The following is a 144179-nucleotide window of genomic DNA, read 5'->3' as shown; positions in this document are numbered from 1 at the left end:
TTTGTGAGTAAACACGTGTCTCTTTAAGAAGAACAGAACACATTGGGAGTGAGTAAATATATTCCAAAAAGAACTAAAATAACATTGTCTTTGGTCCTGATTCCTGAATGGGAATATTGAAAAGTCCAGGGGAAAACGTCATGGACTATGTCATCTCCTGTTTAACTAATGAAAAATTATTCTTAGTTGAGATAATTCTTCATAATGCCACCCTACAGAGTTCATAAGTCAAATTTATATGCAGCCTTCTTGGATGAGCAAACTGCACAAAGCTACTTACTGTACACAGGCTGCAAATAATGTCAAATAAGGGAAAGGCAAGCCTACTGCACAAAGCCACATAGGAAAGAGGAGAAACCTCCACAACAGGAAGTTGTGGAGCTGCCTGTGGGGTGGAAAGCACATGGAACTAAGCTCCCTGCCACCCACACACTCCAATTTTACTGGAACCAGGTACAGCATCTTGTATGATTTCCTTCTGTGTCAGTTCTTCAGTAACTTTCCTGCACAGGCCTGCATGCATAAAGAACCTACTCTGTTAATTTGCTTAGGGGAGGAAGAGAAAGAGAGGAATGTTTTGTGGTAAGGAATAATGCCTTCCTTTCCCCTACCTCCCTCCCTCTTTCCCCAGCTATCATTTTGTTTTAGTTGGATTTGTTATAATGAAATGGCCAATATTCTCCTGCACAGAACATCCACAACTATGTAATTGTCAGGCCTCTTCAGGTTTCGTATGAACAGAATTAGGCAGAACCAGTAAATCCATCTCAGAAAAGCAACCCCTGGATAGCTGTAGTGACAGACCAATATTTTCATAATTCAAATAACATCTAGTCATTACATAACAGTTTCTAAGGGGGGAGACACCTACACCTGTGTTACTTTCATATTTTTTGCCCAGCACCTCCAGATTTTTAAAGCACACATTCACTTGGTCTTCAATCCCACGTGTAATTTGCAGCTGGTGGCAGGAATTAAAGCCCACACTGTGCTTTTGCTTGTGCTGGACCGCCCACATCTGCAGCAAGGCCCAGCCTTTCAACACCTTTTCCACACTTCTTACCAGAAGACAGACAAGTTCTTCTGCAGTAGAACTAAATAACGGCAAAAGAACCCTAGCATATCCTCACAAAATTGAAGAGTTGTGTGGACTACATGAATAAGAAGAGCACATCAGGCCTTGCTGACTTGTTCTGTAGAACCCTCACCACTGATACTTAGGAAATGCTTAGCTAGGCAACTGTGGATGGCTTTTTGCTGTAAAAGGACAGTAGGCAAGGAAAGAGGATGAGAAGAAAGCAACCACAAATGAGCAAAGAACTCTGATTCATGAATGAGAAAACACTGATCTTGGCAGTTTTACAAAAGTAATATTTTCACTAGAATGAACTGTTCTCATACAGTTTCTCCAACATGCTAGATACAAACAAGTTCTGCTTCAGTATTAGGCATGCATGTCTTCACTTTCCACCTCTTTTTTTTCAGTTCCAAACCCAAATTTATTGTGGCCAAAATTTCTCAAAAAAAAAAAAAAAAAAAAACAAACCCTTTCTCTGTTTGCACTTTAGCTGTGTTTCTCTCTCATGGTATACCACAGCAGTGATGCAGTAGGAGATCTCATTCCAGAACAGTATTTCCCTTTCTCAACCCTTCTCTTTTAATAGTCCCCGGCCATAGGGAGGGGACTACCATCATTTAGGGAGTTTCTATGGCAGTAGCACTCAGTTTTGGAAATGAATGAGATTTTCTTTGTCTCTTAAAGATATTAGTAAGTCAAATACTAATGCTTTGACAAACTCATAGTAACCAATAACATCTTATGGATTAGTTAAACCACAAGTGAAACATTAACTGCCTGCAGGACGAAATGTGGCAATTGTTAAACAATAGCTGGCTTCAAAAACACTTAAAAGTTTAGACAAGCAGCAAAGAACCAAACTGAAGGGAAATTTGAAAGGAGATGCAGACAGGCAAATCAAACCTGGAGCTTGGTCATTATTAACCCCCCTGCTTTTGTAGGTACAAGTTAATAACTGCTTATAATGAACATCACCACTTGCAGGTCTGATGAACTCCAAGTCGGCAGTTTTCCAAAGAGATGCAGTTCCACACCTTTTCATGGGAAAACTGAATAAGGCCTTCTAATTTCAAAAGCACTGCATTAGGGGAACTTACTTTGGTATTGACTCAGATGAGACACCTGAAATTGGAACTTCTGTATGTGAGAGCAGCCCAGAGAGATAGATTTGGTATTTGAAAATTAGGTACTATTTCTTTATTGCCTTGGGAAGACAGTGGCATTAGCAGCAAAGAGCTTCCTGTTGGATATCATGAGTGTGGATTCTTTTTATGTCTTGGGGTAGGGGCAGGACTTCCCCATCTGCTTTGGCTACATCTAGAAACTGAACTGGAATTCCCTGAGTCTGGAACAGTGTTCAAATCCTTATGATGTAGAAAGCTTCCCAATGTTGAAAAAACAGTTTAAATCCTGTCCCTGAAAAGATTCTAAACATCAGCATCATGACATTGAAAACTTGCACTCTTCCGAGATCACACAGAATCATCTGAATTAGCTTCCTGATTTCTGAGATATTTCTGAGCTTTTCAGACAGTCCATAATGAATTGTTTCAGAAAATGAATTTGATAATGTCCTAAAAAGTATGACAATAAATTGACTATCCCCCATAATATTAAACCGACTGCCAGAAGCCTCTTTTCAGTGGATGTAATTCCTATTTATTACTTGAAAAAGGTAGAAACTAGAGAAAAGTCTTAAAAGAACAATTGTAAGAAGACAATATTTGTAGAAATACTTTAGCATGGTGTTCTGAACTCTTGGTTTTCATGGTAACTTCAGTGCAGCTCTCTCCCTATCTTTCTCCATATCGATATTAAATTTAACATGACAAAAAAACTTGGTGAGTGTTGGTGATGTTTTAGCAAGAAAAGGACATGTTTCAGATGTGACCGTTCATAGATATAAGCTCCAATCAGGTAAATTATTTGGATCAAGAAAATTTACTTCAAAATACTCTGTGAACTATCAGCAAGACTTTGGACAATAGCCTGTCACATCACCAGTGTAAAGTAAATTATTGATGTTTTAAGAGATTTGAAGAAAACAAATTCAGAAATAAATGGCTATTAGAAAATCAGATGAAAATGGGACTAATGAGGCTACCACAAATATGCAATTTGAGAGGGTTTGTTTGGGTTTGTTTTTTTTTTTTTATTTATCTGAATACTGTCAGGAAGTAAAACATGGCAGAGGGAAATTTTTGTGGCAGGGACTTCAGGCTGTGAGATTAACTGCACGGAGTAAAATGCCAGAGAAAGAAAGGAATACACAGTATGAAAATAGGAATTTCGATAAAGATACCAGCTTGTCTGACAGAGAATTTTGACTGTTTCTATCACCACATGATTCCCAGTTGTGGTAATCTCAGAGGTAAAAACTGGCCAAGTAAATCTTGCCTCTGAGACAGCACTACACCCCCTCCACCCCCCGAACTAACTACCAGTTGAGATGATGAGCTCTTTACATGGACTAACGAGGAAATTACTGAATGTCCTAAGGAAAATCACTATTGTCAGATCCACAAAGTACGGGTTCTGAGAATTTTGGCTGTAGTCTCCCAAAGTTTTACAACAGCAATCTGCCACATAGTTTCCTGACTAGGTAATAGCAAAACAAGTTGTAATACTTCACATGACAGCAATGTAGCATTTTGCATTGCTGTACAATAAACATGGGATGGAAAGTATGTCCTAAGTTCAGAAAGGAGTTTTGTCTAGCTTCTATAGTAGGTTTAAAACAGCAAACTCACTGGAAATCTCTGAAGAGTTGCAGTCAGCATCACTATGTTCAAGAAGAGCATGTAAATTTAATTAAGTGGAAAAATCCACACAAAAAGCTGCAGATTCAAGAAGATACCTTATTTGTCATGCAAAGCTAATTAATCACTTTCCAACATTTCAAATGCAAATTTGCTGATATTTTAAGTCCACTCAAACAGCATCTCAAATTACATTTGTCTATGTATGAAGTAAAATCCAATATGCACAATGTATTTGTAGCAACAAGAGTGAGCAGATAACACTGTAAGACTGTAAGGAAATAAATGCTTCACTGGGTGAGAGAAAGGTCCACCCAGCCCACTGTTCTGTTTTCAACTGTGACAGTAACTGATGGGATTTGGGGAGAGTAGTCAAGCCTGGCCCTTGTTTACAGGTACCTACTTTTTAGGACTTTGTTTTAATGACACTGCCAATATTGCAAGATGTTGCTACCCATGCTAATTTATTAGCTATCCAAAGGTTTGTAAGAAACCCTACATCATTATAAAAAACAGACTCTTTGCAATACAAAGCAATAGGAATTCTTTAGGTATTTCTATTGAAAATTAGTGTGAGCAAAAATTAGCCTTATAAAAAAAACTCCCAAAATTGATCTAGTAACACATATTTGAAAAGCACATATGTTAAACTGCCACAAATAGTTTGATAAATTGAGTCACACAGATATATTTAATTTATGAATGAATAAATAAAAATGTTGATTTAGATTGATATTTGAACACCGTTCATCAGCGTTTTATATGCTGCTTCCATTTTACAAGAGCTGCTAAAATACAATGGAATTTCAGATGCTCTCCACATTGACTTTACTCATCTGTTATAGAAATCAATTGGGAATTCTTCTGAATGTCCCATTTATGAGAGAACAATTTCACCAGCCCATCCTTGTCTCCAAAAGCCAGAGTTCCAGTGCAGTAGCTTGCTGTTGTGATTTAAATATTTCCATAAAACCATATGTCATATTTTTCTGACAGTAGAATATGTAGTGCAAATTGAAAACATGTTATAAACTGACTGAATTACTGTATAATTAGAATTTCTAAGAAGGCAGATTGCAGGCTAATCAGCATTTTAAAGATGCAGAAATAATAAATAATGGGATTGTTCATTTAATCGCTTCCCAATAAATACAAGTCTGCTAACGTAGATCCAAATGCCATAGACCCAATGTTTAATGACTTTTAAAAATCAATTTTTCTTCATCTGTAATTTCATTCACTTTATCAAAAAAAAAAAAAATGAAAATAGCCTATCAAGGGAAAGTTCTAAAATAGAATGAAATGAACAGAAGCTGTGAAGCTTCCAGTGCTCAGAGTCACAAGTGCAGGTGGCTAAGCATGGAGATATAGAACATTTTAAATCTAATTCTCTTCTGGTCTCTTCTATTCTACCTCAGTAAAATATAGTTGCAGTCTTCCTGGTTTGATCATGCAAGTCTAAACTCAGGGAGCCCAGCTGAATTAGAAGCCTGGAGCTGAAGCAGACTATATGCTACATGGTGCTAGGCACAGAAATGCTTCTGGCTTCCTCACCATTTCTTGAGTTGCACTCTTCCCCTGAGAACTTTTCTCTACCTCAATGGCAGTTTTTTACTCACCTGAACTGTGGCAAGATGATATTTTAATATTTGATTGATCTGACTAATCTCACTGCCTTGCTTTTGGCAATGAAGTAGGCTCATCCTTAAGAAGCCAATAACAAAAGGATTCATAGAATCACAGAATCATTTAGGCTGGAAAACTCCCGAGATCCTTGAGTCCAAATGGTAAATCCATTGAATTAAGTTTTATTTCTAAGCCTACATTTTAATACATTAAAGTTCCAGTGGGACACTAGGAATGGCAAGTAAACTGACTTCCAGTTTTAATTCGGCTAAGGAGCAGAGCTCATCCTCATACCTTTGCTGGGTTTATCTGGACAACAGCTACCAGTCAGCGCAGTGCAAATAGACAGGAACTTAACTTACTGCTGACATAAACTACCAAATAATGTTTCATCACCAGAATAAAAAAGTGACATGTGCAGGGTACTCCAGGGATGAGCTGACTGCAAATTCTAAAAACTAATGACTTGCCTGAAATGCTCCTGTAATTTCAGTGAACATAAATATTGTAACAATTTTTAATCACAACAGTGTAACTATAACTCTTTTTTTCACAAACATAAGTTTATACATAATAATAAATAATTACCAGTTCTCATGCTTTTACACATTAAAAACAGACAGGAGTTATGGTTGTTTCTTAATTTTAACTCATGGGGTTGATGTTGTTCTCGTAAGTGATTTGAACATATCACTATGTGTATCACTTTGCTTTTCAAGAAAGAAAGCAAAAACATGGTTAAGAGCTTGATCCTGCCATTTTATTAAGGACATGAAATATCACAAAAATTATGACTGCAAGCTGTTGTTCACAGTAGGTTGTATGATGCCTGTTCTCTCAGCATACTCTAACACACATCTCAGGAGATGCACTGTTCTCACAATCACCTTTCTCTAGCAGTACAACCTCCTTACATTACACCTCCCTCCAGAGCAATGTCTGATGGAGTGCAGTTGTGATTTCTTTCTATGGGGTGATTTGCAATTAGACAGTCCCATACTTGAATGGGAAGCCACTAGAGTAAACAGGAAGGTTTGCTTCAAAAGGCTCCTGTACTGAAAGTATTAATCAGAGAATTCAAGGGTGTTTTATGATTCAAACTCCTAAACCAGGCCATATCTGTGTCTGTGTGACATTTTAAAGCTGGCACTACTGTCTAATTGTCTCTGACAAGTAGGCAGCAACTTGTCACTTTGTAGGCCTAGAACCTTAACAGTTATCACTCTTCAAACCCAGGACCATTACCACACTGACCAGGACTGTATCTGTTCCAGCAGCCCTCTCCTAGGACCATTCTTGCCATGTCTGGCACTTCAAAAGGAATTTAATCAAAAAATATTTATAATGCAGTTATTCCAGATGTGTACGTGACAACACATAAATACAACTGCCTTTGTTTCTTCCAACTGTATTTATTCTTACTTCTTGAGCTACCAAATCCTTTTAATAGTTAATAGGAGTAATCATGTACAGAATCTGTTTTCTCCTTGGTGACCATGTGGGAGACAGATCGAAAATGTAAGCAAAACTTGCACTTTGCAAGCAAGCAAATGTGCAGGTGCACATTGCCATTGAAACCAGCGTCACGCAAAATGTGACAAAGCACACAGCGGAAAAACACAGCATCCAGCCAGAGCCAAAACCACTGAAAGTACTCTGAAATACCTACCTTAAGTACTTCTACATGGAACATCCATTTAAATATTTCACACAGGTTCTTCGAAAGGCTTTGGAAAAGGAAAATTATTCTAACTGTGAATTGTCAAACAACAGGTAAGAATGCTGTCGTGAACTGTGATACACTTTTGAAAGATGAGCAAGGGAAGGAGTCCACACTGAAAGCTGAAAGCAGCCTGGGTACATTATGTTCTCTTGCTACCGAGCAACAAAGAACAAGAATTTCTGCATCTTCTGGACATTTCTGAGGATCAAAACAAGACCCAAACACCTGAACTGAGTGCTTTTCCTCATTTTTCATGCATTCTTTCAAGTTTCCTGATACATTTCTGTTTTGTGAGCAGTAAAGATAGGGGAAAACACTGTTTCATCTCCTTGGCATGACAAAATACCCACACAAAATGCATACATGATCAGTAAAAGATAATTAGATCTACCAAATTGTGCTGACACAAGGAAACAAAATGTAAAGTTTCATTTAAAAAATACTTTCCTCTTAACATTTAATGCTTTCATAATTTGCTTCTTTTTTATGGAACATCAGTATGTAGAAGCAACCAAAAAAACCTTTTTTCACACTGATAAACTGGTTGGAACAACTTAATACCAACATCTCCATGACATTTGTCAGAGTGATGTCATACTTTTAATATTTTTCCAAATCCCAGTTATTGGTTATAAAGGTATACACATCACACTCTGTATCAAGTGATTAACATCACACTCTGTATCCAGTGATAATCTAAAGACTGCCTGACAGTGATTGGCTCAGATTTCAAAACTCTTCTGAACAGAGACCAGTACTGTATAATTCTTTTCCCTACAAGATAATTATTCATAGAGGCTCTCCTTTATCAACACAAGGAAACAGGTGAAGAGAGTCATGCTTGTTGGTAAATATTAACGGGTTTAAGTTACTAACAGTATTTGTCTCTCCAGAAGTGTTTTGTTATGAAAAAAACTACTGAAGTTTGGTGTGGAGAAACCCTGCACCTTCTAGTGCCACATTCCCTGGCAATTTTTCAGAACTATTTTTAAGTAACTTTCTGTCTCCTCAAAGAATCACTTGTCAATGATGAATTAATTCAATACCCCAAATTAAATATTTTTAATATAAAATTCATTTAATCTCTAATTTGCATATTTTGTTATGTCTTTTTAGCTGCCAAATTTACAACAAAGTGACAAATAGAGCCTCCTAAGGGATTTACTTCAATTAAGCCTGGCTTCAGGGTGGTCCTCATTTCAGTCAAAACTAGAAAAGTGATGCATGATTTCCAAAGCAAAAGTCACACCAAGTTGCAAAAAAATAATTCATTCTAACATTTTACAGAGTTTCACTGATGTGCATTCATGGTATGTTCCATATTTTATTAATTGTTTATGTATTTTAGTTCTGTATTTCCAACAGCCTATAAAAAAATCTTTAAATGTAGCTGTAAGAAAAGGTATAGCTGACGTATCTTTTAATTTATTTTCTGAAATAGATTCTTCCACTGATACCTCTTATGAGCAAATATTGTGTTTTTTAAAACCCCAATTCTTACAGAATAGTATAAAACACTGAAATCATTAATGCATTGTATACAATGATAATAAACCACCAACACCTTTACCAGCTAAGTAACACCAGACAAAGAATAAGGAATCAAACTAGAAAAGTTAAGAATACAGAAAATATGGTTTAGTGTTTAAATGCAAATGAAAATCACAAGATTTCTCCTGCTTGCCTTACAATTAAGCCCATTTCATTAAAATGTTTTTGAGCAAACATGATGGATTTCACATGAGCTGTCATGTTTCTAAACACCTTACTTCCTTCAAATTTGCCACAGAGGCAAATATCAAAAGTTACCCTCTCCCCATTTCCTTCCATTACAATACTTACACATTTGTTGAATCTTTCCCTCTCACCAGAAAACATCAATAGAATAAAAATTACATTTGACTGGCCTCTCCTTTCACAACTGCATTACAAATATATTGGTAACAGTCAAGACATACTAATACTTCTCTACTAATACTTCTTATGTCAAGTAAACATATTTAACAATCTCAGCCACTACTTTACAAATGAGTGTTACTTGTCACCTAAAAACATTTGGTGCAGTAAATCCATCTTAAAATATAAATTTTCCTTTTCTTAGGGACTAGTCAAGTAACTTTTCCAAAATGACGGCCAGTAATTGTTCACTGGATTTCTTCCATGTTTTGGTACATATAGGATGTGTTGCTGAAGTCTACCCTTCATCTACTCGGGTAGGTCTCCATACATATTTTATTTCAATATTTGAAGGGTGTAAACTTCTATTTGAGCTCAGAGGTTGTACATGCTTTTGGGCCAACTTGCCTAATGTGAATTACAATTTTTGAGCACCTTCAGAACACCACTCCTACCTCCCTCCCAGACAGCTCCAAAATACCAGTAGTTATAAAGAGGATAAGACACTGCCATACAAAGTTATAATTCACACAAAGAGCCATTCCTGTGGGTATATATCACTGGTTAATAGGATATCATAGAAAAGACTCAACAGAGTTGCAAAATTGTGTTCAAAGACATACACAGGCATATATTGTGTATGTACATACTTATTTTGGACATAAATTATATTTGCTTTTTGGCAGTAGGGTCTCTGGCTATTTGTTTATATTTAAATCTTTGTCTTTAATATTCTGCTTTGTTTGGACAATTGTATTGTATTTGGACAACTGCATTGTAGAAGGCTTGACAACATAATCAAAGTTAAGGTGATTAAAATCTTCTCTCTCTTTTTATTTTTTCCTTTTTTCAGTGCTTCTAGATTAAACCTGTTGAAGTTAGCACCATGTTGCACACTGGAAACACTCGGGTACAAAAGTTCTTATTTGGACTTAAGACTAAAACTGTATGATCACAGGAAAACTATGGTGCTGAAGGTCCTCATTCACAGAAACAAGAGATTTTAATTCCAACCTGTCACCCACAAAAGTATATGCTGCATTTCAAAGAAACCGTTTGTTTTGTATTTAAATGCCAATGTTTCAGAAAGCCAAGTTTTCAGGGACATGACTAAAACAGAATTACAGCATTTACTGATGTCAAAAACGTGGTACTGTCAGCTTATATCTTGCCACAGTTTGTAGAGCAATAAGCCCATTTGTTCATAATGGAGCCAAATAAACATTTATCTTAATTTTTGTCCATAGAAATGGTGTCTCAAACTATATTAAACAGTTTGGTATGTCACATAATACTTTTTCTGAAAGCAGATATTAAAAGTTTTAGCACTCATACTAAAATAGCATTTCTAGTGAAATGAAGAAAACAGACATTTTAAGGTGCTTTCTCTTACTGCAATTTACTTAAAAAACATAACATGAAGAGTAAATTATTGAAATCCTGGATGTTGCAGTACTATTGCCTTAGCAAGTGTCTTACTGAAAATAATCAAGCCTAGTCATGAATAGATGTTGTATTGAGAAACAGGCTTCAAGATGTATCATTATTTAAACTGTATTATTACTGTTTAACATGACTATACCTCAAGCTCCTGAAAATTGGAGATAAACAGTTCCATCATCTACACCAGTAATTAGTAATTGCATGATTTCATAAGCAATAATTTCCATCAGTTCAATTTCAGTCAGAAGAAACAAGAATTACTTTTCCAGACAAAAATTAAAACAGTACCATTGTATCCTATGATATAAACAGAGAAGCTCCAGGCAAATGCCAAAGAATGGAAGACATTAAATTCATGTCTCAAAACTAATTCTGAAAAAAGTAAGCCCTTTACACTTCTTAGCTTCCATCTTGGAGTATAGTTTAAAGGGACTGAAATCAATTTGCCAAGTTGAACTGGGAGAACGATCATGCCTAAGAAACAACTTAAAAAGATTTTTCACACCTTACATCTCAATAAATCAAATGAGAAGTTCAATACATCAGGCAGTAAAAAAACCCAAATGTACTACAAATTGCTGCAATGGAAGAGAGCAACATTCTCTTGGTACTTTCAGTGAGCATGCCACAAACATTGGTCAAGCACACTACCTTCACTCTACAAGGGCTTCTATTCCAACTTTTAACAGGAATGAGGCAGCCATGAACAGCTGAAGTGAGGCTTCTTCTTCAGCTCCTACCAGTATTACTGCATTGTGTGTGCTGAGGTATTACAGCTGGCAGTTGCAAGGTTACCTCACCCAGCCCTTGTCCATTCAGAAGTGCTTCGTGCCTTTCACTTATCCTCTGTCATAAGTAGGTTGAAGCAATAGGATTTCTCCTAATTAGTAAGGAAATTTATTCTATAGGCTCTTTGAAAGCATTTTCTTTTTCCCTTGATCGTTCATCTTTCATGTATTCTACTTGTGAGCAGAGCTGTGAACGCTCTCTCTTCTCCCTAGCCTATCTTTACATCTGTACAATGTGCAGTTCCTGCGTACATCCCTGTACACCACCCTTTGGTCCCTCTGTTCATTCCCTGTGGTAATTCTGTATGGACTGCATGGATTAGATTAGTGAGCTCTGAGAGGAGACAACCAGATCTCCGGTGTACATGGCATCATTCTCTTAGGAGATTTCTTGAAATAGACTTCTAATAAACTCCTATGAACATCCTCCACACAAAGCACAGATAGGCAGACCAAAATTAAGGTCTATAAAGGAATCCGTTGAATAGCAATGACAGCAAATTGACGTTAGCCACTTCATAGCCAAAAAAGCAACTTCTCTGATTATTCCAGGTAACAAATATCATGTAGGAGAACCAAATATTTAGGGCCAGATGGCCCAGTTAATTCCACACTTCATGGCAATCATTAGAAAGGCTAAGGACTTCAAAGGGTGTCACAGGAACTTACACTACTTGGCCAGACACCACAGGACAAAATACTGGAAAGGAATAAATAGCAGAGCCTGATGGGAATGAGGTAACTGCCTTTGAACCAGATCTTTGCAGCTCTGTGTAAAGCCCACTGTGATGACCAGACTTCAGAAATTAAACTTCTCGTCCCACAGAACTGAAGCCCACCTAAGAAAACTATTGAGGACATAGATCTGAGTGTTTCACAGGCTTTATATGCCTTCTCTCAGGTAAAACAACACACATGTAGGTAGCCACAAAGTTTGGCCTGTGTGATGTAATCCAAAGACATTTCAGTTAACAAATCATGACAGCTTCCTCAGCAGACCATTGCCTCTTCCCATTCTTCCCCAGAAAACAGGTGTTTAGCAATTTACCATAAGTCACAGGATGACAGAATAGTTTGGGCTGGAAGGGACATAACCACAGAATCAATCAGGTTGAAAAAGATGTCTGAGAGCATCAGGCCCATCAAGTGCTGTGAACAATAGCACTTGGTGGATGATATTTTCAGGCTCTGATAAGCCACAGAAGTTATTGTCTAGTAAAATGTGCCTAAGAAATAATACTGCTATGCATAACATACTTTTGCTACCTGAGAGCAGATGAATAGAGTAGCAGACTAGTCAGAAATGGCTGCTGCCTGGAGAGCAGGCTAAAAGACTAAAAATTATGTCAGCTATTAGAGAACTGTGCTTGTCTCAAGCATATCTCAAGGCTGGGCTGGAACAGATTCTACAGATCCCAGAAACTAGACCCAGGTATGTAAAATAGAGGTTGGTATTACAGATGGTAATTATATTCATACTATATGTCCACTGGTGAAGGCACAGCTGGGATTAATGGAGTTTTCTAATATTTATTCAAGTCCTGCTGCTTGTCAATACCATCCTCAAAAAGTTGCCTTTCCTCAAAATTCTTGTGTGGTCAGTTTTCAGTTTTTCAAATCCCCAAGGAACTTGATTTGTTCCTCTTATTATTTGCTAGCCTTTTAAAATCCTACAGGCCATGGATTGGTCAATGGACTATTAGGCTGTGCAGTTAAAGAAGCCAGTGGACCAAGGACAACACTCATCAAAGACTTGGATGGAGGTGGCCAAAGGCATCACAGAACTGAGGGTGGGCCTGTTCCACAACTAAGCCCTGCATAGCCTCAGTCTGCTCAGTAATTCTTTTCAATTCATGCATCCCCCATGGGGTAAGAAAGCTGGAGTAGGTGGCCTGCTGGTCCTCTGCCAAGCTTGTTTCCCCAGCTCCTACAAATGCCCAGACTTAACTAAGGGAAAACATACTGGCCAACTTACCAAGACCTCTTTCCCCTGCACAGTTCACCCACTGACCCTTCCTGTCCTACACCTCTAACATCAGTTTACTGCTCTTGTGCACAGTCTCACAGCCAAGTCTCACTACCACACTCAGCCCTTGCAATGTCCCCTGTGTGTCCCTGATAAATCTGGTGCTGTTTCCCAGTGTATCCCATCTCTCCTAACACATGCCTTCTGTGCTTCTGCTCTGTCTGCTGACCCAAAGGCCTGGATGAGCATGAGGGAATAATGGCTTTTATACTATAAAGTGGGCAAGCCTTGTTCCAGTTTCAGAGCCATGGTTCTGATCTTCCTGGGTGGGCTAGTCATGACCCTGTCTTGACAAGAATTAAGGACTTTCCACATGGGTTGGGCAATATTTAGGCACACGGCATGAGGGAAATGAATCAAAACAGGGATGGGTGGAGGACAGAAGGCTAAGTTGGCAGGGGAGAGTCAAATGAATGTGAGAAAAGCAACTCAGAAGGCAAGAGGACTTTATAAATCTAATTCTGCAAGGCTATCTGAATTAGATGAATACTGCATCCTTGGGAAATGGGATTAAGGTCAAGAGGAGGAAAAAAGGCAGATGACTTGGACAGCAGGACTTAACTAATAACCTTCACCTAACTAGCTAAAGAAAGAATCCTAATATTAATTTCAACAATCTTTTCCAGAAAACAAATCACTCAGCTATACTGAAAATATACTGAAAATACAATATTGAAAAAAATATATACCTTATCTTTTAAAACACTGTGGTTACCTTGTCTGTTTAGCGCCCTCTCAAATGTTCCTGGCAATTTGATGGTTAGAAGCAGGCTGCTATTTTCTGGGATAAATAAATACTGTAATCTCCTTACATCCATGAAGCTATATTCAATGAAGAAATTAACTATCTGCGATATCATCTAGATTGCATTTGTCTCAACAAGTACTTCTATTATGCCCAGGGAACTAATTTTAAAACAAGGATCTATGAAAAATAAAACTAAGCATTTACATCAGAAATCAGAATTTAAGAGAATTATAGCATGTATTTGACCAGGACACAGTAGTAATCCCGTATAACTTTTACGATGGTTAGTAACCAAATAAAATAAACTTTAAAATATTTTTTTCAAACACCAAGCCACACTACATTCCAAATTCATGAAATATTTTGCTAACACATTAGGTTTCAAGTAACTATATTTAACCATTTCATTGGTTTATGGATATTCAGTGAAGATTTCTTCTCTTGGTGAATTTGTCACTACTATTTTCTTTCAGATATTCAACTTGACTCATGTTCAAACATAAAATGACCCATCTTATATTAAAAACATCATAGTTTTTCTATGGACTCATAAGAGAACTGGAGTAGGCCCACAGAGGAAAAAATACTCCCTCCTCACTCCATGATACAGCGCATTAACTTCAAAACAGAAGTTTTGAAGTTTCCTACAACACTTACACTGATTATGCTGTACCCATTTACAACTTGTTAGTTCATTTTTTATTTCTCCGTCCTCTGTAGACCATGCTGTTGATCACAATTCAGGCACAGTTTCACAGCTAGTTTCTTTCACAATCCATGGCCATGTTGCCACCAAAAGGGAAAGTTCTCCCTATTTCATTAAGCCCTTCGCCCCTCATTTGTGCCAGCACTGGATCAGATGGATTGACTCTATTCAGCTGAAAACTATAAAAATTAATTAATTAGTTTTCAGGCAGATCAGCTTTTTGATCTAACCAATTACCCAGCTGCCTGAATGTTGGCACCAGCAGACGAAAGGCATTATAACCCATGGCCTGGAGTGGAGAAGTGGTGGGACAGTAGCAGAATAGATTTAAACTGGTTTACACCAACTGTGAAACTGCAGCCCTAAAATCACATGGAACATACTGATCACCATCTTCAACAGCACAGCACTTTGAATACTAAATGGTCAAGTAAATAGTTGTTGATGTGACATGGTTAATATGTACAAACAAGAAATTAACGTATCACATTATCAAGCACTGAATCACCTGTTTATTGAAATGCATACAATTTACATTTGCCTTAATGAAAAAGGGAACTTTAGGTAAGTTTTTGCCCCTCATCTATTCTTTTCTGCTTCATAAGCATTAACATTTATAACTTGTTATTAAACCTAACCTAACAAAAATACCTGTATTGCCATTTCATCACACAATGAAAATCTTAAATAAATTTTAACCTCATTTTATGTCAGGTCCCTTATAAATGATTGTTACTGTGCCTATACACATACTAGTAATATATTTTTAAAATAAATTTGAGATATATTATTTTGATCTGTCCAGCAATAATTAATATATTAATGTACAAGTTTCATCTACATCCTTACTGTTCATAAGCTTTATTTGTTCCTGTAGTTTTTAGCTCCACTGAAGGTCCTAACAGAAAAACCTAAATGGGGGTTGCATATGCAAAACAACAAAGACGTATCAGGTAATGTAATCAGGTCATGTCCTAGGCAGCTGCCTAGGACACATAGCAGTAATTTTCTAGAAATGTATTATGTCTATCTGTTGAAGCTATTTTATTTCAAAAAGAAAAAAAAATAAGCACAAACTCTCTTCTTCACTCCTTCCTTCTTATAACTTACTACTATAACTGCACTTTTCAACATGGATTCCACCAGTTTGAGTCAGTCAAGAATATTATGTCAGCCTTGCAAAATGTTGTTGCAGAGCTCTGTTGAAAAATCAGTCTAAGTGTTTTCAAGGAATCATAAAGAATTGTCAAATATTATATACTTCTAGGGAGAAGTTTGTCCCAATACACTGATGAGATTTAGAAATCGCCAGCTTCCTTCCCTCAAATATCACATTCCTAGCCATTTCAGCAAAAACTTCATCTTGCTTATTTCTCCCATGGACTCTCTAGACTACACTACCTAAAAAGAATTAAAATCTCAGAACTACTTTACTATAACTGATATCCTTGTACTCTACCTAATTTATGAACAGACCCCCGCACTGTTATCAACATATTGCAATAAGGAATTTTAAAATATTCCATGCAAAAAAAAAATCCCAAAAAACTGCTGTAAAAGAGTCAGAAATGTCAGGTTTTCTGGCTGTAGTTTTTCCATTTCACCTTTAAATGCCAGAAGTCATTTGTCACTTCTGTTGGATTACCTCATAGATGTTCAAAGTCCGCCAAGTGCTTTTCACTATTATTTCCATCAACCTTTCAGTGTGATGACTAATCTGCTGCAGAACTATGTGATGTAACACAATGGTTAAAATTAGTAAGGAATAGCTTTGCTTTCTTTTATTGCCAGTCATTTCCGGAGTTCTTCATGCCCTGATGTAACTTTCTGTCCTTATGAAATGAAAATTAAAGCAGCTTTCTGTCCTTCAGTAACACACATCAGTCTGTTGCTCACACTATATCATATATATACATAAAAATGCATATGTATAATTATACACAACAAAAATTGATTTATTGAGACTATGACTTGAAGCACTGAAAATTTAGGAAACACTGGAATTAGAGTTGTTAGTACTACCCCACTTAAAAAGCTAAAAGTGACAGAGGCCTTACAAAAATCTCAGAAAAAAAAATGAATAATTCTATGTTTGAACAAGTATTTGAAATGTCTGTAACAAGTAGGGCTTGGAGCCATGCATGATAAGGGCAAAGCAATATATTTAATAGCTGCTCATTAAGTGCATCCTGCATGAGGTAGGAATTCTGAGGAAAAATAGTGTAATCTCATAATTAAATGTAAACACATAAGGGACCAAGTTTACTCCATCAAAACCTCCCAGGCTTTTTCTCATTCCTCATCCCTTATTGAAGCTCTGTTATGCCCACTGTCCATGCCTCTCTTGTTCTTGTACTAATTCCTTCAGTTTATTTATATATGTTTGTCTTTTCCCAGCCTGCATTCCACCAAGGCAACTTCTCCGTGTTTCCCTGGGCGTTCAAAACAGCAAAAGGAAAAAAGAGAAAACAAACTTGTTTGTTCCAATAACTAGACCGAGATCCAATCCAGTTTCAAACAGTGCAGGAATACACATGTACAAAGCAGGAGTTCAGTTCAAGGTTATTATACCTAAAGAAGAACACAGCTGAAAATTTGGTTTTGTCACAGGTGGAACTCTGGAACTCCAGTAATATGCAATCCCGAGAGCCTGCCGACGGCAACAAAGTCATATTTTAGGATGTGTTTGTCTGCTCCAAACACTGTTGAACAAAAAGTTGGAGGTCATGTAATTAAACATGGTGCATACACAAAAGCTCAAATCCAGCTGCAGTCATGGTAATACATAAAGTCCTATGATTTGACTTTGGGATTTGAGAACTCTAACACTGTTCTTTTAATACAAGTTGCGTGAGTATATATGCCTGTGTTTGTACACAATATCTTTCACAATAAAACCAAATTTGATCAATAGTCTTGATCTAGAGGAGGTGTGATTCATTTCTCACACTCCTTTATACTACTTTGATTTCAGTGTAGTTATTTCTGTTGCATATTAATCCATCAGTAAATTATTGGTTCTTTTCATACACATGAGCACCCCCACAAATAAATCAAGTTTTATACATGCAGTCATATAGGTACAGGTACTTGCACACTCAAACATTAAAACAAAGAGAGTGTACAAAGCATTTTATGTCTAATATATTTTCTGTATGGCCATGTCTGAGTGCATTTGTTCTACTGTGTTTTCAGGAAGATTATCTTACTAAGATCCTAGTCAAGCTTGCTGCCAGAAAAATTTAGTTTAGCACTAAACTGAAAGCTAAACTAAGGCAATAAACTAAACTTACCCCTTACTCCCGGAGGGGGTCCAACAAAAAAAGAACATAAAAGCTGCTTGTTCAGCTGTGGCACTCCTCTTTTAAAGCTATTGTATGACTGCCTCTACTTCAATGACACATGCTGCCTGTCAGAAGGTGATAGTCTCTGTCATATTTATTAAAAGGCATTTTGGAACTAGGCAATCCTAAGTAACTAACTAAAGACTGTGACATAAATCATGTATGGCATTATAAGACACAAAAAATGGTTCTCAAAGTCGTTAGCAATGACTGACCTCACTAGAAGATATTTTTAACAGAAATTATCAGAAAAATATTGTCTTACAGGGCAGAAGCTTCAAAACTTTTGAATGTTGAAAGCCATCACTCTCAGCAGTTGAATTTGATTTTGCCTCTCTTTGGTAACTGCAAAGGTATAGAATCCTGCAAGCTAGAAGCTTTCTGATAGCTATGCCCTTTCAGGGGCTCATGAAAATAGTTTCATCCAACAGTTTCTGCATCTCATTAACTCTGTTTTTTAAAGAGTTCCTGATTGCTGATCAAAATACCCAATAAATTATACTTTGTTTTATCAGTACTTATTTACTATACCTTTTCAGAATGTAATCTTCTGATGCATCATTTTTTCCATAGCAGTAGCATAACATTTAAGGGTGGTATGCCACTGCTAATTTACATTACAGAAAGGACTGTACAAAACACTGAAGTGCAGAGATGTCCAAACTCACTTCACCTACAAGAAGACATCCTGCTGCATGGCCATGGCCAAACATATCAGTTTATTTAGTCTGGAAAACATGCATGTTTCCCCAGCAAGTTTTCTGCCAGTGGTAAAACTTGCTTATTTATACAGGTATTTGGGTACTTTTACATTGTGCTAGATGTGCAAGTCTAATTTACATATCTCTGGTCCTGCCTGCATTTAACAAGACTTCTTGACTTGGCAGCACTTGCCATTTTGCTGCTAATATAAATTTCAAAAGTGTATTTATTTTGGAGACAGCTAGTATGAAATCCTGATATCACCCTAGCATGTAATCCTGATCACATACACAATTAAAGTTTTTAAACACACTAAGCATTACTTTTCCATTATTATACCTAACACCAGTGCACTGTTGGGTTATTTCATTAAAATTGGGGCAGGTATCACAATACTTTTTCTTTGGACACTAAAATACAAGAAAATACAAAATTCAAGGAATAAAATGCAAAACAAATATTTTAGGAGGCTAAATATTAAATGTGATTGTGTCTGTAAGAAAGGTGAACAATCACTTTGTAAAGAAAGGAAAAGTTGGGTTTGGCTGCGTAAGAAAATGGCAAGAAAATAAGAGACCCTGTAGAAGTTACTGCAGGCCTTGACATGAATATGAGCCGCCAGAATCAAATGGCTGTAAGAGCAGTGCTGCTTATTTCTCTGTGCAAAGAGATAGACATACATGTTCAACACATATTCAGGTACAGAGATACCAGAACTTCAAATTACACAGAAAGAAAACAGATGGGTCTAAGGAAAAAAAGAGATGAAAGCCTAATGTACTGGCTAAATAGCTCAATTTCTTTAAAGGAATGAGAAGGACCATCCTATCAATAACCTATTTTGTGGGTAAGAACTTGAAGTTTCAAACCTGAACAAGAAATTACTTTGAATGATTGCTGCTGACAATTGTTTCGCTTCACATTATTTCTTGACATTGTATCTGGGTGGTAAACAGATCCTTTTCTCTTAAATTTTGAAATCTCAAAAATATTTCTTCCCCACATTAGAGTTAACCCCAGAAGTTTCAAAGTTTCTCCACATAAAAGCAGGGAAGACAGAGTCCAGAACAGCCAAAAGGCATCAATTGTCAGTGTCCTTAATTTAATGTCAGAGTAGGAACTTAAAACTCAGCTTTCTGCAACCCAATCCCAGTGCTCCCTTTATTTTTCATATTTTTCATTCATTGTTTTTTTCTTCATCATTCCTAGTAAAAGTGATCATGAAGTAGCATTTTCACAGAAAAGAAATATTAACCCTCCTTAACAGCTTTTGTAGAAACAGAGAATTAAAACAGCCAGGCATTTTACTAGTTCTCAGTGCAACACGCAAAACCAGGTATGTGAAAGAACATAATACTTTGCTTGATGAAAATACATATTTTTTACATCAAGCTGAGAATAATAATCTAGTCAGTTCTAAGGTGTCAGGATGCAAACCATTATGTTGAATAAGATTTTAAAATCAATCAACATACTATTAACAACTATTCCAAATATTCCAGATTAAATTGGAAGTGAAGAGATCAGGCTAACATTATTAGCCAAAGAATTTTCACCACTCATATGAATTTGAATTATTTAAGCCAGTTTCAACATTTGAAGAACTTTCCTGCTCTCAAGGGAGATATTAAATGTATACGTCAGTAATTCACAGATTGCTGCTGCTGCGAGTCACCAGAATCTGGCTTTAATTCCTCACAGTTAAAATCTCTCTTCAATTTAAGAGTGTTTAATTCACTAAAAATATATCAAAATCAAACAGAAACTAAATGAACTTACTAATAATAGACAATTTTAAATTATAGCTTTCCTTTAGGACTTGAGGAAGGGAGGTAATTCATGCCTGATTATATGAATTACCTGGAGAGTGACCTGTGATCTAATTTACATGGTAGTAATGAGCACATAGCTTTCTAATTCCTGAAACATTTGCACACCGAGCTGATGGAACCTGGAGTCCAGAGGGCAAAGAATATGACACTGTAGGGAAAAGGAACAGTCCGAGCCAAAGGAGGTTACAATAAACATTTGGATACAATTTGCATGGGTGTGAGGAAAAAAACCTGGGTCATGGTGTGGCGAAAACTTCAGTAGTTTTTGTTTTCCACCCTTCATACATTTTAGGGCTACTGTAGTGCAGCATTGTTCTCAGAAGAAACAGAGGATGAGGTAGTGGTCTTGACAATTCAGCCTGCCTTAGGCAGGGCTCTTGTTTGTTGTCTCTTCTTGAATGACAGTGTGGTTTCAGAATGGCCAGCAGAAGATGTTAGGCTGTTAATTTGTCCCTTTATTCCCCCCAGTCATTAATCAGATAGACAGGGGCTTGCTCTTCTGCTCCCTCTGAAATTCTCCTATACCATTCTTCAATAAACCTTGGCTATCAAAGGTAGCTTTCAGAGCGCTCCCCAGCCATGGAAGGGATTAACAAATTGTTTAAGTGCTACCTGGCTACTTGAGGAAAGAGGAGCTCAAGATACATTCAAGATCTAACACATTCTTCGCAGATACTGAAGCTGACCACACTATGAATTGCCAAAGGGGTTTCAAGGAATGCAAAGTGGTCCCATTGCTATGCAAGAATTCATTTACAGTTGCATTTAATGAATAGTAGGGTAAGCCATTCCTTTTTGATTTCTTTCTTAAAATGAGATCAAGTCTCAGCTAGGCTTTAGCTTGTCTGACAACCTTTATTTCACGCAGACTGTCAGATATGTATGTGTTTAAAACTTTCAGTGTGACAGCTCTAGCTCCCCCAAAAAGGTTGGGTTTTTTTCTAGGAAGTCCTGTTCCACAGGTGAATCTGGAACTTTCTGTCATGTCACGCAAATAATGCTGCCCCTATGAGTCTTCTAAATCTGTGTATGGTTGCACACTTCAACTTAATAGATTTAACCTCATTTCTTTAAAAGAATCAATAAAGTAGCTTCATAATACACTTCTGCCTGTGTTAAAAAATTCTTACAGCTGTTTCACTGAGAGGGTCTTCAATCTTCCTTCTTTGAAGAAAGGACTTAAAATTTGGCAGGATCCTTTTCACTGTCACTATGCAGTCTCACCCTGTGCAGACATGCTCTAAACTTCTGAGAAAAATCAGGAGTTTGCACGTGCTTGATGAAAGCTTGCTAGAGGGTATCAAGCAACATTCTTTACAGAGCCTGTTTTCACATTTTGTCTTCCAGACTGAACAGAGCTTTTTCTTGCAACAGCTCCTCATGGCTGCCAGAAACAATTATGGCACTGGGCACTGGAACAGAAAAGAGGCAAACAGTCTTCCTGTGTTCTCAATGTTCTTCTTGTTATAAACACAGCTCAGAAAAAGAATCACTTGGGTTGGAAGACGCAGCACTCATAAAAAAAGTGACTAAAAGTGTATGGGAAAACTTGACAGGAGAAAAGCAGAAGGGGCAAACTGCTGGGAAAAGTATGAAAAATATTAATTAGTGCCACTAATTCCAACTTAGTACTACTAAGTACAACTACTTCCCACATGAGCCTGGAACAGGACGCATAGTTCTCAGTTTTTAAGATTCCTCTGCTGTAGGTATCCTGTTGGGAAAGTCACTGGTGAACTGCATGAGTCTTCTCCAAACTGTGGTCAACCCACAAAGGAGATGACAGCTTATGGCTGCTGCCAGATATTTCATTTGAAGACACACAAAAGCCTCTGCTACAGGTCAGTAAAATCTCTATTTAATACCAAGACAGCAGCCTGTGTACCTCCACCTAAGAACAATTCTATTTTTCAGGAAGGTCTTATTTCCTTTCCTACATTCTACCTTATCAGATAGGATGGGACATTAAAACCTAGATAAAATATGACACATGCTTCAAAGTCTTACTCAAAGTTTGAAACAGGTCAGCATTAACTTCACTAACTTCACCTGTGCAATCTTTAATTGCTTCCTGTGTGCATAAAGAATATTTTTTTTTCCATTAATGTATTTGGGATCCCTGCTTCATTTCAATAGTCAGGAAGTATAGTGTTTAGGGAACAATCAAGGCCTAGGTTTTGAATAAGGATATTGTCATTAGACTTCTGCCTCATTTCCTCCAAAATGCAGACAGTACCCTGAAATGAAGCAAATTCAAAGATTAGTTTTCTCTTCTGAATGTGAATTTAGAAGTCTCTGTTGAGCTGAATAAGAGAAGATCCTGAGGGAAGGAGTAGGACTCTAGCCCTTGAGGGAGCAGCCTATGTCAGGAGAAAGGTGAGGGAATAGAAAGCAAAGTCTGACTCATGCAATGGAAGACTGCTCTATTGGAACTGTTTTGCCTCTGAAGTCTGAAGCCAGAAGACCTGAATTCTTACAACAGCGATGCAAGTCAAGATCTCTGCTTTTCACACTTCAAGCTCTATAAGCACCTCAAAACCGTATGAGAAATCAGGCCTAAAGTCTCCTGCATTCTGAGGAACAGGCACTCATGACAAAAAAGGATTCACTCTCAGTCTTTCAAATACACAGCTATTTCTGTGGGGGGCATAGAAAAGAGCTAATTTCACAAAATATATTATTTTTTGCTTGCAGAAAACTCATTTAATATAGCAGCAATTACATAGAAAATCCTACATAGAAATTAGTAACTCAAAGCAGGGTTTGGCTAGAGGTCACAAACAAAGCAAAAGGGGAAAACATTGATTATGCAACCACAAAGCTATGCTGTGTTGTCAGCTCAACTGAGGTATATTTAACTGGAGCAACACAGCTCCATATACGGATAGACATGCTTGCCTGAATGACAGACACTATGTCCGCTGGGACAAAACATCCTACTGCCCAACAGGGCTAGTAAAATAAAGGATTCCTGAATAATTTAAAATAAACTTATTGCCCAGAATTTGCTTGATATTCCTGTAAATAACAGGTGCATGCTAGGAACTAGGATGTAGGGCTACAGGAGCCCAAAAGGACTGAAATATCCCCAGCTTTCATGTCAGTTCAGTGGTAGCCAGGAGTAGAGTCTCTGCTTTTCTAAAGCATGTTTAGTTGGGAAGCAGATGAATCCTTAAGTCTTTGCCCTCCATTGAAATCTGTTGCACCATAACATAAAACTAAAACATGTTTTACTTACACCTTGAATAACTTTGGAGATACAGAATGGATTTCAACTCTGTCTCTTTTGGACAGCTGCAATTACATGTCATTTCCTCACAGAACTTAACTTGAAAAGCACAACCAGCAACTGATTTAGTAACCTATGTGACTCAGACAGGAGAAAATATTGCAAAGAGTCCTGAATTCCCAGAATATTAAACTCATGAAGGACTGTCTTCATGTCTGAGGATCAGATTCTTAAGGTCCAGTCTGCGTAAATGTTGCTTACATGGCTCTTGGCTCAACAGAGGGACCACAGCCGTTGTATACTATGGAGCCACTCAACATAATCTGAAGAGAACATTTCCTTCAGTGTAGCTGCAAAATACCATAAATAGGCATTCCCTCTGCTTCCTTACAAAGAACAAAATCTCAGACTTGGCTCAGTAAGACATCTGCTTCACTTGGGGGAGAGAATCCCCTTCATTTCTTTCCTACAACTACGACTATGCAATAGAATCAATACTTCGAACAAAAGGGATGAGTCTACATTATGCTCATCTTCTCTGACTTCATTATCTGCAAAAAAATTACACTACGCCGGAGTTGTAATTTCACTCCCTATATGCCCTCAAGGTAAAGTTAATTCACAGCAAGTAAGGGGACAGAATAACATGGAAATCAAAGGGCTGTTATAACCACTCTCAGTTCTACTTGCCCCAAACACTTCACAACTTAGAAGCTAAGCAAAGTTTTTTTTCTTTTCTATTAAATGGCTAACAACTTGTACAGATTAAACTGTCATGCAAATTGTTTAGTGCATTAATTGTTAATGCATTACTATATGCATTATAGTAATTAGGGATACACATACATGGTTCCCTCTGATACTGAGACAATTGATGCCTACCACCATTGGTAAGACTGGAGATTGAGTGCCCACAGCTATTCAAAGTAGAGTGTTGCCTGTCCTTTCTCTCTCATTGTCTCTAAATTGCTATAAAATTAGCAATTGACGTGTCAAAACAACACTCCTGTAATGAACCTGTAACATGCAATCTAGTCCCAGATAAAATGCTCCTTTGGTTTTGAATAAAGAAAACATTATCATCTATTTTATTTTTTCTCTTCCTTCAGACAACAGTTGAAAACAATTGGCAGATAAAACATTTCTTGCTCTTCGTTCTTTATATGCAAATACCATGGTCACAGTGAAAATACTAAATAATACTGGTGCCAGTAGAGACCCTTGAGGGACACCACTCATTGCTGGTTTCCATGTGGACACTGAGCCATTTACTGACTCTTATCTGCCTAATAGTCCTTCCATCAAATTAATGTCTTTCACAATTTAGAGGCAAGAATGTTGCAGAAGTCCAGAGAGGTGACATTAATACCTCTTCCCTTGTTCACTGACGTTGAAGGCCGCAGGCTCAGTCGTTCACAATTGGCCTTTGGTGAATATTTGCCCTTGGTGAAGCCATGCTAGCCACCCTGTATCTAACTTCTGTAAAATGTTGCACACCTTGTTGGTGTTTTAATTAAGGATATGCCTCTGTCATTTTAATTTAACAAAACCTATCAGATGTGTGATACCATTTTGTAACACAAGACTTCCAGGAAATGTGGCTTTCAAGAAAAAAAAAGTTCCAGCAACAAAGGTTATGCTATCTGATTGTTCACTGAGAATAATGTGAGATACTACAGATGATTCCTTGGTTTTCGGCAAGCAGTAGACTATTATAATACACACCACCCAATCATAATCTTTGGGAGCCAATGAGGGGTGACCAGAATTTCAGACTTGCTGATAAAGCTACTAAAATAATCTTCTATTTTGGAAATTGAGTCCTTGCACATATTGCAATTGAGAAGCCTGTGATTCTTTTACAGGACTGTGACTCCAGCAATGCCCATGACTGACTATATTCTGCCTGTGATTGTGATTTCATTAAATCAGGGTAACAACTCTGAGAATAAATTTTAGTTAGAAAACATGAATACAAATAGAAAAATCTAGGCCCAACCTTTGTATCACAGTAAGATACAAAAATTTTGACAAACCACTGTTCAATGGGTAACTATGACCTAAATTCCTCTGGTTGAATACTTTCTGCAAGCCAAACAAGGAAGAATTTACCAGTATGAAATATACCCCTTTTCAAACCCATTGGCTTCCCAGGACTTCATTGTCTTATCCATAAAGCTTTGCACCCTCTTGAAATTGCTTTAATTAATTGTGTGTGTCTAGTACCCAGTAAACTGGTTCTGCTGCCATTTCCACTGCTCCTGTTTTTTCCATTGTGGTAACAGTTCTGTACTACTTTTTCTGGTTTTCAACCAGCTCCAAAGACTTGTTGCAAGTCTTTATTGCCTCTGATTCACCATCTTTTCATACATCATGTGTAGTTTCCGCATCTGATTTATGTACTTATTCCTTTCACCAGCCTCTTTTAGCCTCCAGTGCCTTATTCTCTCCACGAACACTTCTAAAGACATGAACCCTGCAACTATTTACCAGATATACGTAATACTGTAACTATGTTTTGCCTCACTTAAACTTTATCTCTTTTCAAGTATGCCATCACGTAGTCCTTCTACAATATGGCTGACTGGAATCATAAAGTAAAATTCAGTTTCACTTACGAATAGTTACCCGTAAGAAATCAGTGGGTTTGTTGCTGTTCCTGTTCAATGCTTCAATTCTGTTATTTACTCCTGAACAAAACTTTTCTCTGGAAGTTGGCATATGTCTAAATTACTTCAGCTGTTGTCTTCCCTTCCACTTTTCTGTCATCATCAGTCATCTCCCAAATATATGACAATATTAGGGAAGGCAAAGGAAGATCAAGAGGGTGCAGGACAGTGCAGTAAAGTGAACAGAGCAGAAACAGAAAAGAATTATCAGACTGAAGAATACGGGAAGAAAATTAAGGAAGAGGTAAACACCATAGGAAGACAGGGGCAAATCACACTGTGAAAAAGAGAGCTGAGCATGAAAGGAGAAAAAAAGGCAAAGGAAAGAAAGACTAGGGGAAAACACCATAGCCATAGATAGCACAAAGATTAGACAATAAGAAAGAACAGGCAAAGAGGAGACAGAAAACAAAGGAGATTAATCAAGACAAAAAAAAAAAAAAAAAAAAAAAAAAAAAAAAAAAAACACAACACCAAACACCCTGGGGAGATGATCTGTATCAGAAATAAGGGGTGTATTTAACCAAAATTGGAGATGCCTGGTATAATGGGGAACACTATAGCCCAGAGTAGGACAATAAACAGAATAAATATTTCAAAATAAATGAGCACAGAGTGACTAGAGCAGTCGTGCTGCTGCACACTCTAAACTGGAAAGAGGTAAGTTATGAACATTAATCTGGTGTTTCTCTACAATTGAAAAGGAAAGCAGAAAGCTAAAAGGAATAAGTATAAAACTAAGACTAAATATTAGGGAGGGGTTTTTTGCTATATGCTTTTGATACCTCAATGTGCTACAGTATATTGAATGAGAATAATAAAACCACAGAGCTCTGCTGTCATCACACAATGATACATGGTAACTGTAAATGTACATGTTACATTGGGGTATATTGCTTCTGATTGCTTATTTCAGACTTTTGCCAAGCTGTAGTCTGCCCCATTCTTGCTCAATATTATAAATATTTTTAAAGGAAATGGAATACACATCAAAAGATGTGATATAATTGTTTTATGAGGCACTGGTTAGGCCTCATGCTTATTTGGGCTCATTTTGCTGCAAAAAGGCAATTATTCTACAATATAATGGAGTACATGGGATCAGTTCCGCTTTTGAGATAATTTCTTATGAGAAATTGCATGTTGGCAGATGCACTGATTTCAAGTGAGGCACCCATCTGCATCTGAAAGCACAGGATTCTCCAACGAAAAGAAACCTGCAAAGTAACCAAATGAAACCCTCTGAAATTATATTGTCAATTTGACAAAATATACTTGCTTCTTAGGGTGCTTTCAATGCACAGTGCTTGGTTATTACCATCATGCTCATTTTGCCTAAGGAAAAAAGACAGAGTGACTTGACAGAGGACACTTGGCAGATGCAAAGCCTGAAATAATCCCATTAATTGGTAACATCAGCTTTGTTAAAGCTGATATTAAAATTCTAACTATCTCCTACTGTCCTGGGGATTAAGCACAGTTTTCCTGTCAGTTTGTCTATAAATTTATCAATCTAACCAGGAAAAATGACAATGGCCTAGTTTTTTTAGGGACAGGTGGCAGCTCCCACTTGTAGCATTCTCTTTGAAGATTGCTGAAAGGACAACTAGCTCCCTAGACAAGTAGCTGTGCCAGGGAAAAGGAATGTCTAGTGCCAATCTTCTTTTCTGGGTGGACACAGCACAACAGTTGGGCTTCAAGCACAGTTATGTATCTGGACAAGAGATAGCATGCGCTTGTGAGGGCAGTGCATGCCCTTACAGGCATTTCCTAGCTCCTCCTTGGCAAATGCAGCAGGCCAGATGGAACTGTTCCTTGGGCTGCCAGTTGGACCACCCTGGTTTGTACCAAACAGGATTTTAAAAAACCCAAGGGGATGGAAAAAGTCTGAAAATTAGCAACTAAAAATAAACAGGAAATGAAGGCAGAACTGTTTCACATGAAGTGCCATAAGTAAATGAAACAGAATTGTCCAGTTGGAATTATCAAAATTATGAATTTAAGTAAAAACACTGTCAATAGTGAAAATATTGCCAGGGTAGAAGGGAAAGGAAGAGCTGAATTTAAAGAAAAAAGCCAAACAAAAACAGCTAAAACAATGCTATCAGTAGAACCACACCTGGATATCTTCAATGTGAGGTAAAGGAATGTGTGAGAAGTATGGTATTTTGAAGGTCTGAAACATGTTAACTTCAGCAAGTTTCCTGTATATCCTCTGGAATTCCTTATTTGTCACAGCATAGTCTGTTGCTTGAATTTTTTTTTCCTTTAAGTAATAGCTCTGAAAAATTAAGGTTCAGGCCAAGTACATAACAGAAGCCTGTGTTCTATAATTTGTAAGGATGAGCAATTAGATAGGAGAAAGTCACTGCATAATAACAACAAGAATACTTTGCTATTTACTCAGGATCAGTTAAGATTTAATGCAGATTTTTTTCCAGATGAATGTTAAGACACTGTTGGTCTGTGAGGACACATCATTTTCAAAAGACATTATTTAATGGAAATATAATGCCAAAGAGAAATAGCACCACCTACAATTTGATGATGCTGTTTAAAGCTCAACAAATCAGAAGAATCTCTCAAAAATACAAGGTACAATCTCTGTTTCTGAGATAAAAATAAGATGATCTACACACGACCTTTTCCTCCTGTAGGTTCTGGCACTGCAAGGAAGAAAATTGCTTTCTGACTGTTCTATTTAACAGTCACACCAAGAAAAAGTAACACAGAAAGCAAACCATAAACAGATATTATTTACACAATGGATCATCTATGCCAATATTGAGATACTGAGTAAAATACTTCAATATGCAAATCCTTTTGGTATTTCAATCATCTTTAGGCTGTGTTTTATAATTTTGGAGTTTTACACAAATGCAGGAACTGGAGCACTTTCATCATCTAAACAGTTCCCCAAGAAATTTAAACACAGTGAAACACAATCAAGCCTTATCAGATAGCTTATTAAGTAGGACTTACTGGGATACTTGAACTGTTAGCTAAAACAACACAAGCAGCCTGTGTTTGTGCAGCAGGCCAGGAGCCTTGAAAAGCCTTGCTCTTCAGCAAGGTGAATTCCTCTGAGTAACACTTGGTTCTGTGGGGTAGGTGGGGAGGGAAACAACAACAACAGAACAACAACAAAAAAGAGACACTCCTTTCCTGCAGGACATAGGGAATGCGAAGCATCCAGGACAACAAACTGAAGAAGAATCACTTCAGAGTTCTTTGGATTTGGTGCACTCTCCCTGCAGTTGAGACAGAGTCAGAATCTCAGGTGTTTTCACACCATCTCTGTCACTTTTCAGGGTGGCTGTCTCTGAAGTGTCACTAAAGAAAGGACCTCTCAGTGGTCAGGCCTGTCTACCAAATGTCCTAAGTTAACAGCTGAAACAGCACAAAGTTTCATTTTTATTATTTTTTTTTTTTAAGTCCCATGGCTACAAGTGTAATCTTTTTTGGGTTCACTCTGCCTTATGAGTACCAGCAGTATTTCTATATTTGGAATTTAAAGTAATGTGGAGAAGACTAATTCAATACAACAGAGGCAGGCTAACAAAGAGGACATCATAAGACTATTAAGGAGGGTGGAAGGAAATTGCATCCTGCTTTAGTTGGCAGGCCACCTTCCTTTCTTTTGCTACCAAAGTGCCACTACACTTTAATATCCCAAAATGATAATGCACAAGATGGAGCACAAAGCATTTTGCTGCTGTTTTCTGGGTATGGTTTTTTTGCCTCTCAAAGAAAATAACACAGAAGGATCTTTACTGAAAGACCCTGGGGCAGATTTGTAGTTAGAAATGATTCAAACCGCAATCAACAGAGACGTGACAGTTTCAAACAGCCGATGGGCCTCCTCTTCTCCTTTACAACTGGGACTTGAATGTGGCCATAAAAGGATCATAGGAAGTACCACCACAGAATTTCTGCACCTCAAACATCAAGTACAAAAATCTCTTGCTACAGGTTTTAACAAGGCCTTTTTCTTCGTTAATTCTTATAGCACGCACACTTCAAAAGCAAGGAATTTTGCAAATTTTCACTAATTTAGGAATTTTCAGTCTCATAGAGATGTTTTCCTTTCCCAAAGTTACAATTTACATTAAGACCCAAACAACTAATTAGTAAATGAATCAACCTATTAATTTAACATTTTCTTTTCTAAAAAAATAAGATTAAATCTTTACTAATTTACTTAGAACAATTCATAAGACAAAACAGGAAATCACCATTTAGAATATTATCTATAGCTCAGAGTTCACACCAGAGTTCAACAAGTCTCAATTACTGCCCAGAGATGTTTAATTCAGTAACAGAAGGAAGCATGCATTTCTCCATATACAACAGTACCCTAATAAATGTTCCTTCTACAATCTCCATATTTCCTTAGTTTACTTAAAATTTACTCTATTCTATAGACTACTGTAATATGAATTAAATGACAAAATCAAATGCACATTGCCACTGTGTGGGGCAACATACAAATATATTTAAAATACAAATGGAAATTAACTTCCAACTAGCTTAAAACAAAATACTAGAGTTATATTGAACTTATATAATGAAGATTTTTTAACTAATTGTATTCAGCTTTCTCTTTCACGTCTTATTCCAGTACCATGACTGTAGAAAGTAAATTTCCAAAAGCAGGTGATTCAGACACTGTTTTACCCATGACACCATGTGAACATAAAATTAATTTTGATGCACATTGTACCAAAATGTCAATATAGATCCTGCACACCGTGTTCTGTAGCAATACTCTTATTTTTCAGTGTCAGCTAAAGTGTTCAATGAAAACTAATTACCCATTCTCAGTATGGAGCACTGATGGAGCTGGCGGTGGAATCACACTTGGGTTGCAGCACTCCTCACCATCTCAGCCAAAAGCCACACAGCCAAGGGTGTTGGCTACCTGTAAAGCAGTGATTTCATCATTTCCAATTGTCTCCCTTCTACAGACATGTAAACAAATCAGAGCATCAACCAATACAGCTCTCTGGAAACCTGCATTTCCACAAACAAAGCAAATTCAAGAAATTTCATCTCCACAATATTTTACATTTTATTTTGAAAATGTAAAACTGTAACTATGAAAGAGAATGTATCTTTATCATTCATTTGAACAGGAATATTTGAGTATTCGTGTGCTTCTGACATATAATGATACAACAGATCCTCAGTTCTTTTCTATCAGGACAGTAATAAATATTCCACAATGTTTATAAATTGTGACTCACAAAGTATCAAACCTGTATGACAAAGCACAAAATCTCAATTTTTGTTGCTTTATGTCAAAACAGCTTCTCAGAGCCCTTGATACCAATGAAAAAATGCATGCTTATTACATGCAGTAATTTAATAACACAAACTGCAGTGTTCCTTTCTATTTTGTGGGTTGCCATACACAAAGACTGTATCTTACAGGCCAAATGAAGCAATGAAACATTATTCTCATTTAAACACTACAGAAAGTTACAGCACAGCCTGGCTAAATAATTTTCTGGGAAGAGTTTAGGTTTGGGAGTACGAGAAAAATTCCTATTATAAACAAGTACTTAGCACTTAAGAAGTGCTTTGCATTTCCACAAGGCTCCTCAAACAAGTACATAAGGATTGTGAGCATTGTACAAGTAACATCACTGAAATGGGCATCTTTCTCTAAGAAAGATTTAAAAAGAACTGTTTTCTAAAGTAAGAATCAGAATACACTGCAATGGTTTCTGTTTCAGAGCTAACCAAAACCCATGGCTTCCCCATGCCTCAAAAGTAAAGTGGTACACGAAACAATTTTATTGTCCTACCAATGCATGACTTAAAATATTCCACATTAGTGTAACATTAATGAGTAGAAAAGGAAATGTATGCAAGTAAACAAATACTGCATCGATAGCTAGCTGACATCTTTGCACTCACAAGAAATAAAGTATCAGCCGAAGTTCAAGTCCAGAGGAGAAGGATCACCACAGTGAGGGGAGGATCAAGACAGAACAAGGGTTAATGACTTTAAACTGACAGAGGACAGGTTTGGGTTGGATATTAGGAAGAAATTCTTTACTGTGAGGGTGGTGAGGCACTGGAACAGGTTGTCCAGAGAGGCTGTGATTGCCCCATCCCTGGAAGTGTTCAAAGCCAGGCTGGATGGGGCTCTGAGCAACCTGGTTTGGTGAAAGTTATCCCTGCCCATGGCAGGGGGTTTGAACTGCATGATCTTCAAGGACCCTCCCAAACCAAATCATTCCATGATTCCATGATATGAAATTCAGGAGAACCTGTTGAATGGGCTCTGGGTCAAGCCACAATGGAGAGGATAATGCATATGTGAAGGAACCTTGATTTCATTACTCACTTTTCCTTCTCTATTTTATCACTAATTTTTGTTCTTTCCTTTTTTCTTCATTATTTTTTCAGTTATGGTCTCATTTTATTATTATTCATAAATCTTAACATTCTTCAAATAAAATATATTTACCTAGTTCTATCTATCAGTGAGTGAACTGATGTCTGCATTGAGAAAGGACATTAAAAAAATCATAATTAACTCATTTAAATGTTACACCTTTTCAGAATTCTCTCATGCTGCTGGATGGATCCCAAGATACAGTGTGGAATCCTTTTCCAGAAATCTCTAAAATACGGATCAGTAAGAAGGAAGCATAGGACTGTGTCCCCATCGAGTTGTTTTTCTAGAGGTGTCCTGTTTATGTCCTTCATGACTCCCTCCTTGTAGCAAAGCAGAAAGATAAACAACTCACAATTACTATGTTACCTTCTTGAAATTACATTTTTAACATCTTGTTCAAATCAGTATTAAAACTTTAAAACTCTTGTCTCGTATCCAAAAATACTGGAAAATTTAGAATTATTACCTGGCCACTCAGCTCTGTCAAAACAATTTGATTGTGCAGACTTAAAGACTAGTTCAGATTTCTTGGTACAACAGCACTCTCAGGGAACATGCAGCTGTCACTTAGAAGTGTTTCCCAAAGTTTTGTCTATACAGATTACCTCCTCCTGAGACATGCAAGTGCCCCTGGTGTTAAAGTTCAAACCCTCTGGAAAGCCACGCTTGGTGGAGCGATACACAAACCTCCCAGAAGAACTGAACATTTGCTGTGAGGTTCTACTAAAAAAAACCAGAGGTCCAGAGAGAACAACCCACATAGTCCCTCTGCTCCTTCAAGCTGCCAGAGGCACAGGATTCAAATGTCCTCAGAGCCTTCCTTCCTTACACACATTCAGATAAGTTTATCATAAACACTTCCACAGAAGTACATCTCAGACTCTGTATTAGAAAAAATAACTGCTGGAACAAAGAATTCCCTCGTGAACACCCAGCTGACCCCTGAGTTTCCAAAAAAAAGTTGAGTAGCAATAGAAACTCATCTGACTCCCGCTGATACTTGACTGATTTGCTAGCAAGATTCAACAACCTGTCCATGACATAGACATTGTCCTGCACACAATGTATTTCCATATTAAAAATCACTAAGTATCATTAGTCCACTGGATGGGTCTCAAAAAACTGATCCCTCATGAAAGTCAACACTGTATCTGAGTGGTGACCTATGCCTACTAATCTTGTCCCAAACACAGAAAACAGTCTGTAATCTTGTATAGTGCCTGGAATGCTATGATTGTTTTACAATTTAGGCTTAATTCTAAAAAATTATATTGGGAGTAGGAAAAGTTAAAAAGCTGAAATAGTGATGACTTTAAACCATGGTTTTGCCCAAATTAAAACCAAATCTCTGTCGTAAGGGTTAAGTGCAGTCTGTTTACCTCATTCAGACAACATCTAGTCTGCAGTGACCATTCCTTGGGAAATTAGGGATTCCCTCGCATCTGTAACAAATTACATGGAGCAATACAGCTCATCCTTAAAGTTCATTTGATAGTGATTGTAATACATGCCTTAAGGTTAGGATGGAGTGCTTAACTCAATCACTTGATTATATGCAGAATTTCAAATGCTGCAGAAGCCAGGCTGCATATGGAAGTTCTGGGATTGCGGACAACTCACCTGGAAATCAAGGCTGTTATTGTTCATATCCTACCACAGGCAGACCACATTCACAGGGAGAACACTACTGTTTAATGGAGAAAGAAACATGCAATAGACTAGAAGGAGTTTTCTATTAGAGCTGTCCAGGAACAGATGGTTCCAGCATCTGCTATTGTCTCTCCTTATCCTGGGTAATTTATTTATTTTTTAAAATGTGGTTCGGCCTTAAGTTCAGTCAAAGTTCATCTGGCATCCACATCAGTTTACATCTTTATCCAAAGATCTTCTTTGTTCATGCAACTTACAGTCAAATGAAAGAAATTACTCACACATTGCCACCTGTGTGTGAACCCACCACCTACTTAGATTTATTTCTCACCAAAGTTAATGGACTCTTTACCTCAAGGTTTGAAGAATTTACACAGTCCAATCTGTCTTTGAAGACCACATTCCTGGCAGAATAGTATCAGGCTGCAGAACCAGGGAGTCTCAAAGCCTGATGGTTTGACAGTACTCTGTGCAGCTGAAGCAGCTTTATGACCACACCCTAAACTACTGCCAAACGAGTGCAGGCATTCCCTTTTAATTACTGTGAACCTGAGCATGGTTTTCTTGGTTAAAGGTTCACTATTGTACATAATCTAAGATCCACAGGCTTGAAATTTGCTGTACATCAGGGCGGGGGGGGGGGGGGGGGGGGGGGGGGCAACCACGAGTGACTTCAGTGACAGATTCCCAAAGAATACCCTCCATCAGAACTAGCTTTTTACAAAATCACCTGCTTCCACCAGCTTTTTCTTTACATGACTGGGACTCAGGCTACAGCTTTAATCCTCTCCAGACTCATCTGGTCAAGATTCAGGCTGGTAACACAATGTTCCCAATGCCCCTTCAGGGAAACAAGACTGAAAAAGTAAAGAAAAGAGAGGATAAAATTTGAAACCACAGGTCAGTGGAGGCTGGACAGGCATCTGGAAATGCTGGCCTGAAGTATGTATGACACTGCACAGAAGTGCACACCAGCCTGCAGAGCTCATGTGTGATGCCAGAAATGTGAGGCAGCGTTTGGCACCGCTCGGAATCGCTTAACACAGCAGAATGACTGATTTGGGGCAGGCTGTTAGCACGGGGCTGAGCAGAAATGCCAGGTACACACCCCGTGTGCCAGGGCCCTGGGTAGCTGTGAGAACAATACACCAAAGAGCATTTGTAAGAGAGGCAAACTCCTTACTTTCCAAAAGAAAAATTATGGTACTGAACTAGAGACATCTTTCTGAAAGCTGCATCACACATTTGAATTGGACACATGCTGTTACAGAAAAATATACGGCAATGGTTGCCGACTCCACTGTTATTTTCCATCTGTGTGAGAAAAGTTTTTTTTTATTGTTTGTAAAGTAGCCTCAATTTAATGTAGCATATATATGCCCGATATGCAGCAATACATGGTGCCTTACCATGTATTATACAAAAGCTACAATGAAGAACTTCCCCAAGCTTCCACATCAAATAGGAATTGACTCACACTGATCTGTGGGACTAAGGTAAATGCACATGCACTGCATCAATACAGGGAAAACCTGTGGAATCCTGTCTGACATCCCAGTCATCGGGCAGCTCACAGCAGAGCCTCCTGACATTTTACTTTTAACACTGCCAGGGGAAAATTTCCATCCCCACACCCAGCAGGCTACAAAGAATACTAGGCACAAATATTTAAGTCCATTATTTAGTTCTGGCATGCACAATATTACTTATTCAGAAAGACCTTTATTACTTTGGTAAGTATTACAAGTATTTCAGAGTTCTCCTGTTGACATCTTATGCAAATTGTTCCTACAGCAAGTTATGGATACTTCAAACACTGGAGCAAGGCACAACATACACGTGGCTTGTAAACTGCAGTACAGAGTGGGATTACCACAGTCCCTGGCAGGAAAGAAAGATTTTTCCCACAGCAGCTTCCTTTGTCTCTTTGTAACACACATAAATAGAGACCCGCTGTTGAGGTGCATTACAGCAGGTAGTGAAAGTATGCAGGCTATGGGCAAGAGGGCCTCTTGAGTCTTCATTCCCTCACAAAATGCTTTGCTTTATCTGCCTCCTAGTTAGACCAGCCCTCATTGCAAAACTGAACACATGTAATTGAAGGTTTGTGTTAGCAGCTGCCGTGATGTGCTAAAACAATCTGCAGGTCTTAATCCCTGATGAGCCAATCAAGTGGAGTTAACATCAGTCCAATACTGCTTTTGTACATAGATGGGAATCAGGGTTTTTTGAAGTCTTGTGTAGAGAGGAGACCCATTAGCTTACAGACTCAAATGGTCCAGGTGGCTTCAGCTGGGTTAGAAGATTTGTAAGAGCCATGGGGAAATCTGTGGTAAAGGCATACCCTAAAAACCTTTCTGTGACTGTCTGGGCACCTATTTTCCCATAAAAAATATCCTAACAAGCCCTGTTCATTCATGCTGTACCAGCTTTCACACCTTGTATTTGTGGTATGCAAAGACAAGCAACATGTTATTTTCAACCCCATGAAATTATGTGGGCTATAGTATAGGGTGGGGAGAGCCAACCAGAAATGTTTTGACCAACTGAAAAAATTCTGTTACATCACAAACAGAAATATACGCAAAAATATAAAGGTTTTATAAACTTCTGAATAACCACAAGACACTTTAATGAAACCATTCCAGCAGTTTTCCTTCTTCATTACCAGAGGAGCTGCTACAGTGACTGGATTTGTGGAGTTCACAGCTGCGGGGAACTCCTGCCATTAAGACTGTCCCAGAGTCAGAGTTTCCTGATATTTCAGTTCTCTGCTCTGAAGCCACAGGAACCCCAGCCCCAGTGATTCAGCCCAGAGCCAGAAAAAACTCTCAACTTTACTTCTAATAGGACTCTCAGGACAGTTGGGCTTTCACCCAAAAAAAGCCAGAAGCACAGGAGCCCAGACTGCCAAACCTTGAAACTCCTGCCCAAGTCCTCATTCCAAATTTCCAGATTCCTCTGTCTCTGTCCATCTAGCTGACAGAAAACAGGGAGATGGGAACTTGAAGTTTCAGGAGCCGCAGCTGAGGCAGGAGCCTCAGAGCTTGGGCTCTCAAGCTTGTTGTCTTTCAAAGTAATTTAAACAAAATATGTGACCTTTAGAAAGATTTTTCTGCTTTCTTGTCCTAATGAAACATACAAAATTTCAAATTAAAGGCACTTTTTTTTTTAAATAATTGAATCTGGAAATGGAACTCTAGTTTTGAGCATCTACAGCACAGAATCCATGGCTGAGTATTTCTTACTAGTCTATGACACAGAGTAATCCCAGTAAGACCACAGAATTTTAGAGTATTTTAAGTTAGAAGGGATGCATAAGGATCACCAAGCCCAACTCCCTGCTCCTCAGAGAACTACCTAGACTGAAAAGGAATCACTGACTTCACAAGACATATCCTACAGTATATACAAGGACTTAGTGAAAAGTGTAATGGTAAAGAGATATGGAGAGATTTCACCCTCAAGTAAGTGGTTCTGAAAAAAAAGAAAAAAAAATTTTTTTCTTTTTACAAAATAAATGTCTTTCAGAAGTTCAACTCAAATTCCAGTTAAAACAAGAGCAGAGTCACTCACCCAAGAACTGAAGTCCACCTGCTTTATCTAGCTGCGTTCTTGATACACAGGGGTGATGCTCCCCCAGTAGGAACTGGAATACCATAATTTCTCAGAATATTTTAATTTCATAATTTCCAAGCCTGCTCCAACACTGCAATATTCATCCTCATGGCATGCCAGGTATTTGCCACCTATGAGAAAGGCTGGAATTTAGGTCTGATGAAGACACATCTCACACTACATGGACTTAGCTTTTCACAAGTGAGGTGACCACATGGAAAGCTTCCCGGTGAATCACAAGAGTATGTAAATCTGTGCCATCAAACAACATCTGTTGGCAGTTTATGAATAATTTGATGCTACTGTTTGCTTCCATCAAACCCAGTGCCCAGGTTCTGCACCTACGTGTAAATTCCTGTGATAACTGTATTTCCCAAAAGGGACTCTACCTGCTACATGCATTTCCTCTTTTGTTCAAACTCCTGGGGAGTCCCTGGACCTAGAATCATTAAGGCTGGAAAAGGCCTCCAAGATCACCAAGTCCAACCTTTGACTGAGCACCATCACACCAACTTGGACTTAATACCACGTCCAGTTGTTTCTTGAACACTCCACAGACAGTGACTTCACCCCTCCCTGGACAGTCTGTCCCAATGCTTTAATCATCCTTCCACTGAAAAAATTCTTCCTGATGTCCAGCAGGTCCTCAAACCTGAAAGCAAGTCTCTTGGTGCAGCTGAATTCCCTTGCAAAATATGTATAACATAAAATCATTTGAGAAACAGTAAGTTCAAGTGCATACCACAATCAGCCTCATACTCAATACATTCAATCCACATGATACAGGTGCCCAAGAACATATAATTAGAAACATAATAATATCTATTAATTAAAGTAATGGTGTAACTAAGCACAGTCTATCTCCCAGGCAAATCTAGAATAAAAACCTAGCTACATTCAAACAGTGTGGCAGAAATAGCTTCCCTTTTTAAAACTTTCTAACCCTTTCACACATAATTGCACTGTAACGCAAAGATTCTTACTTATAGCCTATAAAGATTCTCACTTATATCCTACAAAGATTCTCATCACATCTTAAGAAATAAAAGAATTTATTAATCTCACTTATGGCTTAATTATTTCTTGTAATGGACCTCATTTGACAGAAAAAAAACGTGATGGCCTTAAAAAACTGACATGTTTATTATCCATATTACCTATGTGTATGTTTTTACTTTGCAAGTATTCCCTTATCTTTGTTTATTAGGGGCTGGAAGTCACCTGAAGTTAACACTCTGAACTGGCATATACTAATACTGATCTTAACTCTGCATTATTAAAATTAAAATAAAATTCTGTATCAACCAAGAAAAATACTTCATTAGAAAAGAAGCCAACTTGTACTTTTAAAGAGTGGAAAGGAACATTAGATTAAATCAGGTCTACTTGCACAAAACCCTGAGAATCAGCAATTTCTATTCAGAGGTTTTAAAGAACATTCAACCTTCTTCAAGGTTGCTTGTACATTTTTACATCACCCCATCACTACAGAGCTTGAAGTTTTGAGCACATCATATTATACAAGATCAACAGTACATTCCATAGAATCTCTGGGAAATGTCTCCATCATAGATCCAAGTAAAATTTCTGTGCAGAAACAGCTCTTCACAAACTGTCACTTCTTTCTTAGCTTGGCAGCTTGATCTAAAGCTCATTTTGGGAAATCCTTCTCTAATTAATATACCCCAAATTCACCTCCTCTGAGAACTAGAACGGATATTTATGCCTGCACAGGGGAAGAGACACACAGACCTCCTGCTCTGTCTTTAGGCCACTACAGTTCTGCCTGTGAACCCCCTTGTGAGGAATCTGCTTGGGAATAAAAGTGACTTTATTATGATACTGTTATTCTGCCGTAGACCAGAATCACTTTCATTTCATTATAATCTACCCAGTACCCCTGAGCAATGCAAAAGGCACAGCTGCTGTCGTAGAAGTGCACTGCTATAGTTCTGCTGTGTCAGGCTGCTTATGGGACAAGTTTGTGTATTGCAAAGCAGAACTCTTCTCTAAAACTACAAAGCAAGGATACCGTATCTCAGGAGTATACCCTTATTTCACTCACCAACATGAGTGACAAAGCCCAAGCTGCACCAGAGGCCTTCCCTACTAATGTGGATGTGGCTCAAGCCTCAGCTGGGAAAACCTTCCATCAAATGAGAGCCAGCGGCAAGACAAGGGGTAGTCTTGAGTAGCCTTCAAAAATGCACTTGAAGGGAGAGGAAAGAGTCCTTCTGTCTACTGTGTAATTTATCTGATGTGCTATTTATCCATGCCAAACTCCTATTTAGTTCAGTGCGGCTGTTTAAGAGCTCAAGTGTAAATATGAAGAGACCCACTTTGTTTGGTGAAAAACCAAGGGCCTAGTCAGTATAGAGACACCAGTGCTCATGAGGAACTAATGCAACACTTCTTTCCCTTTCTCCCTCCTAAGGGGATTCTTCAGGTACATGCCAATTTTTTTCTCAATTTCTGGGATGAGCAGCCAGTCCCTGGTAAACGCACCTCTGACTTTGGTTGTGCAGCTGCCCTTCACCTCCAAGTCAGTGGCTGTAGCTGCACCTCAGCCACCTCTGAGGGCTTACCCTGGGCTGGGGTTCTCTGGGCTTCTGTCTTTTCCCTCCATTCCACACCTGCTGGCCCTCCCTTTCTGAATTGCAAAGCAATTGAAATTGAAAACTGAGATTGACTTAGAAATTGAATCCTGGCCTCACAGGCGCTTTCTTGCCACCAGGCGCCGGGTACTTGGATCTTCCCGCTCTTCCCACACACAGGTCTCCCGTTCTCGGCACACCGGGACCACGCTCACCCCTCCATGTGCCATTCCCTCACAGCTTTAGAGATGGCCACCGTGCCGTCATCCCCAAGAGGTTGTACCTTGGTCACCGCGCCCACACACTGAGGGTCTGCCAGCTCGCGGCACCTTCGGGGCAGCCACGGCACCGAAGCCCCGCTGCAAGAAGCCACCGGGAGCTGAGGGCAGCTCCCGCCGTCGACGCCAGCCCCGCGCTCGGCCCCGCGCCTCCGGAACCTTCCGTGGCGTTGGGGACGAGCTGTGGGGGCAGTGGGCGGGGGCGGGCGAGCCGACCCCGAGGGAGCCCTGCCTCGGACGCCTCGGCCGTCGGGAGCGCAGGACCCACCTACGGCGCTCGCCTTCCGCCGGGCACCGCCGCGATCCCACCCGTTCCCGCCGAGAGAGGGGAGCGTGAAGCTGCCCGCCCCCTGTCTTTCTCCCTCCCTCTCTCCGCCGGCCCTCCGAGAGGCCCGGCTCCCGCTCCCCCGGGGCGAAGGGGGCAGCCGGACCCCCTGGCAGGGTGATCTCCTCGGGGCGGGGCCCGCCGCCGCTCCCTCCCGCCTGGCGCGGCCCCCGCGCCGCTCCCGCTCCCGGCGGGCCCCCACGGGCGGCACGCGCGGCCGGTGGATGCCGCCGGGTGACGTGCAGGGCGCGCGGTGGCAGCACCTCCCCGCGCGCCGCTTAAAAAGAAGAAGAAAAGAGGGAGCGAAACATGAGAGCCCGGACGAGCCGCAGCCGCCGCCGGCAGCAGCAGCAGCAGCAGCAGCGGAGGGGGCATCGCCCGGCCCGGCCGCCGCCGCAGTCCCGCCGCGGGGACACCCTTCCTATGGGACGACAAGTGAAGGGCTGCTGCCGCCGCCCGCTGCCCGGCCCGCCCCGAGCCTCGGCGCTTCGGCGCGGCAGCGGCAGCTGCTAAAACCTGTGCCGCTCGCACAACTTCGCCGGCTTCGAGCATCCTCCCGCCGGGGCTCGGGGTCTCGGTCCCCCCCGTTCCTGCCTCTTCGCGTCCACCTTTCTGGAAGAAGCGGGGGTGGCCGAGGTGCTGTTCCTCCGTCGGCTCTTTAACCGCCGCTGTTATTATTCTCCTCCAGACTTTCCCCTTCTGGGGGAGGGAGGTGGTTTCCTGATCTGAAGTGCAAAGAAAAGTCAGTGGGATTCCCCTCCTTCCTTCTCCCCCCACCCACCCCCCCACCCCCGGTTTGGGTGCATTCACACGCTCCCTCAGGCATGATGCTCAAGATGCTGCCGTTTAAGCTGCTGCTGGTGGCCGTGGTTCTGTGCTTCTTCGAGGGGGATGCCAAGTTTGGGGAGAGCGGCGCCCGGAGGAGAAGGTGCCTCAACGGGACCCCACCGCGGCGGCTGAAGAAGCGGGACCGGCGAGTGCTGTCCCCGGAGGCCCCGGGCGGCGGGGAGGCGATATGCCGCGGCCTCTACCCCCGCCTGTCCTGCTGCTCCCGCTCCGAGGCGCAGGGTCTGCCGCACGCCGAAACCAAGGTAGGCACCACCTGGGGCTGCGCCGGGCTTTGCGGGAGGTTTTTGGTGTTCTGGGCTTTTTTTTATTCTTTTGCGCCGAGCCACGCACCGGCCGCGAACCTGCCGAGTTCCCACGCGGGTGGTGGGGGCGATGCCGCGGCGGGGGGCGGCCGCTCCCGCCCGGGGGCCGAGGGCGCGGCGGGAGCGGGACCCGGCTGTGGGTCTGACGCTGCCCGGGGAGGCGCGGGGAGCCGGCTCAGGTCCTCGCCCGGAGGGGACACGGGCGCCCCGCGGGGGGAGCGCTGTGCCGGCTCTACCGCCGGCTTTGCCTCCGAGTTACTTTCTGTCCGCAGCTCTCGAGTTTCCGGCGGCAGCCCCGGCGCCGGTGCCGTCCCCGTGCAGCGGGGCCGGGCCGCCCGCAGGTACCGGCGCTGCCCGGGCGCGGCTGCGGGGAAGGGCGGAGGAGCCGGGCGGGCGCCCGGCAGCGGCGGGGGCAGCGGAGGGGCTGTGCGTTCGCCCGGCGGCGCCATCCGGGCTGGGCTTTTTCTGGTGTGAAAGATCGTGTCCGGTTTGCTCCACATGCTTACTTCGGGAGGGGGTTCGGATAGTGGCTTGATGCCGGTGTACCAACATTCCGTGAACTCCGGCCGCCTCGGGGCCCGTGTGCTACTCACGGTTCCATGTGTCAGCGCCGAAAGCCCCCCGAAGTGTCCGCTGTGGAGTCCCGGTCTCCCGGCTCTAGCTCAGGGTCTCACCAGGTGCCGTGAGATACTCTGCCTTTCCACATTACCTGGCAGCCTCCCTGCCCAATTTCAAGCCGCGGTCATGTGAAGGGAAGCACCTCCTCTGCTCACCCATTTTTTAAAATTGTCAAGTTCTCCGCGTCCTTTAGCAAGTTAGATTCTGCTTATCAGCCTGTTGCTTAGATTTTCAAACGCGTGGGTACCTAACCAGGCAGGACTGCGTTTGATAAGCTGTGCTGGCCAGTGCTGCATCCGGGGGTATGCACGGGGAGGGAAGTTGCTGAATAATGTCATTAAGAATGACATTATTCACATGAAATAAACAATCAAGTGCCTTTAAAAAAACAATCATTATTACTTTTCCTTTTCTTTCCTTTTGTTTTTTTAGGGTTTTTTTTAACATTTTATCCTCCTTTAGGTTTAATTAAGAATTCCTCAGTTACAACTCTCTAGTTGTCAAGGTCTGAGAGACTCTTGGAAAACTTGTGTTTCAGTCTTGCTGGCCCAAGCATAATAAAAAAAAAATACCCAGCCTGAATCGAATTTTTATGCTCAGTTCACGGTAGATTTCACTCCATTCTCATGTAAACAGCTTCTACGAATCAACATATGTGTCTGGGTGGTATCTCTCACTTTGTTTTGTAACAAAAAGCCATATTGCATCATTTAATTTGCTCAAGTCATGCAAATAGGAAAAAATCAATAGGACAAAAAGGGGTCGACTTATCCTCCTCCCCACTAAACTGCTGCCCACACACAGAGTCCTGTTGCTTATGGCAAAAGAATAACAACAACACCATTGTGTTTGTTAGTTGGTTCACTAATGGGTGAAACTGGAGAACATCATTCTCCTTCAGTCCCCAGCTCTGTCCAAATGTTCATGCCTTTTGAGGGAGCATTTGTCCTACCCCCTCTATTCCCAGATGATTGAGAACTGTCTTACTGCAGGTTTTCAGCTGCAGATCTCTCTTTATTCATACCATATGCAGCAGCAGTTTGAGATTCAAGGCAGATATATTTCTTCATGTTGTCTAGAGACAGTGTCATTAGGCTCCTGTGTGATGATTGAATTAAACTATAACCACACACAGATAACCTGGAAGATATAGCTGGGGAAAAAAAAAAAAAAGGACAAAAAGAAGGGGGAAAAAAAAAAGGGAAAAATGAAAAATAATAAGGACTGGAAAATATGTCCTTAATTCACCCTGTTAGCAATGTCTCAGTGGCATATATACTACTGAGATTATTCAGTGCTTGGAGACCCTTGTGGTAATTGGTTGAATGCAATAAACTGGAAGTTCAATTTTGGTTAGTTTTCCATCCCCAGGCAGTTGAAGTGTTTATTCTCTTCTTACTATTACTTTAAAAGATCTTTTAATTCCTTTTCAATGGGTTTTTTTTTCTTGCTGACGGTACTAAAAACCTGATGTAAATGTGAGGAGATGACCACAGTACCTATTCCTGAGCTGTTGAACCCATTTCGTATTTTCTTTAAAATATAAATTACATTTTTAAAGCAATGTTATTGTACAGGGTTGTAAAATCAGGCTTTTTTCACTGAAGATTAATTTTAATGAAACTCACAAATCTGCTTTATCATACCTGATAAAGATATATGATTAAAAATATGTCGAAATATATGTAATTCATAGTTGGCAGAATGGGGTGGTCATTCTGTAGAAGACTTGGCAAAGTATTATGGTATACATTTGATTGTAACTTTTCTAAAAGCACATTTTTTAAAACTGTGTTCTACTATAGTTCCAGCTTTTTTAAACTCCATCATCTACCCACATGATGGAGAGGCCATGCCATTAACAGAAATCTGAGCACTGCCATCTTTAAAAAAAAAAAGAAAAATTAATTGACCATGCTTAGTAGACATTCTAATAAGAGCCTCTTGGTAAGATGCTGGGTCTGTGAGAATTTTTGACCAAATTATTGATCTGTGTTTATAAATGAAAACACCACCTGCAGTTTTGGGAACAATAATGGAGCTCCCGTAAAGAGCAGATACAACACTGCACTGGCTCAAGTGAAATATTTGCGTCCTGTTGTTGACATTTAACTCTTTTATTTTTCTGGCAGTCTCCCCTTGTTTATGAAGGGCTGCTACATCTCAGCCAAACATTGTAATATCAATTTTTCTAAAAGTTTGCTTACAGCCTGACAGGCAAAGAAGTCCTCTCTACCTTGGATGGTTTCACAGCCAAGGCTGTCAAGGAATGGGTGAAAAGTAATTGTTTTCAAGTGTGCCCTTTTACAATCATTTGTTTGCTCTGGCTCTTTCATGAACAAAGGCTATTGTTGAACACATCCAACTAAACAAATAACTCATCTTGGGGTCCCTTTAACAGCTGCCTTAGTACAATGATCTATTTAAATATTACCCTAAAATTGAAACTGAACTCTTTAATGACATAATCCAGCACTATAATACAGAAGAGGCATATGTTCAACTCAACAGCTGAACAATCTCGTCAGCACATGATTTTTAGACATAAATGCTTGTATATCAAATATGGCTTAATGCAATGACTTATTTCACTGGTTCTTCCTTCTGTTAGCATCAAAATTCTTACTACCTTTCTCTAACTACATATGACAGAGTCCGCAAAACAGATGACAATATTAGTCGTAAAGAATTTCTGTCTCTTATGTCATCTTCTGTTCCTTCTTCTTTGCAGACTTTCTTCTGTTGATAAACCAATTTAGTATGCTGTGCTTTCCTGTGCATTCCAGGATTTATCTTACCTTTAGTCTACCCGTTCTACTTTCATGTGGCTAGAGATTAAAGGATGATCTTACAGATGTTGTAAATTAGTCAGCAGCAGGCATAATCATTATTAGGCATGTTGCAATAAATGTTTGGAAGTTTTACATATTTTCCAGAGCGCAGTTAGTTTAAACCACTGCAGTTTGATGGTTTCACATACGACTTTAAAAATTGAAGCAGGAAATTAGTTTACATTTCTTCAAAAGACCATAGCCATTGTCAACTTTAAGGTCATTTTCAAAGTAGACATCCAACCGAAAAAGCTTCATTTAAATAAGTATTTTAGAATCTGCTTAGAACTGGTTTAGTATACTCCAGGATAAATACATTATCAATTTACAGAAATTCAGAATAGAGACTTGTCCTATCTCCAAGCCAGTACAGAGTTACACATCAGACCTCACACAGAGCAAATGTTACCACCCTATTTTGCTTGAGCATTCTAAAAGTTAAGTAACACTGTACTTGATTTTCAGATAATTGATTGACTCTCATTCCTTAATCTTCCGATTAGCTATTATATGACCAAGATTCATTCCAGAAATGACATGAGGGGGTGAATTCCTGTGGTTAATTCCTGGATAGCAGCTGCTCAGGGGGGATTAGGATCCTTTTGTCTTAACTTTGAGGACTGAAATGTTGGCAAGCTTGTATCACCAGGCAATGTCAATTACGTTTTCCACAAGAAACAGTAAATTAGCTTTGCCATCCTGTAATTTATTTCCCCCCCCCCCCCCCCCCGTTCACAATGTGTTCTGGAGCCTTCCAATAGAAGTACAGTTTTCTATCTGCATCTCTGTGGAGTTAATTCAATAAACACACTGAATATTTACCTAGTAATACCTTGTGTTTACTTGTACTTCTAAACATACCATCACACTGTTACCACAAGAAAGTCTGAGATGAACTCCCTGATGAAAACTTCTGAGACTTCTGCAAACCAGGTGGTACTACTGCATGTAGGCAAGTACTTTGAAGGGTCTGTACTCACAGTCCTTTGATGCAAGCACCAAAATGGGTCATTTCATCCTTACTTCAAGAGACAAGTGACATGATGTTCTTAAAAAGTAGCATTTATGGATAGTGGTTTTGCTCATCCCCTGTTGGCTTCAGACTTTGTCCTGTTTGGCAGCCAATGACCTGACTGAATTATACAGGCCCCTTCCCTGAGTCAGAATCATAGCATCCCTTAGGAAAGTTCAGCTAGTGCAGAACATTGCCTCAGCAGCATAGATTGCTGCAAGGATGTCAAGTCTCTACTACCTGAACTGCAATCTTCAGCAGTATTCAAGTTGAAGGTTTTAGTTCTTATGTATTTTGGTTATAGTTTATAGTAGTTATCATTATATTTTTACTTCTTGTCATCAAGATTTGCTGTATCTCAGAACCACATTTGAAATTCAAGAAAGAAGACTGAGGTTAAGAATTCTACTGCTATGGCCCAAATGGACAATCTAGCAAAAGGAATGTAAACTTTTTCAGGAGAGAAGAACCTGTGGCCATGGAAGAAATTCCCGAAAGAATTCAGGACTACGGCAAACCTTTTGCCATACATGCAACATGCATGGGGCATTTCTGTCTGATTGATTACTGTCTTAAAGCTCCAAAAAGAAAAAAAAGACAAACCCTTTACAAAATATGTGGGATAATTAGATTCTCAAGAAAGGCTTGAAGAGAGATAATAAACTATATGTGGCAGATGTTAATCACATTACTCGTCTGCAGGTGCAATGAAGCTGATTATAGTTTGACAGCAGATAGTCTGAAGAACAGAACATTTAATGCATTTAGTGATCCTGGCAAACCTGGAGGAATTCTTTTTTAAGCCAATGGCAGCACATCCAGATTAAGGGTAGAAGCCAAATGGTGTTCTTCTAATCAGTGGTCCAACTTATGACACTAAACTTCAGTGCACATTTCAGATGGTCTTTTGACGTAGTCTTGCCGTACTATATGTATGGTAAGACTAAATTTTCCTGGATAGAGATTGCCTTCTAAATTAAGGTTGTTATAAAGGGGATGTTGTTTAAATGTATGGGCCATATATTGTGTAATATTTTGAATACATACCTGTTTTAAACAATTGAAAATGCATTTCTCTCAGGCATTTGAGGTCTATGTAATTATGCCCTGTAAATAAAAAGCTGAGTTCAGACCTGTGTTATCAAAGTACAGCATTCTAGAAGAGAGCTGACCTATGAGACAGCAAAATAAAGCATATCTAGAGTGTTCCTGCACTAAATAACTTATCTATCAAAAGCAACTTACATAATTCCCTTTAATGTTACATGACAAGGGAATGACATTGGAAAGTCCTTCTGTAAATCAGCCCAGAGATACAAACTATAGACAAACTAGCAATATTTTTAAATGTGTGGTTTGTAAATATTTACAAATTTCATACAATACATGTATTTACGACATCAATATTTCTTAACATAAGTGTCTTGCAGTCTCTGTTTATAACTGTGTTATATAAATAGCAGAAAGAACCTGAGCTTTGTTTTTGCATTGGAACGGATTCAGGCCCTCTCAACAAGGAGAACACATTTCCCACTGCCCACCATTGGGATGAATAACCAAAAAACAATCCATGTAGTTAACAACAGATTAATAAAGTACACGCATTCAAAAGCTAATAAAGACAACTATGCTGTTTTCCATTATTTTTCACGATTTGATGACATTGCACTACTTAGGCTCCCGTGTTTACTTAAACACATCATCAGTTGTGGTTTCGTGCCTCTTTAAGTGCTATGCATCCATAATATATGCTTTTTTACAGGACAAAGTTACAGTTTCCATATTGACACAAACAAGACATTACAAATTCTACTTTTGTACTTAAAATAGGAAAGTATCTGAAAACATACAGGGTTTCCCACCTCCAAATAGTGTGCATTAGAGAGAGCAAAAAGCAGAGCAGCATTTAAAGCATGAAAAATCCATGGCACCTGCTGAATTCCACAGCAGTCATTTCAGCAGCCAGGCTTGTGTTGTTCAAGATACACCTATTTTACAAATACCTAGACATGGTTTTCCTGATGTGTTCTGATGCAAGAATTTTAATTTTTAGTCTCTAAACACTTGAGTAGGCCAATACTTACAAGTTAGGATTCTAGGTGTTTCTTGTCAGAGAAGTGGGTAGGCCTGCTGGTGTAACTCCCTCTTATATAAATGATTCCTCTAGTTCAGAGAGAGATTGCCTATGTGGTGGTGGGCACGGGTCCTTAAAATAACATGAATACTGTTATTCTTATCTGAGAAGCAAACTCAGATAGGAAATCTTATAGAAGATTTTGTAAGAATCCTCTATAAGAAATCAGAGAAATTAAAATCTCACTGTCCTAATGGCATATTGCACATTTCATAGTAATAACTTTTGCACCTCCAGAACGGTGACATGAAACTCGATGCATTGAAAGTAACTGTATTGGTTCCATTAGCTTTATTTATGGCATTAGGCCATGCAATCTTTCTTTGTGTAGGATGGGGACACAGGTCACAGGTTTACTTGTCTCTGGTTTGTGGCTTGCAGGTCCTTTCTGTTACCAACAACACAGAATGTGCGAAGCTACTGGAGGAAATCAAGTGTGCACACTGCTCACCTCACGCTCAGAACCTATTCCACTCACCTGAGAAAGGGGAAACTCCTGAAAAAGAACTAATGCTTCCCTACCTGTGCAAAGACTATTGTAAAGAGTTCTATTACACCTGCAGAGGTCACATACCAGGTAAAACTCATAACAAAATATGGGGCTAAAGGATGTCCTGATATGTTGATATTGCCTGAGCATTTAAAGATCCAGCTTTTAACCAGGAAAAATCCCCACTGATATCCAGGGGAATTTGCCCAAGCAGGGACAGAATGTCTTCCCAGCACATCTTGTGTAGGGAGGTAAATACCTTGAGGGCTTTCTTGCCACCCTCCTGTTAAACTCACCATGAAACACACATGGTTGGATTGTTGTCAAAGGCACCTGAAACTGTTACCTTTGCTGAAATATTACTGTGTTCATTTTAATTATGCAAACAAGCAGCTGGCCATCCAGAAGGCTATTCTAAATGATAGATTGCTTTAAAATGCAAGAAATAAAAGGTCCTGGCTGTTTGCTGTAGCCTCTAAAAGCTGATGAGTAAAGTGTTTTTTCTGGTTTTGTTACCCTAGAAACTGATGTTTTTTCCACTGGGTTTAAAGCCCATTGAAATCAAAGGGCCCTATTTGATAGACTTCTGTGATCTTTGAATCACTTCCAGAGTGCTGTTAACAAGCAAATTCTTGACTTACCTAACACTTCCTCACTGTAGTCAGTGAAGTTAGCTGGACATAACCAAAAGCAGAGTTTGCTCTGTGTTGTCTGAGGCAGTCACCAAATGTGTGCTATCACTTGTAACTATATCAACAAAATAACCGCAGAGGATGGCTCTTTTAGAAACACTGTCTTAAGACACTATTATGTTAAATAACATCTTTGGTATTCCCAATAGTAAATTATTTATATGTTTAAGACTGTCATTTTTAAACTATGCTTTTTTCCCTGTCCAAACACTACTTATAAACAGTGCCACACAGGAGAAAATAATTAAATAGGTTAAGATTTTTTTTTTTTCCTTTAAACCAGCAACACAGACTGGAAAAAAGGACTTGATAATGAGATGAAAAATGAATTTGTGAATAGTCACTTTTAACATATGAACACAGCTTTGTAATATAATATAAACATATTTGAGTAAAGGGGATAGTTTAAGTGGATGGGATTTGGAGGACGGTTTTTTAATTGCATGTTTACAGTGTGTACTTGTTTTCTCTGAAACCCCAGAAGTGCAGGGATTTTTTTTGCAGTGTTCTTTTATTGACTTGAGAAAACATTTTGAATTTACTTACTTTTTCCCTTTACTGTGGTTTAACATGTATCTCAACCCTTTCAAATATGAAAATATTAATATTGTCTTTATAAACTAAGAGATGTTTCTAAGGCTTTCTTAAACCAGCTGTTTCTTGCTCTTTATCACATTCCCCAAAGCAAAGCAGAATAGATCATAGTTGCCAAAACTGCCTGCTGAACAGCGATAACAGATTAGATATTCTAAATGTTTGGCCCATATAAGAAGTCAGCACAGAGACATTTTTGACATGAGTTTGTAGCTAGCACAAATGATTTTCATATTCTGCACAACGAGACCCTCAGAGTTGTTTTATGACATTCTGTGTTTATGAGGAAACAATTTATTTAATTGAAAAAAGTGAAAGAAGGAAAAGAGGGAAAGAGGGAGGAGGTGGAGGCAGGGAGGGAGAATGAGAAAGGGCTGAGCAGCACAGGAGCTACAGCCACAGGAACCTCGCTCCTCAGATCAACATATGTGGTGACGAATGACAAATTTATTTTTCTACAAAGTTTGTGTATATGTAAAACTGCTGAAGTGCATCAAGATGTCAAGTGCTTTTTGTGACCACCCAGGTTGCCTTGAAAGATAACCAGATGAAAGCATAACTTTAGCACTGGGCAGAGCACTGTGCTTTGCAGCAAAAGAGCTTACATACTTTAGCATCAGTTAAAATAGGATTTTTCCTACATCAATCAGATGCTAATAATTGTTCTAAATACTTGTCCTGAAAGTAGGTTGTACTAACAAAAACTTGTTGCATGCTTACATCCTCCAACAGGATTAATTTGGTGAGTTGACTGGTACTCATGGTTGTTGATACCTATTCTAGCATTTTCCAAGGGTGTTCATTAAGATTCAGGTCCCTCTTTTTGAGAAGATGGCCTACAGGATTTTAATTTCTTTTCATAGTCTTGTACATTCTGAAACATAAGTAATTAAAATAACTTATTTGGGGGTTCTGTTTTCCTTGTGAGTCTTGTATATCTGTAATAATATTTATTGCAAAAGAAAGAAAAAAGTAGAAAATGTGGAAGCTATGTTTTCAGCTTAGCCTGGAGGATTTTACAAAGAGTTGAAAATTAACAGGCCCCCAAACCCAAGGTCTCTGGCAATGATTCACTGTGCATTTGTTAAAATGTCGAATAATTACTCTTCCTCCATTAGGGAGTGCTAATTGTTTCTGAACACCAATACAACAGAGTTTAAGGAAATTGCTGACTACAAAAATAATTTTATCCCTTAAGTCCTGTGCAAATGAGAAATATTATTAACATTTTAAGACAGCAAGATCTTTTCTGGGATTGAAATGTGAGCAGTACATATTAACCAAGAAGGCTGAGAAATTATGCATCAGTTTTTTTCATGACTTAGCTTCAAAAATTCATTTATGTTCTGTCTCCTGCAAAGATGAAAACTCTAGCAGATCCCTGGTTAACTCTTTTAAAAACAGCAGTTTGCCCACCAGTTATGACTGTATCAGAACTTCCACTGACTTCTTAGGAATATTGAGAGAAAAAGTGGACCTTATTCTTTATTCAAGCAGAATAATATCAGAAGCTGTTAGGATGATATAGATGAGCAGGAGGGTGTAACGTTTCACAAAGACTTTGAGATTAGAGCTTCTCTGCTTCATTCCAGATAACTGTTCTGATTATTTCTCATCTAATCTTTACTGTAAGTCTCAGTTTAAGGGATTATTGATGGAGACACTGGAGCTAAGTGATTTAATGAAGTATCTTCAGTCAATATGAATTTTAAGTTTTCCCTTTCCATAAGGGAAGACTGTGTAATATTTATTACTAATACAGATCGTAAAGAAAGCCACAGCTGATTCTGCCTTTAGACATAATCAGAAACTTGATCTGTGCCATTGGAAATGGCATATTCTAAGAAACAGACCTGTGCCACAGCCATGGTGCCATCCAAGGCCATGGAAGAGATTTTGAGCTACCTGGCCTCCATTATTTTCATTTGAAGAAATGGGTTCCAGATGATTGTGGGTGAATTCAGATCCAGGCCCAGATCTGAATCTAGACATTACCAGAACAGATGTCTGATAGGATTTTTCAAGCACCAAACAGGGTGTTCCAAAATGTTGGAATTCTAACCCAAAACATTGGAATTCTAAGAAATTCTACAACTCACAGAGCACTTCCAGAAGTTCTAACATGGCTGATTAATAGTCACATAGTCAACCTGCAGAAAAATAGTAGTGGGTGGTAAATTTGCTACTGGTAACAAGAGCATGAAGGGGATCGACCCTGGCCCTGCCTGTGTACAGGAACCTGCAGTGTCTGAGCAGAAGAGGGTCACCAGCCACTTGAAAACCAGTTGGAAATGATGTGAGCTACCAGTGGACTTAGTACATTTTGAAACAATCTGTCTGAAATCATGTCTGGTTTGGTTTTTACTGGAAGTTGAGAAGAGAGGAGAATGTGGGGTTTTTGTGAACAAATTCATATCTAGCTGTCAAAGGACCAAATCAGGAAAAAAACCCCAAATGGTAAAGGCTGCTTTGACACAATGTTGAACTGAATGCTCAAGGTCGCAGCAGAAATCGAGCAGGTGAGCCTGATTTCCAGATGCCCTCAAAGGCAGTGCAGGTTTACTCTTATGAGTGGATGATACTCGGTCCTGTGTGCAATGCAAAGTCTTTGACTTGCTGTGAAGACTGAGACGTGGGCTACCATGGCACTGGAATTGTGTGTCAAAGAGAAGAGGAAAGGGAATGGGTAATCAGGGAATCCAGCAAAGTGGAATTTGGTGAAGATAGGACAGGAAGGGAGATACAGTGTGAGGAACTGGCTGCAAATACAAGTGGAGAGAGGAGGTAGGGATCAGCTGGGAGCAGTTTTCCTTTGAAAAGGCTTTTAATCTTGCAATTTATTCCCACAGTGTTTTATAAAGGCGAACACAGAAAGCCTTCACTGTAGCTGCCTTAACTGAAAAGCCTGTCGTTGGATTCTTGTTTGCAAGACAGAGTTTAGCATAGAAATGCAAGCCTGTGCAAAATCTGACACTTAAACATGATGTTTAATCATCCTTTGTGATTTCAATTTTCTTTGTTAACACAGGCACCGCTCTGTCAACGCGTACACAGCTGGTAGGAAATGTGTAATAATATGTATGAGTCTTTTAAAATAAATTAGTTAGTACAGAAATTCACACAGGACCAAGGGTTGCAGTCCCTATTACTTTTTTTTTCCTTTTCTCCAAACAATTCTAGTGCTTAGGGGCACTTGTCAGGGACCATTCTTCTGGACACTGTACAAACTCTGAACAAAATGGCAAACTGTACACTAAAGACCTTACAATCTAAGCATGAGAAAGAAGATAATAAATGGCTACAAGCAGATAGGAGTGCAGAAGCAAATGTTTCTCTAAATGTCCTCAGTGAAGCTGTTAGTATGTTAAATGGAGCATATATAAGACATGGAGGGTTTTTTTCCCTAAATTAAATTTCCTTAATTTCCTTAATTTCCTAAATGTTTTTTATAGAACAAAATAGCAAGATTCAACCCTTAATGCACAGGTGAAACTGTATTTACAGAGGTTACGTTCCTTCCAGTAATGCACCATTTTTCATAGTTTAATTCTAGCCCCACTTTTTTACAAATGTTTCTAATGAAAATGGTCCATAAGCCTTATCCTTTTTTAGAATCTGCTGACGGGTTTGCTAAACAGCAAAAGGCAACTGCAGTGCACCATGCAGTTTAGTGCATGATAAAATATTTCATGAGGCAAAGGGATCAGTCTTACATAGAAGAAAAGCATTGTGCTGGACACGTGAGTTTGCGTCTGAAAGTTATTTGAAATGGACATGTTCTGAGTGAACAGCATGATCACAACCTGCTCTGGGTTTCCCTGACTAAAGATAACACTCAAGCCAAGAGAAGTTTATCTTTAGTGATTAGTAAATTGTATACTTGGAAAATTCTAGAAATTCTTAGTAATCGTACACCTCTAATTTGCTATTGCATTTTTTCAAATGACCCACTGTGCCTAGAAAAATAAATCATTAAAGACAAACCCCTGTATTCTTAAGTCACATAATACAACTGCAAGATTTTAGATTACCTTTGATTTTGGCATTATATTTACAAGCCTTGGAATACTACTCTATGATTATATCAGAATTCCTTTTCAGTTGTTCCACTTGAAACTACATCTCCCATTTTCTCCAAGTAACTACTATAAATTAAAAGCAGCTCTTCAGAGATGAAATTTACTGAAGCTCCAAATCATGGTAATTAAACTTTTACACCACAACGCACTACCATGTGTTTCCAGATATTATTTTATAGAAATCAAAGGCAGGCTTTGTCCTGTCATTTTTTCCAATATTTTTTAAGGAAGATATATATGAAAAGAAGTATAGTTGGGTGGGAAAGGCTTTTCACTCCACAAGAATTCTGGGATCCAAAAAATTTTCCTATTCACATAAGGAAGAAATTGAACTCTTTCGAAATTTTCCGTGAAGAAAGCCACAGAGAGACCACCCCAGGATAGCTAATAAAGTCGTTGTTAGGACATTTACTTGGGAAATGGGAGACTTAGGGTCAAACTCTTGCCTGACAGACGAGGGGCATTGACCTGAATATTCCTCTTCCTAATGAAACACCCTAATTACAAGACATCGGAGTATAGTGATACAAGGTTTGCTGTCTGGTTCTGTCTTTTTCATTTAGACCAGAAGTTTGAGCTTGGACCAGAAACATCATGTTAAGTAAAATTTTGTCAAAACTGATAATGTTTCTGAAAAAGCTTTGCTTGTAAGAAATTGGCATTTTCCAACGAAACACAGCTGTCCCTGATCAGTTTTTCTTGTACGTTGTAAGCCAGAGGTTTTATGGCCAAGATCTATGGATTACTGCATTATTCACAAGTGGTAAAGCCATGTATAAATTAGGCCTCTAATTCCAATTAAGTGCTAATTCTGTGTATCCTATGAGTTATGTCCTGGACTATAGTACATCCTAAGACAGTTGCCAGTAATGCAAACAGGAACGAAGGTAACTTAAGACATATTATCTCAACAATGTTCTGGTGAAATAGTACATGTATAACTCAGCCAGACTCTGTCTTCCTAGATTTAATATTCCTGATTAAAACCTGGATTAAAATGACTAGAAATAGGTTTGTGAACAAAAATAGATTTTTTTTAACGTCCTTTAACATAATGCAAGAAAGTATTAGCAATAGTGGAAGGGGTTTTTTTCAAAGGCTCCCATTTTATCAACTTTTGTGTTTCTCTGGGTCTTCAAAGTCCTTCCCATTTTAACCTCAAACCTAAGGACCACCTTTCATCCAGTGCAGCATGAGACATATCCCCTTTTCAGGGGTGGGGGCTGAGGAAGTAGACTTCACCATGGGACACTGCTCAGCTACTTTAATGCTGGAGAGACCAGCTGGATGTCAATGTGGAGCAGTTTTCAGCACTACTTCCCACTTCTCACCTCTCCAACCAATGTCCTTTGCTGGCAGCATTCCACAAAACTTTTACTACATGTCTTTTACCAGAGTCTTCACTGAGATTTTGACTAGAACTAATCACTTATTTTAAAAAAGTTAAACAGAAGCTGCTCAGGCTATTTTACAGCTGATACTACACTTGATTGATAGGGTTAAAATTAGGGAGAAGTTTGTCACAGCCTCAACTCTGAACTTTGTCTCTTAATTTTTTAGTGAGTGAACTATTGTGTCATTTTGAATGAAACTTAAGCACACTGAAAAAGAGGTTTAATACAAATACAGATGCTCAGTTTGTGTTTATACATTTGTGTTTACTCAGAGCAGACTCTCTTTTTGCAGATAGCCCTTTGTTTAAAATGTCATTTTCCACTATAATCTATTTAAAGATGAGTTTGATGACACAAAACTGCAGACATGACAACACACTAAATATTTGTATGCTCTTTTGCATTTTTAAGGTTTCCTCCAAACTACAGCTGATGAGTTTTGCTATTACTATTCAAGAAAAGATGGTGGTGTGTGCTTTCCAGATTTTCCAAGAAAACAAGTGCGAGGGCCAGCTTCTAACTCCCTGGACCACATGGAAGAATACGACAAAGAGGAAGAGATCAGCAGGTTCATAAAGATAAATGCTGTTTAATCTGAAAAAAAAAAACCCCTAGCAAAGCCTGTGGTTTTCACAGTGAAACAGCTCCGTGTGTGCTTATGCTGAGCAGCTGTGTTTTCCAGATGTGACTTTCTTTTGCTGCTGCTAGTGTACGTCAAAAGAGAAAGTTACACGAGCTTCAGCACTTCAGTACCATTTGATATTTGCCTTGCTGAAAAGGTGTTAGAATCCTGCTCTGATCCACCCTGTGGATCTTGGTTATTGTCCAGCCCATGGATCATTCATAGTTCTGGGAAGTAACTTGTAACTAAATTTAATATTACTAAAAAATGACAATAAGTTTATTAGTAAATTTATGTCATGATCTTCAATTTATTTCATTTGTAGAGGGTTTTTTTTTGTGAAAATAATTAAATTAGATTATTCCACCATAAGTCATTATTTTAAAATGGAAATTAGAATCTAAATTTTATCCAAGTGATGAAATTTACTGTGTTTATTTTATAGTAGAAATTCTGTATTTCTAAATTATTCTCTTCTTTCGCCAACTTTTATCCCTCCCATTGCTCTCCATTTTGGATCTAAGTTTATTTAATGTTCTCTTTTTTGTATGCAGACCAAATTTTCCTCAAGTGAAGTTAAAGCTGATTTTCTGTATTATGTGCTTGCATACATTCAAGGGAATAATTTATACACATTAATATATTAAAAATGTTTTCTTATAAACCTGTTTTTAATATTATTGCACAACAATAATTTTCTCTTTTTGGAACACTGTTGTGTCATGGTTATGAGAAAGAAGAAATGTCTCACTATTTCTTTAAATTTCTTTAGAAAACACAAGCACAACTGCTTCTGTATTCAGGAGGTTGTGAGTGGACTAAGGCAGCCTGTTGGAGCAGTACATTGTGGGGATGGATCCCATCGCCTCTTTATTCTTGAGAAAGAAGGATACGTGAAGATTTTCACTCCTGAAGGAGACATACTCAAGGAACCTTTTTTGGATATACACAAGCTTGTTCAAAGTGGAATAAAGGTTGGATTTTATACTTACCTCTACCTTTTTATATTTTAGCATGTATATGGGAAAAATGGGAAGAACATTTTTTAGGTAGTAACTAAATTTAAATAACAAAAAAGAGTAACAACAAGAGACACCACAATTCTTTCTGGCAAAGAAGTGAAAACTCATCGTGGGAAGGGAAAACAGCATCTTGTAACTCTTATCAAACTATTTTCTTTCCCTTCATTCTTTCCTCACTTTAAATTCAAATGAAACTATTCAGCACCAGCATTTCACAGCAATATCTTTGTATTTCCGTCCTTTGGGCTCATTTCCATCCCACTGAATTCAGATGAGTTTTGCTGTAGTGCCAGTGGGAGCAAGTTTGGCTTAAGGCCTCCCCTGCCCTCCAGGTGCTTGGTGATGCCCAGGGAGCTGGACACAGGAGGGGGCCTGGGAATGCTCAGGGATGCCCTGGAAGGAGTAGGGGGGCTCATTGCCTCTTGGCTCAACCCCAAATGTAGCCCAAGCTTCCCTGGGTCAGAGGCTGGTCTAAAACTCTGTGTGTTGGAGGGGCATGTAAAAGTGACTGACCCTCTAAATTCAGACATGAAGGTTGGTGGAGTGAACAGCTTCCTTCCTGTCCACTGGGAACACTTTTGTGGTTGGGGCAGTGAGTGGGGAATGGGCACTGATGGGAATATGTTGGAAGGTGGAGGTGAGAAATTACATCTAGTTATGGGGTAAGTACCAGTGGAAAACTTAAATCTGTTGGAAGATATTTTACTTCTGGAATGCTGTCAAGTGTTGTTCCATGCTGATTTCTTGTCACAAGAAATCCATTACCATTCACAGTGGTAATGCAAGTAAAATTCAGCTACATAAAAGAAGTTTTAAGTTGTAATCTATGCCTAGAACAGTCAGGACTATGTATCAAAAAGCCTTCATGGATGAAAGTTATATTGACACACTCTTGACAGAGGGATCTTAAATGATAATTGTAACAAAGTAGATGGATTTGAAATGCATAGCACATGTTAACTGATAATTTTGTTTCAGCTGTAAGAGCAAGAGGCCAATTAGGATAGACTTCTGAGAGAAAATCTCAGAAGTTTTTAGTGTGTATTGAAAAGAGAGCAATGAAACATATTGCACCTTTTTCAGGAAAAAAACTACTTTATATGATTATGTATTTTGCTGAATGCTTCCCTTTCTGCCCCTGAAGATAACCATTATGTTCAAGATATCCAAACAGAAGGGATTTATCAGGGGTACTTTTGAACAGCCGTCTAAGGCTGTTTCATATTTCTTAACCAAAAGCTCTGATCACTTGTACTTGTGGAAAATTGACAGTGAAATTTCCACAGAATTGTTATTGGTCCCAAAGAAACCTTTCTTGAGGAAACTTTTACAGCTGCAACTTAGAGACAAGGCTAAATGGAAAAATGATTTTTCATGCTTCTGAACAGGCGCTAACCTGCTTGATATGACTCCCAACAGGTACCCTCAGGATCAGATACAACTTTCAGTTCTGTTTTAAATCCATGACCTGATCTTTTTAAAAAATCATCATGTAATGCTCTACACTGGATCTGTTTCAACTATAACATTTTGTGTAAATAATTTGATGTTTCTAAGCTAGAAAGTCTAATTCAATTCCCTGAGATAACAGCCCAGTGACTGACGATAATTGTGTTGCAGTGTTTAATACAGGCTGGCAAGAATGGAGGCTTTATGTACTTTGCAGGGAAGGAGGAAGGGCATGTGCCTAGGAGCAGGACTCCAGCTCTTAAACAGAAAGAGTAAGGAATTTGTGGAATGAGTACATTACATAAAATAATAAATAAATCAAAAACCCCAAACCCCATATAACCTAAATTATAGTTTTAAAGCAAGGGTTTTTAAACATTTTTAAGTTTATCCTCTGCAGTCTAGTTCCTATAATCATTGTCCATGGTCCCTTTCCCACAAGGATGGGAGATCACTGTGGCAATGGCAGCATTGTCACTACTTGATAGAGTATTTGGTTTTACTTACCTGTTACACACTTCAATACTAGAAATCAGTAAAGGAGAATACTCTGTGGACAGATGATTTTCCAGCAGGCAGTGCAGAACAGTCAGCAGTTACAAAAACCTCAACAAACCACTGTGTAAAACACTGCATCCACTTGCACAGTGCAAACATCATGGAATTTGTCCTCTGTGCTCACTTAGGAACCATGTATAGTGCCAGAATTTGGATGTACACACTTTGAAGAAAACAAAAACTGCTCATCTGTTTTTCAGCCTCAGAGCAATAATATCAAGGAAAGGTAAATAATTTTTTCCCCTAAAAAGAAGTGTAAAAATTTTCTCTCTTGCACTCAAGTGTCTGAAAACAGCCACTTCTGCTATTTTCTTTCTGTACCTGAAACACAAACAAATACTTAACTCCAGTGACAGTAAAAACAGAAAAAAAACTTTTTCAGACTCTTAGAGACATATGTCGTGCCCAGTAAATAATTAGAATAATGATAATGACAACACCAATAATGCAGCTGTGGTTGAATCAAAGGTAATATAAATTGATGCCTCTGAAAAGAATTTTGGACAGCTATCCCATTTAGATAGTTATAATACCAATAGATGGAATAATATAGTGGTGGTTGATTTTGTCTTCTTTTTTAATGTCAAGAGGAAATTTAGCAGTGATAAAATCATTATAGTGTCATAAATCAGCAATTCTGTTCCAAAGAATCAACTTAAAACTATTCTGAAGCTGATATAACCAAGAAACTGAAGTGATATTTTTCCTTCATAAAAATAATCCTGGAGGTTAGTTTTGATCTCACTAGCATATTTCACTCATTACAGCACTGGCAGTCAGATAAGGAGGAAGATAATGTACAAAAACAGAGGAAGAGAGGAGATTCCATTGTACAACAATAAGTCATGTTTCCCTCCTAAAAAGATGCCATTTTGTTTCTGTAATGGATCTACTGGCCCCTCTGTTGATGAAATTCCTTTGAAGCCCCTAACATTGCTCTGAGCAACTTTGTAGGGCTTCTTCAAGGGCTCTGCTGCCCTAAGCTCATCAGTAGGATTGTCTGGGCTTGCTTCTTGTCCATCATTCCTGGGAAGGTCTGTGGATATAAATAGAAAGTAAATGAGAAGAGTGGTACAACTCTTTGCCTAAGTTTTGTTGGTCCATTGGCTTTTAATGTTCATTGAAGTCACTGAGGTTCTCTGCTAGAAAATTGTTGCTGCAGTACAATTACTGACAGTTACATTATTTAATTTTAAGGAGTTCAAGTTAAAAAGGAGTAGCGATAATTTTATCTGCTGCCAGTATCTCAGAAGGAATTAGCACAAGTTTGGGGAAGTATTTCATAACAGAGATAGATTCCATGAATGGGTGATAGTGATTTGTGCTTCTTGGTGGTCTTACTCAAGAGAACATTAGATGCAGGATTCCTGAAGATTAAAAAAAAAATTTTAAAAGCTTAAGAACCAATTTTTCTTTGCACATCTCCTAATTTCTAAAGCTCTTTGACAGCACAGTTAGCAGGAATGCTTTTTTGATCTTCTATTTTTTAACTTAATCATTGGAAGCCATGAATGGATATTAATCAAGAATTTGCTAATTCGACATCTGTGGCCTTCTCCAATGCATTTAATGTCACCCTGGCTGCATAAGTATTGTAGTGTGTGGACACTTGGCCAACCCCTCCTGTCACCTCCTCCCCTGCATCAGGAATGTAGTGACAAAAAAAATCCATGTACCTTGGTCTTGCCTCAAAGCTGAGCAAGGACATGAGTGAGACATGGACCTGTAACTCAAATGCAGGCCATGCACCTGGCTCAACTATTTAGGAATATCTAGCCCAGAGTAGTGGAGAAAATACCAATTCCATCTCCTAATATATTAACGTACCCATTAATACTGAGAACTACCCTGAGTGTATACAGAAGAAAAGAATGAACCTTTTACCAAAAAAGCCCTCATAATACACCCAAACTAAAAGTCTGCTTTCCCTGTTTTGGTGATTTACTGCTCCATTGTGTTGTGGTGAAGAGAGCTGTTAGTTGCAGAGCAACATTTTACAGTTCTTCCTTCAAAGTTATGTAGCAAAGACAAATTTTTAATGAAAATATTAGAACCCATTTTTTCTTTGTCTGATTTTCACTGCTGTTATTTTATTTCTGTTTTAAACTATTGCCAAGTAGAAAAGAGGCAAAAAGTTGAAATGAGAAGCTATTGAACTAATAATGGTAACACTTTAAGTGGCATTTAAGGAGACCTTAATCAATTATCTAGAAAATTTGGACCTGATGTGTCTGAATCTCTTGTCAAAATTTAGGCAAAAAATTTAAAAGCTCCAAAAGCATCATGGAAATCTGATTTTATCTCATAATGCTCTCAGCAGGGGAAAAAAAAGTGTCAAAACATTCCAAACAATTGGATTTAATTATTTCCTGAGATGTAACAATGCTGAATATGCTGTTATTACAGGACCAGTCCAGTCACCTGCTACTCAAGATTGTATCTAACTTACAGAAAAATGGTCAATGCTGTAGCAGTTCTCCAACTTTTCATACTCCTGTGACTGCATTTTATCTTATTAACTGTATTATTTCCTAAGATTTGGAAACCTTTAGGTTAGCAGCAATCACGATGAAATGTAGTACAACCTATTACATCAATTTTCACTTCCTTTCTTCTCTCCTGAGCCCAAAAACCTGTATTGGTCTAAAATATATTGTTCAGAAGGGAAGGCATCAAGGTACGGTTTGGCAACTACAAAAAAGTTAGGAACTTACCACTTCTCTTGGGAATTAAATGCTATAATCACCTTTCAGGGTACTTTCTGAAAAGCTAAGTAGCTCTAGGCTGCAACTATTCGTCCTTAAATCATTTTTGTGGTCCTTCCCTATAATCATTCAACTTCCCCAAATCCTTTTAAAACTAAGGACCTGAGAACTGTACAAAGTAGCCAAGTTTACATCTTACTGCTGCCAATGGTAAAATCAAGTCCCTGTAGTTAGAAGGTAGTTTTCTACTTATAAATCCAGTGACTGAACAAGCTCTTTAGGTACAGAATTGCAGCAGGGCTTCATGTTCAGTTGCTTGTCATCTCTGATCCTTAGGTTATTTTCAGTTTATTGCTTTTTTGTATTGTTTTGTTTTCTTTTCTTTTTGATTGTGACTAAGCTCTGGTGCAGCTCTGGTGGGTATCTGCTGGCTACAGGGTCATAAACTGCTCAGCCACCAAGAATGGCTGCACTCTGCTGCACTTTGCCTCACACAGTGCTGAGAGCAGAAACCCCTGCAAAATGGGTGTCCTTAAATCTGCCATTGTGCAGTTACCACTTGCAGTTGTGTAGAAATTCAGTTATTTACATTTTTTTTTAGTTAGTAATGAAATATTTCTCATGTATCTCATGGGAATAACATGATAAGGGGCAAACTCTCTGAGGAAGGAAAGGGCATGGCAGGGGAGGGAAGGGAAAAGGGACAGAAAATCTCAGTTAAGTGGTATCAGAGATTACTGTTGAGAACATATGAGTTAAACTTGGCCTCTGTCACCTTCTTCTCTGATCTAAGACTATGGTTTTCCTTGTCAGAAACACTTAAATAGAAACTTCCCCTAAATATTAAGCCATAGTCACCTTCTTAGTTCATCTTGCTTTCAAACTAATATCAGTAAGACTACTTTAAGTGAGGTTTTTTTAATTCCCAAAGTTTTTAAAATGCTGTCTTCTACTTAATTCCTTACAAATATTTTAACAGTCAGTTCTCTTTGCAGGGAAAAAAACCGCCATAGAAATATCTGACAATTATTTTAAGTATGCTCAGCAAATTTTCCAGTAATAGCCTTTAGATGAGTTATAAGTTAGATATATCTCTTACTGTGTTTTGGTAGTTTTTAAATCAGAACACATGTGCTTTCAGTCCTGCAGAATCTTATTGAGTGATCCAGTGATTCAGGTAGGAATTTTCTGTGATGCCATGAAGACCGCTGTGGAACGCAGCAATTCATATGTTCAGTATAAGAGTATGGAGTAGACTGTCAGGCATTAAACATGTTAACTGTGCTGCTCTGAGCCAATTATTCCAGAGTTTCTCAGGATTAAATGAGCATTTGGTAGCCACAGGCATCTTTTTTCTGGAATGCATGATTAGTCGTGGAACATCTACTGTGCCTTCATGTTTGTGTCAAGATATTGGAACAGACTGCCCAGAGAAGTGGTGGAACCATCAGCCTGGAGGTGTTCAAAAGGCAGGTGGATGTGGCACTTGGGGATGTGGTTTAGTGTGAACATGGTAGTACTGGGTTAATGGTTGCACTTAATGATCATAGAGGTCTTTGCCAAAGTTAATGATTCCATGATTCTGTAACATTGAATCACATGAATATGTATTACTCAGGTCATTCAACACATAATCAAATAATTTTTTCTTTAAATTGCCACTACCTACAGCACTGCAAAAGCCTGCTCCAAGAAGCTTATAAGAGGTTGTGCTGTCTTTGCAGTGAGGAGTGGCTATAAAATCTACAGTAAGCCATGGATAAAGTCTATTCAAAACTTTGTGTGGGAATCACATTGTTTGTGTTATTTGCTGAATTGCTCAGTTCTGTCACTGATAAAACTTCTCACATATTCCTCTTGACTGGATGTGTACGTTTGTTCTTGCATCTTGCTGATGCACAGACAGATCTAAGTTGACACATACTCTGTCCATTGATATCCACAGGATTTATGTTACTGACAGAATAATTCACATAATTCAGGCTAGTCCTTCCATCCATGTCCAGCAATTTCAATTTATTTTCCTCTGAACACTTAACGTGGATGAGGCTGAAATCAATGAACCTTTCTTGAACTTTTTGCCCTGACATCACAACAAGCTGTGCTCTCCTCCACAAATCACTATCTTGTACTTTCCACAAAAATTGTTTGCTCTCTGCTCCCTTGAAAGCCAAACTTACAGTGGCTACTAAATTCATGACCAGTTAGTCCCAAAAGGGATTATTTTGATGTATGGAGAGAAAGAGGTGCAATGGAAGGTTGTACTTCTCTCAGAGCTGCACTGGAAGGACAGCTGAGAGGTCCTATCTGAATTTCTTCCTTCTTCAACCCAATGGGCCTGCAATTCTTCAGAGTTATTCAGAAACAGATTGTGAAAACTCTGGAAAGTAAATCTTCATTGTCCTACCAGACCAAGCTCTCATCTCTATGAAGAATAGAGATAGTCCTCTAAAATAACAACATTGAGGCACAGAACATAAGTGTGACATATATTTTATGATGAAAAAGAACCAAGATTTCATTTTCATTCCATTCTACAATTAATTGCACCAGTGCTGAGTGCAATCTCTATTTGCTGTCCTGCTCCTGTACTTCTAAGAGTAATGAAATGGTAAATCCTTGTAAGACATGTGCATAGGCCCAGGCAGGGTGGCAAGGTGAATGAAATTTTTGACATACAGCCGTGATACCTGTGGAGTATTTTTGGGTGTCCTGGAACTCCTCTTTTGGTGTATGAAAAGGGGAACTCTAGCATGTCTTTGGTAAGAAACTGAAACACTACACTGCCTCTGTTATTGCAAAAATGACAGATCTTGGATTTCTCCTGGAGACTGCAGAGGGAAGTGATGAGAGGGAAGTGATGAAGACTGTTTTTCAGCACAGGACTTGCAGGTGAAGTGATGTCAGGTCACAGGACATGGGGGTTTCTCATTCATTTGAGAGGTGAAAAGAACAGCAGTCAGACCTGTGGCACAACAGACATAATTTTTGAGACTACACCTCACCTGTGACCTGCCCACTAGGCACCACAATTAATTGCTTTTAAATGTCTTGACATAATTTGAGCAGAAAACTCATGAAGAAATAATGGTTAAGGTGTGCAAATGGCCAAATGTGAAAAAAATCAGGACATTTTAAAGATAAACCATGTAGAATATCATTGGTTATAGTGACCTTAAACAGTAACAAAACAGACACAACAGTCTGCATGAGAATTCAGCCTTCTTCATGAAAAGGAAGATTTTTTTTCTTAATCAGTGATAAGTACTTTGTAATTTTCAAGAGGGTGACGTTGCTATTGTGAGGACTTAATATACTTTAACTGTGTTCAGAAACTGTAAAATACTGCATTTTAACCAAAGATTGTATAATGACAGTGAAATGTGCCTGGATTTCTCATTAACCATTTGCAGATTTTGGTTCTAATCCTGATAGTGACACAACAGGCCTTTGAAAGAGGTTTTGTCTTAGCACCATATAGATTTGTTAAAAATGAAGTTTTTTACCATCTAAAAAGCATGTGCCAAAAGCTCTCAGAGACCTCTATTTTTGTGTGAGAGACTGCACCAGATAACCATTCTTGAGCTAGCAATTGTGGAACAGTGCAGCAGCTCTCAGGTTGTAAGCTGACCAGATGAAGAATTGCCAGTTTATTCTGAGGAAATTTGAATCAACAAAACATAATAGTTTCTGTTGATTTTGGGTAGCGTGTCTCAGATTTGAGGAGCTGAGAGGGGAAAGAAGATAATACTTTATCATTTTACATGCACATGTGTAGATTTTAATGTTCTGTGTTTCCTTGAGAGGAATCCCATGGTGCCAATTAACCTAACTTATTCCAAAACAATTCTCTGTTTGGAAAGAATAATTTTCATTGTGGGTGTTCCATGAAATTGTATGCCTCATACCCTGTTATTACTGAGATGTGTGCAGTGCAATTGAGAATGCCAGTTTCTTTTCCATGCTCTGTATAGATTATAGCTGTATCCCACACACAGTGCTAGATAATCCCTACTTTAATTTTGTTATGTGTACAAATCCTTTTTGAACATTTAGTGGTTTAAAAAATGTTAAAATCCATCATCTTCTGAAACTACATTTGTTAAAACCAAAAGCTGAATTTAGAAGTGATCAAAACCAATGAATAACATGGCAATTATCTAATTAAAAGGAAATTATTGCTTTTGCTGAAATATAACAGGCAGATCATGATAGCCAACACAAAATGGCAAAGAAGGAATAAAGTTACGCAGAAAATTCCATGGTTTTTAGCCAACACAGTTTCAACCACATGTTTTTCTTTAATGGGAGGAGGTTTAACAGTCCACTTAGGCTCCAAGATTCATGATCCCTTTAAGCTCTTGGACACCCCAAAAACTGTAATAAGGTCCTAAGAATCCTTCAGGGAATCCATGACACACGGGAGCTCTCAAAACCAATCTGTGTCCTTAGGACTTCTTCTCTGTGCTGTCCTGTCCATCAGAGCCAGGACTTCCTTTTGTTATATCCCTTGTTTTGTGCCACATGGGAAAAGGGTCCTGTGTTTGTCTTAAAAGAGGTGAAAAATTGAATAACACATTTACTTTCATATTTAATACAGCCCAACTGCTATTCCTATATATATTTCCCCCAGATGCCACAGAACAATTTTCTTTTATATCTTCTTACACACATTTTCTCACAAGCTCTTAAGTCTTATTCCTTAGACAGGATCAGCAAGTTGGGTTGAGGGAGGAACACTTCCTCCAAGGAGCACTGGAATATTATCATGTTTTCCACCCATTTTATCCCCTCTGCAGTAAAAGTTGGACAAATGATCTGCCCCTAATTAATGGTTTATATATAATTTTAGCTTTAAAAAGCAGTCAGAACTAATTTTTCCCATTACCAAAAACATAAAAAGCTCCAAAAGATGAAACCACTTAGTAGCTGACACTTATTTTTCTTCATTGTCAGTGTCTGCCTACATTCTCATATTGCTGGAACTTTTAAAGAAATTATTCCATAAATCTCAATAAAGTAATATTCTCTCTTAGATTTAATTTGGAAAATGGAATATACAATCTGTGGGAGAGAGGTCTGCAAAATACTTTCAACCATTTGTTTTTAATTTACAGCAGATACTTTTAAAAACCTTGATCTATCTTCACTGGCTTTGGACTGCAATCCCTACAGCTGAATTGCGACAACTTTAATTTATGTAATAATCATTATTTTTATGCTAACTGAATGCCTTGAAAATGAATAAAAGAGGGAGTCAATCACCCAAAAACTTTTATATTTTGGCATTTTTAAAAATTTAAAGAATTTTTAAGAATTTCCCTCAGCTGGATTCTCAATCACTGTAACAGCCCAGAAACAACACACAAGTGGTAGTAGATACATGGATCTGAGTGAGCTGCAGTGTTTGAGAAGAGGTTTATTTAATATCAAACCACATAAGAAAAGCCCTTACTTGAGTTCTTCCATAAAGAAAATACATACCATAACAAATTGGATGCTTAATTGTTAGTAATGAATGTAAAATGGTATTGTACACCTCACAGAGGCTTATTGAAGACGTGCCCAAGCACCACTGACTCTTCTTATCAAGTAGCACACCATGTTTAGGGCTGTTAAAACCCTGAGCACTTCAAAGATCTCATCGAATCAAAAGAATCTCAGATCAGAAGAGAGGTGGTGTGAAACTTCCATTGCTGCTGTTTTCCTTCCCCATAATGGCCTTACAAGATATGGCAGGACAATATTATCAGGACAGGATTGCTCCAGTGACTTTTTGAGGGAAGGAGCAAGAAGTCACAGTGCTCTCATGTAACAGGCAGGTGTGTGCCTGTGTAAATTAGCCAGAAGATCAAATAATCTTTAACAAGCTGCCTACGAGATCACTCCAGTTTGCCCCTACAGCGTCTTACAGATCACAGCCCTGCCAAACCCAGGGTAGTTCCAAACATCTTGTCCAAAGTCTGAAGCAGCAGACAAATCCAAAAGTAGGAAATATTAGGGAACTGCCTCACAGAAACCAGCTCCTGTGGGGTTTTACCCCTCTCCTAGTTCTCCCTCAGTGGGAAAAACCAAAACTATTTCACAGACAGGATCCATGTTTCTGCAAAGGCCTGTGGGGCTGGGAGGACCGCAGGTACAATTGGACCAAACCCTTTATTTACAAATGTTTAGTAAAGAAATGTGTAATGGATTACTTAATTTGAAAGTAATGTCATCCTTGAAGCAGAAGCATTGAAAACTGTGGGTTTTCTGTAGTTTAGTGAGTCAGCATTTTGTAACTTGCAACGTTTAACACTTCTTGTAGAGATACATTGTCCCTACAAATTATATTGTCCATTAAAAATTTCTGCTTTTAAAAGAGTTTATTAAGTTTTTATGGTACAAATAAAAAACCAAAAGGAACATAGTTCTATACAATCCATATAATTCTCTGTTTTGTATAAAATGCATATACATTTCATCAATGTGTATATATATTTTATTTTACCATCTGCATAAATATTTCAACTTCCAGGAGCAAGTATCCTAAGGAAAAAAAGGTAGCAAATGACTAAGGGAAGTGAACTTAATTTGCTCCTTACTAACCTAGTAACTTCTGAAATCACTTTATATGAATGGTCAAAAAAAAACCCCCAAAAACATGCATGAAAGAAAATTACTTTCAATCTGAGTGGAACTAAAGTTATTTCTAATAAGGCCTGATAATTCCTTTATTCGATAAAACAAAAATGTACCTTCAACAACCCATGAATAATTTAGGTGAATTGAAACATCATGAACTACAATCCTTGGTACTGAATTTTATTTATTTGATTTCCTTAAGTGTTGTAGTTCATCAAGGTAGAAATTACAGATGATTTCATAAAAGTGAAGAGAATGTCTTACGCATGTGTTAGATGTTCTAAATATGCAGCAAATGGGAGGGTTTTGGGGAAAAAAAAGGGCTTCAGAACTGAAGCACTGGGTTTTAAAATAGTGTCTGCAATGTGCTGACTTGGTTAGCAAACGTGTATGGCCACTGAGCAGTAAGCAGTGATAAAGCAGAAGGTGCAAAGGCTATTGCTGTGCTATAGTATCACTCTGTCTGGAGTATTCAGAGGAGCTCCCAAGGCTGGACTGCACAAAACTTGCACTTCTTCCATTATGTTTCCTTGTTTTCTGTGTGAATTCTGCCCATTTACAAGAAGGTAGAATAGTGTTTTCTTAATGCAGTCCTCAAGCACACAATTCTTCACTTGATCAAAAACTAGTGGAATTAGGATTTGTGTTCAACTGATTAAAGGTCTGGGTCCAAGATACTTGTTTCAGTTCTAACTGTTTGAAACTTTATCGTCTTAATTTTGAGACTGAACATACACTGTGTTGTTCTAATTGCACTGGCTTTTTGCAAAGAACTTTGTACTATATTCAGCCAAGTTACAGGGTTTCCAAGATCATGGTCTTGGCTCAGGATAAATGGAGCCAATGAGCTAAACAAATTCCTGCTTTCTTGGTTCTTATAGTACGAGAAAAATGGAAAGAGCAGGATACTTTTACTGCTTTGTACAAGTGAAACAATCCTGGAAACTGCAAAAATGTAAGTTAGCTGTGTTTATGTCAGAAAGACGCACTATTTTAGAAGTTATTTTTAGCTTTCTTTCTAAGTGTGAACCACAAATTATAACATTAATGAAGCAAACCTTTCTTGGAAAATTTAAGAGAAGTTCGATTAAGGATAATCAGTTTGGGATTTAAAATAATAAAGAAATTGAGTCTAGTACCAAATATTGTGTTCTCATAACATGTAATAGTAATAGCTCTGTGTTGCACAAGGATACACATGTCTATATTTGTTTCAACTTCTGTTATTAAGAATGCTTTTCTAATGAGATAGATTTTTAAAACTGGGGTTGAAATTAATGAGTAATGGAAAAAAAAAAAGAGAAGGGACTTCTAATCAGGAAAACAGTGTACATTCTTTCAAAGTCATGTTTATAAGTTCAGAGAAGCAGTGGATCTAGTTCAAAGACAAACCATATTTCAATCTGCTTTTCAGAACTACTATATAGTTCACTACTAAAGGTTGTTTTCAGCTGAATCTTAGCACAACAACAACTGATTGCTTGAGGTACATTACTGGGCATCACCATGGGCTTTCAATTGTAAGGTATCGCAGTTTCTGTGGAATACTGAGAGGGCAAATCTACTCTTGATGCAGATCTTGAGCAAAATATATGAGTTGCTTCAGGAAGTTAACGTGGTTGAGCCACTAAATAAAAGCGACCATAATATAATTAAGCTCAACATCCTCCCGTGGGAACCTACCATAAGGTAATAATATTAAAGTACTTTTCAAAAAAGGAAGATTTTTATATTGAGGAAGTTCGAAATAGCCTGAAGGGGAAAGTTAGGAAATTAAAATCCATAGAAGCAACATGGAGGTTCTTTAAAAGTACCTTATTAGACTCAGGGAAAATATGTATATACTGGAACAATCAGGAATCAAGAAGGTGAGAAATATCACGAGGTATAAGGGAATGTTCAGGCCCCCAAAAAATAATAATCCTATAATAAAATGGAAATCCAACTTGAGTGGCACTAATAGAGCAGAATATAAATTCAGAACACCAGAGTAAGGGTTATATCCTGCCATTGTTTCACTGACAGAATAAGTAGGAGTTTCCCATAAATATTCATGGTAGAACAACATTCTGAGGTTTGAGAGGAAACTTAAAGGACAAATAGGGAAAAATACAGAGAATTTTTAAAGACATCATAATAGAAGAACTTCCTCAGGCTTAAGTGATGATCTTTGGCAGAGGCTGGTTAGGGGGATCAATGGAGTACAAAAGGAAAAGATACAACTTGATTTCTTTCCATAAGAGAAACTGAGAAAAGCACATCCTATAGTTGGTGTTTAACATCTGCTGCTTTTCCACCTCCACCTGTAGGATGAGAAGGGAAAAAAAAAAAAATAGGAAGAGAAATCATGGAAAGCATCAGCATAAATTACCCCAAAAATAAGTGCTTGAAAGCAACTGAAAATTAGAGTAGCCAAGGTAATGAAGCTGTGCTATTTGTTCTTACAAAATTTCATCTTTAAGTCTGGCTTTTAAAGGGCTCTGAAGGTCATCCTGCAAATAACAGAAAAGGGAGAACAAAAAATCCTAGATGAAAAATTAGGAGAATTGTGAAATTAGGCCCAAAAAAGCATCTTGTTTAAATGTTGATTTCATGCCGCAAACAGAATGCTGACAAAGAATCTGTAAGATAAGGAAGAGAAAGTAATTTGTATATCTAGAAGCTTTTATTTAGTGTTTCTGAAGAAAGTGGTATGAGGGATTGCTGCTCTTGCAATAAAAACATGAGCTGTTGTGGTTCTGGCAACTGGACTCAGGCAAGAACTGCACTATACCAATGCCTCTGGACATATCTCCAGTACACTTCTAAATTAGGAGTGAAAAACAAATAGAAGAAATAAATAATCCATATCTTTAAAATAATTTTTAAATGTGTAATCTTGTATTGCTTCCAGAAAATCAGCTGTTACTTTTAAAAGTTCATAACTAAGTGTCTGAATTTGGTGGTGATACAAGATTGAGTGTGTTGGAAGGAAGTCTAGAGAAATTTTTTTAAAAAGAAGTAATGAAATGGCACAGTAATTCAATATAACATAAAGAATCTTTCAACACACAAAGAGCTCTCTGACCTTAGTCTGTTCTATCCTGGAAAAAAATATAAGAAGTGTCAGTGACAACTCCAAAAATCTAACCAACTATAAAAAGTAGGTATTGAGCAGTATCTAAAAGAGATATTTGGGTAATGAACACTGTCACTATTTAACTCAGCAGCATCCTCAGCAGTACAGCAAGATACAGTTGAACAAAATAGTATTGAAAAGGGTTTTGACGGCATCTAAGAATATATTTGATTTGGAAAAAACAAGATCTAGCAGAAATAGGTGCAGTAATACATTTCAGAGAAGGCAATATTGCCTGTTCTGTTTTTCCTTTGACTAAAAAGTTTAGCAAATTGAATTGTCACACTTGAAAGGAATGACATTTGAGCAACATAATCACTTGTCTGTTACATGCTGCTGCTTTGATGGTTTCGATTCAGCACCAATTAATGAAGTATTTGCCTGTAGCTTTTCTGCTGCTATAATTTATTATCCAATTGTTTACAAAAAATACAGCAGCCATTTTGCTTTCCTGATAGGGAACTGGGCCATCTGTCAATAAAACTGGGTGCAGGTAGGTCCTGTGTCTGCTGGTGTGGTAGCCTAGAGAACAATCACCTTTAATCTTTGCTTCAGATTCCTTGTCCAGATATAACATAGTGCTAGTGTTTGTTTTCTGCGTGGGACAGAACCAAGCATCTCAAAATTAGCTTCTGTGTGAAACTTGAGGTATGCTGCAAAGCTTGGTGACTTGATAACTCATTTAGGCTACCAGACTCACATGTACAGGCTGGTTTGTGTCAGGGCTGGATGCAATAGAAAACATTTCCAACAGTAACTAGGAATTGTCAAGATATGCTTCTGGGGAAGCTTATAAAATTACAAAATATTGGACACAATATACAATAATACAATTAAATTCAGAGAGGCAGCTTCAAACGCACATATAAAGTCAATGGTCCTTGTTCACAGAGACCTGCTGTGCTACTGCATTAAATTAAATATTGTTTGGTAAAAGGCACTCATTGCTCTATAGAGATCAAGAACATTATCCAGGATATGCAAATTAAAGATTGTAGTCCCTGTCATTAATCAAGTGCAGAATTCCTCTCCTGATCCTTACGAATGTTGTTAGGAATCCTTTTCAGGTAAAGACTAGAAATTCTAGTAAAAACAGAAAAAAGAAAGGAGAAAAAAATCCCTAACAACATAACAACATAGCAAGTCGCTTGATAGGTTAAAACTTTAGATGCCTGAACTGTTTTGTTTTTGGTTTTTTTATCTGTTAGGGTTTTCCAATGATACCTGCCACAGGAATGTTTTGCCAAAAACCCTAGACTAGCATAAGAGTCACAAAGTCTTGCCAAGGACGATGACATTGGGGATGTCATTCTCTAATGTCATTGCCACATGTAACTACCCCACATGCAGAACAAGGTCCCAAAGCCTTCTATTCCCTGGGCTGAACAAGCCCCACACTGGTGGCCTCTCTGCAGAGGGCAAATGTTCCAGTCCCCAGCCCCACTTCACAGGACTCACTGAGGTGTAGTGACAGCACTCTGGTGCTGAGGGGCTGTAGAACTCAGAACTACGGGTGCAGTGTTCTCTCTGCAGCCTCCTGAGTGCAGGGAGAAGGGAGGATGAGGGGTTTCTCTGCTGCCTGTGCTCTTGTTAAGCAGCCCAGCCTGCTGCTGGTTTTCTCTGCTGCCAGGGCTCTCTGCTGGCTCACGTTCAATTTGCTGTCTGCCGAGACCCCACACTCCCTTTCAGCAGAGCTGTCCCCAGCCAGTCAGTTCCCTGCCTGCATTGTTGCAAATGTAATGGGATTTGGAAAAGAAAAAGTCTGCAGGAATCTCTATCTGTAGCTCTGATTCATTCCTTCTGGCTGGGCTATCCAGTCAGAGGTAGTTCTTCCCCAGCAAAACAAACATCAAGGTTTCTGTTTAAAAACTAGAATCCAGAGATAGCCTCCCTGAGATATCTTTCTTATCCTCCACTCTCTCTTCCCACCATAAAACCCATCAAGCTGCTTTAAACACTGTAAAGTTTAGAACTTCATATCAGGCTGGCTCCTCTCTGTCTTAAGAATTACTTTAATTCCTCAAACAGCAGTATTCAAATGAAATTTGCCAAGTGCATGGATGTGCATCGGAGTTGTTCAGAAATAACAGATGCTGTGATGTTGCTGACTTAATGGCTGTGAACTGCAGATGTGCACAGAAGGGTGTGAAAGAAGCCTCGCCACTCACACTATTTCCACTGAAGACTGTCCTTTAAGGGGTTGATTTTCAGAACTCTTAATCACTGCTGTAACCAGATACTTAGACTTGAATATTTATTATATACGTAAGGCATTAAATACTTGTTGTGATTTATAGCTTGGGTTAGGATGTTATTTTTAAATAAGCCATGTAAAGTACCTTCAGTCCTGTCCATTCACACACACAATGAGGCAGACTCCAAAATCATGAAATTGGCTTAAAAGCCACATGCTTATAAAGTTCATTTGAAAACAGGGGGAGTGGAAATTCACTGCCTCCTTACTTTTTTAGTTTGATTTGTGTTCTCAGACTTCTTCCTGCAATCAAGAAGTCTGAAGGTTTCAAATTAAAAAGCTGAAAACCTACTTGCAGTGCTTTATTCTACTAATTTCAGCTTTCAATACACCTCCTATACTTCGCAGGGCTTGTAATTTAATTGCAAGCGTTGGCTACACGACATGCTAAGATGTGTGCACGCAGCTATGTAGCTGAAAATTCCACAACATAATGAAATATTAGCTGTAATTAACAAGAGACTGGATTGCTGAGGTTCTGTGGCATGCCTGCAAATGTTTGAGCCCGCATTCCTTCCATACAGTCAGATTTGACAAGGCTCATAAGTCCCTCATGCAGGGAGACTGTGGGAAGAGCCCATATGGGCAGGGAGCAGGGGAACCTGCTGGTGTTCTGGAGAATATCTGCTCTGTTTCAATCTTCAGAGCAGAAAGGGCAATTTTCATATTACATTTATTACATTTGGTGTGTCCCTGGGAGATTTTCCTCTATCAGTTCCAAGAACAATTGCAAGGAAATAATTCTGAGTTTATGAATTTGTAGAGGAAGTGAATTTACCACTTTTAAATATGTGTAAGCAGTTACATTTTTATTCCTCAGATATAGCAAACTGTGTATAGCCTGTCATTTTTTCAGAAGTTACAGTTCTTTTTCCCCTAAGGGAATATGGTTTCTGTAGCTTTAGTGAGGCTCTACTAATTTTTACATACCTCATATTTCTAAAGAAGAAGTTATGTTTATGTTAGCTATTTTTCTTTCAGGAATTGTTCCATTCATTACCTAAGTATAGATTGCAAATGTGTGAATTTCCTATTCCTTTTTGGGGGGAAGGGAGAGCAATAGAAAATGTTGACATTAATGAAGGAATAGTATATCGGTGTATGACAATATTCTGACAACTCTAGTAATTTTTTCTACTTTGAATTTGAATAACTGTCACAATTAGCTAATGTCCATTCAAATGCAAAAGTGTAAATAATGACATAATTTAAAACAGATGCACAAGTCTCCCAACAACAACAACAAAATCAGGAATAATGAATAATATTTACTTAAATTTCAAGTTTATATTAAGTAATGCACTGGACTATTTGAAAAAGCTGTCAGGGGTCTTTGGATTAAATGGGTCCACATCATTTGTGTACTGCATATCTTTGAAAGATGACTTGAAAGATATAATCCCAGTCCATAATTCCATTACAAATTAACTCAACTGGCAGATACTTGTTAAGGACAAGGATGCTGATGAGCCAGTCATGCTGAAGCAACAAAGAATGAGTCCATGACTCCTCTAAAACTTTAGGTTTGATTCCAAGAAGCATTTGCAGACCAACTGTGATAAATGTGTATTTGTCACATGGAAGGGAAAATTTTTTCCTACATAAACCAATTATGATGATGGTTATTGCTTTTAGGAGAGAGCAACACCAAAGAGCATCATTCCTTTCTTCATGTGAGCCCTAAGACTCAGGACTGAAACTTTGGTTCTTACAGACAATCACATTTTTGACAAATTGCTACTGCTGTACTCCTATCATTCCTGGCCTGTTTGGGGTTTGGTTTTGTTTTGTTTCAAACAAGTTACAAAGATGGCTTAACTTCAGAGAGATTTTCTTAATGAAATCCATTCCACCCAGAAGGTGTTCTCTCTAACAAATGGGAAACATCACTAAATTTAACCTAAAGTCTGAGCATATGGAAAGCTACATAGATGATGTCAGACATTACAAATATTATTTGTACTTGCTAGTTTACTTCAAGGGAAATTATGAGAATGACATCATAATGATGACTGACTAATTTTTATTAGTGTTTTCTCTCTGAAACTCTACACTTAGAGTTATAAAGAAAAACAGCTTTTAAAACGCCGTATCTGTTATTCTTTTCTAACACTTTGTGATTTTCTTATTTATAAAAGATATTCATATTTTAAAATACCATAGATACTATCAGCTTTTATTCTACTCCTTTGACGTGAAAAATATTTTTTGTCAAAAAGAAAAAAAATATTATTCAATGCTCATAAAAGATAGGAAATGATCACATCTTCTTTTAAATTAATTGCCGCTTGGGTTGGCCTACGAACCTATAAACTCTGCTGGAAGACTTGTAGCTAATTTCTTTACAACAGTTTCTTACTCTGGGAATGAATTATGCTGATGAAGGGGTGATGACCAGCTTAGGAATAGCGATAGGTTCCTGCAGTCAGCAAAGACAAATCACAGGGTGCCACAACTTTGGAAACTTCCAAAATCCACAGACCCCGCAGAGCTGTATTTTACAGCAAGAGCCCTGGTAATGCAGGGTTGCATAAGTACTTTTTGCAAAGGGCTGTTGGGTAATTTTGCTGAGGACCTCTTACAGGATCAGCTTCAGCTCTGCAGGGCTGCTCAGGCACTCTCTTATCTTCAGAGCCGGAGACAGCAGCAGCCAAGGACACCAATAAAGCTGTGTCTCTCACGGCAAGGCAAGAAACATTCTTTGAGCCCAGACAAAGGGCATCCCTACAGGAATACTGTGAGAGTCATCAAGGGATGAGATACGATGATTCAAGTCAGTAGGGACTCCACAACTAAAACCTGGTGGGTGGCACAGCAAGCTGGAGAATTCCCCTCCCTATTTTTAGGAACTTAGTAACACCAGACTGCATTCCTGGGCTCTTTACTGAGGACAAGATTAGGCCACAACACCACAAATCTCCATGACCATATTAGTATCTTTCTCCAAATGCTCTTGCCCCATTCAGCACTGTGTTTATGGTTGACCTCAAAGGCAATGGTCTTATAAATGTGTTTATGGTTCAGCATGTTCATAGATGTTATACATATTACGACCTTTGTTTATCTGTGAAGACTTGTTTTCATGAGAAATTAATATTTATGGTATCACAGTGCTTACACACTCCAGGGTACTTTAAATGATGTGCCCCAATGGAGCCATCATATTCATGAATTAATTTAATATGCAAAATTGAAGGATGAATTTAGCATCAATAATCCCTGCCAGATCTGCATATTTGGCTCTGGCTTCTGGCATAAAGCGATGCATTGTCAGTCTCAACTCCCACATGGATATATTTACATTAGGTGTGCAAAGGCAAGGTTCACAATGTGACTCCCGTGGCTGAGTTAAAGTCCCATGGGTAAAGCTTTGGAGAAATTGCCCCCTCTCAGTCTTTTTCACCCTCTTGCCTTAGCAATGCTGAGTGAGTGTGTAACTGCTCTTATTTCATTCCAGGGCAAAGCAAATAAAGTTCAGCAAATCACTAAGGCTTGGTACCATCATACAGCATTACAAATTTTTACTTCCAGACAATCCAGCAACCTCTTCCATAAACGATGTGTATGTGAGTTCAAAGATATCCCAAAACAAGAGGTGTAGGTTGTATCAATGGCATCATTCAGCTCAGCACAAAAGGAAAGTTAGTTCTGAGACTGATTTGCAGAGCAATTCTAAAGAGAGCTACACCACCATGTAATGGGCCTATGCTCCAAGGAATGCTCCCCTAACCAGCCCCATTTGCAAATGATTTTCAAGATAAAAAGGAGAAAATGATCTGTAATAGATAATAAACAGCTAATCATTACATCACACATACCACATCAGTTAATACAGATACATTTATTAAACCTCTTTTATATATGACTTAACGTTAAAGCATTCTATTTTATCAAGGGATTCAAAGGGATTAGAGTTTAATTTGTTATTTTAGTATACTATACCTTTAAATTGTTGACATATAAGTTGTATAAATAGAAACACCATAAATCTCTTAAAAAATGTACCATAAATTTTTTATGTATGACCTTTAAGTAACAGCAGTCTGTTGCATAACTCTGCAGGGGAAGTCACATGGTGGAAACCTCATATTTCCTTAAATTTATGGTTGTTTCTTGGTGGTCTAAAAGACTTCTTTCTTTTTTTTTTCTAAAGTTGTAATCTTAGTAAATTGTTTAATGTTTGGTCTAATGCAGGTCAGTGTAAGTTCTTATTTAGATTTATAATAGGAAATATATAATGTCAGATACCAATGAAGCCTGGCTAATAAAGTCAAGGATACCAGTGTTATGTTTCATTATAATGATGTGAAGATAATGCCTTTAGCTGCATAACCACCATGTTAGCTACAGACCATAAAAAAATCTTTATGAAATCTCAGGGTAAGATTAATTAAGAGAAAATTCTCCACTTTTTTCCAGTAATTTTTTTCTTCCTCAATCAGAAGCATTTTTGATTGATAAATCGTCTCATCACCATTGTATCAGATCTCATTTACTGACACCAAAAATCAAGTAAATGCTGAAGTGGAGAGATTTGGCTGCCTCCTGTTACCCTTTGTTGCACTAGAAAAAAAAAAACATCACTGGAGTTTGGGCATGTGTCTAAATACTTGCTGAATTAGGGCCTTATGAAACAAAATTGTATATTAAGGTAATGATCATTGCCATTACTTAGAGGAAATTTTACTCTTTCCAGCTCCAAAAGAGTTTGGTTTACACTCAAAGCAGTGTTATCAGCATCAATAGAAAAGGTCTGCCTCAAGTTGAAACATGCAAGGGAATATAAGTTTCGTGAGCAAGAAGAAATTATTAGTGGTTTTCCACCTCCACTGAAATCCTCAGAATCCAAAACAGGAATTTACACCACTTGGCAGAATAAAAATTAAACCCCACTCAGAAATGTCAATATTTAAAATACGTAGTACAACCATAATTTAATGAGTTCTTTAAAAATACACAGGGCACATATGTGAAGTTCAGTTTTCAAAACCCTTTTCCCCCAACAGTGGAATTGCATGTTGCAGGCATAACAACATTAGTTTATTCTTTACTATAAAATGAATCCTTCTAGATAGTTCAAAGGCCATTTATTTAAGCCTTAAGATACGCAAATCAAGCATGTGTGCACTGTTTGTATCCACTCATGTTCCACTTTTGGGGCTACAAAACCAATGACATTCGATGAGAATTTAACCTACAAGGCCAAGGAAAACTGTATTTGTCTAAATGCTGGATGCAAGTGTATGTAGTCAATATGTGCATAACACATCAGCATAAACAGCTTGGAAAATCCAAGCCCTGCACAGTCATAAATCCTCCCCTGAGAGGCAGATGTGCAAGGCAGATGTGCATGTTCCACAGGAGATGCAAGTGAAAGCAGTGCTTTGTGTGTCCAGCCTGGCAAAGGATGAGGGCAGGTTTAGATTGGATATGAGGAAGGAATTCTTGACTGTGAGGGTGAAGAGACACTGGCACAGGTTGCCCCATCAATCAAAGATACCCAGTGGTGTGCCTTCAGTGTCTTAGTACCGTTTGGTTCAAGTGACTTTGGTCATCCTGTCAAAAGGTCTCAGGTGCTATGCAAGTTCAATGCCTACTAAAAAAGAATTGAAAATAAAATAATGAAAATTCTTTTTTCCCTTTTTTGCATTCACACTTCTGGATAAGCACTAAAATAATTGATACATGTTAAATAAATATCTCCAGGAGTGTTTAAGAGTGAGAAATCAGATACGTTAAAAATCCGCTGAAAACCAAATTAGGGCCAAGCTACAATAACAGCCATTTTACTGCCATGGTATGAGCATTGCTCAGTTAAGGAACAGGTAATTTGTAAAATGAGTGTCTTTGAGCCTGGAACAGGGTTAATCCAGAATCTTGACAGACATGAAAGCCTAGCAAACCTTTTATTTTCTCAATAATTTTCTTCAAAAAGAGCATTTAGAGCCTGAACTTAGAGGAAGGATGATAGTACTCAAAGCTAGTCTGGAGCAGAAGGCAAATGTGAACCAAAAAGAGAGTCTGGAACTTTTTTCCTATCCATGCAAGGCATTCATTAGCCTCACAAATAACAGAAAAATCAGCACTGCTGGGGCTTTCACAAGTAGAGGAGGGTGTCAAGGGAGAGGCAAAAATCCATCCCGCAGGCAGCGAGTCTTAGGAACCTCAGAATGCTGGCAATGGCTTCGTTAGAAACCAGAGAGCCTTCCTATGCCAAGAACAGACACTAAAATCTCAGACAGTTAATGCCAGAACAGGATAGAGAGGAGTGAGAATATTCTGAGATTTTGAAAACATACTCTCACCAAGTGGGGACTGAAAGGTTCTCAGAAAGGGCCAAATGAAATATTTCATTTCAGTGTTGACATTCTTTTAACTAAAACTAATTTCCAAACTGAAAACAACTCACTGAAATAATCAAAATTCCCACTTTAACATGTATTAGAACTGGATGTTCCAAGAATTTCAGAACTATTTCACTTTTTGCCCCCCAAATACAACATGTGTGACAAGCAAACCTCCCTTTCCATGAGGGAAAGCAGGGGCTTGGACAAATCAGCATTTTCCACCGCTGTCTTTACTGAGAGAGCTTCCAGCCTTTTGTACTGAAGACATTTTTCATAGTAATTTACTGGTTGTCTTAGGACAAATGAGTTCTGAAGTTATATGTCTGCATCAGCTATTGACACACACACAAGCATATTCCTCCAATTATTCCATATGCATGGAGTGCCTCACCCTATTTCATTTTAAAAACTGAGCATGCTTAACACATTCCTTCTTTGCAATGTCCAAAACTATCTTTGCATTCTCAACAAGAAACATATTTCTCTTTCACACATCTTGGGCCAAACCCAGATGGTATTAGTTTCCTACAAGGGTATTTCCTGTATGTCTGAATTGTCAACACGGCTGTGGATTGCCATCATTCTCCTCTTATATACAGATCCTAGTCATGGAGAGCAAACCGTATATCCTCCACCGCCCTGGTTTTTCCACTTGGCACATTTCATAAAAATATTCACGTCTCTCTTCAAAATATTAATATTTTTTCTCACTATTTTAGTTGAGAGGTAAAGACAAGACCTATATGAGGGATCCACAAAAAAATGCTTGATTATTTTAGCTTCTTCTGGTGTTCGCAAAACGTCTGTGGAAAAAATCTGGATATCTCTGGATTTATTTACTCCACGTTTTCAGGTAGCTGGCAAAATACATATATTTCTTAAGACTTACTGAAAGAACTAAAATAATTTGATTGCTTAAGGCAGTATTTAAAGCCAAGCTTAACTGCAGCAGTGCGGGTAAGTTGCTCACTGGCCTTTCTGCCCTTGGGCTGCTCAGATCCTGGGGCACTGGGAGGTTGATGGGATTGGCAAAGAACTGGGAAGAAAAATCCTTTGGCAGTATCAGAGAATGCAGACGCATTTTTCTTCCCAGCTGCCATTCAGTACCTTTTCAGAAATGTGAGGGTTCAATGCTTAAATGTGTTTCTGACCCAGGAACAAACATGATCTACGTGCATGATTTTTGTTGAAAAAATGCAATCATAGCCTTTTTTGGATTATTTCTGGATTCATTTGTACCAGGACTCCAAAAAGTGCAGTCCTTATATTTCAAGAAGTTTGATTTTAGATAACAAATACAGTTCCAATGCTCACACTCATGTGGAAGCTTAAAATTCAGTACCAGATACTGGACATCTAAATGGGTTTTCTGTTTGCATTTGTGCCAGTAAAACAAGACTTTTTGGAATGGCTGAATGGCACAATTTCAATACTGGAGTAAGAAGACATAGCAGAGTGGCCTAGCCTTCATCCAGGAGTGCTGCTGTATATCTACTGGTAAAATCTTGAGGAACATTTACTGAACTTCTAAATATAAAGTCTGACTTTGCCTATTATGTTTAGCTTAATAATTACTGAGTAAACCAGCAACACATGCAACCAGCATTTGCTTTGAAGGTATGACATGTTATTATCAAAACTATGCTGAATGCTGATGCTAAATAGAGGCTGAAATATGCCTCTCCATGCATCCAGATTTCAGAGTCCAAAAGTTCTTTGGATATTAGAGAGCAGAGTAGCATTTGCTTTATCTCCAGGATTTGCACACGCACTTTTTGGCAACTGAAAAATAGTGACATGTTCCCATCTTTCAGGCCTGCAGGCAAAGCCTCACATTCTACATGGGGTCTCTGCCCCCAGGAGAGAATCTCAGACAAGATCACAGGTGCTATATAAGCACCAATTGCAGTGAACCTTTTTTTATCTGTCCTGTCTCTCTCCTGTGTTCTCTATGCTACTTGAACTTCGATCCTTCAGATTGTCTCCCACTTCCCTACTAAAATCCATTCAGACAATGCTATTTTCCAGTTTCTTACAATAAGAAGAAAAGGAGATTTGAAATATCTTGCAGAAATCGCTTTAAAGCCTTTCCTAAGTACCTTCAGAGCCTTCGTGACTAAAGCCAGAAATTTGCTTAAGAAATAACCTTCAATGGAGAAGATTACCTTTATATTTACAGCAAAGATGAGCATCATTTTGATAAGCCAGGGAACTCACTCTTCTCTCAAAGAAATGGCAGAGCTCATAAAGGCCACAGTTTAATCCAGGTTATGTTGATTATCATGGTAATATTTGGCAAAGAAATACAAACGGTGTGGACTGAATGAAGTGCCTCTAGCCCTTTATTAATCTCTGGCAAAAGGTATCCTGTTGAAGGGGTGGTTTTTAAAATTCTTTTAACCATTTCTTTTGCAAGATGCAGACTGCTAGCAACTTACTGAGCAAGTTTTAATATCCATTAGCACGCAGACAAGAGTAAGGACATGGAGACCAATCTAAGAGGAAATCTAAAGCTTTTTTTCTTCAAGCTGGCTGTGGTTTTCTGTGTTCTCTCCCAGCCCCACAATATTTAAGTACATAGCTCATGTGAATGTACCATTCCTTTTGCAACCAGAAAAAGCAAATACCTGCTCTAATAGGTGACAGTTCAGCACTGGGAGCCAAAGAAGAAAGGCAGAATTGTTTGTAAGAGTAATGTCATCATGGCATATTCCCATTTGCATCCCTTTTTTTTTAAACTAGTTATTTTTAATGCCTACAATTAGACAGATCAACATTTCTGGTTTTAATTTAATGCAGAGAGTATGATAATTACTGTTATTCTGTTCTGAATTATATCCCTTAATTTCCATATAAAGTGGTCACGGTAAAACAGCATGAATTTGTTTTTGATTATCAGAGTATAGAATTTGTTGTAGGTTCGTTCATTTTACATAAGTACTGTCAAATTTGCTCTGTGTCACTATACATCCTTTTTTTTTCCCGTCTGTCAGCAGAAAAGTCTTATAGCTCATTTAAAGTGCTGTAGACTTTTTTGTGGACATTTATTAAAATTAGCAGCTGAAGAAGATCTTTGCATGGTAGTAGGATTTTTATTTTTCCATAGCATATTTTTATCCATGGGAAGGACAAAAATGACAGCAGTGATTGGCTGAAATGTCATGCCATAAAAAAAGCAACTTATGTATTGAATTGTAATTCTTAGAGTATTTTGACAACTCTCTGCCAGTAATCTGTATTTTAAACAAAATGAAAAATTGTATTGAAGGTGCTACTGAAAAATAAAGATAAATTTTATATACATAGTGAGGGAAGGAGAGCATGAGAAAACGAGAACAGATGGCTGAAAGGATCATAGTCAGATTAGAGCACTGGTAGAAGAGCAAGTCACTAAGACAATTAATTTGTATTGTTTGTGTGTTTACAGAAAAATAAAGTCAGCATCAAAATAGGGTGTAAGTTTTAAAAGTCATTCTTGATTGGAAGGGGCAAAGCCCCAGTTTTGGTGACTGGGAAGAAGGATTATTGGTGTCTTGTCATCATGTCATGTATTTGTGAATGTCAATGGAACGTAGTCTGTTCTCTGTGGGGCATCATCTGAGCCAATTTTATTGGACTGCCTACTGAAAGCGAGTTGTAAGATTTGCCTTTATCACAGAAGTGGCGTGGAAAGGTGGGTAAAGCTTCAGAGCAACAGAAGGGAGGAGGAAAAAATACAAAGGTCATCAAGTCTATTCTCCCCTATTAATGAAGGATTTTCATGGTCAGTAAATTTCTGAACACTTACTGCATTCTCATTCACTGGAAGGAAGCTTTCTCTGCTTTCCTGGAAGGCCAGTTCTGCAGCACAATAGACCTCAAACCAATGCAGCAGAAAACCTGTCAGGGAAAGACAGTCTGCTTTGGAAGAATGCTGAAGAGGAAAAGTGTAGGAGAGCAGATATGCCAAATAAATAAATAAAAGAGCAGAAAGTGGAGGCATGCCAGGGAGCTGAGAAGGAGCATACTTATTTTTTACCTTCCCATAGTGGCCTCCGCTGGTGAACCACTCACTGAGTTGCTGGTGGAATGTAAAGCTTCCTTGAAAATAAATCCAGCTGGGGACAGAGGTAGAATCACCACCTGTGTTCCCAGAGGATAAATGCTGCTTACAGCTCAAGAGGCCTCTGTGGTGCAGGAAAGTGTGTAATTCACACCTTCCTGAGCCAGCTTTACTGAATGCAATAATCATCTGGTCTTTATTTGAATCTCCCTCTTCCGGGACTGATTTCCACTGTCTGCTGTTATTCCAATTCTCCTAAAGCAGTGCAGTACATAAAGTTTCTCAGTCCAGATGCAGACCTCACATGGGCTCATGGCCACCTCCTTGCAAGCACACTCGCAGCCCTGTGTCACTCTGCCCAAAACCTCTCAATTATTGGCTGGCTCTGGGCAATCTCAAAGCTTTCAGCTGCTCCCAACCAATAACTGGTAAAGCTGGGAAAGCAGGATGCCTGTTGTACCAGAAGAGTGTGAAGGAGGCAAGCTGTGGGTTTGTGTTGGGTTGGCATCTGCATTTATAAGTTTCGTGTACTTTCTTTAGGAGGACGGGAAGAAAGAATTGTATTATCAGGGGACGAGGATTGTCATTTGGATTAAACTAAAGACTTGTCCAGCAGAACAGCAAAATCTGGAGTTGAGGAATTAAAAAAATAAGTACAGAGGACTAGGACTAGAAGTGAAAGGTCCTGCATTTAGTGACTGGTATCTTCAAAGGACTGTGAAGGTAAGGAAAAGAAAAAAATTATCCCCCCCATGTCAAAATTTTGTCTTTGCTGCAGCAGAAGTAAAAAGAAAAAAAGAATAAGGCTTAAAGTTCTAGTGCTACCAAACATCAGAACAGAAAACTTTGTGATGGATGCACTTTGGCCATTTTCAGGTCAATCCTGCCCTGCACCTAACTGAATAAAAAGCATCTCTAACTTCAGTAGGTTTTGTGCTTAAATTCCAAGCCAGAGTACAGTCCTTTAAGTATTTTTCATGTATAAATTTAATTCTAACACGTTCCTGTACCTAAAGTTATTTTAAGGTCAAGTATTAAAATAGTGCATTTGTTGAAATCAGTAAAAAATAATGAAAATTAATTTTTATTATTATTTTTATTATTATTTTTAAAAAATCCCTAGATAGCTGCAAAGCCCTTTATAAACAAGGAAAAAAGTGAAGCTCTGCAACACAAGAGGAAAAAGGAAATGCTTTGGAGATAGGGTCTAGTATGTATTCCATACTGAGCCATGACATCAGTGTAATTATTTTCCCCTAAGGTAAATGTCTTATGTTACAAATCCTTCCCTTGCCAGAGGCCTCAGGCCCCACAGATACCAAAGCACTGGAGTCCTCAACACCCAAGAGGTCTCATAGGAGCTCTGCTCCTACAGCCCAGACAACTTCTGCTCCTTTCATTCAGTGTTTGCTGTATTTCCACCAGGCAGGGGCAATTCCCTCTTGTGGAACTCAGAGTAGGTGGTGCAGCTTGAAGGGCAGGGTGTACCCCTGCAGCAGACCTTGGCAGGCTTCTGCTTCTGCTGGAGTCACGTTTCTGTCCTGTGCTGGGGCCAAATTTCCAAAACATGGCAATTAAGCAAACAGTTCCCACTGAGAAGAATACCTGACACTGATCTTCCTTCGGCCCTCCTGCATCTCGTTCTGAAGAGTTCAGATGGTGCTGCCTGATAAGAGGTTTTACCCTTCACCCATGATTTTTTACAAATAAAACTCCTTAAGATCAAACACTTGGTAAGGCATATTGGTTATGCTATTTATTACATAGGAAATAAACTAAATTAAAGGTGATTATATTACTTCAACAACTTAGCCAACATTTCTGCTACAAGAATAGATGAAAAAAAAGAGATAAAGATCTTAGAGTTAAAATATTAGGTGTTGAATTTGCATATTTTAAGCACAACCCCTTTTTAAAAAGGTTGTTATTCCATTCCAACATGAGAGTGAGTTTGTCCAGACAAAAAGTCAAATTTAAATACCATTATATACCATATATATATGTACCCATAATATTAGTACTGTTAAGTATAAATACCATTATTTTATAAGTATTATATAAAGAGTGCATTTCAAAATCAGTTTTGAAGCAAAACTTGGAATATGCTACCTACATTGTTTGCTATTAAGCCACACAGAGTAATGGAAATAAATGGTCAAGTCTGGTTTTGCTTACTAGGATTAATTACTACTAAGGATATGCAATTAGGGGCCGTACTTACAGCATGATCTATTTTAAATTAAATAATTTAAAATACTTTAAAATACCAGTTAAAGCATTCCTGTGTATTTCTCTGTATTTACTATATGTAATAACACATATATTGACATAATTAAATGGCAGCATGTCTTAAAAATAAGTGCAGCATATGTTTCTGAATTACAGAAAAAAGTATGATATCCTAACAATATAATAAAACTTCTGTCTATAATACCAGAGGTATACCAGAGTACGTTTGAAAGCACACAAATTGGAAGCAGAGCCCAACTAAGGAGTGGTTACATGAAAATAGCACCATTCTATAAAAATCCAGTATTCACATGCCTCACATCCTGTATTCACAAGCAAGTTACTTCTCTTTGAGTTAGGTCAAAATACAAAGTGGATAATTTTGTGCACTTGTTTAACATTTTTACAAGTGTAAATATATTATAGCAGAAATTACAACGCAAAAAGAAGTATCAAAAATATCCTTCAGCTGGGAACACATACTGCTGCAATATACTTTCAGCACTGACATAACGTAGCTAAACAGCCCTTTAAAAATGAAAAATATAGAAACACTTTGTTTTAATGTTTACTTGGCTTTGTACTGACTTTATGGAATTCTGATTAAATTATTTCCATGGCTGTGGTCTTAAACTAGACCAAATTGGGGTTTAAAGGTCCAAGGTTCCTGGCCCAAGGAAATCAGTTTTGGAAAAAAGTGTAGTATTGGTGCAGAAGGTGTCACAGCCACGAACAGGAGAGGGGAGCGTTCAAGCTACAGAGCAGCACAGGCCGACATCGAAAGTGGGAGCTGCCAGATTTAGTTACGACACAAATTTCACATTGGCCCCAGTCCACAGTATGTTTAAGTAATTAATACTCATTTCAGCCAACCATCATTCTTTGTCTTCAACAGACATCCCAATGGAATACAAAGATTTGTCTCATTCTTCTTGCCCTTCCTTATACAACTGACAAACATTAATGGTTATTCTATCAAATAGTGCAGTGCAGAATCTCATACAAGCTGATTTGTCATCCACAGTTTGTTGGTGCTCGTTCCTTCTAAAGGGAAACTTTCAAAGAAAAGGATGTCAATAACCTTTTAAGCTGCCAAGAAAAAGGTACAGCTATTTGACACGTGGTATACACAAGAAAGACAGTAAAGCCTGGGATGCTGGTTTCGCATCAAAAGTCCATTTATAAAAAACAATGAAAGACAGGAATATTCTATAGAGAAGGTCTGAGATTTTGTACATTATTATTCGGTTTGATAGTACTAAAATTACTGCTCCAAAGGGATTTTGCTGGGTATCTCTCCATTTACCATACAGTATATGACACAACACTACAGAAAACTATATATCTTCTGGCACATAGAGGGTATTTTAAAAGCTATGGAAGTTGTGTCAGGGATTTGGTTGGGAAGAACAGGTTTGCCAGTTAGTGATAAAGTTGAAAATACACATGAAGAATCGGTTTCCGAAACCAGGAAAACTAAATGTGGAAAAACTCATCTGGATTTGTAGTTGAACATGAGCCAACTAATGTCTTGATGCTGCACTGATTTCAGTATCTTGGAGGGATATTCACAAAGTTTTTATTAAGTGGATGAGTAAATAGACCTTTTAGAACAAAATGTGTCCAACTGACTTTGAAAAACAGCAGTGCGACTTTTCAAGAAGCAATAGAAACAATCTATAAAGTGAAACACTGCTCTCTAACAATCATGCAAGACAGCAATAAGAAAAAGTCAAGGCCTGATCCTACGAATGCAACTTGCCATAGTTACTACCTTGCAGGTCTAGTGTTTCATTCATTTTTCAAATTCTTGCTTCATGTGTACTTCATTAAAAGCTCTTAATTTAATTTTCACCTGTTTACGCTTTCAACAACTTTGCTTTCACACTGAGACGGCTGCCATGGCATCAAGCACTAAATAAGATCTTCAGCTCAGTAACAAAAAGATCTTTTCTTACTAATTCTTTCAATAACTCACCTTGCATGGCAGACCTAGTGTGACTCATTGACATTCCTGGGCCCTCAAATGAGTTGAACTCATCTCTCAGGAGAAGAAATAGGACTGTCTTTGTCTGGGCACAACAGATAGAATCATTCCTCAGGAATCTTTGAAATATGCCTTCCTGTTCCCAAAGCAACTGATTTGCCTCCCTTTGCTTCAGACTTTATCAGAGCAACTTGGTCAAAGCTCTTAGAAACTCAAACAATAATATCTACAATCAGTTCAGACTCAGCTGCAGAATTATTTTTGGCTCATAAAGGAGAAAAGGCTGGATTGGCAGTCCCTTCATCCATGATGACTGCAACTGATTTGGCAGCTCTAACTAGACTTTCAAAACTAACCTCTCTGATAATGCCCTGAAACTAAATTTTTCTAGCAAACAAACTAGCAAATTTTCTCTGCCTCTAAATTAGCAGGATCCAGATTTCATGGTACAAATCTGTTTGTATGGAAATCTCTTGACCTATTTACATCTCCATTTCTGACTCAGGTTTCTCTTTGGTGGTTGTGATTAAAAAGGAAGTACGGCAATCATGTTGAATTAAAATAAATTAAAGCTGTGCACTTTCCCAATTAGGCCCTTTGTGGGATGACTTTCAACAGGAAGACAGGCCCATCCATCACTCTGAAGTGCAAATATATTTTAAAGCTTCATTCTCTCTTATAATTTCAAATTTCAGAATTACTTATCTTGGGTGTGGTTAGAGTTGCAAAACGTTGTCTCCTTATGGGTGCAGAGCTGGAGCACTTGAATCTACAACAGAATCACTGGTTCTAGTTTTGAAGGGCTGGCAAGTCCTGAGTCAAACCCCAAAACATCTATCACCTTGTGAATCATGACATATATTAATTGAATTTGAATTGTTAACTATGTGCTGTGTTTATTTCTGTGCCTCAGCTTCTCTGCCTGTATTGCCTCAAAAGCAACAAATGAATCTGAGTTTTATTCTTCATTTATACAAATACAGTTTTAGGCATAGTAATAGTACATACATTTTTAGAAGCTCTTTAGTAGCCAAAAAGAAAATAGCCTTCTATTTAAGTTGACAGGGTATTTGCATTGTCACAGTACATTACATGGATTGGATGCTTAACATATAACTGTACTAATCTTCATGGCAAACATAATAACAAAAGCAAGTTGTTCGGAGATTTTTCTATTTTAAAAAAAACCAAAAAAACCCAAAAAACCCTTTCCAGTGAGGGACCACATGTAAAACTATGGTTTCTCTGCACGCAGACCAAGGCTGCTTATTACCTACAGTACACCAGCTATGATGAACAGACCACCATAGTTGTGACAACTGATGTTGCTGCCTCCAGGGTAAAACAAAGGTTTACATATTACACAAGCAATTTAACTGTTTTCTAAACATATTGCCAAGACAGTGGGAGTTGGCAGCCAGCACTGTGTTTTAGGTTTTGGATACTTGGATTAGAAGTGACTGCTGATTATAGACCTTTTTATTCGTCTTCTACGAATTACAAGCAACCTAGTAACCCCGCAAAGAATCCTTCACAGCACTTAAACTTGTCTTCATGGCTTCCCAAAGATTACATACACAAATCACTCCACAAAAGTGGCGTAACAGACTTGTGCATAGATAACTACATAAGGCAATTGTCTTGTTCTAACTCTTAAAGACTTCCCCAAAGTGAAATGTTTTATAATCCTTTTTGTGCAGTAGTCAGGAAAGAAATAAAAGAGTTTGGGCAAAGATTATCCACAAGAAAGAAACTTTTTTTTTTTTTTTTGGGTTCCAGCTGAAACACAATAAAGAACATAATTAACTTCACAATTCTTTGTGTTTTTCATTTGACTGCAGGGAGGAGATGAAAGAGGACTGTTAAGCCTTGCATTCCACCCCAATTACAAGAAAAATGGAAAGCTGTATGTGTCTTATACCACCAACCAAGAACGGTGGGCTATTGGACCTCATGACCACATCCTTAGGGTCGTAGAGTACACAGTATCCAGGTATCAGTAGAAGTCTAAAATTAACCAACTCTGTATTTCTCAGCAACCTCTGCACTTTAGTATTTCTGATTTCTAAAACGAATATGAGGATTACAACGTATAAACTTGGGCACCTGCAGAAAAACTATTGTGGATTTTATTTCAAATTGCAGTTTTGGAATGAAAGTAAGTGCATAGGTTGTTTTTTTTAAAGACTTTTTTCCAGTTATTCTGTCATTTTTAAATTAGAAATACTTTCTACTTATTGTATATAGGCAGCAAAGTAATTGTTTGTGAATGCTAGAAAATTGAAATTTCTCGGAAATAACTGTTAGGCATTTTTCCACCAAGTTACAACATCCACATCTCAAAGTATAATTTGAAAGAGTCAAGTGTATTTTCAGAAAGAGGAACAAAGATAGTGAACTGTGAAAACGGTGTTCATATCTTTAACTTGCAGGAAAAATCCACACCAAGTTGACATGAGGACAGCAAGAGTGTTTTTAGAAGTAGCAGAACTACACCGAAAACATCTAGGAGGACAGCTGCTGTTTGGCCCAGATGGTTTCCTATACATTTTTCTTGGAGATGGCATGATCACTCTAGATGACATGGAGGAGATGGATGGTTTAAGGTACAAAAACTACCAGTAGATAGACTTCTATTATTGTGCTTAAAGGCCTCTTTGGCTCAGGAGAATTGCAGGTGCTCCTGTGGTTTTTAAAATATTTTTTAAGCATAAGGGTATACTCAAAACCCAGAGCAGAGGGCAATTGCCGTACCTGCTTTTAAATTAATGGAATGGAATTCATTTCAACATCACATTGTTTCATGTTTATGGTAAGAGTGTGCTCTTCTCCTTTCCTCCATCCCAATCACAAATGTAAGTTAAAACATTTTAGTTTCTCCTGTTTCATGTAATGAGAAAGTTCTGAATACTTACAAAAAAGTAAGCTCCATTCAAACAATACAATTTTTTTCTCACTTGCTTTCTATATAATTAATCTTTGGATTGTATTGTGATTAGAAATCATTGAATTCAAGAGCAGGATCCGAAGTGTGAGCAAAAAGCACTTTGTAATTACAAAGTGCTTATATCCATAGTTCCTCTAGATGACACACAGTATAAAAGAGTTAGTAGCCTTGTATTTGAGGCCCTAAACAATTGTGATGTTTGGAAAGTTGTTCTTATGATCAAGTTGCTTCTCAACAACATGATCAGAGGCATTTTAGTCTGCACATAACAAGGCAAAATATTTGCCAAAGTGACTCTCTGAAAGGCTCTGCTACACTTCTTTGGACTTGCATCCACCATGAAATCCATCTCGACGTGATTAATCAGTAAAGTGGGTCGTTTATTTTGCTGGTTCACTCTAGTATTATATGGATTAAATTTACCAGTGAAACACCTTTAAAAACCCAATTATTTTACCCTCCAACTCTCTCAGTGATTTTACAGGTTCTGTATTGCGCCTTGATGTCAATACTGACCTGTGCAATGTCCCTTATTCCATCCCACGGAGCAACCCGCACTTCAACAGCACCAACCAACCTCCTGAGATTTTTGCACATGGGCTCCACAATCCAGGCCGGTAAGTAAGTTTCAACTAAACTGAAAGTGCTCTGGAGCAGGCACTGTTTTCAACCAGGTTTGCTTTTATACAGACAGGCAGCAATATTTCAGTAATAAAAGCATTCGTGAACTTTTTGAATCTTCCACTCCTCCACCTCCACACATATGTCACAGTTAGAAACAAATGTACATTGGCAAAGGGGAAAGAGAAGAGCATGCACAACTACTACAAGACCAAAATGACAGAAACAAAGTACAGAATTTTTAGCTTTAATTGGTAATAAAATTACTACCTTTGTGAAAGAAAAGAGCTTAGAGCAGAAAGCTGGTAAAGTACAGCTGAAATGGAAATCTTGACTGGGAGAAAAAAGGCACGTGGAAAACAAATGAGAACATCTGGTGATATCTAAACAATAGCAAGGAGGAGAACAATGCTTTAACTAAACAACACATAATTCAGCAAATTAGGTGGGTGGTAGTACTGAAGTGACATTTAAGGTCTTGGTTTGAAAAAAATCAGAAAGTCAAGTTGTTCAGATAAGCACTTGATTCTTGGACTTTTTAATGGTCCAAAATTCCTACACCATATAAGTTCATTTAGCTTAAGGTACTATTCTTTTCAGGTGCCATATTGCAGACTACATTATATCACTAGGTAAAAATAGTTTTATTTCATGTTACATAGAAATGTGTAGGAATGAGAAAGTTGTATTATCTCCTCTATTTAAATCCAATGCATTTCTCAGGTATTTTGGCTCAGCATGAAATAGGTCCCTCAAATGAAACAACAGGCACCACAAAGAAACAATAATGCTTTAAAATGTAATGCTTCATATTGATAGTTACATGTTATGAACTCACCTCTCTCATGGATTTTCTCTTTTTTTGTTGTTTTAAAGGTGTGCCGTGGACCGGCACCCAACAGATGTAAACATCAATTTAACTATACTTTGTTCAGATTCAAATGGAAAGAACAGATCTTCAGCAAGGATCTTACAAATAATAAAGGGCAAAGACTATGGTAAGTTCTATCCAGCATAAAGCTGCTGGCAACAGTCAGGTTCTATTTCTATGGAATAATAAACAGCAGAAGAGAATATATAAAGGCCTGTATAGGAAACTTACAGCATAGATAGGATAGACAACTTATCTGAGACAGAAGTGAAATTTCTGTCTTTTCAAAAGAAATCTTCAATGTAGAAGCAGATAAAAGATGCAGGCCAAAACCAAATTGAAATGACTCAACTTTGTTCTTGTTGGTGTAGAATATCATGTAAATAAGATTTAACAAATTTGACAGTTGCTAGTCTGTCAAAGATCTCACTGTTGCTGCATATTTTGGCTCATAAAGAGAATATTTTGGAATATCAGGAAATGATGAAAACGCATTCTTAGTTTTCTTAGTATTCTTAGTCTTTCACAAATAACCTTTTGAGACAGAGAATGGAAACCTCATGTAATGTGCCTCTTATAATGGAAAAAGTGAGATAGACAACAGCAGACCACAACCAAACAGGGAAATGACTGAGCTCTGTTTAAATGTTACTAAAAATAAAAAACTTAGGAAAAGGCACTATGCTGCTACTTCATAATGAATTACTAGTTTAGATTAGATTACAAAAAGATAAATACACTCAATTAGGGACTTTAAAATATTAAAGTGCTTCATGCTCTCTCTGAATCAATATGATTGCCAGTCACAATTTCAGTTTGATGTTTAACTCTGATGCTCACCAAGGTCCCTTGCAAGTTCAGGCAAGCCAGGTGACACTTCCTCTGAGCTATCACCTGCCTTGACTGCCCATTTGGCAGCTTGTAAATTCCTGATGGTAACACGTGATAAATGCCAACGGTGTGTAAAGGCATTGAGAACTGGCCTGTCTCCTAGAATGTAGCATTTCCCTTTCTAATCACATCCCTAGGTTCTCCCACCTGTACTTCCCTTAAAAGCAAAGCAGCTGTGCTGGCTGGCACAACAGTACACAATAGCATAATGCAATTGTACTACTTCAGTTATTGCATGAATTTTCTGGGTCCATTTTATAAAAGCCAAACCAAAGAATAATATTTGGTTAACCACTGCTCCAATGGAATTTTGACTGCATCCTTATTGCAGAGTAAACTAAGCAATATTGTGTCTGTCCCAAGCAGCTTGCCAATATTAATACTGGGCTGTGGGTCAATGGCTTCAATAAAAAGAGTTCATCATCATTGTCTCCCCCATAAAATTTCAGCTCTAACTCATGTAGAACAGTCTGGGAAATGCATTTATCAAAGACTTGCCCTCTGACAAAAAAAAAAAAAATCCTATTAAAAAATGGTTTACTGGCTGTGGCTTTTTTAAAATTACGCAGCTAGCATGTCAAATGGAGACTACTTGTACCCTTAGTGGTATTTGGTTGCATGAATAGGAACATATACACTGGAGATTCCTTGAAGAATTGTTTGATAGGACTAAACTCTGTGGTTTTATGAAATAAAAAAGGGGAAAAAAAGTATAGGAATTGCAACTACTATAGCAGCATAAAATAAATTACCATGAGAAGATACAGCTAGTAATAGTAGTGTTTTATGGGATATAACTCACATACCATGTTTAAAACCGTGACTTGGAAAGTTTCTCAAACCATTGAAAGGATTTCAAAACTAATTCTACTGAAAATCACTGGAATTTCTGCACTGGACTCTACAGTGAATGGGGGTTATTTTGTTCCTGAAGTTCAGGAGATCCAGTCTGCAGACTGATTGACATGTAGAAATAAATAGCAGTAATCGCACTGGTTTCAATGGAAGTCCAGCCTAATCTTTATGAAGGTTTATTCTCCCAGCTTGTGCACATGGAAGAAAGCAGTTATAGCCTCACCTTTTGTAATCTCTAATGGATTGTTTCACAAGCAGACTTTGTTGTAATTTTCTGATTTTTTTTTTAACATCTCATTTCTGGCAACGCATCTTGAATTCTGAGGAATCTTTAAATGTAATTAATCTCTTTAATTGAAGCAGGAACATTTTCCTAAATGTGCATCAATATGAAAATGCATATGATCTAATGCTACGGTAGTTCCTTTTCAGAGAGTGAGCCCTCCCTTCTAGAATTCAAGCCCTTCAGCAGTGGCTCCCTGGTTGGTGGATTTGTGTATCGGGGCTGCCAGTCGGAGAGGCTCTATGGAAGTTACGTGTTTGGAGACCGCAATGGGTACGTGTTGTACAGCTCACTCTAAACAAAAATGCATGGCAAGTGGATTTAGTCACTCAGCTGCCTGTGTAAAGCCACACCAACAGTCTTGTATATTGTGTCACTTGGCCAGTTTAGCAGTGTGGTAATGCAGATTAGATCTAGAACTGGGAATAAAATAGCACAGCTTTCTAATGAATGCTGACATACAGAACGTACCTAATCCTTGGAAGTCGTAAGACAAGGAACTGCACAGATTTATCTATGAAGCTACTTGCAGCAAGTGTTTACTTATTTATCTAGACAATGATAACCCTCTGTTCAAAATGTAATATAACTCTTTTTTTTTTTATGTGTTTGTGAATGTAGAAATTTTTTAACACTGCAACAGAGTCCTGCAACCAAACAATGGCAAGAGAAACCCCTCTGTCTTGGCAACACTGGTTCGTGTAGAGGTTTCTTTTCAGGCCCTGTTTTGGGATTTGGAGAAGATGAATTAGGTAAATACTAAAAGAATTTCTCTTAAATTATAAGGCTTATCAGTAATTTCTGCAGTAGTATTCATAATTATAGTAAATGTTTAAAAAGAAGGCTATCTGTCCTTTGCCAAAGCTGCTCTCACTGCTCTCAGCTACACCTCAGCAGCCTTGTAGGAAGAACTGAGAAGAGAATGTGTTGCTGGAAGGGGCAAAAATCCTTATTGTGTCTCACATGCTGTGAACTTGGCACTCACTATGACACAATGTATAAAATACTAGCTTTTATTTCCAGCATTACGGAATTAAAGGGCAAAGATATTGCATGAACAGACTGACCCCTCTTCTCCCTTCCTCACCAATTTAATTTTTTTAATCAATTCTCTACTTTAAGAAAAAAAGAACTCTCATGATAGAATGTTTTTCACATTTTAGCATCAATTTGGGGAAAGTGCTTGTATAAATTTTCAAATAGCAAATGATTCTTTTGTATATTTCAGTGTGTCTTCTGAAGTTTTTAAAATCTCATTTGGCAAATACAACCAGATCACAAAAGTCATGTATTTAACATCTTAGGAAAGGAGTAGTAATTTATTGCACTGTTTTCCCTAACAGGTGAGATTTACATATTATCAAGCAGTAAAAGTATGACACAGCCTCACAGTGGAAAACTCTACAAGATCGTTGACCCAAAAAGGTTAGTATTGCACTTCTTTTTGGGATCAGCCTTTCCCTCAATAGGTTAAAAACCAGAAGGTAACTGTAGTTCTGTTCATGTGGCTGAATTATGCAATACTGTTGTTCAATAAAAAGGAAAATTCCCTATGCTGGGGGCTCCCTAAAAGCAAATGTTCCAGCAGCAGCAAGCAGGAGAGATTCATTGTCTCATAGGAAGCGAATGTCAGAACAGCAGAGGGGTAACCAGCACTAACTTCTGGGAATTTTTACACTTTGACATTGTGCTGAAAGCTGCCCACTTTCCCACCTAGATGTATATTCTTAATATGTTTTCATAGAGAAATAAACCTACTTAGTATGGAACCATATGGACTGGTAGAAGATGCTCCTGGTAGTTCTGAAGCCAAATTATTTTTAAGTACCACAGAAAGTTATGCAGCATCAATGGAAGGCAGATGCTGGAATTCTCCCCCATACTCCTGCTTCCTCACCTGACACTGTGGTGGGACAGGGCACAACAGGAGCTGCCTCCAAAGATCAGCACTGTGTGACAAAACCTGTTCTATGTACTAGGAAGCAAGTACAGAAAAGAACCAGTGAATCCTAGCCAGGGTCAGTTTGGCCATAAGCTCGAAGGGACTTGTTCAGTCTTTCCCAAATATCTCTTCTGTTGTACAGGAGATACCACCAATGGACAATAACAGAGAGGCCTCAGTTCTCATTAGGTGTGAGTTGTCACTGCTTACTAATATTGAACATACCCCTTCCATACCCCTTCTATTACATATCTCTCCCTTGGCAGGCTTGGAGAACCAAGGAGGGAAATCCTCTGTCCTTGGACTCTGTGCCAGAAATACAGGGAATTCTTTAACTATTCTTAAAGAACTGCTTCCAAAGGGCTTATAAATCCCACTCAAGTGATTTATAAGATATGGAATTAGTAGGATTGTTCTGATTATTTTGACTAATTTACCAGTTGTAAAATGAGGATAAATGAAAATTATCAAGCCAAAGCTCCTCAAGGCATGATCTTTGCAGAGCAGCTGGATGTGTGAAAAGATTAAGGAATCTGGAAGGACTGCAAAAAGCCAGTCCCCAACATGACCCAGGGGCCCCAGCAGCGATAAGAGCTGATGACTAGCAGATAGATACTCACTTTAGCTGGGGGAATACCATGTTCTTCATGATGGATCTTGCTGCTCCACCAGACCAAGTTCTGACGTGTAGAAGTTGCACATCCATCCTGCAAAAGTATCAGAAATCAACACAAAAGGAGACAGCCACCAGAAATGAAGTTTGTTGTATAATACTTTGACCCCATCATACCCTACAAAAGCAGCTGCCTATTTGTTCAGCATCTACTTCAGCATGTTCTTCCATGGGTAACAGATACAGTCAGACTTCCATTTTTGGCTTTGCTATTAAGGGAGGAATTTATTTTCTTGTCAGACTTTAATTCTAAACATTGTTGGTGGGATAACAAGGGAATACAGCAAGAAAATCATGGCACTGGTTTCACACTGTACTGTAAGTTAGAGTTTCAGGGGTAGTGGACTTCAAGTGTTTTATAATTGTACTACCCCAACAACAAATAATTTGGAAGCAGATGTTACTGCAGGTTGGTGCAGTCTGTCAGTCAAGGTTATTATGTATGTTTTATTTATGCTTTCTGGTATTGAAAACATTTTTTTAGAACAAAACTTGCCATTCTTCCTGGGATTGTTTAGTCTGTTGGTGTATGGTTTTAAGTGAATTTTACACCCTAAATCCACTATTAGTATCTAATTACACGGGGCTGCCTTTTTTGACCTCAGCTTTTTGTTCTTGTTACCTCTTCCAGTAGGGTGGTCTTCAGCTGACATACCTGAAAGGCCAGACCTCCCATTGCTGCACTCATGGTTGGCTGTTTTCATGCATGGAAAAGGGTCAAGACTGTGTTTGGTTACTGGTGAAAGTAACCAGAAAACTATAAAATACTTTTGTAAATTGGCACACAGTTGAAATTAAACAGACTGTGGCACAGGGATATAGTTTTTGGTAACACTTCTCAGAAGCACAGGATAATTTTCATTCAGGCAAAGTTTTGAGTTTTGCTGTCTTTCAGTCTCACACCACTGCAGCTTTTAAGGGAAGGATAATGAGTGACTTCCACAATGGAGCATTGCAATTGTACTTACCATTCCATGCTGATTTCATACCATCCATGTAAACAACTTAAAAATTCCATGGCTTTGGCAAATGTTCGTGTAAAGTTTTAGTAACAAAATATTGTTATTGACAAGATAATATTCTATTCCATGTTAATATTTTGTTGCTTCTCCTTGTGGTATGCACCATGCCAGTACAACAAATATTCACATAAACCCTACCACACTAAGCTTTGTAGAACACAAAGTAAGGATGCTACAGATGAACTATGAGTAGCAGGTAAAAATAAAATAATGAAACTATTGATTTGTCATGTCTTAGAAATTCATTACTTCCTAAAAAACCCCTGTGAGAGGTGGTCCCTGGCAGACCTGTTAATTACAAAGAGAATCTTCCATGCCTGGGGCAGTGTAGAAGAACAAAATTGTCATGCCTTACAGTAGCCCCTTGCTGGAAATAAACAGTTCCATGCAAACCCAACCTTCTTCTCCTAGTGGTCATTAGTAAGCTGCTGCAAGCTTACAAAATTATTAAAATTGTTTATTTTAAAAAATAAACATTACATGAAGGTGTAGGGTTTTATTTCTTTTGATCTTTTTAGAATCATAGAAACATTAAGGTTGGAAAAGACCTTCAGGATCAGCAAGTCCAACCTTTGACAGATCACAACCTTGTCAACTAAACCAGAGCACTGAGTGCCATGTTTCTTGGACACCTCCAGGGATAGTGATTCCACCACTTCCCTGGGCAGTCCATTCCAATGCTTAAAAACCCTTTCAGTGAAAAAATACTTCCTGATGTCCAACCTGAACTTCCCCTGGCACAGCTTGAGGCCATGTCCTTTTGTCCCATAGAAAACTACTGCATAATCAAACAAAACCATGACTCCTATTTTTTTTCTCTCAAATGTAGCTTTAGACAGAAATCTATTACTTGGACATAGAAAAAAATCAAATTAGGTGGGCAGGTTAAAACATTAGGAGATCAGATGATGAGGGTAATCCAGAGAACTCTGCATTAGTCTTCAACACTCAGCAGTGGGAAAGTCCCGTCCTACAACAATCCTTCAAGTGTAACAGATATGAGGTGCTCAGTTGAGGTGATATATGACAAATTGGTGAACATGATCAACACAGAGGTTCTGAATCCTGCAATTATCAAAGCCGTTTGAAATACAGAATTCCAGGTACCACAGTAAAACTTTTGTTCAGTTCTTCCAAATATTTCATATCAATAACTAAATAGACCCCCACTGAAAGCACTGAGTGAAATAATCCTTCTCTTTGTAGAAAGGTTGTTATAATGATACATTAGTGCCTGAGAGCTCACAGACAATGAAGTGATTAAAAAAAAAAGCCCTAAGCATGTGAAGTGCTGCAAAATATAGGTATACTACATATTACCAAAAATCCCATAGAGAAATGGGTACAGCCAATAGCATATTTAGCATTGACGATGGAGGAGATGTGGGAAACAATAAAAATTACAGGCACATAAAACCAACATTGGGCACATTAGTTAAACTGGCAGTTGAAACACATTCTGAAGTTAAAACTGTCTCTGAAAAATATTTCCACTGTTTGACAATTATCAAAAAAACCCATTAATACTGCTTTCCAGGGATTGGAACTAGTGATGAAATACAGGGAGAAAGACTTCTGTTCTTCTGAACTGAAAGGTAGGGTTAGTCAGATATCCCGAAGGTCAATGCAAATACTAGCATTTTATCAGTTGTTGTTGTTGTTACCAAACACCAAAACCTCTTTATTTTCTAGTTTTCTACTTTCTGTTTTATAACTTTTCTGTCATGGTTTCTGTTTCTAAAAATACATACTAATATCAATCACGAAAGTGTTGATGAACTGAAAAGAAAAATCAATTAAGTAAACAGTGATGTAGAAAATGTATAGAGGTCAAAAGATTCCACTTAGTCAATAACAGAGAAAATAGGAGACAAACCCATTAGAAAAGAAAAAGCAATCATTTTTCTAGCATGATGAGAGGAGAAAATCAACTGTGAAAATGAATATTTAAATAAGTAAGATTTGTTGATAGGTCCATACACTCTGTAATTTAAACATTATTAGTAGACCAAGAAGTAAGAAAATAAACTTTGTATGGTGGAGGAACAGCCATAAAAAGACTTTGTAAGTTTTCTTTTAGAGTACTTATAATATGATCACTTTAATTTCTAAGGAAATTACAGCCAAAGGAAAGATATCCAGAGAAGGGTCTGGAAGTGACAGACAATGCAAAAGTTTTCCTTTTAAAAGATGTTCTGTGAAGTTTTAAGTGTGAAGCTTTAAGAGTTTGCTACCATCCATACAGTGATTCCAAAGAGGATGAGTAACTGTTTTGACCAGGATGGCTCTCTGAAAACAGCAGGTGATTTTTATGAAGGAGGGCAGAGCCTGAGCAAGTGTTCCTGCACACAGAAGAAGATTTCCTCTTCCTCTCCTCGTAACACCTTATGGATCTGGATTTCAATGTGTTTCATATCAACAGCCGGAATAGCTGCTTCCCGTTGGACTGAAACTTGAACTTGATTCAAACCATCTCACTCCTCTTTCATGCCCCTCCAGAGTATATAATTCCACTTATCATCCTTTCCATCATCACCTTCCGGGATTTCCGCTGTCGGAGAGCATTTCCAAACAGGCTGATTTCAGACACCAAGGGACAGTATCTAGGTCATACCTCATTTTGACGCTGTTCAGGCTCTTTAGAAAACCATTAGTGATTTGATTTTTTAACGTGAGTCAGGAGTGTTTGGTGGCATGACAGAAGAAAAGCATTTATGAAAGTGAAGCTCTGTTTGAGCCTTCAATTCCTGTGGAAATGGAAACACACAGTTTTAGAGTAATCTGCATGAAGATACTCAGTTCTGATGGTTATAGATAAACTCCAAAGCTCCTACTGGAAGCTCTCTGTAGAAGGAGCCAATTTTGTTGGTGAATGCCCTCACCAACCCAGGTGGGCCATATGATTTCTTTCTGTTCAGAAAGTTACTATCCCTTAAGTCATCTGAGGGAATGGAAAGCCAGAATTAATGTCTAATTATGTTTAGTTTAGCCGGAGCATGCAAAATTCTTATCTCATTTACCTACCCACATGCAGTTACTATTCCCACAAGAGACACTAAAGAGAAAGTAGAGCTTTTTGCAAATACCAGTCTAGAGAGTTTCACTTTACAGAAGTACTTCACAAAAACTCCTTTGTAACCACGATGGAAAAACCTAAGGATTTTTTTCAATCACATCACAGCTCACTGACTGTAAAAGTTTTTGTTTTGGTTTTATATTTTTTTCCCCTTTTCCTAAAGTCTTTCTAGCATTGGCTATTAAGGAGTTCTCACTTTTTATCACTTTATAAGGAAAAAAACAGCTCAGTTTATCTTTTGGTTATTTTCTGGAGCCTGCAGGAAGCCTCTGCCATCCTAAAGAAAGTCACACATAATAGAGCAGCTTTAGCCCAGTAAGCCAGTCGTTCCCAATTCATCAGTCAAAGTGTTATGCAAGTGGCCCCCTAAATTGATAAATTCCCACAGTGCCTGTTGACCCAGCTGCCAAGTGCTCATGCAGCAGGTGTTGTTTTCATGACCACCCTGACAGTAATACAAACTGTTTAGCAGTTGCATTGACCTCTTAGCTATTAACATTGATACAGGCTTCGCTAGGGACTAGTTTTCAAACATGACAGAATTTCTTAAGACTAGAGGTCATGAACAAGTATACCATATAAGAATAAATTTGATATGCTGCTGAGTTTAAATCTTAAAAGCCATGAGTTTTTTCCACATTATTCCCGTGTAGTAAATCTGGAGACAAGTAACGAGCTTTTGGCATCTCTCCCAGTACTAAAGGTATACTTTATAATTTTAGAAGCTGTACCTGAAGAGATGCTGTATTTATTCTATGACAAGCAGTAAATTTAGGTTATGACAAGGAGTGAAACATCCCTTATAAAGGAAAAAACTCAACAACTGATGCACAAATGTTGGTGATATACTTAAGTATCATTCTAATACCTAAATCTTATGTGCAGGTAATTGAATTATAGCATTCCACATATTTTATATCAAGATTTCTGCAGCAGTGTCTCCTGTTTGAAATCTGAACATCCAGGAATTTTGTCTGCCTTTTTTTTTCCTTCACTTTAGTAGGGAAGTAGAGATTTGTGATATTGTGTCAAAAGCCTGGTGGAGGAATTGTTTTCTGTTCAGTACCATTATTTTACTGCAGAGTTTGGCCCTCCATTTGCATTGATTTATGCACATTTGAGTAACAGCACATACAGCAACTAACTCACTCAGTGTGTTCAGTGGAGCTGCAAACAGAGATGCGCTGAAGAAGTCCTTAGCTATGCCAGAATGAGTTTTAATCTATTAAAGCATGTTGGACTTTTATATGCCTCTAAACAGTAGAGGCAGCTTTCTTCTACTAGCTATAATAAGGCAGCAAAAATTATTTTACACATTGCACAGTCAAGAATTCCCGGCTCACTGCACACGTCAGCGAAGGGATCCAGCGAGGCCCCAGCCCCCAGTACAACTTTTCCTCCGTGTTCCATACATTTAGAGTTGTTATACAGTTTCATGAAAGCCTGTTTTAACAAGCAAGATATACTGTACTGTACTGTATATATGAGCAGCTCTTTAAGATAACTAGAATTGTACAGACCATATAAATAGTCATTATCAGCTACATTTTTGGCTGACTTTCTGCGGACCAAATAGTGCTTACTGTAAGAGTAATCAAGCTGTACCCTTTAGAGTTTTATAGATTGAGGGATACAAGTAAAAAAATTCTCTGCAGCCTGGAGTGTGGCTCCATCTATTCCCCTCCATTTTCCACATCAGGAGACACAGTGAAACACTGGTTATATAAACAAAATCATGGTCCTGTCTAAGTGCAGGAGAGATCAAGTCCCAACAGTCAGTTTCAGGACTTGCGTTATCTTTGTGAGACTCACTTCAACTTGTGCTCAGCCTGAACATTTCCACCCCTTCCAAGCCCTAAGAATGCAAAGTGTGAGCGCTGTGGGGCAGAGGCTTTCTCTCAACACGTGTTGGTCCCAGAGCAGCACTCGAATCCTGAGAAAGAAGTGTGGCTTTTCCCAGAGCTCAGCTCAGGGAAACCAGCGATTCTCACACGCGAGGATTCCGCTGCAGCTGCATTTGTATTCCTCTTCTCCTAAGGCACCTTGCCAACCAGAATTTTTTCCATCTTTGTTTCTACTCCACCCCACCATTAATAAATATTATCCAAGGCTGATGAGTGCAAGTTCTTGATTGATGGTAGAATAAAAGGCAAGGTTATATTCACAAGTACCGAGAGCGGTAGAAAACTTTAAATCATAAAAGTGACCAGCCATGCTCAGCTGGATACAAAGAAGTGTGACTTCTGCCTTCCTAATTGCATTCAAAAAGAACCATGTATTATAGCACTATCATAGACAAATACTTTACATCTATTAATAAAATAAATCATTACCTTCCCAAATAAAATACCTTTGTGACTCAAGAGGTCATTCTTTGCTAAAGATATGCCACTGGAGCTCTTTTCCAAGAGATGCTCCAGGAGCCTGAGGTTATGTTTCCTGCTAAACTCTGTACTGTAATTGTGCTTGAGCAAGAGAAAGACAAGCCTCCCATTTAAAGTAACTTGAAATAAATGAGCTTTAAGGAGTGACAGGTAAAGAATGTTGCATCTTGTGCAGTTGGCTATACAGCAATAATTTCAAATGTGGATTTTTCTTCCAGATGTAGGAATTAGAAGATAGATCTTTTTACCTTAAATCTGAACAAGTCTCCACTGAAAATCATATTATTTTCTAGAACCATTTCCAAAACAGCATTGCATGTGAACATTGCTTATAATTTTTAAGCATAGAAGCTTTCTTAACCAGAACATGTGTAATACACTCATTGCTCATTACAGAACTGGAATTCCTTACAGGTCAAAAAAATAATGCATTCTATTTAAAAGACAGCTATGGAAATATGTAAACAGTAAAACTGAAAGGGTTTCAAATATGCTGCACCAAAGGTGTCAAAACATGTTTCAAAGCCCTTAAATAATACATTTCTGATTCTCAGAAATGCTTTGGAAATCAGGACTTGGTGCTATACTAAAGAAGCACCTACACATTCTTTCTGTCCTTAACATCTTTGGGGAACCAGTTCTTGTGCATGAATGTTTAAATAATCATGGAAGTAATTAAGACTGAGCAGAGAAAGTGCTATGCTGAAACAAACCAGTGGGCCTGCACTCTATTACTCTGTTTCAAGAAAACATGCAAGATAGTGAACCATTAACAAGATGCATGTCAAAATGGGAGGGGGAAATGTAAGCCCAGTCAGCTGGTGAGGGACTTAGGTATGAATGCTTATTTTTTAAAAAATTATTTTTACCCTATCTAATATTACTCTGAATGGAGCTATTGCGCACAGAAATATCTATTTAAAATCCTAGTGGAACATGGGCTTCAGATATCTTTTGATATCTTAGTAGTCACAAGTTCAGCTAGTTAATTTTATTTTCTTTAGGTTAGTTTTTTCCCTTGATGTTTCTTCTGATGTTGAAATGGGAGATAAACAAGAATGCCATTTTTTTCCCCTCTTTTTCTTCAGTCACCATTTTCTACACCAACATCATACCCATTCTTTCTCAGACCCCAAAAGCTATCCTTTCCTCTGCACAGGAGTATCAGTCTAGGAATTTAATATGTGACAGAGTAATCAGTGCACAAGCTGCTATTCCAGCTATTTGCACATAATTGGGATGTTAATACTGATGTCAGTATAATGAACAATTCCTATTCTATTCTATTCTATTCTATTCTATTCTATTCTATTCTATTCTATTCTATTCATCTCATCTCATCTCATCTCATCTCATCTCATCTCATCTCATCTCATCTCATCTCATCTCATTGAATTTTGTTTTGGTTTGTTTGGATTCTAGCTGGACACTTAGCCAAGATTTCTCTAAGCTCTCCACTAAGCTATTAGAATCTTTTTCCTGCTCATTTCAAGCTTGGTATGTATGGCAGTAGTTAAGATGATTTCCTAGGGAATGAGTAATTTTGGATTTGTCGCTAATTACCTTAATTTTCCATGATGCTCCTATTCAATTACTTGATTAGATCACTTCGGACATTCTTTTCCAAACTTGTACCTGTGCAACCAAACCTACAGCAGAGACAAAACATGGTACCTCTACTGGGAGCCTGTAGCCTTTGGATTGTCCTATCATCCTAACAAAAACATCCAGTATCAGAAACATTTTAAATCATTTGAACTAGAATTTCCTTTGTGCATACATTCCACAGAATCACCTGATGGTGAATGGCTGAGTTTGGAAGGCACCTCTGGAGGGCACCTGGTCCAACCCCCCTGCTCAAACAGGGACTCCCACAGCCAATTTCCCACCCAATTTCTGATTATCTCCACTCCACAACTCTCTGGGCAACCTGTGCAAGTGCTTGGTCACTCTCGGAGTGAAAAAGTCTTTTCTGATGTTCAGATGCTGAAATAATCATCCAGAATGCACAATCCAAATATCATTCTATGGAAATATGGAAATAAAAAGCTGAATTCGTAGACAGAGGAAATACTTCTGCAAAATTATTACACATCACAATGCCATAAAACTTGTTCAGGTTACTCTTCCCCCTTTCTTAGGGGAAATCTAGATCAGATAGAAATTTAAAAACCCACCATCGCTGCCTGCGACAAGCTGGCAGCTTTATGAAGATAAATGTTCAGCAAGCTGGTTTTGGCAGGTTCATGCTTCAAGAATTCTCAAGGAATATTGCTTAATCTTGTGGAAGATTTCTGAACACAGTTACATAAATAGCAAATTGTACTGTATTTTCCTGTAACATAACATTTTTCTTCTTTTTCTAAGGAAAAAAGAAATCTCATGATTTTTCCCACTGATAATACTACAGCAGAGAATCAGGCCTTTAATTTAAAAATCAAAATTTTTCTTCTTGATCCCGACTTTTAACTCTCTTTGGTTTGTATGGTTTTTTTCAGGCCTTTAGTCCCTGAAGAATGCAAAAGAACAGCTCAGCCTGCACAGATACTGACGTCTGAATGCTCAAGGCACTGTCGGAATGGGCACTGCACTCCCACAGGAAAATGCTGCTGTAATCAAGGCTGGGAAGGAGAGTTCTGCAGAACTGGTTTGTATACAGATTCACAGCAACAAGTGAAGAAAGCAGTGACATGTCATAATTGCCTTTTAATTATTTGCTCAGAGAAATTTTCAGTATATGTTGACCAATATATTGGCCTTCAGTTGTAAGACAACCTTAGAAAATACTGATTTCATGAGCTGCAGGAGAACAATAAGTCTTTAGATGACTGCAGCTGCTAGAACATCTAATGCATTGGGAGCCAGTGCAGAATGCAATTGATAGCATAAACATGACAACAGTATTCTTGTTTTTTCCACCAAGATTTTCAAATGAAAGGAGATGCAGTCACTACATGTCCTGTGTTTGGACATTCACCTTCCACTTCCAGTATTATCACTGTCAGTGTCAAAGAGAGGTGACTTGTCAGGAAAGATGGTAAAGAAGAACTGCAGGTCTCCATTGCATCTTTTGCACTTCACTAATTTAATGCATATTTTTTAGTTTTGGTACATTCTTGCTCTTGATCCTACCAAATGAAATGGCTCCAGTTTGTTGAAGAGAATTCTCTTCAACAAATAATCAATGTTATTGTGATCCATTATTACAGTGCTTTCATCAGGTCCTATCTTGTTGCTTTAGCTTTTAAAAGTCACTTGGCAAAGTGACTGTGAGTGAACTGAGATGATGGGTGTGCCAGCCAAGGCATGAGGTGAATGAGCCTAGAGTGTCACAGCTGTGCCATCACTGTCTCAGAGGCTGTGGTTCTGTCTGAGCTGTGTCATTTTGGCCAGTGCAGCTGTTCCAGAGCCAGCCTGGGTACCAGGAGATGTTCTTACAAAGATTTTATTCCTCAGCATCAGCAGAGTCCCTTGACTGGGCATACTTGATCAGTGAGTTTGACCAGATGCCCACACAAAGAGATGTGAATATTGTGGCAGTAGAACTCAAAGAAATAGCAAGGACTAAAGGAAAACAAGGATCCCACAATGGATCGGGGATAATTCAGGTTGGAAGGGCTCTTAGGAGGGCCCTGGTGATGCAGGGTCAGCTATGAAGTCCTTATAGGCTGGAATGTAAATTTCAGCAACCTCCAGGTTTTTAGTGATGAGCAGAAGTGACTTTGGAATTAAATTAAATTAATAAACCAGTAATAAAGTATCTTACTGGCAAAGATTCATGAGCTGACCATCTACAACCCAGCAATGAAGGCAGGTTAGAGAAATGGATGAGGTAATCTGGCCAAATACCCCAACTTCAATTGTCCTCACTTTCCAGAGCTGTCCTGCTTTCAGAGAATGAGGCCCATTCTACAGCCTTGGTCCAAGTAGAACTTAAAAGTAAAAAATGCCTCCAACATGAACAAAAATGGGTCTTGAATAACCTGTTTGGCTTTAAAAATCACAGCTTTATGATAGATGATTTGATGGACACAACGATCAAGAAAGCCTGGATCTTCCTTCCCGGTATCCCACACGACAATTAATAGGGATGGTCTAAGTTGAACCTCAAGCTACTATTATAGTTTAAATAAGAAAGTTTACCTTACAAGGTGTGAGTTTCCTTTTCATGTAGTTAAGAAATTCTTGGATAGAATCAAGAAAACCTGCATTTCTATAGTGTAGTATAAATATCCATAAATCCATATTAAAGTTCATGGCAATAGATAACATTAAGCAGCATAACAGCTGCAGAAAAAGAAAGATATATTATATACATTATATATATCACAGTTCTGTGACTACCCCAGAAGAAAATACTTCTACAACTAAAGTTATGGATTATTAATTTTGCTAACACTGGCTACAGTTTAAAATGGGAGCTATATTTGAAAGATTGAAACAAGATGATTAACCTAGAATTCCATAGATAAATCGTCAGGCATCTGCTAAAGAGAGGGAAAAACTTTGAAACTTATATAACTGATAAAAATTGTTGAACAAAACACCCTGGCTCTTTTTTCTCCAATTGGAATTCAATTTTGGTCCCAGCATTAAGTGATTCAAGAGCCAAAGGAATGCACTGGGGACACTGCTCAGGTGTTGTGTGCTTTGCTAAGGCACGTGAGTAGTGCAGAACTCTGAGTATACAAATGAGTTTGCCTGAGATTCCTAAATGAAACCTGAATATGAGAATTGGACATTTCATTAAAAATCTGTTATTTGAGTTTATCAGTCTTTCCCAGGTAACATTCTCACAGACACACAAAATTACCTCCTCCCCCTAATATTCTAAAACTTTAGAAAATATGCTTTCAACACTCCTAATATTTCATCCTTTCTATGTTGTTTTTAATTTATATGCTTTACCACTAGAAGGTTAGAAAAGCTCTAAATAAATGTGTAGTGTATCTTTTTTGGTTTGTGATGATCTAAACAAATTAGAAAATCGCTGTTTTTTTTTCACCCACAGCAAAATGTGACCCAGCCTGTCGACATGGAGGTGTCTGTGTAAGGCCCAATAAATGCTTATGTAAAAAAGGCTATCTCGGCCCCCAGTGTGAACAAGTGGACAGAAACATCCGAAGAGTGACAAGGGCAGGTATTCTGGATCAGATCCTAGACATGACATCCTATTTGCTGGATCTAACCAGCTACATTGTATAGTTTCTGGGACTATTTGGAAACTCCACTTTCAACGGGCATTTGTTTTGAATCCTGTCGCTTTTCAAAGACTGTTATCCTGCAGCAAACACCGGTGATTTGATTTCCTTTATTAATTTAAGTGTAATATCCACCAATGTGCAGAAAAATCCCCCGTATGTTTGGAAATATTCCTGCACGTCTCCACAGGCGTCCCGATATCCAATATGTGCACACATACACACGCAGCCGCTATCACAAATTCGGTTTTGCAGAGAGTGGAATCTTTTTTAATATTTATTTCTTCATGAGAAATAGTTTACGAAGCAATTCCACTGTAAAACACATTTTCATCAAAGGACTTTCCTGATGTCTTAATGGATTCTTTGACATCCCAGAAATCCCATTCCTGTACCTATCTGATTATAGCAGTGAGAAAGCAGTTTCCAAACATCGCTGTATAAACTGCTGGACTTAATAAAATCCAGTTGTAACAGTTTCTAAGGTAAACTGAACTCCATCATGAGACAATATTTCAGAACTGCTTAATGCATTCCTATCTAGGCAATTCATTTTAAGACTGTAACCTTCACTTTCATCAATGTAACTCTATTACAGAATGTTATTTCTTTATCTAGCATAGATGCAAAAATCTGGTTATCGCAGCTTAATATCAAGATTGTTTCAAGTGTTTAATAATTAAATTATATTCGCATATTTCAAAACCAGTCATCCTAGAAGGTCTGCTTTTTATCATATATTTTATTTAACAATGGGCACTGGGTTCATGTTACATATTTATATTATTTTATTTTATTTTTATAATATAGACATCACCTAGATGAGACAGCTTTACCATGTCCTGTAAAATACTAAAGTTACATTGTTCACCAAGGTAATTGGAAAGACTGGGAAAGAGAGAGCAAACACACACGCACTTCAACGTGTTGTGGCTCTAATCTAGAAGTGTACCCCTGTGTCAACCTGTGTTCATTTACACCGGATGAGAAAAAAAAAAGCAAACGCCCACCAACCATAATAAAATAGCAGCATGTGTTTCAAGTGTCCATAAAGTGATTTTCACTGTGGCAGAACAGAGGTGATACACAGGCAGACTCTGCCCATGCCACACTGAAAGGGGCGTCCCGGGGCAAGAGCTCGCATGAGCACGGGCTGCCTGTGCATGGTGTCACTTGTACAAAACCTACAGCAGCTCTTGCCTAATGTGGTTCTAAGTGATCCTCGGAGAGCCAACAGAAAACCAAGTCTTTGTAAATGTATCAATAAATGTGGTGTACGTGCTGTAGTCAGGTTTTGTAAAGTATTAATTAATTAGATGTATCTGCAGAACTGGTGCCCTCCTATCTCCAGCTCTACTGGCAGTTTCTTTGTTCACTGCTTACCAGCTATCAGGTTTCCTTTGCACTACCTGCAAACTACCTACTGCAGCTTTTACAAAATCTTGCCTAAGAAAAGAAAGCAGAGCAGCCCCAGTGTGCACATCCTGTGGCCCTTAGAAGCAGCTGCTCATGCATCAAAAATTGACAACACTTTAACCAAACAGATCTAAAAGACTTTCCCCATGTTACATTCCAGTAGTAAAATCATCTCTCCAGGGCAGCAGCATGCAACAAATTTTCCTTTATAGAAATTTGTCAGTGTTCATTTAGTGAGTATTAAATCTGAAATTACAGCATAACCGATACTTGCATTTCCGTCTCACACATTCCAGCTCCGAGGAACAGACAATTACATTTGCCTTCCATATATGTTTGCCTGGGTTTCGAGTGACCTCATGCCAAATGGAAATTGGTTGAGAAATCTTGGTTAAGTGCTCACAGAACAATGGTCTGCATTAAAAAGTGCATGCATAATTTTGCACAATGTAGATTCAACTGACAGTCCATTGAAAGACATCTTGGGATTAAATGAGCATGAAGACCAAATTGCCCTCTCACCCCAGAAAAGGGTGGTCCCTTATAGTCACACGAACACTTCATTGGCTAAGCAGTGTGACCAATCTTAAAATGAACCCTGTGGTAGCATCTGTAGGTTAATAGCAGCTCTTTGTCTCCGCTGCTTTCTGCCTTTAGTCTTTTCCCTGAATTCCATCACAAAAAGTTCTACAATTAAAAAATGTCCTGACAACCATTTTTGTAAATTGACCTTAGCATCTAATCTTTCCTTATTCAACGTGGGTGACAAAAATGTGAACTTCTCATGAATGAGCCAGCTGTCTAAATCTGTCACATAGCACGGTTTTATTACACTCTTCATAGTCAGCAAGGCAAGAAAGTCGCTGAAGTATTTTAGCAACGTTTAAATATCTGACAGAGAGAACATCTTTAACACTTTCTTCAATGAAATATATTTTAAAATAAACCCAACTTTAACTCTACTGTGACATGTTGTTTTCAACAACCAGCTGGGGAGATGTGATAGCTCTTTTCTCACTGCTTAGTGCCTTAAAAAATACCACAGATGGCACCTAAATTGGAGATTCACAATAATATATACATGCCACAGTCATGCAGAGAGCAGAAAACAATGGTCTTGGAGATTTGATCTTAATAATAATAAAAATTTAGTTTACTAGTGAAATCCAAAAATAAAAATCCAGTAAGAACTAAGAATTAAATCCAGGCCTCATTCAACAGCAAAAACTCACATCAACTGTGCTGCACCCAGAAAACCACTTTCAAATTTAAGCAAAATTTAAACAAAATTCTTTAGTTTGTTTTATTAAAAAAAAAAAAAATACTCTGAGTAATTCCATAAAAACTTCAAAATTAAGAATTAATCTAGGAGAAGGTTTAAAGGAGAGGGGAGATAGTTTGTGAAACTGTTTTGATTAATTTCTAAATAATCTTTTATATTGTGTGAAAGTAGGCATCTGCATTAAGCCCACATGTTCATAGGAAGTCCCAGTGGAAAAGTATTCTCATAAAAAAAAAAAAAAAAAAGGAAAGAAAAAAAATCCTAGCTGCTTATTTATCAAAAGAAATTATACTATTAAAAAGAGTGAGCAAACCCCAGGCCTAGCCACCCAAGATGCTGATATAAAAAGGGCAACTGCAGTAATTGCCCTGAGAATTGGCATACAAAAAAAAAAAAAAAAAAAAAAGGAAAAAAGGGTCTGTAGAAAGCCTGTTGCCAGTTAGGTCATTCTGCAGCCATTCTCACACAGCCTCCGAGAGTGTCCCAGAATAAAACTGAGCTTATAAATGAAACTAGATAAATGAGGCAATTAGATAAGGGCCTCCAGAAGGGATTTTATGTATGTGTTCAAGTTGTCTCTGTCTCAGTGTCTCTCTCTCCTAATCTTTTATTCCATTCATTTCTTCCTTTATTCGGAGATACTGCCTCTCTGTTCCCAACACATTGCACATCTCAAGCATTCTTTCAGCCTTTCTGCTGCTGAAGGAGAACAAACCTACCTGTTGCAAGAAACATGACTCTCCCTGATGCCTGCTAGTGTTAAACCCCTGCTTTATTATTTTGGGACAGAAAACTCTCTTTTTACAGGCTGCTGATCAGAAAGAAGGCATATTACTGGAATATAAGGAGAAACATATTTACTCCATAGATAAATAGGGAGACAAAAAGATGTTATGCAAAATCAGCTCCAAATCATTTCACTCCATTTCAGAAAAACAGTAAACTCATTTTTTACTGAGCCCCATAAGAAATACTAACTCAAAGCCTCCCCCTCTTGGAATAAATTTCTTCTGTTAACAGACAGGGACTCAGATCCAAACCCTTTTTACCTTTAAATCCTCACACATTATTCTATTTCATGCAAACAAAGTGTAAGTTAGGGATAAATAAGAATATAAATTCTGTATGAAGGGACAAGACACCTCTGTTTATCTCCTTCTTTCACTCACTGGTCCACATTTGGTTTTGCAGCTTCTTCCTTTCTAGACCCACAGCAAACATCAGCAATCCCTGGTTGCTGCAGGTGCTTACCAGTTTTGAAAGTGCCTGACAGATGTGTGCATCAGCGTCTTCCCAGCAGGCTGAGGCTTTTATCTTTTGGTCATTCCACAGAATGTTGTTATTTTATAGTGACTTCTAACACTGTGTCTTAGCTGGGCACTTACAGTCCAGGAGTACCAGCCTCACACAGCACAGACACAAACAGACTGGAGCTGGAGGAAGGCAGAAATCACTTCAGTCACTGTGCTTATCACAAATTTATCCACTGCAATCCAGTGATCAGATGCCTTAACTGAAAACCAGAATGATATCCCTGGCATGATGAAATGTAGCTTTTAAGTACACATTTTCTCTAATTTGGCTTGAGAAACAAAGACCTTTTCCTGTAAAATTATGCAAAATGGAGATGCTGAAAATATGAACAAGTAATTCCACAGGTGTAAAGTTGCACTATGGTGAAAATGAGTTTTCATACATCTAATTCTAATTGCATCCATGAAAAAGGCATTTATAAGATTAAATTGCATCCATGAAATAGGCATTTATAAGATTAGTTCTACATGGAAAAAACAAGTCCAAGGACAGCCTGTTCTGCTAATTTCTCCTTAATCACGTAAATTCTTAAAAGATACTAATGCATTTTAATTTACTATCCTTTAGATTGTGTAAAGTGATCTGTGTATCACTTTAATTAGGAATTTTGCCATTTTGATCTTCTGTCCAACTTAAAAGGTGTCCTTTCTCTTGGAAAAAAACAGAAATAAGCCAAGTGGTAAATAAAAACTAATTCTTTTCATTTTGCAATATTAAAAAAAGTAAAATGCAACATACTAATAAAAAATGCAGCCAACCCTTTAAATTAAATTCAAATTTGCAGAAAATTTGTGCCAAATAATCTGGGTTCTGGCTACAAAACCCTGATAAATAAAGATTTCCCTAAGTAGTTTCAGGACAAAATGTTTCAGAAACATTGAAAAAAAAAATTAAGGCTGTTTTGCTGAAAAGTTTGTTGTTTTCAACAACAGAGTAATTCAGTGAAATAAGGCTTTTTGGGATATAGGTGTGAAACAGCAGAAGCCACCTGAAAGCTTAGTACAGGATTACTTTAATCTTTGAGGGCGTGACTGCAAGCCCATTGATGTCAACTGATAATCTCCTATTGACTTCATTAGTTATAGGATTAAGTCCTTAAAAGATATCCACTTAGCTGGCAGAAGATCTTAACTTCAGACATCAGTGCACACATGACCTCTCCGTGTCTGCATCTGCAGCATTAGACCAATGTTTTGTGGAATAAGAGTGCAGCCCCAGCCCTGCAGAAAGCCCTACAGAGCTTCCCAGTCCTCCTGGGTTTCATTATAGGTGTTGCCAGCATTTACACAAAATCTGGCTTTTTAAATGTCCAGCCATCAGCTGATGTGGAAGCCGAGTGAGTCTCCTGCTTCCCTGAGCTGTTAGTACTGAGGAAGTATCATCTAGTGATCATTCTATGCTACAGACATTCACAAACATTTAATATTCTGTCTTACGTGCAAATAATTTGTGTCTTTGCCTGTTCTCTACTGCACACAGACAGACTTCCATAAATGAAATTGTCAGACGTTCTTGCACAGACAGCAAGCTGCATTACTGGAGAAGAGATTTACTTCCAATGTAAAACACAACTTTCCATCTATTGCACACTACCAAGAGGGTCTGATGTATCATATGGTTAAGGTCCTTCTATGGTCTACAAGATTTTCTTACTTACTTTCATTCTGTGATGAAGTAAAAAATATTTTAAGTGAAAAACTGCTTAAATTCCCAGGAAATTTCAGAAAGGCAACATCAGCTAAAGCAGGTGAATATACACAATGGCTGTGCTCACAGTATTCTTGGAAAGAAGGCAGAGAGAGTTGGCTGCTTTGGAGACTGGGTTTGTTTTTTTTTTTTCAGGATACATTTTACAGTAGGACAAAAGGATTTGCATCACTTTGCATCACAAGGCAGTAACAAACAAGCCCATTTTCTGAATTTTCCTAGGAGGAGCTGCTAAAAAGAAAATGTTCTAGGCAGTCAAAACTGGTGTGCAGAATGACCTTAATTCATATCAAGACATACTGAGACCAGAAATCAGCTGGTATTAAGTCACCAGATGCAGCTTGCAGTGGTCTCCATTACTACCAGGAGCAGTAACCCTACCCTGTGAATTATCCAGAAATGCTATTAGCTGTCCCCCACAAAATACACTGCAGAATTAAAACTTCAATTCCCCTTTGAGAACAATTAGATTGTAATGGGAGCCAAGCAGAAAAGGAAATAACAAACTTCTGTCACTTGAGAACATTACTGTAGTGGCATTCCCCTGTTCAACCAGTTTTATTTCACAGTAGCTGTCACGTACTGTATGTACATTTGAAATGTGGAAAAATAGCTTAGAAAATATCACTCAAAGTAGGTTTAAGCATCTTCTGTAAACTGAATTATACTACTAAGCATATACAGGCACCGATCTAGCTGGGAGCACACAAGTAATTTTAAGCATATGAACCTCACTGAAGTCATGTGCTTGACATTATTAATATAATTAAGTGTTTTCTTGGTTTGAGACCTTACAAGTCTTTGCAAGTCTACCTACACAAACTCTTTATGCATTATGTGCATTTCTTTTTAGGGAGACAGCAGTATTGAAGTTCCCAACAAGAGAATTCAGTTGCTGTCTGTTACAAATTCTGTATAACCTGAAATAATTGCATCTTTGTGCCTCCACTTCCCATCCAAAAATTAGTGAAATCAATCCTTGTAAAAGTGCTTTGAGCTCTTCAAATGAAAAGTGCTATAAAAACTACAAATTATTATTATATTATTGAACACCATGTATGTATACACACTATTATGTAATATATAATATATGTATAATGCATATAAATTCTAACAAATGTATTTGTGTAATATCTGAGAAATGGAGCAGTTGTATCTGGAAGTGATAAATACATAGAGTTGGATTTATTGTTAATCTGTGGATTTAATGATTTTTTTAGACAAAAGGATGTTTAAGTGTATAATTGCTTTTCTTAATTTAATATATTTATGTAAATGCATGCCTGAAGTTCTGATTAGATAGTTATTCTGTGTCCCTTAAGCTAATAAAAATATATTAAACTTTATCTTACTGTATAAGGTACACCTGCTGCTTTAATTATTTTTTTATTTTAATATTTTTTATGACTAAATGCATAATTTAAAGTTCATGAAATTTTAATTTTAATCAACTCTTTGATCTTTGCAGTAAAAGAGAAACGCCAGCCTTTTATATATTCTTTGAAATGTACACTAGTTTTATTTATATAAATTCTAAGATGCTTTCATAAAATTTGACTGAACACTGCTATTATTTTTGGAATGGGAAGTTTGGAATGGCGTTTCCTGGACAGAAAATGAAGACATCCATGTTGAAAAGATACCGGTTGCATGGCAAGCACTATGAGAGTAGACATGCAGCTGGAGCAAGGGGACAGGCTTTGGAAGTACAGATACCTTGGAGAATTAGTTCAGCAACAGAGGGAGAAACACTGGGGTCATGTTTTTGTTGTTTATTTAGTATTTTCAGAGGAGCACATCATCAAATCAACGTGTGTTAAATTCAGAGGTACCATTTCCAGTGGTTTAAATGAGGGCCATAAAACATGGGTGCAGTGTGGAATTCTTTCCTTTTCTCCCTATCCTAAGTAACAGGTTCTGTTCCATTGAACTCAACACCTGAGCACACACATGGGAGCGCGCCAGCTCCGCAGATCAACCCTGTGGTTTATGATACAAGAGAACAGTTAATCATCACAGCACTTCAATGCAAATTACACTTGCATCTGGGACAGCAAAAACCACTTGGGACAGGGAGCTCTAAAGAGCCAAGGACTTCTTCACACACCAAGTTTACTTTGGTAATGTGAAATGCTGTTGAATTAGTCTTGCACATTTAACTTACCTAAAGCCTTTAGCCTGTCCTGTGTTTATTTCTTAAACTAAAGAATGAAGCATTACAAACTCCTCGATATTGATGCTATCTCTGCGTTTCAGAATGGAGCCAAAATAACCTTGAAATTTTCGTGAAATTGTTTTTCCATTTTTCAGCTAGCTGTACCATTAGTGATACGGGCTGGTGGCCAGCCAGAGAACTAGGATCCAAGGAAAATTTGAACTTCACCCAAATTTGAGGATATTTGGAAACTGTATTTTATTTCAGCTTTTCTATGAATAAATACAGCAGTTGCAGCAATGTCCTTTTAAACATATTTTCTTGAAAGTTTTCTTCATTTGAAGAAGTGCTCAGAACAAGAAAACAGCTAAAAGATGGCAAATAAATAATGAAGAGATCCCTGAGGATTGTTTTGATTTTTTAGTGGGACCTATATATTCATGTAGATAGTAAAAAGAATTCTGTGAGTTTTGTACATAATTACAATGAATACAGTGCAGCATGTAGTTCTGGTGACATCATGAGTCACTGAGTTTATTCTTGTAATTTATTGAGACACTATGAAAACCCACTGACATATTTATAATCCTTGGAATTAACAGCTACCTTTCATTCCTTTTACAACACATAAGACATGAATTTTACTTAGAGCATTATATACACTCAGCTCTGTAAGCAGGACTGTAATTCTACCTAGAGCTTCTGATGGTATCCTACACCTGAAAGGCCAAACTCTGAATCTGCTTTTGAATTTACCAAAGAAGGTATCCTTGGCCTCTTGAACAAGGCTTGTGTGGCTTGCCAAAAGCCATCAGAACTTTCAAAAGGGATTCGAAGCCTAAATGCACAATTCAGGAGCATTTTATGTTAGTAATACAGTTACTACTAATATATTTGAGTAAGTATTTAATCACTATTCCCAAAATATATACTTTGAACAATCTTCTTTTTATTGCCTTCTTTTCATTTCCACATACAGCTCTGTTCCTTAAGTCCTTGGTTCTTTATTTGTTTTCCTATAGATATGTTGCATCTCGCTCCTATTGCACTAAATTCAGTACATATTTACAAGTGTTTCAAGGGACTGATCATGGCACAAGTGCTTTTTTCTGTTTTACTTTAATGAAAACACTAAGTAATGGATCAGCCCCTGGTTTAACTGTAAATTAAAAATGCACCACAAGTAAGTAGGGTAGAATCTTTAGGATGCCAAAGAATCATTTCGGTCTATGTGGTTGGATTTATTTATTTTGGGGGAAGGGTTGGTTTGAGTCATGTTTGATGACATGTCTACAGCTGACATATGTCTCTGGCAGAACTGGGCAAAGAGGGACATAGCTTTGGTTTGGAAAACCTCACTCAACAGTAGCTTCCCTGTTTGCTTGTTTTGGGGTGGTTTCTGGGGGTTTTTTAAGTTCTTTTTTTTGTTTATTTTTTTTGTCTTTCAGAGCTAGGACTACTCCTGGATTTTGCATGAATTCCAAAATTTTGGGCTAAAACAGTTGAATGAATGGCTCTAACACTGGTTCAGAATTCAAAATTCAAAATTCAGATATTGACAATGTTTCAGTCATCTTCCACTCTTGCTTATCTTCCATTAGCACAAATTCACTGATATCAGCATTGTCAGGAGGCGAATCTGGCTCAGCAGTGGCTTTTCCTTTTCACTCATTTTAGATCACTTTAAATACAGTCGACTCAGAAGTCTCTGTCACATTGTCCCACAATGAAACTGGTGTCATTATCCTAGCACAGTTTGCTCCAGTTGTACACACTGGAGCCACTTCTACGTGTTTCACCTTTCACCATGCACATTTGATTGCTCAGAGATAGGCTGAGGGAGGGAGTGTGGGAGCTATATGCCTGTGCTTCACTAGAACAAGAGGTGTGTTCCCCTTTTAGTATAAGAAAATTGGGATTCTGTGATCTATATGCAAGCTATTTCCACTTCAGGGAAGGGGAGCATACACGTGAAGCAAATGGCTGCCTTTGGTTCAGGAGATTTATAAAGAAGAGATCCAAACTGCACAAACCCTCCTGCCGTGGAATTCATGCTTTCCTGGTTGGATGAATAGAACAGGTGCAGACACAGCTTTCAGGCCTTTAAACTACACCAGCCCAAATAAATTACAGCCACAGAGCATGTTTAGCAATTTCAGGCAAACATTAGAAATGCAATGCCCATGGTGCAGATAAAGTGCTTATGAAAAAGGTGGACCTAACATCTGTACTGGCACAGAACGCCTGTTCTAAAGTAATAGCTGCAAAATGCCTCCTATAAAGCATAAGACTGTTAGTACAGCTGCAACTTTTAATAGCTATTGAATTTCTTGATCAGGGAAGCAAGTCCAGAGCAAGGGAAATGGACAAGTGAAACTATAAACTGCTATTTTACACCTATGAATGTAATATCAAATAAATGTGGCTGAACCCACTTTTATTTTTTTAAGAAATTCATCCCCAGAGAGCCTCGTGCTAGATCTTAGCTAGCAAGCCATCAGAAGGCACTTATGTCAGCCTAACCCTGATGTTTCCAAGATGTATAGCTGTGCAGCCTGCACACACACACATATATATACCTCTTGCTTATTATATCTGTAACACAAACCTGCAGCCACACACACATGTTAATACCTCATGCATCATTTCTGCACTTACTCAGAGCTATTTGGTTCTAGATAGATGCAAACAAGCAGTGAAAAGGTAAAACAATAGGCAGCTTTTAACATGGTTCTGCAAGAAAAAATTGCAGCGAAGTGACTGAGTTGCACAGACTTCAGTATGGGCAACAGGATGCAACCAGTAAACTCCTTACCATGTTAGTCTTATTAAAATTATTCCAAAAAATACAGCTGTCTGGCATTTTCTCAGGTTTCTTATTTAAATACCTTAGTAGTAAGATGAATTCATGTCTAGGAGGCCCTTGTAAATTACTAGAATAATTTTTACTTTGCATTTGTAATTACAGCTTTTTGTTTCTGATGGAACTTCTGGGGAATTATCAGATTTTAGGTATACAGATAAACTGTATTTTAATTTTTTTTAAGCCTATTGTCTTGCAAATTCTTCACATCTTCTATTAGCCTGGAAATGAAATCCCTCACATAATACTCAGGCAGCAGTAGTTGCTGAAACTGCAGATTCACCCAAAATTACCCCAGATGGAACATTCTGAATATGCAGAGAGTATTCTAACTTGGACCCACAAGGATCAAGTCTAACTCTTCAGGAAAAGGCCCATATGAGATTGAACCCACAGCCTTGGTGTTGATATCTCCTAAACACAGATTAGACAAAACACAGATTAGGATTGGTTTTGTTGTTTTGATGTGTTTTGGACCACTTTTTCCCCCAAAGACAGCAGTTTTCAAGCTACATGCTATTAACGTCTACCCAAAGTGTGGCCCAAGCCTTCACCCTTCTGGGTAAACCCTTCTGAGTCCCAAAGAACTTCATCTACCCAATTTCCAGCACTACTTAAATATCCTGGCACCTGAACTCACTTTCTTTTAATACAGCTAAATTTTTTTTCTGTCTGGCATATATGCTCAGAAGTACCCGAACAATATGGAGATAGATAATTATCTCCTTCTAAAAGCCTTGCAGGATAAGACATACAACTGCCAAAGCTTGCTTGAGACCTTGGAGAATCCTGAAAAGTTAGTCATAGCCAGCACCTCAATTAACTTCATGGGTGGTGGTGCCAGTTTAATGATAAGAACACCACTACGATTCACAAAGAGGTGGATCTAACTGCTGGTTCCTTCCCAAGAAATTGTTTTGACTGTAGTCTTTCTGGTAGAGTGAAGCCAGAAGTGATAAAAAGCAGTGGATCAAAAGAGAGGGAAGAGCAGAGTCAGAATCTTCTGGCCTAGAAAGCTTATTTGAAAGTGTGAATTAGCCCACTAAATGAGTCCTGCTAAGCAATTTAGATTTTCACACTTTGGGAAGCAGGACCAAGTGCCCCAGTGCCTCCTTCCAGGTGGATCAAACTCCCTTTTCTGCCTCTATGCTTTGCATTCCCAAGTGGTCTGTTTGCAGCAGGCAGCACTGACAATGCTGCCTCTTCCACAATTCTTCACTTAGCCCTCACTGGGGCAGAGCATCTCTGAAATCTCCAAGAAGTTTTGTAAAAGAATAAAGAGAAAAAACCCAAAGTGTTTGTTTATATGGAATAATCAGGGATTTTTAAAATTATTGCTATTTCACAAATTATAAAAGCCCCATTTCACAGCACAGGCAGAGCATCTCCTCCACTCTGGTAAGAGCCCACCTGCAGTGCTGCATGAAGCTCTGGGGACCCCAGCACAGGAAAGACACAGAGGAGGGACACAAACATGATTGGAGGGATGATTTTCCTAAGAGGAAAGGATGAGAAAGCTGGGGTTGCTCAGGCTGGAAGAGGAAAGACTCTGGTAAGACCCTGCTGGAGTCTTTGAGTCCTTGAAGGGGACTTGTAAGAAAGATGGGAACAAACTGTTGAGCTGGGCCTGTTGTGACAGAACAAGGGGTACTAGTTTCAAACTGAAGGATGATTTAGATGAGCTATGAGTAAGAAGTTTTTTTACAAAGAGGGTGGTAAAACACTGGCACAGGTTGCCCGGAGAAGTTGTGAATGCCCTGTCCCTGGAAATATTCAAGGCTGGGCAGGGCTCTGAGCAGCCTAATGCAGTTGAAGACATCCCTGCTTTATGCAGAGTGGTAGGACTAATTGGCCTTTAAAGGTCTCTCCTAACCCAGACTATTCTGTGACTCTGTGATTCACAGAGTGGAGAAGACAAAGCAGAAAAAGCACAAAGCCATCACACACACCACTAAGAAAACAGTGCCAACGTAAAAATTACCACCTGAGAGCTACAAATTTTTGGTTTTCAAAATCCACCTGCCAGAGGAAAGTCACAGAGTAGATCCAGATCTGTGGATGTCCGCAGAAGATCTGCCTGTCCTTTCAGACGTGCCAGCACACCAACCCAAGAGATTAAAATCTGATGAAGCTGAACAGAGACTTCAGGAAGACAAGTTCAGACAGCAATGGGCTTCAGTGGAGCTCATGACAATCTCTGTGAGTTTTCAGTCCCCTGACAAATAAATACTCCAAGAAAAAGCTCAAAACAAAAGATTTTCCAGATTATAGTAATGAGACACTAAACCCCCATAGGATTATATTAATCCTTTCATGCATCTTCTGAACAAGTAACAAGTAACACTGAATCGTTTCCCATATTATAAAAGGAAATTAAAGTGAAGACAAGTCTCTGCTGAAGTTTTGAGTGACTACTGAGTTGAATAGAGGTCTGGGACACAGCTTTGAGTCAGCTGGAGTATGAGCAGGAGCCCAGTGGTGGCATCAGGAAGTCTGGGGCAGCAAAGAGACATCCCAGGTAAGGCTGTGAAGCTCTATAGGACTGTTTGAACTGCAACCTGTATCCTAAAGTGCTTACAGACACCTCATTCAGAAATGTTTTCTGGCTGCTGCAATCCCTGTTGACTGCAGCACAGGCACAGCAGAGGGCTCATCTTCAGTATCCTTACTCAGTTAAGCAGAACATTCCAGAGATCAGAAAATGATCACTCAAATTAATAGGAATGAATTAATAATTCATATTAACCTTTTTATAAAGAGTAAAGAGAAGCAAATGAGATTCTGTCCTCTGACTGTTTTGAAAGCTGCCTGCTCAGAAAGAGCTTTCTTTCAATTATCTGTAACGAGATTATTAGCACATTATCTATCAGTAATAGATATCTTACCAGAAATAGATAATGCTGTTAAACTTTCCACAGCAGCTACAAGAGACAAGCAATTTTAAACAAACTAATATTCTCTGCATTGCAAATATTTCGATTAACATAATCAGGGTAGTGATCAGCACTCCTATAAAATGACAGCACACTACAGGAAAATGTTTGAAGTAAAAAAACTAGATTTTGCCCATGTAAAATATTTTCACTGATTTCAATTCAATGTAAAATTCTCCTTCATTTTATGCCTCTGTTCCATACTATTATAAAATAACTGCTACATTGCATTTCAACCATACAGAGAGGTTAGTTATTATTACTTACCTCCTGCTTTTTATGTGATCACAAAAACATAAGGTTTGGCCTTCTTTCTGTTGCTTCTTGGTGACAAAATATTTCAAGTATTATTTTGGCTACAGCACAGTTTTGCACACACAGCATGTAAGCTGCTTAGCACAGAAGAGAAAAGGGATCTGCAGGCCCAAATCCTGCCACCAAGTGAAAAGAAATGAAGTTTAATCCCAAAAATCAACCATGTGCTGTATCAGATGTGCACACTTATGCACACCAGTGTATTTAACTCTTAAAATGTTGCATGCACAAAAATGATACTTATTTGTAAACTAGAGAATCCTTAATCATCAGCTATATGAGTACAAAATACACATTTATTAATATATATTAAAGTGATGCCTCAGAAATGTAGATGGTTTGACATATTAAGTCTAAGAATACATCTGGAGGGGGTAGTCCCACCTATCAAAAACTAAATATGTGTGAAAACATCTGGGAGTTGTTATTCAAACTGAAAAATTGCAAGACACATTGCAGAAGACGCTACCTGCAATGTCCCATCCTCAAAATCAACCAGCCATTACATCACAGATAAGAAATGAAAGAACATGGACCAGGGGGTTTCACATCCTAAAAAAAAGATTAGGGCTCAAACTAATTTTTCAGTTTGCTTCTATCAAGGAATGACTGTAAGAATTTCCAAGCAATATGCAGGGGAATACTTGGATAACAGGAATGGGATAAAACTCCAAGAAAAGGAATTAGAACCTGATTTTTAAAATGCTTTGCACAGAAAATTTATGTCTGAACAACCTAGAATGTCTGACTTTTATTTCCTGATCCTGCAAATTGCCCTACTTGCCAGATTTACAAGTATAAGCCATTGGAATGAACACAGAACATCATGGATTTTTAAATTTCACATATATAATATTTTCAGAATCATATCTTGACAATAAAAAGATTCTTTTCATTCCTGCTTTCCTATGACATGACATGACAACCTCTCCAATCTTCAGGATATGAGTATCCTGAGTTATTCAGCAGAAATGTGTTTACATTTTTTTAGGCATATCAGTCACTTGCAGTAGTTTTTTCTTTCTGTCTCTTGATTAGTACATATCTTAATGCCTCAGCAGCCCAAACATGAATGTGAATAGATAAGCTAAAACCTGGGAATTTCAAGAGCAGTGAAGTGCATGCTTTCACCTCTCCCCCTTTTAAAAGTGTCAAATGCTTCCTGACACGCTTGGGTCCTTGGAAATGGAACATATTTTCTCATTACGTTAATTAATGGGTCTGCTTGGGTGGTATAATTCAGTATAAATTTCCTTTAGTATTCTGTCATACCTAAAAAGGATCTTATTTTTGTGATGTCTTTAAATTTTTATGACTTCTACTCTGTTTAGTCTGTGTGTAATCCTTCTTTTGAAACCTAATGTCCTAGAAAATCTGCAGGTTTCTCTCAAAACGGGCACACTGTAGTTTACAGTCATTTCTTTTTCTTGCCTTCTTAGAACTCCCTGCAAGTCCTTAAGGTGTAGTTCACAGCTCAGGGAATTTATGATTCCATCTTCCACGTGAACCCGAGCCCTGCGATGTATTAAACCTGACAAGATGCTGTTCATTAATCTCTGAAATACAGCCAGGTGTGATGTAATGAGGGGAGGCTTCCAGCTCAGAGAAGCCCAGCACAGCTCCCAGCTCAGCTTGGTGGTGGCTTCCTTTACCTCATCTGGGAGAAGAGCTGCCTGGGTGGGGACTCTTCTGGGAGCGTAATTCCAGAAAAATGTGGTTTGGGGAAAATGAGACAAGGTAATCTCTTGCCGTGCCAGTGCTTCTCAAACAGCTCAGCTTCTGCTTTCCTTTCATTTCCAGGTTAGAACACTAACTTGGTCATGCTGTCATGAACCACAACTTCCCAAGGAAATGGTTTGATGGGCTGGAGGTACATTTTTATGTACAAAAGAAAAAGGAGCATTTTAGATATTGGAGTCTCAGCTAGTGGAGAAAGCAACAGCAGGCTTGGAACACAGCAGCAAGTGCTACAATTTACATATACATTCTATTTTAATCAAAACAAGGCTTTAATTTGGTTGTGACAATTTACCCTTTTTTTTTTTAATGAATAATTGCATCATTTTAACACAAAAAAGGGTAAAATCAAACCAGAGCAAATAAGGAAAAGCTCAACATTTCCACATCATTACTTCCAATCTCAAAATGAATTGATAAATGCTATTATCCAATTTTACTCCATTAACAGCAGATGGGGAACATATATTGAGTAAAAGTAAGACTTTGAAACTCATCCCTGTCATGGCAACAGAAGAGACTTTGTGAATGAAACTCATATTCCTGAGTAGAAAAACAAACAGATGTGTTTTTTAAATATGGAAAGAAAATGTGGCAATGAGTTTTTATACAGCCCATGATTTAGCATTTTGCATCCATGAAACTTTGAAGTCCACATCCTAAAACAAGTTAGGCCACTAAGCAGATTTGCTCTTTGCAAATTATAACCAAGTTGGTTATTGCAGCAGTGCAAATCTGGTTGATTTTCAGAGGTTACTTGATTTGATTAATTTTTTCCAGCTACAAAGATAAATTTTGAGAAAAAATATAATCCCTACTATATCTACCCAGGAAACAAAAGACAGATCTTCTTAGAAGCATAAGAAATTGGGCAACCTTTGCACTACCTTTTGAAACTTCTAGAAAAAGAATGCAGAGCAAGACTAGCCCTGCATTTTCTTCTGACCATGGAAAAGATATGAGAAGAAGGCTCCTTTTTCAACTTGTCTTTCCTATTTTTTTTTTGTAATTGTTGTTATTATTACTGTATTAAATTCTTTCCTCTCTATTTGAGAAGTGATTCTTCCTAGCTCTTCCTGACCTCCTCATCCATGGACAAAGTGAAAAACACAGAACAGAAGAGTAAAAAAGATTGTGGAACTGGAAACAGATAGACTGGATAGCCGGGATTGCTATCCTAACATGCACGGCCTCAGTCACGGAGCACTGTCTTTAGAAGAGAAACTACATCAGCAAATAGCCAAGAATACAGTGGGATTTGTCTGCAGAAAAATATTAGACCTAAAATTTTAAATGTCTAAAGGATTTACTGTATTTATGCTCATGACATTCAACTATTTTTGGCAAATATTCTGGTAATTTACATTCAGAACTGATTAGGCAGATACTGATGAGCATTTCCAGAAAGTGAATCATGTATTTAACAAGAAACCAGATTTTTAGAACTGCATTCATCCATTAGATTGGAAAATTCTCTTTTCGCTATGTTACCTATCAAGCTAAGTTTGAATATGACATCAAGTAAGTACTGCTGATTAGTTGGTTGATTATCACAGAATTCCAGAACAGCTTGTGTTGGAAGAGACCTTAAAGATCATCCAGTTCCAACCCCCATGCCATGGGCAGGGACACCTTCCACTAGACCAAGGTGCGCAGAGCCCCATCCAACCTGGCCTTGAACACTCCAAGGATGGGGCATCCACAGCTTCTCTGGGCAACCAGTGCCAGTGCCTCACCACCCTCACAGCAAATAATTTCTTCCTATTATCTAATCTAAACCTGCCCTATTTAATTTTGAAGCCATTCCTCCTCTCCCTGTCATTCCATGCCCTTTTGAAAAGTCCCTCTCCAGCTCTCTTGCAGCCTCCTTTAGGTGTTGGAAGCTGCTCTCAGGCCCCTCCAGAGCCTTCTCTTCTCCAGGCTGAATAGCTCTTACATTAATTTAACTATATATCTCTTATTTAACTACATTAATTGAATTAAACATATAAAAATATTTAATGACTCATTCCAACCACTTGAGAATATCTTAAATCTTCAGAATTACTTTGAACTCACTCACAAAGAGAGAAAAGGTGATGCACATCAAATTAAATATCCCACAAGAAGAATTAATTTAGCAACGGTCAAGGTATGTTGCAACTTCCTCAGTTAAGATTGCATTCCTGCCCTGAGTTAACATTACATCAATTCTGGATCAATTCCTGCCTTGTAAGATAATTTGACACAAGAGTTCTTGTTTTTGCTAGACGGGTGCCACCAATGCTTTATCCTGATCAGTCTCAGCCTTTCCAGACTGTTCTCTATTGCAGGAAAGGCATTTGGCAAAGCAAGAAATGTTTCTTGTTAAATAAATATTTAAGAAAGGGATAATTGTGAAAAAAAAAGTACTCCAAACCTCACACAATATTCACCCCACTTGGATGGGTTTTTTTCTCCAGCAATATCCATATTTATCACATTTCAAGTCTAAGAAGCAAAATTCAGATTCTCTTGATGCCTGGCTAACAATCTTCACTAAACTGCTGAACCCTGTAGGCCTCCTGTACTAAAGCTACATTTTTTGAAAAATTCATTAGACCCAAGCATGATGGCACATCTGTGGTCAATCATTTCAGCTAAAGGTGGACCCAAACCCACTAGTGAATTAGTTACTTAATCCCAGGCTCTGTAAAAACTTGGATCCATCATGAAAACAACTGGTAGAACATATCAAGAATAAATACACTTCAGAAAAATATTAAATCAGAAATTTTGTCCACAAGAATGACAGAAACTGGCTGCAGCCTTAGCCTTGCAAATCAGGAACCATTGATGGTTTCAAGCTGAAAGAGAGAGCAGGTTTAGATTAGATATTAGGAAAACATTCTTGACTGTGAGGATGGTGAGGCAGTGGATCAGATTGCCCAGAGAAGCTGTGGCTGCCCCATCCCTGGAAGTGTTCAAGGCCAAGTTGGATGGGGCTTTGAACAACCTGGTGTAGTGGAAGGTGTTCCTGCCCATGGCAGGGGGTTGGAACTGGATGATCTTTAAGGTCCCTTCCAATCCAAAACATTCTATGGTTGATTCTGTATTCTATTCCATTCCAAACGATACTGAAGGATTTTGAAGACTTAGATTCCTTTTAATGTTTTTAAAAATTAAAATTTATATGCTTTTTGAGACACTTATCAAATTACTCACATAAGAAATAATACAAGAGCTACTCTGAGCCAGGTTTTCCTCTCAAAAGTTCACTGATACATGGAGAATGAAAACTACAGCTGGAATTTTGTCTTTCCACGGTCTTTATGCTTTCCCTGCAGCAAAATAACATTCTGACAACAGTGTATCAAAATCATCTTAAAATAAATAACAAGGCAATAACTCAGAATACAACAAATTCTTGTAACAATTTAGGCTACTAGTCAGGAAAAGGATTCACACTTGATGATGTTGGAGACTGTCAGAAATACCCTTCATCACTTAAAAATGCAACTGTTATTCCAGATTCTAGAAGCAAAAAGACAAAACCTCTGTGAATTCCAGGTCTCTTGCAAGAGTAAGTGACAAGACTTCTCAAAATCCTTCCAATGCTACAGTGTTTCCAGTGTCATTGGCCAGCAAAGCTAAATCTCAGCTGCAGAAGGAAATTAAGCTTTAACTAATTACCTTTCAATAGCTACTAGAGCTGTTGTACAGATGCTCTATTCAGATAAATTAATAGCAAGTCAACACTGCCTTCTGCACATGGAATCTGCTGTTAGTACCAGAAATAAACAATATTCCCTAAGAGTATTGACATCAAAATTATTCTGTCTCTCTTCTTTTTCTTCTTGGTACTTGGCTAAAAGTTCTGGGCCAAATTTTATGTTCTAAAATTAAATATTGATACTCAAAATGTATATCTTTATGTCACATTCCACCCAAAGTTTTGGATAACTTCAAAAGGGCCAATAATTCTCTAAATATATAATGAATATTAGCTATATCTTACAGCAAAGGAAGCAAAAATAAAGCTGGCACAATGAATCTGAATCTGATTTTTAATGCTGACTACCCTAAGGTCTGGAAACAAACCACTTCTGTTACTGGAAGACTATGAATAAAGATTCTGAATAACACCCACTAGGTTTGAAAAATATACACTTATATAGTGCTCAACAGATGTGGAAAAAACATGATTGGTATTATCCAACAGCTACTTTTTTTCTCTGCATTGTCTCAATCATTACTCTGTCCTCAGTTCTGTAGGAACATCTGCCATTCACAGACATATTCTGTGGAACAACCTCTCTTTACCTGAAAACAAACCCTGCTCCTTGCAGAAGCCTGTCCCGTTCCACTCTGCAGATTCCCCAGAGCACAAATGCATGACTTACAGAAAAAAATTTGAGATATTTATTCATTTGTGCTGGCACACCTGACCATACTTCTCAGTAAGTTTAATACAAAACCCCAGGTGAAGCAGAAGGCTTTTCTAAACATCTGTGGGAGTCTGTCATACCCATGCCCACAAACTATTTGCCCGTTGAGATATCCAAAAGCTGTCACGGTCTTTAAATGTCAGACTCTCCTGAAACAGAATCCTTCTCTAAACAGAGTGGGAGGTTAACTGATTTCATTCTATCTGCTTCTATTCTTTGATTTTATCTTTTAATATTAATATCCTTGAGACCACCCATCAGCTAACCTGCTTAACAAAACTTACTGCCCAGTTATCTGATCAACAATTGCAGTGAGGCAGAACTCCCTAAAAAGATGCATAAGGTAATTATTTAATTACATTCTTATATCATGGATCATTCAATTTATTTTTTTATCTAAATATTCAAAACAATATAGTGGATATAGGTTGATATTTAAGATGGTGGGACACTTTAGCACTGAGATTTGATTCAACAAAACACTTATAGCCAAGTAGTTCTACTCAGATTAGTTCGTAAGTAGTAATCCCCAAATTTCTAACCTTTAGAACTCAGTAAAAAAAAAAAATTCTCTTTAAATTTTGAAAACTTAACTTGATGTGATATAAAAATAATTCCTATGCAAGATACAAGATTTATTGAATGACCTAAAGTTAAAGGAGAATGAGAGGACTGTTTGTGGTGGACTTGGTAGTGTTGATGTTTGAGCTTGATGATCTTAAGGATCCTTTCCAATCTAAAGTGTTCCATGATTATATTTTTAAAATCTCTAAGGGAAAAACAAACCAAGAACCATTGTTTTATCTCTTTATCCTATATTGCAGATGCCTTTTGTTTCAAACAGATTATAAATGAAGGAAAGCTAAAATGGAGCATTGCTAAAGTGCTATGAAGCCTCAGAATATTGTAAAGAAAAGGAGGTTTGCATTACAGATATTAAAATAGCTGACTTTTCCATTTGGAGAGCATATTACAGCCCAAAGCATAGGAACTCATTCTGAATGCATGGCTGCTCTGGAAGTGCACCTCGGTTGCAGGGAAGGAAATATGGGATTAATAATGTTTGCTCCCAGAGCAGGATTTACGACTTGTAAAAGCACAGAACACATGCTATGCATTGATTAAAGCAAAAAAGGTCCATCCAGTTTCATTGATGTGTTGTCAACACCATGTCACCAAGTCCCGAAAACGTGCCACCTAGTGGAGCCTGTGCCCATGTCCTGCAATCCAGGAGCAGCCAAATCTGCTCCGGTGCCTCTTGCTACCTTGCCTGGGAGAACTGCTCCGTACTTTCCATTCCACTCGCTGCAAACCAGCCACCCTCCTCTGCCTTCCCTGCAAAACTTCCTCTGCTTACAATAATACCAGAAGATTTCTAGGATATCTACTCCTCATGACTAAAAGCACCTAAATAAACCCTGGACCAACACCAAAATTAGCGGAGCACAGAAAATGTGCAAAGAGGAAAAATCAAATGCAGCACTTTCTCTGCTGTCTGCCTAAGAGTGGAACCTGCATGAGACATCCTTTCAGTATAAGAATTTTTTTTCAATATAAGATATTCCTGATTATTTTCCCCTAACCAGAAGTAAAGGATTGAGATGATGAGGAAAGAGCTTTTCACTGCTAAACAGGAAGACAAACACACACATAACTCACGTGCCTGGGGAAACAGCTGGGAAAATTTATCTGGAGACTGAAGAAGGCAGATGAGACCAAATAACATCCAACTTCAGCTACCTAGAAGAGAGTAACTTCTGAGTGTAAATTCTACATTAATATGCAATTTTCCACAGGATGACCATATTTTCCAAAGATCCCAAGCACTTCTGATGGCAATATTATAATTGCTCCTACAAATTTATAGCACAAACCCAATCACCTTTACCTTTCACCAAAAATGAATTGATTTTTTTTCCTGAATTTGAATACCAAAATATGCAAATTCTTTCAATCTCATGTTATAATTAAAGGGTGGAATTTTTTTTTTTTAATTAAGCATAATTGTATTAGTTATAGGAATAGTCCATGACAGAAGGCACTATGCCAGGACCCTAGCTTGTAGATTGGAAAGGTAAAATGCTTACACCTTAGACAGGTGCAAAGATTAATAAATAATTCTATAATATGGAAACAAAAATTACATTACTTCAAAAATATGCAAGTTAGGAGTTGTGTACAACATTCAGTTAAATCTATGAAGTTCTCAGTGCCAAATCTCTCATGGAAGAATAATACTAGATGCATTCATAGATCCTAAAATACTCTGAAAGTTGTTTGGTGCCCTTACCTCTTTTCTAATTGCAGGAAAACTAAAATTGAGGGTACTAAAATAACAAATAAAGGACAGTGAGGTGTCATTTCACTGTACATTTGTCTTTTGCAAGAAATTTTCTGAGTTTAAGGATCTTTGCTTCATCTAGTGGAAGGTACAGTAGGCAATAAATGTTAGAAATTTCAACAGAAGTAGAAAAATGTCCAGAGAAATACAAAATACATTTACATAGTGAGATTCTCTGACAGCTGCACCAATGTGCATTTCTAACAAGACCAGACCCATACAGACCTTAGAAGAATCACCTATAGACCATTTTCCTTCTCTTCTTCAAAATTAGTTGTAAGTAAATACAACAGTGAAGAAGCAAAGGAACATAACCCACCCCCCAGACAGCTCAGCATGGAACCACTGGGATTCTAATCCAGCACACTACAAGCACAATTATGTCTTTCTGAAAAATGTGTAAGTATAGGCATTGTTTTACCAGTCAGGAGTTTATGGCAGTGCACAGGTTTCTAACACAGATCCAGCCAGTGCTCTGTTAAACTCTCTGTTTGTGCTTGGAGAAGGAGCAGTGTGTCCAGAGAAAACAGACTGGGTTTGGGAATAACAGGGGAATGCAGGCATTTCAGAAAACACCCACGTGTTAAGATCACACTGATGGATATTAAGCATCTGCTCAGGAAAATGAACATCACAGCTAGATTTTTAACATGTTGCCCTCTATACTATGGTAAGGCCCAAATGCTCCACTTGAGTTGCAGCTGCTTTATTTGAGCAAACAAAAAGCCAACCAAAGGTAAATTCTTGCCATGTATCCAGTCTGAAAGACTCAATTGGACAAGAAGCTACAGAATGCTTTCACACTGAAATAAGAAGAAAACCCCTGGAAAAGAAGGTTGGTTTTCTTAGGTGAGACACAAAGACACACATCCTCAGTCCAAGATACAGTATGTTCTGGGGAACAAAAATAGGCTGTATTTGTCATTTCTTGTAAAAAATAAGTTCAGGTGGTTATTTTTTTCCCCTCCTGTCCCCAAAGCCTCTGTGTTTCTGCTGCCAGGACCCTAGCTTGTAGATTGTGAAGGTAAAATTCTTCCATCTTAGGCACATGCAAAGATTAATAAGTTATTCTATAATATCATGGCAGCCGCAAGTTACCCAACTAGTCTAGTGAAGATTAATTTCCTTTGCTCCCACATTGTCAAATGGTGATTTCCTCTTCTTGTAAGAATATTTGGTGTTCTGGTCAAAGTATAAGCAGAGCCATAGTATTTCAGACTTTTGTGCAACTCAGTTTTCTCTCATGAGAAATGACAGATTCCTCAAGTTTGCGTCAGCTGGGAAAAAAAATCTCATCTAAAATGAAGAGCCTATTTTAATGAGGAAGAATAAGCAAATTAGTCATCACACCTCTAATGGTTTCCTCACAGACATGTTCCCTGTGTTGTCCAGCACTGTCCATGCCCACAGCCAGCCTGTGCTGTGACACAGAGTTTCAGCTCAGCGAGCCTGGACCAGAGCATCCATCAGGAATTAACGAGGGATGAGAAAAGCAACTGGTAACAGTTAAAGCAAGTGTTCACAGGCTGCTTTGAATGGGTTGCTCTGCATTCTTTTGCAATGAACAGGGAAAGCTGTGATTGGCTCCATATGACTGGCAAAGGTGATGATAACATGACTTATGAGCAACCTGCCACGAAAAGTATTTATCTTGCAACATATGAGGTGTGCAGGAGGAAAGATGCTCCTCTAGAGGCACATCACACAGTAGTTAAACACACAATTTAGTGAGGTGATTTTATAATCACCTCAATACTCATGTAAGCAAAGAACTTCTGCAGCCACAAGGCAATCACAGGTATCAGAGCTGTGAAGAAAGTAGTGGATTTTACTCTGTTCCTGCTTTTAGAAACAAATCCCTATTAAATAATCTCACACCTTGTAACCAGCACAATGTGCCAGACTAATGACACAGGTATCTTACTTAAAGTGATAGAACTTTCCAAGTCAAAAAGAACAATCATGTTTGCTTCCTGCTGTGTGACACATTACCACAAAAGTCTCCTTTTGGCTTCTTCTGTTCTTTTCCAGTCTACTGCAGTCTGGATTCTCTCTTACTCATTGCAGTTTTGGTTGCTTCCTCTTTCAAGTTAGGTTTCCAGATGTTGCTTACCCAATTTTTCCCTGCCACACAGCATCCTTTGCCTGAACTTCTCCACCATTCCCATCTGTATTTCCCCCCACTATTCAACTCACAATCTAAGTCAAGATTTTGAAACATGTTGTAAATTACATTAATTGGCAGTCCTTTCCTGCAGCTGTGTGCATTTCTTAAGACCACATACTTACAGGGCTTGGGGGGTGGTTCTTTTTTACCTTCTTTGGACACATTTTATACTAAAGCAAATTGCACCTGGTTCCAGCACCATCTGAATAATCATGCTGGTACCTTTCAGGGGGTCCTAGCAGGGACAGGTTTATAATTATTTTGTTCAGTATTCAAATGGGAGAGAGTTGCATCAGAAACTTATGAGGAAAACTGGGTTATGCAGAACAGACTTGAATACTTCATGTTATCTTAGGTAGCTCATCTATTTTTTCCTATGTGCTAAATGCACAAATACATTAATGAATAAAGAGCTTAAAAAACATGAGTAATGAGGTTCCCTGGTAAAAGAGTGAGGCTGCATGAGTATGGGCAAAGAATTTTATTAGCCCTGCTAATAAGGAAAGTTTCTATTTTTATTTAGAATCAATTTAACCCACATAGCTTAGAAAATAATTCTTTAGAAAATAATTTAGGTTACCTTAAAATTACAGTATTCATTTCCACAGTTCATTTTATAATATGGCCTCATAAATTAAAAACAAAATCCTGAAATTATTCAAAGAAAATATGAATAAAACCTACAAGTCAGACCACAGCACTGTAGTATGCCAAAATAAAACCCTGAATCTGTACAATATCATTGAGTCCTAACAAAATCATTCAAGAAAAGGTACTGTTTCTTTGCATATGCACTAGAAAATCAGCAAAGAAAAAGTAACTAGGAAGAGAAAATTAGAGGGAAACACATTTGAGTTCAGATATTATTGTGACTCTTCCACTTAAAACTAGGAAAAAATCTCCTAGCTTTGTTGCAAAATGAAAAAGTGCTATCTATATATGTGTTTTATAGATATATCTGTATCAGAAAGATCAAAGCCACTGTGGCAGAATACCTGTAACCAGTAAGGTTGTCTGCAGAAGACACATTTACTCTGACCTCCAATACCTCTTCCCCAGTAGAGCTGACCAGTCTAAAATCTTGATTACAAATCCAAGACACACCTGGAGTCACACAAGGAAACTAAAATTGCCTCCATCAGACATATCTGAGCCCTGGCCGTGATGTATCCTCCCCTGTTCAGTGATCAGTGATGCAAATGAAGCCCTGCTCATTCCCAGCTCTGTGTCCCTGTCCTCCCTGCTGCCCTTTTCCTATACTCTGTAGTACTCTGGCTCTCTCCTGTACTCTTTCCTTCATCACTTTCTTCTCACCCAAAAAATACAAACAACAATGAGCTCAAACAAATGCTGTTCCTTCAAGGAGAGCACTAATGGTGGTCTCCATGCAGTTACCAATCTCCCCAAGGATTGGAGGAACAAGGTATCCCTCAAATCTCTCTCCTTCTTTCAAACAGATTTTAATCTTGTCAGAGTTTTTAAAAATATCACATTTCAAATTGTGAATAGAATGAAAAACGTAGTAAGTAATGCCTGTCTTCATGCATAGAAAAATAAATTTCAAATACTTTCTGGCTGCATTTCAATTTCTGTTGGCTGTACTGGACATTGGAGGGTGAAGAGGTTGACAAACAGCTTTCTTTTCATGTCTAGTAGAAGAATGATGCCACCTACTTCAATACTACAGCTCTTTAAGCTGTGAGACTCTATTGGCAACTTTTGAATGGCAGCATACTGACCGATTTACAGATGAATACTAAAATTCATGCAAAATAAAATAAGTTAATCTTATTTGTTTTCACCTGTTTTAACAACAGATTTTGTTCACATTTCCTTCAAGAATGTACATTATTAAATTAGGCCTACAAATACACTATTAAAACAAGATTTAAATTTAAATTTAAATTTTCCTACACATTTTTTGTGTATCTTGCTGTGCTGCCAGGTTTCTAATACAGAGTTTCTGAAAACAAGGAGCTTGCTCCGGGTTTAAATTGATGAATATTTGAATGCAGTGAAGTTCCACAGCATTAGACCAGCAGGTCTGGTGATGCTGTGCACAAAATAATGTTCTCTAAAAGTAACCCTGTTGCAATTAAATTAACATGCAATAATACAGAAATTACATGCATTTTTTAGGATTACATACAAAACCCTGACAAACCAAATTTATCTGAGGTTTGTCTGTGCCCCAACATGGCTTTACAGTGATTCACCAGCCTGCTGGCCAATCCATAATGAATTAAGAGAGCTTCAGCTGCATCCAGGGTTCAAAACCACTTGGGTTCAATTATCATCCAATCAACTAATAAAAAATATAAATATTTTTATTTTTAAAAACAAACTTGCACTATCGATTGGGCTGTGTGGTTTAAATCAGCTATGGAATTTGGACAAACAAATAAGAACCATTTTACATAGCCAGCTGCACATCAAAAGTAATTTTGCAACACAAAAATTTTCTGGCCAGACCTGCCTTTCAGACAGTTATAGATCCCAGTGGAGGCATGGGAAGACCAGAGTTCAAATTCAGTTTACTATGGCAGTTCTCCCAGCTCTGAATCTCAGCCATGTGACTGGCAATGCTTACTGTCACCACAGGGGAGTCTTAAAAGGGAAAAGTGGTAGCTCTGACATTCAAAGAAAAAAGCAAATACTACCACACAAAACTCATGTAAGAGTAGAAAGTTTCTCAGTAGAATTTCAAGCTGTTTCTCAGCATTGTGCTGGTATCTCATTGTTGCTTGAGAATGACTGCAGACATAGAATAAATACTATTAACCCAGAAAAGTGCATTTGCCACCTTATCTGCCTCACCCTGAATAAAGTAGATACACCACAAGGAGAAGGTAGGAGACACAATAACTGCATCTACATCAGCAAGCAGTGTTACTGAAGTCTCTGCCCTACTGACAGAGCAGGTACTACACAAGGCAGCCTGGAGAACCTGACATGCTTGTACAAATGCTTCTTGAGACTTTCTCTTTTAGAATTGCTTTAGTTTGGGGTTGTGGATAGAACAGCAGTAGAGTATGGAGCATGCACTCCTGAAGTACAAGTTTCTCTTGGAAGGAATCCAGTTTTTATCCTCTGGGACTTCCCTGTGACACAAACCAAAAATGCAGCAAGTGGAGACTACTGTGAGGTTCGTTTCAAAAGCACATGCATGATCTGTAATAAACATGTACCTGAGGCTTAAAAGCACGGAAAAGTGTTCCAGGGGAAACAAAACAGTACCTATTATGATCATCCTCAAATCAAAAATATTTATCATCACAGCAACATATCCAGGCAATGGATTTAATACTTCTGTGCTTATTTTAATGCAAATGAAATATTTGGATTAATAGATGGCATTTAATTTTTTTTTTGCAAACTTTTCATGTCCCTTCTTCCTAAATCCAACATCATAGCTGTCTACCAATCACTATTCTTTTGTATTTTTCACATGAATGAGGGTAGGAAGGGACCTCTGGAGATCACCCAGTCCAACTCCCCTGCCAAGGCAGACGCACCTGGAGCAGGTGACACAGGAACACATCCAGGTAGGTTTGGAATGACTCCAGAGAGGGAGATTCCACAATCTCTCTGGGCAGCTGTTCCAGTGGTCTGCCACCCTCAAGGTAATGAAGTTCTTCCTCAGGTTTAGGTGGAACTTGTGTTTTAGTTTGTGATCATTGCTCCTTGTCCTGTCACTGGGCAGCGCTGAAAAGTGTCTGGCACCATCCTCTTGGCACCTGCCTTTGAGGTATTGATGAGCATGGTGAGATCCCCTTCAGTTTTCTCCAGACCAAACAGGCCCAGCTCCCACAGTCTCTCCTTGTGAGAGAGAAGCTCCAGCTCCCATCATCATCTTTGTGGCCCTTCACTGGACCCTCTGCAGGAGCCCCTTGCCTTTCTTGTGCTGAGGAGCCCAGACACAGCACTCCAGGTGTGACCGCACTAGGGCTGAGGAGAGGGGCAGGATCACTTCCCCCAGCCTGCTGGCCATGCTCGTCCTGATGCTCCCCAGGACAGCCTTGTCCCTCCTGGCTGCAAGGACACACTGCCAGCTCGTGGTCAGCTTGTCATCCATCAAGAATCCCAGATCCTTTCCTGCAGGAATGCTCACTTCTTCTTTTCTTCTTCTTCTGTTAGTTTCTTTCAGTGAATTATTTATACTGAGTTCTGCACCATGAACTTAAACAAACAAACTACATGTTTTTATCAATATATCTTGAGTACAGTTAATCAATCTGGAGACAAATAAGAAAAGGGAGCCCAGGCATTGTAACTTACCCCGACAAAACATTTCTTATATCCCTGTACACCCAGAAGCAACTGTAACAGAGAATTTTAAGGGACCAGGCACAGACATAGCGTCTCTTCACAACTGAGAAGTATCACAGATGAGGAGTGACAGTAAATCTAAATTCAGGATACTGACATTATTCAAACTGTGCTAGTTGTTTGTGACATCAGCTAGACTATATAAATAGAGTACCTAAATCTGGCCAGTGCACAATAATAGCCAAGATATGTATAAATGCTATTATCATAGAAGCTTGTTGAGAAATCAAAATACAGCATAATAATGCAAACACATAGTGCAGTTTGTGAGGAACACCTATGCAATTGTGTGGTTGATTTATTTTTCAATATTTGAGGGAGCTAAGTATCCAGCTTTCTATGCCAAAAGTACATCACATATGAACAGATTGTCAAGATACTTATTTTGGGGAGCAGTTTTGGGGAACAGTCAGCAGTACTGATGAGTACTGACACAAACAACCTCTCTTTAGATGTCTTGGTTTTACTTATTTATACAACTGGAAGTAATGACCTCTTCTCAGTTTTAGCATAATGGTGATTAAGCATTTAATCCAAACCTCTGGCAAACTAATAAGCATTGCTAATCACAGACTGGAGGAACTGAGGAACAGGCTGACCCTGCAAAAAGAAACATTGTGTTTTACTTCTTCTGTCACTTCTGAAAATCTGTAAACTCATAAATGCAAAGTCATAAACTATAATACGAGATTACTGTTAGTGAACAAGAAAGATCCTTTCCATCCAACTAATTATTGAGATTTTTGCAGGTCTTTTCATTGCCAATTTTTCTCTGAATAATTTAAAAATGAATGGAAATAATGTTGTCATATAGCTGCCAACTTGTACAGCATACACACAGATTTGAAAAACTTTCCCTGCAACTATCTTCAGCTTTGTAATTTTTCAATAATTCAGCATCATTCTCCACCAACAATAAAAATGTCACTAACACATCTCTTTGTAAAATGTGTCTCCCAGCTCTGTATTATGGAGTCAGTGACAGCTATGACAATATGGCTTTGGCATGGTTTTGCTATCAAAAGTGCACAGTGGAACAAAATGGTTCAAGAGTATCAAACAATGCAGGAATTTTTCATCTTCAGATCATGTGTGACCTCCAGCCAGGCCATCCCTAGCTGTTGTGACAGTGACTCCCATAGAACAGATTGGTGTTTTAACAGTAACTCTCAGATAATCAGCCGTATCAATAGAATTACTGCAATAGTTGCCAGCTTCTGTGAAGAAGCCAATCAAGAGTTCAAAAACCACATGGGTATTAAAAGCCTACCAGACATTTATATTTTTTTCAAATTACTTTCATAATTTATTTTAAATCTTCCCTGCTGACGGCACTACAGCTTAAGGATAAGAACATTTAAACCAGTTTCAACAAGCTACCTCCAGGAGGAGAAACAATTCTGTGGCGGTATCAGCGAGCACAGTATTTGGTTAATTATCCTGCCAAAAAGCCAAGTGATTAGCTTAGCTAAGTGCCAAATGTAGGGAACATTGCACAAACACTGCTACGTGTGCTGAGCCTGTGCCGTACAATCACCAGATTGCAGGGCTGAACCGGGTTTGGGTGGCAAGGCTTTGGTACGGGGTGGCTTCTGTGAGGAGCTGCTGTGTGATGAAGCTGGTGCCAGCCTGGCTTTGGAATGAACCAGCTGCTGGCAAAGGCTGCCATGGTGGTAATGCCTCTGGGAGAATGTATTTAAGAAGGGGAAAGAGCCACTGAGCAGAAGAAAATTGCAGCCAGAGAAGAGAGGAGTGAGAATATATGAGAGGAGCAGCCCTGCAGACAGCCAGGCCAGTGCAGAAGGAGGGGCAGGAGGTGCTCCAGCTGCCAGAGCTGAGGTTGCCCTGCAGCCCGTGGTGCAGCCCATGGTGAGACAGCTGTGCCCCTGCAGCCATGGAGGTCCACAGCCATGGACAGATCCACCCACAGCCCATGGAGAAACCCAGCTGGAGCAGGTGGGTGCCTGAAGGAAGATGTGACCCTGTGTGAAGGCTGCACTGGAGCAGGCTCCTGGCAGGACCAGTGCAGAGAGGAGCCCATGCTGGAGCAGGTTTGCTGGCAGCACTTGTGACCTTGGGGACCCACACTGGAGCAGTTCTTGAAAAACTGCAGCTTGTAGGAAGGATTCAAGCTGGAAAAATGTCCTCTGTGGGAGGGACCCCACACTGAAGCAGAGGAAGACTGGGAGGAGTCCATCCCTGAACAGGAAGGAGTGGCAGAGACGATGTTCTATGAACAGCCTGCAATGCCCCTTTCCTGTCCCTCTACCCTGCTGGACGGAGGGGAAGTTGAGAATCAGGAATAAAGTTAAGCCCAAAACAGAAGCAGGTTGGGTTGAAGGTGTTTCTAAGATTTTATTTTATTCATCCTACTCTGATTTTCTTGGCAATAAATTGGATTAATTAACGCAGGCCTTGTCTGCTTTGTCTGTGACAGTAGTGGGTTGAGTGACCTCTCCCTGTCCTGATCCCCACTCAGCAACCTTTTGCTATATTTTCTGTCCCCTGTCCTGCTGATGGAGTGGCTTTGGTGGGCATCTGGCATCCAGTCACGGTCAACCCATCACAAGAGCCTAAATTCATATGCCAAATGGTGGAAAAGCTGGTCTACACAAGAAATGTGCACAGAACAAAATAATGAAATGAAGGACATAATTCAATTGCTGAGTCAAACTTGTAGTCATACTTTCTAAAACCATTTAGGAGATATATTTCTGATACATAGCTTATAGCTAAAATCATAATTAAGTAATTGCTCTCCCTGCATTATTGTCACTTATTTTTAAAACAGCGGCAGAGTTTCTTTTCAAAGAGAAAAGCAGTGTGCCATTTTTACCCTTCAGATTGGGAAAGTTCTGAAAAATATTACAAACATATCAAATGGTTTCTTTGCCTGTTTTTCATCTCAGTGAAATTTTCAACATACAAAAATTGCAAAAGTTAGAAGGCAGTAGGTTCACTTGAAGGCTTCTTCAAGTGCTTCCTAGCTCCAGCTACTTGGGTTCCATGCGGTACAAATTTTTATCTCTGACAAGATTACATTTCAATGATAAAGCCTGGCAACTGCACTAGAAAAAACTATAAAGATAAGAATATATGTCACAAGATTGTAGCCCTCAGAAGGAATTGATTTTTTTAAAACTTTCTTGTTAGGGTATTTTCTGTAGAGAAAAAAAATAAGTATAGAGAAAAACCATTTTTCATTCACAAGATATAAAGAGTATCTCATTCTCCACATTATTTTAAATTCTCTTTTTAGTGGGCAAAAAAATAGTTTCTATAGAGTGTACAAATATTCTTTTAGATTAGGAAAGTCCCTCCTTGGAATAAGGTCTTCCTAGTACAATTGCAACAGTCAAACTGAGCCTCCATGGGAGCAATCAGGCTCACCAAGTTATTCATAAAGGCAGGAAAGACAAACTTGTTAAAAGGTTAACAAAGTTATAAGGAGGAGAACATATTCTGATTCATTCCCCTGGCTGCACCACAGCCAAAGGCACTGCTGTCCTCATGGGGAGAGTCAAAAGACATCAGGCTTATAAAAACCCAGAGGGCTAAAAGTGGATAACAACCAAAAGTAATGGCTCAAAGCCATCAGTACATTTCCTTCATTTGCAAAAAGGACTTCAATATGTGCTTGAAATGCTTTGTTTTAATTTGTTAGCTGTTCTGCAAAGGTCTCTTGATAATAGAGAATTTTTCCACAATAAATGTTGGCCAGAACAAGTTTACTCTAGAGTTTTACTCTATCATTGAGCATTTACAAAATAAAATAAATTTAAATAAGTCAGGTTGGCCAAATACAAACCACAAATCAAAAAAACCACCAAGCAGGGCCATCCTCCCTGCCAAAGCTTAATGTGACCTAATGGGAGAGCTGTAAGAGGTTAGAGTTGGTTTTTTATGTAGCTTCATGTAATATTTGGCAAACCAAATGGGCTGGGTCAGGACTCCTGATCCTTAAGCAAACATTTGATGTAATTTTTTTTCACTTTTTCACTATAATAATACTCTGCATTCTGCCCTCCTATGACCTCAGCCCCTTTTCCCCAGGGTGGGTCAGATTTAGAACCTCCTTCTTCACTTACGAGTGCCATTTGAATCAGTCCCTTCCAGATGTGCTTCACCTCCACCCACACCAGGCCCTGCAGGTCCAGCAAAGTGCAGAGAGGGAAAGGAGCTGTGCCCTGGCAGCACATCAGTTGGCTCCCAGCTTCTGCCTGAGTTTATTATTCATAGCACTGGTGGGAGGGCAGGGGGCAGGGTGACTCACACAACATCTTGTCTAAATTGAAAACCAACACCAACCCACACCCCTGCAGCCAAGCTGTGGTGGGTCACTGTGGTCAGCTCTGCTTCCAGGGGGTGTCTGGGCCCCAGGGATTTTCTGCTCCAGGCTGAGCAGGTCACTCAATATCACTGAAATGGGAGAGGACAGCGAGTTTCTCTTTCCCTCCAACCTCTCTCTCTCCCTTCAGAGAAGTGACCTCCACTGGCTATTCTCTCTGAGAGAAGTTACTTAATGCTTGGGACAAAAGTCAGTGTGAAGATATTCAAAATATTTTATAACTTGCAGGAAATATATAGGGGACAGTATAAACACTCACCCCAGCACTCCAACTTGGTGCTACCCTAAAAATATATAAAATTAAATGGCCATCTTAACCAGAGTCCATCCAAGTAGAAAAAGGAATGTTATTTAGCCTGAACTCCACAGTATTTCAAATGCAAGTGGACAAGAAAATTATGGTCCTAACTATAGATTGAAAGAGTAATGTATTATGGCAGAAGTAAAGAGCTATGTTCTGTCAGGTACTGCTGCTGAGAAAACAATCCTTCAGCTGTGTAGGATTCAATAGCAAAGTATTTGCCTAGCAAAGAAAGAGTTAACATGTGTTCCAATGATATTTTAAACCAAAAATTCCAGTGTTTCTGCCACCATGAGAGAACTTAACTACCTCAGGATATGTGTGTATATTCAACAGTGATGATTTGACTTCTCTCACTTGCACTGCTGTCCAGGCTTTCACTGTTTAGCAATTCTCTATCGTCT

At 38.4% G+C, this 144179-nt stretch overlaps 1 protein-coding gene across 1 annotated transcript; it reads left to right on the top strand.

The window, feature by feature from the left end:
- The first annotated feature begins 42239 nt into the window (after window positions 1-42239).
- Window positions 42240-117239, top strand: HHIP (hedgehog interacting protein). The gene is made up of 13 exons (XM_059844000.1): window positions 42240-42534; window positions 49571-49766; window positions 56850-57006; window positions 57833-58034; window positions 91237-91388; window positions 91828-92001; window positions 92816-92959; window positions 93840-93961; window positions 96013-96136; window positions 96485-96615; window positions 97207-97288; window positions 107459-107607; window positions 109972-117239. Exons 1-13 carry the CDS (start codon window positions 42268-42270, stop codon window positions 110163-110165), a joined length of 2094 nt encoding a protein of 697 aa, XP_059699983.1. The 5' UTR covers window positions 42240-42267; the 3' UTR covers window positions 110166-117239.
- Window positions 117240-144179: the final 26940 nt, after the last annotated feature.

The sequence above is a fragment of the Haemorhous mexicanus genome, chromosome 4 (genome assembly GCF_027477595.1).
Source record: "Haemorhous mexicanus isolate bHaeMex1 chromosome 4, bHaeMex1.pri, whole genome shotgun sequence".
NCBI lineage: Eukaryota > Metazoa > Chordata > Aves > Passeriformes > Fringillidae > Haemorhous > Haemorhous mexicanus.
Note: the sequence above shows the minus strand (reverse complement) of the source record. Positions and strands in the feature narration are given on the sequence as shown.

What these genes read in the sequence shown, in the direction of transcription:
- HHIP (XM_059844000.1), top strand. Translation starts at nt 42,268, where the DNA reads ATGATGCTCAAGATGCTGCCGTTTAAGCTGCTGCTGGTGGCCGTGGTT. An exon ending in AAAGAGGAAGAGATCAGCAG is followed by an intron (nt 57,007 to 57,832) that starts GTTCATAAAGAT and finishes AAATTTCTTTAG; the next exon opens with AAAACACAAGCACAACTGCT. An exon ending in GGGCTCCACAATCCAGGCCG is followed by an intron (nt 92,960 to 93,839) that starts GTAAGTAAGTTT and finishes GTTGTTTTAAAG; the next exon opens with GTGTGCCGTGGACCGGCACC.